The 142,270-nt window shown below is 48.7% G+C and overlaps 2 protein-coding genes across 3 annotated transcripts; one reads left to right on the plus strand and one right to left on the minus strand.

Annotated features, from left to right (window-relative positions):
* Positions 1-16,516: 16,516 nt before the first annotated feature.
* On the plus strand, positions 16,517-42,762 carry IGFBP2 (insulin like growth factor binding protein 2). The gene is made up of 4 exons (XM_004262739.3): positions 16,517-17,057; positions 39,009-39,238; positions 39,958-40,098; positions 42,228-42,762. The coding sequence occupies exons 1-4, from the start codon at positions 16,631-16,633 to the stop codon at positions 42,390-42,392; spliced, it is 963 nt and encodes a 320-aa protein (XP_004262787.1). The 5' UTR covers positions 16,517-16,630; the 3' UTR covers positions 42,393-42,762.
* A 6,475-nt stretch (positions 42,763-49,237) lies between these two features.
* Positions 49,238-71,169, minus strand: IGFBP5 (insulin like growth factor binding protein 5). 2 transcript variants are annotated; one of them, XM_033427960.2, is made up of 5 exons: positions 69,861-71,169; positions 55,590-55,819; positions 55,165-55,284; positions 53,844-53,966; positions 49,238-53,728 (listed from the first exon to the last, which is right to left on the minus strand). In XM_033427960.2, the coding sequence occupies exons 1-5, from the start codon at positions 70,192-70,194 to the stop codon at positions 53,699-53,701; spliced, it is 837 nt and encodes a 278-aa protein (XP_033283851.1). In that variant the 5' UTR covers positions 70,195-71,169; the 3' UTR covers positions 49,238-53,698. The 2 variants fall into 2 exon arrangements, with proteins under 2 accessions (XP_033283851.1, XP_004262786.1); XM_004262738.4 differs by having other exon boundaries at positions 49,238-53,966; positions 69,861-71,167.
* Between the last annotated feature and the right edge of the window lie 71,101 nt (positions 71,170-142,270).

Below are 142,270 nucleotides of genomic sequence, written 5' to 3' on the forward strand. Positions count from 1 at the left end.
GATCCCACATGCATGCTGCAACTAAGAGTCCACGTGCCACAACTAAGAAGTCCATCCATGTGCCACAACTAAAAGATCCCAAGTGCCGCAACGAAGATCCGGCACAGCCTAAATAAATAAATAAGTAAGTACAATTTAAAAGAGACTATGCTCTTGTCTCTTCTCTATCGACACAGCCAGAGCTTTCTAACTGGCTTCTCTCCCTCTCTGTGGTCCCCTTCAAACCCTTTCTCCCCACATTGGGATCTACCTAAAATGCAGTTTTGTCCATCTTACTCTCCTGCTTAAAGCCCTCAATGCTGCTTCTTTATTTGGACACGAATGGTTTCAAGATTCTTCATAGGACTTAAAAGTTGCTCCAAGACCCAGCCCGTCCTTCCTGCGCCAGCTCCGTTCCCACCATTTCCAGTCTTACCCTTGACTTCCCAGCAATATCAAACCACTAGCAGTTCCCACCACACCCCAAGCCTTTGTCTCTACCTCCATGCCTTTGTCTGTGCCATTCCAGTGGCTTGGAAAGCCCTTTGCAGCCCAACCCAATTCTTTTTTTTTTTTTTTGCGGTACACGGGCCTCTCACTGTTGTGGCCTCTCCCCTTGCAGAGCACAGGCTCCGGACGCGCAGGCTCAGCGGCCATGGCTCACGGGCCCAGCTGCTCCGCGGCATGTGGGATCTTCCCGGACCAGGGCACGAACCCGCGTCCCCTGCATCGGCAGGCGGACTCGCAACCACTGAGCCACCAGGGAAGCCCTTTTTTTTTTTTAACCCTATTCTTACCTGTCTCTAGACTCAGTTCCTGAGCCTCAACACCTCCATGAAGCCCTTCCCATGATAAGTGGGTGCCTGTCCCATTGCCCTCACCCGTCGTCCCACAAAGCCCGCTTGCCTGCGCTGTTTGTGTGGCAGAACTTTGAGGACAAGAACTGCATGGGTCTAGTCTATTTTTATATCCCTAATCAATGCATGATAACTGAATGAATAAGTGAAGGGATGCCTCTTATTTCTCCAGTTAGAAGGCAACTGTTGGCGGCCCAGGCCTGCCCTTTCCCAATGAAAGGTGGGTGAGTGATACGGAACAGAGCTCTCGGGTGTGTAACTCCAAGCTTCGTGAGGCTGGAGGGTTCCTGCTCAGCATTTTTCTAGAGATAAGGCTTGGCTGGTGACTCATTTCACCCTGTTCTTTCTCCAGGATTTCACATTACAGTGGCATCTGTTTTCCATCACAGGTGCCGTGACCATATGACCTGGAATGTCTGAGGTCAAACATTCTGTCTTTGTCCTAATATATGCACCTATACTCTGAGACCTCAGATCCCAATTAGAGGTTGAAGTGTCATGGGCGCCCTGCCCTCAGCTCTTGACCCCCTGCCTGTTCACATGTTAGGAAAGGGAGGTTTGCACCGATCAGATGAGAAGACGATTAGGAGGGTGGGGTGCAGGGAATGGTCATTCATTCAGCAGACTGTGTTGGACCAGGCCCTGGCTAGGTTCCGGGCACACGGTGGTGAGTGCAACGGTCAGTCCTGTGTGCAAGGAGCTTACAGTCCAGTGTGGGGACAGACAGTCATCAGATACTTGTCGGACTCAGTGTGAAGCTGTAATGCTGGGAAGCACCACAGAGAGGTCCAGGGTACTCAGGGAGTCTGTAAGGAGGGGTTTGACCAGGAGGAGCAGGTCTTCCACGAGGCTGAGGTGACTGAGGAGACAGTTGAAGGAGTTGCTGGCTGGTAAAAAGGGAAGGGCCTGGAAGCACCGGTTAGAGAGGGAGGGTCCTCAGTGGGCAATGAGGCAGGAGATGGGTGGAGACCCCATGTAGGGCCTTGACGGCCCGTCTAAGGCGTTTTGGGGTCTTTCTCCTAAGAGTGAAAGGAGACCACTTTTTTTTTTTTTTTTTTGCGGTACGTGGGCCTCTCACTGTAGTGGCCTCTCCCGTTGCGGAGCACAGGCTCCGGACGCGTAGGCTCAGCGGCCATGGCTCACGGGCCCAGCCGCTCCGCAGCATGTGGGATCTTCCCGGACCGGGGCACGAACCCGCGTCCCCTGCATCGGCAGGCGGACTCCCAACCACTGCGCCACCAGGGAAGCCCCCAGGAGACCACTTTTTGAGCAGGGATTTGAGTTGCTCGTATTGTGTTTGGAACAGAATCCCCTCTGGCTGCAGTGTAGAGAGCAGACTGGAGCTGAGTCAAGCTTTCTTAAAAAGAAGGCCGTAAGGAGAAATCCCCTACTGTGTCTGCCAGTAACTCCTGTGCTCCCTCCCCAGGTGAGCTCTGCCAGGGCAGGAAGAGTGGTCTGCTTTGTTCACTGGTTTATCCCAAACAACGAAGACTGTCCCTGGTACATAGCGGGTGCTCCCAAATTCCCGCATGTCTCCAAACTTCGCAAGTGCTTTAGGGCAGGTTTAAGTCAATCTCAGATCCCTGGGTGGCTAAGAAAGACATCTTGACTCATTTGACCAACTTGTCCTGGAGCCTAGCATGGGTTCAGGCCAAGGATTCAAAGGATCCCATTGTCTCAAAGGGAAGAAAGAAGAATGATCAAGGCAATGGCTAAGGCAGGATAATAGGGCCAGCTGTCTTCAGTACACATGATGAGTTTATCAAAAATGGATCTTTGGGAGGTTCCTTCTTCAAGGTCAACAAATCTCATCTGGTACCTGCTTTCTGCAAGCTGTATGACCTCGCACAGATCACTTTAACCTCTCAGAGTCTCACTTTACTTATGTGAAAAGTGGGGATGATAAGAACAGCTTTGTGGGGTTGTTGTGATAATTAAGTAAGATAATTAAATGAGATTATTTTTGTAAGTCACTTTGCTAAGAGACTGGTATAGAACAGACCACCCAGCTACGCCTCCCCTCCCCTCCCCCTCCCCCTGCCCCCCTCCTTTCTCCTCCCTCCTACTGCTGTTGTTATTACTATTATTAGCTAGCCAGCCTTCCTCATGTCTCTCCAGAAAACCATTAACCATGGTTAATCAATCCCTGCTTCTACTCTCTTATAATTATATAGAGTTGTCCACCTGAGAAACAGTTCAATTGTAACTTTGCACGGCCTCATGCCTTTTGCTCTGGGGCTTTGTTTGAAACCATGCTTGCCTTCTGTGTCCCCAATGGCTTAATATGTGTAGCGTGTCTGTCCTAATCAGATGTCATCCGGGCCTTCCGTGGCATCTCATGTGTAGCTACGCGAGACAAAGGCTGCCCACCCAGCTCTCGGGGGTGCTCTTCCCTCCAGGCCACTTCAAAGGAAATTTTGCATACCCCTCACAGCCTATATTTTAAGTCAAATCCTTTGAAATAAGCTCTCCAGTCTGGGTGGAAAATCTCACCAGGCATTTTTATATGAAGTGAAAACAGAAAATCTCATTTTGATAGAAAAGACCAGTCCGGGACCTCATAATCTAGTGGAGAAAGTCGGGGTCGGCCTGACCCCAGCCCCTCTTCCATGTCCTGGCCAAGGCAGTTTGGGACCCACTGCTGTTGAAATGTACCCTCGCCTCCCACTGTGGCCCAGAAGGGACTGGAATCTAATGGGATGGGGACAGAGTCATAAACAACTGCACTGCTACAGGACACTGTGCTTATCTCTGCAAATATTGACTCTGGAGGATCAAACAAGTGGCCAAAAAAACAATAATATTTTCCGCCAGAGAGAAGGTCCTGTTCCAAATGGCTAGGACCAGGCAGGGTAGACAGGCAGCAGCAGATGGCACACCTGCAAGGTGAAGGTCTCCAGAGGGGGCTGCTCTGGCGGGTGGAGCCTTCAGAATCGTTACAGCCAGCAGGGGAGGAGGGAGGGGGCTCAGGTGCACACAGGTGGCCTTGAAGGTTACCAGGCATCCCGTGTTCTGGATCAAAGTTTTCACGGTCAGGGGATTGTTCCAAGAAGCAAGACACCCACAGTTAAGACCCCACTCAGGTTCAGCAGACATTCGGTTGGACCTGTTCTTTGGACCAGACATCCTGCCAGGGGCCGTCATGAGTGATTCCACTCGATCCTTACAGAAGCCCCGCGAGCTAGGTGTGCTTGCTCCATTTTGCAGATGAGGAAACTGAGGCTTCAAGAAGTTTGGTGACTTGTAGTCATCAGGTGTGTGACAGGGCAGAACTGGCACTGGGACCCCATAGAACTGCCTCTAAAGTAGGTGTGCTTGTCCCGGTTGTTTCAAGCTATGAAGTCCTTGGCGTTACAACTGAAACGCCCCTTTATACACTGAGGGTCCAGAGAACAGAATTCTGGGCCCAAAGCAGGACCTGAGGTCATTTGGCTGGGTCTCCGGGTCGTTTACTATTTGGTAAAGATGTGGATGGAAATAACCATTGATTTTTCATTCCGGCTCTTGGGCAGGAGCCACAATTTGGATAGTATTGGCAACATGCCCAATGCCACACTGCAGCTCCGGGGTGTGTGTGTGTTTGTGTGTGTAATGGTGGTAGGGGATTAACTGTGACTCTAAACCTTCCCTTCTGCCCAAATCCCAGACTACCATACCTTAGAGTCCCACGGCCACTGATAATCATTACAATAGAGCAGCGTCCCCGGGGCCTCTTTTCTTTTCTTTTCTTAAAAATTTATTTATTTATTCGTGGCTGCATTGGGTCTTCGTTGCTGAGCGTGGACTTTCTCTACATGCGGCGAGCGGGGGCTACTCTTCCTTGAGGTGCGCGGGCTTCTCATTGCAGTGGCTTCTCTTGTTGCAGAGCACGGCCTCTAGGCACGCGGGCTTCAGTAGTTGTGGCACGTGGGCTCAGTTGTTGTGGCTCGCGGGCTCCAGAGTGCAGGCTCGGTAGTTGTGGCGCACGGGCTTAGCTGCTCCGTGGCATGTGGGATCTTCACGGACCAGGGCTCGAACCCGTGTCCCCTGCATTGGCAGGCGGATTCTTAACCACTGCACCACCAGGGAAGTCCCGGGGCCTCTTTTCTATAGAAGGAAAGGGCTGGGTCATAAAAAGAGACCTCTTGCTGGGGGTGGACGTGGGACTGAAAATGGTATTAATGAAGATAACGAGGATGGGGTAAAGAGGCAGGGAATGCAGAAAGAGACCAATGCCTAGACAAGCTACAGGGTAGCAGAGAGGAACAACAGCAGAGGAGATAGAAATAGTTGCACTCTGACAGTTGCATAGAGGAGAGAGAAACACTACAGAAAGTGAGGAAGACAAATTTCCTTGGAGGCAGCAGCCAGAAAGATTTCCTCCCAGGTGCACTCGAGAGGCTGTGGGTGAGGGAGTGCGTGGGGGGTTGTGGAGGGGACTCAGCCACAGAGGGTGCTGAGCACTGGGAGACAGCACTGCTGCCTCTGATGGCCCTGATGTCCTGCCAACAACCACCAGCTCCCAGAAAAGTAGTTTCCAACACGCACCTGCTGTCCATAGCAGAAAGCCGAGGGGGATGTGGAGTTGAGACGTTGGGGGAGGGAAAAAGGCTTCCACCCTCACAACCAAGGAGCCAGAGCTCTGATTTCTAACACCACCTCCAGGAAGCCCTCCCAGCCCACTGTTTAGGCTGTGGGGCTCACCACGAGCCATCCAGAGGCTCATCGTCCCCTTGCTTCACATTCGCGGCTCAACAGATTCTAATCAGGGTTATAATTCTCAATAGGCTCTTTTATTTGTGTTTTTCGTGTGGGAGTGTATTATTTCTTTTAATAGCCTGTACATTTCTCTACTATTTCTGTTGTGTATCCTTCACAGGATCTGGTGCAGGGCTCCTGTTCTTCTGAGTTTGTACAGCACTCTCTATCTTCTTTTAGCAACTTATACTTTAAAAAATTCCCATGTTTATTAAATTTTGGGACATTCTCCTGCCTGTGGCTTCTATTGAAAATTCCCTTCCTACTCGATAGCTTTTTATACTGCCCACTGTCCTTCGTGAGGTATTGACGCCCTCGTGAAGGCAGAGTAAGGCATTTTCATTCCCATTTTGTAGAGGAGGGAACTGAACCTCAGAGACTTGCCTAAAATACTTAACCTGGCCCAAAGGTTAAAATACCTTCTACATTTTGTACCAATGTATGGTACACAAGCTGGTTTTAGGTGTGTGTTGAGGAACATATTTTAAGTTCTGTGTTTTGTTTTCATGTGTAAAGGAAAAGTAGCATATGAAACCTGTGTTTTCAGAAATATTATTACTTGCAGTATTTTATTTACGTAAAAGTAAGTGAGTTGATTTAAAGATAAATATTAAAGACATAATAATCGGGGTTGTTCAAAGATGGGGCAAAAATGAGAAGCAGGTTCCCAAAGGACTGATGTTTGGGAAACACTGTTTAGTCTCAGTTTTGTCCGCAGTGGTCCTGTCAGTGGGGTTTTACTGCCTGTCCACAGCCAGGACGAGGAGATAGGAGTGCCAGGTGAAGGGACCAGTGCTTGGGGAGTGAAACCGCGGATCGGTCCAATGACCCTGAATGAGGAGGAGCTCCGTTTCTTCAGGCTGCAGTTCTTCCATTTATGCAAAGAGGACTCGCTGAGGCTGCCCACATGTCGGCATGTAGAGAGGATGGGATGATCTCCGTCTACTGTGGGCAAAGCCAGATAGAAGGGGTGTGTAGTGGGAGGAGAGGGCTGTCCAGGAATCAGAGAAGGCCAGCCTCTGCCCTCACAGAGCTCTCAGTGTCACGGGGAGATGGAGGAGACAGATGCAAGACACAAAAACACAGATCTTAGGATAGCTGGGACAGAGCTCCACTCCTGAACGGTGGTGTTCGGCGCAATGGATGGGGTCAGATGGGATTGGCCTTGCCTTCAGGAAGGTGCTCTACCAGGAGTGAAGCGAGAATCATATTAGCAAGAATCATATTAGAAGAGAGTCTTTGTCCCCCAGGAAACTTTCCGCATCCTCATGCTGGCCTGTATAGAGTCTCTGAATTGAGGGTCCTCCTCTTCCCCTGGAGAGTGATTCTTTGCTACCTCCAACCCCCTCAATGGCTTAGTTTCCCGACTGCCTGATTTCATCATTTCCTCCCCTACTCAAATCTCCCTCCCTTCCCCCTCAACCTCAGCTGAGCAGTGGCCCTCTCACCAGCCGGCTTCTGATTGGAGGGAGAGGCTGTGCTTTAATTACAGAGCAAAGGAGAAACCAGGTCCGTACAGTCCTCTCCGGGCGGGAAGGTGGAGGGCGGGCAGAAGGGCACGTTCGAACCCATGTGTCACCACCACCCGGCAGCAATTTTGTAAGAGCCCAAACGTGCCCACAGCAACTTCATGCTTTCCCTCACTCCCCGCGGAGGCAACAGATTTCCTGGAAAGGGGAGTTAGGGCAACGAAGTGTGTGCGACAGTGTGAGAGCTGGAGAGGACTGGGGGGCGGGGTGAGCTCTGTGTGCTCAGCTGGACACACAGATCCCTTAGCCCGCATTGCAACACGCCTTTGCGGTGGACTTGGGTTTCAGCTGTAGGAGGGGCTCAGTTTGTGTGTGTGTGATGATGGGGACGGCTGGTGCCCTTGGGGAGCAGAAGGCAAGCTGAGCCTGAGCCTCTGAGCCTGCAATTCCCCATGGCCAGGGCCTTGGAAAAGCTGGCTGGGTCCCTCCCGTCCTTTATTTGTTTAGCTCTGCCTGGTTCTCAGTGGCCCCAAGGGGGTGAGGGTGGGGGTAATGGGAAGATGAGATAATTGTGAGGCCCTGAGCAAGTTTGCTCAGACAGGATTGTGTGACTGCGATCCACTGAGCGAGCGAGGGAGAGAGACCCCCTGGGAAGAGTCGGGGAGGGAGAGGAAAAGCAAGTCCAACAATACTAAAAGTAAACGTGAAGACTCAAAGCCAAGAATCTGTTCGCATTGAGAGGGGCCAAAGGAGGCAAGGGTGAGCAATCTTTCTCCCAGCGGAGGGCCAGAGAGTAGGGGCGGCAGGGATTTGCTGGGAGGAGAGGGGAGGCCTGCAGACAGATTTAGGATTAAGAAGTCTGCTGTGTTTCAGGAGCTCCCCCATCGGAATAAGATGGGCTGTTGTTTGCCAGGGCCTGAAAGGTTTATTTAACGATTCCAGATAGAGTATCGCCAAACAGATGTATTCTTGTTCCTCGAAAGAAAAGCTGCAGCCCATAGGAGGGGGGCAGGCCCATCTAATAGAGGCAGCAGCCCCGCTCAAATTTTTCACAGATGCTGCACCCTGCTTGAAACCTTTTCAGGGAAGCCAGTTCTCTCTCGATCGGGTCTGTGGCATCTGCCTTGCCTCCTGGTGCCGCCTGTCCCGCCTGCCTCCTCCAAGAAGTCTCGGGGAGTGCCCTGTCCGGCTCTGAGGCTTGTCCTAGATGACTGTGGGGGGTGTGTGTGGGGGGGAGGGCGGGTCTGCCGGGGCCTGACCAGGTGCCGGACTGAGATTGTCTTCTGGTGATGCTGGGGACTCAGACACCTCACTGTGGGATTCTGGGAAGGAGTGGGGACCACTGGAGAGGGGACTTTCCAGCAGGCATCCTGCTGCTCCCATGTAGGCACGTTCCAATGGGCGGTCAGTTGGAGGCAGACTGGGAAGTAATACTCTAGGGTCTGTATTATCTCCTGGTCCTGACAGCCTTTGAAAGCCTGTTCTCTAGAATCAAGGAGGCCCTAGCGCAGGGGTCAGCATCTTGTAGACCTCAGGCCCATTCTGGCTTCCATCTGTTCTTGTAAATAAAATGTAATTGGAACATAGCACAGCCATACTTGTTTGTTTGAATGTCATCCTTGGCTGCTTTGGGGATGGGATGGCAGAGTTGAGTAGTTGTGACGGAGACCATATGAAGCCCGCCACGCCTAAAATATTTACCGAGGGGTTTTGTTGTTGTTGTTGGGTTTTTTTCTTACTAAAACAGTTTCCTAACACTGATTTGAAGGCTGAGGGATGCTCTGCTCAACACTCTTCCTTCATATGCAATGGGGCTCAAGGTCCCGAACCCATCAGGGATTTCCACAACACCTTGACCTCAACGACCTCCCCAAAAAGGAGGAAAATATTGTGAATGGTTTAATGGGTAGCACCTCTACCTTAGGCTTGGAGCTCTGCTGTGCTCTTTGTAAAACTGTGAGCCTGGGATAGAGTGGTAACCCAGTGGAAGGAAAGACATTGATTCATTTTATCCCTATCAGCCTGTCTCTGGAGAGCAGAAGTGCCCCTCACTCCCCAGGGAATGACCGAGAGTCTGAGAAGCAGAGGATACTGGAATAACAGCCTGGCTTTCGTACAGATGTTCTCATCAGTGAGAAGGGGCGGAGGCTGTCCATCATGCTTTCCAGAGGGGGCCAGAATAACGTCTTCTGTCCCACATGCCGCTTCTCACCCTCCTTGAAGAAGGGCTGGCCCCGTGACTCTTTGACCAGTAGAAGGCGGGGGAAGTAATACTGTGGGACTGCTGGATGTTACGATGCCTCGCAACTTCCATCTGGCCTCTTGAAACACGTGCCCTTGGGACCCTCCCCCTTGAAACTGAGCCACTCTGAGTTTGCTCTGAGAAGCCCAGACCATGTGGAGAAGACATAGGAAGGGTGTTGACCATCCGGCTCAACTACTGTCCAGGACGGTGAGTAACGCTGTTGGATGCCCAGCTCAGTCAGGCAGACCCAAGTCCCAGACCCTGTCTACTACATCCACATGGAAGAGCCCATGTGACAATGACCCAGCTGAGCCCGGCCAATCCACAGAACCATGGCTGATCATACACATAGTTGTTTTAAGACTTAAGCTTTGGGATGGTTCGTTCCACAGTGAGAGGTAACCAGTCCAGGACAAAGGCATCATGGGCCATGAGGGGCAGAGGGGGCAACTGGGGCCACACACCTTGAAGTCAGAAGCTGATTTTCAATTGAGTTCTGGTTTCTTGACTCCCCTGGGGTTGTGGGGAGGTAAGGGTTTGACATCTGGCTCTATTATATACTCTTTGGGTGAACATACATAGGTCACAACCTCTCTGGGCTTCCTATGACATTTATGAGAATGAAATGAAGTAACACCTGGGAAAGTATTTGCACAGATTTACTGCTCTTCGTTTTGTTCTTTTCTTCTTGTCATTGCACGTCATCACCTGTTGCTTTGGCCATGCAGATCTGCTGGGCCTCCTTCTTACAAGAGGGAGAAGGTTCTGGATCTATGCCTTCTTCCAGGTCTCTAAGGCATCTATGCTCTGATGTCTTCTTCTCTTTCTTCCTTGTTTTTCTCCAGTGCACTTCCTGGAAGCTCTGTGCCTCCGGTTAACCCCTCCCACCTCACTATACACCGGGGAACCACCCCCCACCCCTTCCCGTTAAGCCCGGTGAATTCCTCCCCCTGCAGCCATCTTCCCAGCTGTGTTAGTGGAAGGGACTTGGCACTTTTCTGACCTCATACTGGGGAACTCTCAGCCTCATGAGCGGCAGGTAATAATAGTAGCACAACTATCTGTTGTCGAGGGCTGCATGAGAGGCAGAGTGCTAAGGACTTCACCTTGATTATTTCATTCACTCCTTGCAGCAGTTCTCTGAAACAGGTACAATTATTATCACCTCCTTATTAGAGATGAGGAAACTGAGGCTCAGAGAGGGGAAGTAACTTGCCCCAAATGACGGAGCCAGGGAGGGGAGGAATTGGACACGAATGCAGACAGCCTGGCTGCAGAGCCCTTTCTCTGAATTCCTCCACCAGCCTCCAATGCTCATGTTCTCATCTGATTCTTTTCCTTTGTGTCCTCTCCATTCGGTCACTTTAGAGTCATCCAACCTGATACAGTAACTTCTAAAGGACAGGGCTACACAAAAGCCTAAGCGAGCATCTGGGGAGAGGGATTTGGTAAAGACATTCTGAAGACAAAGATGATGATGGTGATCCGATCAAGTTGTTGCGCTGGTACCTGAGGCTCATCTGGGAAATCATCAGAAAGCATGCAGCCTTGGCCTCTCAGAGCACATTCTTCAGTTTTCATATTGCTTGGTCGAGTTTCCAGCCATTGGATCAAAAAAGCCAGAGGTCCTCTTGCCTGTTTCGTTTGTTTCAGGCCGTACCAGAGAGGAGGTGGCTGACGCTGCTCTGAGGCAACTCCCAGGGGTATGGATAGAGGGTAGAGGACACTTCCTCTGCTCAAGGAGTACTCCTACCTTTTCTCTCTTCCCTTCCTGCTGAAACAGCAGCTAAGACTAAAACCTCCCTAATAAAAAAAAGTGGCAACCCATGCACGCAAGATGATTTTAGGTGCTACTCAAGATGTTTAATTATGATACATGGGCATGACATTACATCACATTATATGACACAATTCCTTTTGAAAATTCCTCCTATTCTATCATTAAAAAGATGCTCAGCTTCTTTAGTCATCAGGGGACTCCAAAATAAAACCACAATCAGATACAACTATGTACCGCCAGAACGGGTACATTGAGATATGACGGAAAATGCCAAGTGTTGGTGAGGATGGGGAGCAAGTGGAGCCCTCATAACCGTTTTTTTTTTTAATAAAAAAATTTATTTATTTATTTATTTATTTATTGGGTGCATTGGGTCTTCGTTGCCGTGCGCGGGCTTTCTCTAGTTGCAGCAAGTGGGGGCTACTCTTCACTGTGGTGCGTGGGCTTCTCATTGCGGTGGCTTCTCTTGTTGTGGAGCACAGGCTCTAGGTGTGTGGGCTTCACTAGTTGTGGCTCGTTGGCTTCAGTAGTTGTGGCACGCGGGCTTCAGTACTTGTGGCTCGCGGGCTTCAGTAGTTGTGGCTCGCGGGCTTCAGTAGCTGTGACTTGTGGGCTTCAGTAGTTGCGGCACGTGGGCTTCAGTAGTTGTGGCATGTGGGCTTCAGTAGTTGTGGCTCGCGGGCTCTGGAGCGCACAAGGAAGTCCCCTCATAAACTGTTCTTAGGAGTATAGGTTCATACATTTATTTGGCACAACTTTCTGGCTAGATCTACTAAAGCTGAGCACTGGGATACTCCATGATCCAGAAATTCCACGTCTAGGTAGGGACGCCACAGAACTGTGTGCCCACACTCAGTAAATGACATGTTCTGGGAGACTAGAAGCAGCTGTGTTCATAGGAGTCAAAAAGCGGAAACTAGCCAAATGGCCATCACCAGTAGAATGGAGAAATAAACTGTGGTGTAGTCATACCGTGGCACACTCCTCAACAGGAGAAGGCATGAACAACTACATGCAAGACCATGGACAAATTTCACGAGCCTGATGTTGAGCGAAAGAAGGCAGAGACAAAAAGACTACGTATTGTATGTTTTCATTCATGGGAAATGCAAAAACGGGCAAAATTCATCCATGCTAGTAGAAGTAAGGATAATGGTGACCCTTGGTGGGGAGGTAGCCAGAAGGGAGTCTTCTGAGTTCTGTTAATGCTCTCTTTCTTCATCTGGTTACAGGGATTGGCCAATCTGTGAGCGTTCCTCAAATTTATGATATGTGTACTTTTTTGCATGTATGTTACATTTCCATGAAATGTTTTAAAAATATTCTTCTCCATCTCCTGATGACTTAATGGAGAAAAATTTCAGCTTGGGTCTGGCTTGCATTTAATACTTCTCTGGCTCGGGCCTTCCCTGGTGGCACAGTGGTTGAGAATCCACCTGCCAATGCAGGGGACACAGGTTTGAGCCCTGGTCTGGGAAGATCCCACGTGCCGCAGAGGAACTAAGCCCGTGTGCCACAACTACTGAGCCTACGTGCCACAACTACGGAGGCCCGTGTGCCTAGAGCCCATGCTCCGCAGCAAAGAGAGGCCACTGCAATGAGAAGCCCGTGCTCGCTGCAACTTGTGAAAGCCCACGCGCAGCAGTGAAGACCCAATGCAGACAAAAATTTAAAAAAAAACAACAAAACTTCTCTGGCTCATCTTTTGTTAACCAGAAGAGTATATCAGCTTCAGAGGCTGCAGTAAGCAACAGTATCCAACTTGAACTGAATAATGTTTCTTTCTTTTTTTAAAAAAAAATTAATTTATTTATTTTTGGCTGTGTTGGGTCTTAATTGCGGTGTGCAGGCTTCTCACTGCTGTGGCTTCTCTTGTGAAGCATGGGCTCTAGGAGCGCGGGCTTCAGTGGTTGTGGCACGTGGGCTCAGTAGTTGTGGCACATGGGCTTAGTTGCTCTGCGGCATCTTCCCAGGCCAGGGCTCGAACCCATGTCCCCTGCATTGGCAGGTGGACTTTTTTTTTTTTTTTTTTTTTGCGGTACGCGGGCCTCTCACCCTTGTGGCCTCTCCCGTTGCGGAGCACAGGCTCCGGATGCGCAGGCTCAGCGGCATGTGGGATCTTCTGGACAGGGGCATGAACCAGTGTCCCCTGCATCGGCAGGTGGACTCTCAACCACTGCGCCACCAGGGAAGCCCAATAACATTGTTTTGTTTTCATTTTGTTTATTTTTATTGTTGCTATCTATACATGGCCATCAATACTGCCTTTCCATTTATGGTAGTGATATAAAATTTAAAAAATAGCTTTAAGTAAAAAAGGAAAAAAAAGCAAATTGACTTACATTAAAAAAATATTATGTCAATGATAGTACAGGTGGTACTTAGTTATGGTAAACCATGTGAGGGTGGAGTCTGTGAAACACTTTTCAAATGGAAAAAGCAGGGATTAGGGGGAGGGGAGAAAACCAGTTTCAACCTGTCCCCATCTCTCAACGAGTCCTTACTGCTTAGTGCCCGGCACAGACAGGGCTCTCAGGCCAAAGGACATCACAGAAGAATTCATGAGAAACGTAAAGGAAGGTATGCTCCAGGAATGGAGGGCAAAGCAGGGGGCTAAAAGCTGAGAACCTGGGTTCATTCACGATTTATCCAGCCTCTCTGTACCAGGCACTGTTCTAGGCCCTGGGCCTGCAGTGATGAACAAAACGTTGGAGTCTCAGGCCAGCCAGTAACCCACCTGTGGTCTTGGTCAAGCCCCTCCTCTTCCCGAGACTTCAATCCATTGAGGATGTTCTGTGATTGAAGCCTCAGCAGCTGCTGGCCTTTCTGGAGTAGAACTATGAACCTCAGAGTGGTTAGGAAAGGACTTGAAAAAGATGGGGTTGTTGTTGGTGAGTGGATGTGTGTACACAGGGAGGAGGGTTACTCTTAACCAGGGAATGAAGAGAAAAGAATTGGTGTAGGATCTTCAGACTCATTAGAAAGAAAAATCTCATTGAGCACTTGGCATTTGCAAGTTAGCTTTACTTTGCCTGCTCATCTCCTTGGTTCTTGGTTTAGGAGAAGAACCTTAGGATCAAGAACCTTAAAGGAGATGGAAGGAGAATGCATCTCTGAACGAATGAATGAACGAGTGAATGAATGAATGAGTGAATGAATGAATGCCTCTCGTATCCTCTCAGTAGATTCATGATTCATTCCTACCTTTCATCCCCAGCTGCTGGGCATTGCAATGGTGACTGAGATCGGTGCCCTGTGAGGGGTATTTCTAGCGATAGTACTTTTCATTCATTCACTAATTCATTCATTCAACACATTTATTGAGTGCCTACTAGGTGCCAGGCACTATATTTTAGACCTGTTTCCTGTCCAATATGGCAGCTACTTGCCACATACGGCTATTGAGTGTTTGAATTTGGGCTAGTTCAAACCGAAATGTGCTGTAAGCATAGAATACACCTCAGAGCTCGAGGGTTTAGTACGAAAAAAAGGAGTGTTAAATCTCTCACTAATAATTTTTAATGTTGACTACACCTTGAAATGATACTTTGAACAAATTAAGTTAAACAAAGTATATATGAACAAATTAAGTTAAATAAAGTATATATTAAAATGGGTTTCATCTATTTCTTTTTACTATATTTTAAAGTGACTACTAGAAAATTGAAAATTTCCCATGTGGCTCACGTTTGTGGTTTGCAATAGATTTTTATTGGACAGCATCACGCTAGAGTATCTCTACTCTGCAGATGCTCAGACTCTAGTGGGTGAGACCAACAGAAACAAATGTTACTGAGCTGGCCCAGTATGCCAGGGCACACAGAGGAGGAGTGACCGGCTGCCTCCTCATGCCTGTCTCTTAGTTCTGTCTGATCTGCTCTAGACACAGCTCTAGTGATTTCCAGAAGTCCAGCTCTGTCTCTTTCACTCCTCTGCCCAAATAAGGATGCTGCACCCCCCTGCTCAATTAAATGAAGCCAACTCTCCACACAAGTCAACTGGATTTCCTGCCGGTCCTCCCCCTGCCCCCAAGCCTCCGCTGGCCAAAGTGGACTTCCTCTCTCTAACCTCGCTTTCCCATTTCCAGGTCCTTGACTTAGCTGGTCCCTCTGCTCAGGATGCCCTTGCTATGCCTGCATTTCCCCTGGTAGAATTCCAAGCTTCAATTTCAACTCTGACCTACCCGTGCAATCCCCATCACCTTACCATCTAAATATTTCTCCTCCTCAAAGCCTCTGACAACCAGTTATTTGTTCATTTCACCAAACTCTCACCCATAACATTGTTAGTTCCTTAAGATCAGGAACTTGCCTTCCTGGGGCATCTAGCTCACCTTCAGGGCCAGGTGGCCACTTGGTAAGTTGCTGTTCAGTAGAATCAAATGGCTCTCAGTTTTAAAGTTAGAAAGAGCTGGAGTGGAGAGCCCTGGTGGGGGAAGGGTGGCACGGAGGTGTTGAGAAATTATACTTGGGCTGGAGGTAGATTAATGGTCCAACCCCCTCCAAGAGAGTCTCTTTGACAAGGAGCTTTGTTAGGGTCACAGGAGGTGGGTGATGATTAAAGTGGGGTCCAGCCTGGAATTTCCTGGAGCTGGGGACAGCTTGGATCAAACAATCAATCTGAACAATGAAGGGAGGCCATTCTTGTCCATCTGCATTTATTGGAGAGAGCTCTAAATGACCTTACCCCAGGACATTCTCCTACACCTGGAAAGCTGATCTGACGTAAGACCCCTGAAGCAGGGTGTTCTGTCCTGCAGCAAATGCCTCGAGATCTGTGGCTGGAGGCCCAGGTCCCCAAGGTACTATTTGTGGGGGGAGGTGGAGCAGAGTAGGCGGAGAGGAAGGGAGGTTTCTTAGTGTCCAGAAATTGCATTTCAGGTACTAATATGTTACCAAATGCTTGCAGGGTTGAGAAACTGAAATGGTCCCTAAGAGGGGCTGTTCGGGGTAGGCTGATCTAGAGGATGTGAACAGCCTCCTGATTCCTAAGTCACTGTCCCAAGCAACACGACAGCAGTGGGACCCGAGGATGGAGGGAATTGCTGGGAGGGGACTGAAATCTACTTGAAGGTCATGTCTGCCGTCCTTTGCATTCCCTCCAGCAGTGAGTCCAGCGCCGGCCACATGGGAGGCGCGCAAACGAAGCCTTTCCGAATTGAACCGAAAACAGGAGACAAAAGCACCCACTCTTGTCCACTCCCGCGCCAATCTTACTCAAACCCCCAAGTTATTCTCATCCTCCAGGAGTCAGGGAGCCCGGGGTAGAAGGGTGTGGAGGGAGAGAGGCCAGGGGGTGTAGGGGACCCACGCAGCATGCAAGGAAGTGGAGATGGGCGAGTGGGCGTGCGCGCACGCAGAGGCCCGCGCGCGGGAGTGTCGGGGGAAGGGGGTGGTCTCCAAAAGGGGGAGGGGAGAAGGCAGGGGGCGGGGAGAAGCAGGGCCCTTTAGGACCCGGCTGCGGCGGCGGGGGAGGAGAAAGAAGCGGAGGAGGCGGCTCCCGCGCTCGCTGGGCCGTGCCACCTGCCCGCTCGCTCGCCGCCGTCGCGCTCACCGCCGCCAACATGCTGCCGAGACTGGGCGGCCCCGCGCTGCCGTTGCTGCCGCCGCTGCTGCTGCTGCTGCTGGGCGCGGGCGGAGGCGGCCGCGGGGCGCGCGCCGAGGTGCTGTTCCGCTGCCCGCCCTGCACGTCTGAGAGCCTGGCCGCCTGCAAGCCCCCGCCCGCCGCGCAGCCCGCCGCCGAGGCCGGGCCGGCCGGCGACGCCCGCGTGCCCTGCGAGCTGGTCCGGGAGCCGGGCTGCGGCTGCTGCTCTGTGTGCGCCCGGCTGGAGGGCGAGCGGTGCGGCGTGTACACCCCGCGCTGCGGCCAGGGGCTGCGCTGCTATCCCCACCCGGGCTCCGAGCTGCCCCTGCGGGCGCTGGTCCACGGCGAGGGCACTTGCGAAAAGCACGGGGATGCCGAGTACAGCGCCAGCCCCGAGCAGGTTGCAGGTAACGCTGGTTGGGACAACTAGTTCGGAGAAACTTGGAGGGCAGCGGGGGAGCCTGGCTGCCGGCCCTTCTGGAGAGAAGGAATGTGTGGCGGAACCTCAGAGACCGTTTTAGCGGAGGAAGAGCGGAGTCCTGGACCGGCTCTGGGCGATTGTTGGGAGGGGGGACCCGAAAGTCAGGCCCGGGGTGGGGGGAACTGGAGTTCGAGCGTGCGGAAGATCCCTGGCTACTAATTTGGTGGGGAAAAATGGGGAGAGAGAAGGCATCCCTGTTACCATAGGCTTGCCCGGTGGAATGTACTTCTACTGACTTCTTTTTTTGGAGGGGGGATTTCCTGGGGAGGAGGGTGTCGGTCACATCGGTGTGAGTAGGAGCTTGAGCTGGTGACCGCCGACCGAAGGTTCCTGGAGAGGTCCTGGTGGAGGACGCCGCCGGGGGCTGAGGCTGGCGGGTACCGGTGACACCAGGGACCTCTAGTGAGAAGGGGGCGCTAGGAGAAGGCAGCGGCGCCTTGAGGTCCCTTCTTTCTGGGATTGTGAGGTGAGAAGAAAGGACTTGTTGGTACTTTGTAGGGTGGGCTGCCTAGGGGGAAAATTAAAAAGGAACGCTGCTATTTCAGAGAGGACGAAGAAAGCTCTTGCTTTTATGTCGGGTGGAACGATAAGAGAGGGACGTTTGGGAGGCGAGGAAGAGACCCCATTCGTTGAGTCACTGTAACTTAAGCCGGGTCGCCGGCTGCGGTCCGGGGCGGGGGCAGCCAGGCCGCTCAGTTTAGCATCTGGGCCCCCGGGCGTCTGGCAGGAGGATGCCTGGGCCGGGGCGCAACTACTCTTACCGGAGCGAGGTGTTGCCCTCCCCCCGCCCCCCATCCTAATTGAGGGAGCTCTTCCTGTCCCATAGAATGGGGGCCCTGAGGTTCTTTGTACGGAGCTCGCATACCCCCAAACAAATTTTTTTGGGGACACAACCAGGCTATAAAGATCTCTCACGTGTTGGTTTTTTTTTTTGTTGTTGTTTTGTTGTCGCTTTTGTTTTTTAAATTACAAAAGCGTCCTGCCCCAGTGGTCTGGAGGAAGCTGTAATTATTTTCTTTCCTCTTGGAGACGGTGGTGAAATGTGTCCACTGCCTGCTGCTGTTGATTAAAAAGCAAGTTTCTCAAACTTAGAGGGGAAAAAAAAAAAAGAAGGAAAGAAAGAAAAGAAAAAGTGAAAAATTCGTGCTTGCTCGTCAGCTTCTGCGGTCCTTGGCCCCCTCCCGCCCCGGACACCCCCCGCCCCCCCTTCCTTCAGCCTGCTATTGTTTTTTTTCCCTGTTCTCCTTGGGAATACAATTAGGGGTCAGAGTTGAAATCTTTTCTTTGTCGCATTTTGACCTTGAGTGCACAGCAAGTTAGGGCTTCCTCTGAGCGGAACCCCTCAAGTCCCTTTCTTCTCACTCCGGCTTGCTTCCCTCCCTAGCCTGCCTCGAAGTTAACCCTTTCCTCCAGCTTCTCTTAGAAAGTAATAGTAAAAGGGAAAAGACTCAGCAAAGGTCCTTTCACTGTGGGTGCCCATCCCCCCAGTCCCGCGTTCCTCCTCCTTCGCCCCCCAGCACCCCGTGGTCCACCGGGAAGGTACTGTGGTTTCTGAGCTGAACTCTGACAAACTAAACATCTCCCTCAGCAGGGTGAACTTTTGTTCAAAAGGCCTCCACGTTCATAGAAGCGTTTGGATTCTGACTGTTTTAACCAAGTGCGTAGCACATGTCCTTCCTAACCTTCCTAGCCTGGCTGTGTCCCTCAAAAAACTTGTTTGGGGGCATTTTGTCATTCTTCATTCCTCTCACTCTCTGCCTGAAAACCAACTGTCCTGCCTCCCAGCCCCCAGAGGCAGGTTAGGGTCTTCAGAAGGGAACAGATGCTGGGAATTCTCCCATTCACTCCTCCCTGGAGTCGCCAGGGGAGCTCGGGGACAATGGGGTGAGTTCATGGGAAGAATGTCACTGTGGATTTTCTGCCTGGTTATGGGACTCCTTTCCGCCAGCCAGCCCCAGCTGCCTCCACAGCCTGCTCCCAGCGGCCAGACAGCCGCCTTCCGCATTTTTCTCCTGTGCTCCAGACTGGGAAGAGGGGACACCAAGGTTGGGGGTGGGCGGAAGCTGAGCGGGTGCCCTGGAAAGACGTGCTAAGAGCGGGGTGTTGGAGGCGTGAAGAGGGCTGAGGGGACGGGGGCACTGTGAAGAGGAGAGAAGCCTGGGCTTGCTGGGGTGCAGGGGAGAGAGAGAGGGGCGGGTTTTGAGGCTCCTGTGCAGGAGAGGGTCTTGAGCCAGGGCGGGGATCGGGGTGCTGCGTGGGGACTGCGGGGGGTCCGAGTTGGGTGGGGTGTGCCGACAAGAACGTGGCCCCGATGAAACCTTAGCACTGAATGCTGCCGCCTCCTCCCCGTCTCCCATTTCTCCTCCCCCCCTGAAGAATGACCCCCCCCCAGCCCCATCCCAGCCTGCATTCCTCTTTGAGCAGGTTGCTTTTGAGAATTTTAAACATACCCTCTTATTTCGAGGCAGCAAACCCCAGCAGTTCCGGCTTTGCTGTTAGCTCTTTTGTCTTTGTTCCCTGGACTCAGGGGCTGTGTTGCTGGCTTCCTGGGGATGGCTGGGATGCAGGGGGTGGGGGTGGGCACATCAGCGGGTGCTGAGCCTGCATCCCATGGGGGTGATGGGCTGGGACTTGGTGGTTCAAAGAAACCCAGAAGTCAGACGGAGGCGCGGATTGTGGGGTGGGGGCTTAGAGTGGGTGGGCCTGGAAGAAAAACAGGAGGGGGACCCTGAGATCTGCGTGAAGTCTGGACCTGAGAAATGCGTGGGTGTGTTGGGTGGTGGCGTGAGCAGAAGTGCCTAGAAATGTTAGGGAAAGGGAAGGAAGCAGGCCTGGGCCAGTCCGGGCCCTTTCAGAATTCAGGGCCTCGGCCGGGCCGGACTGGCTCCCTCAAGCATCTCCCCTGCCTCCTTCCCTTCCGTGTACAATGCCGGGGATTATGCCGAGGGGCGGAGCTGCCCAAGTGGCCGTCTGGCCCGCTGCACTTATAAAGGTGCTATAGAAATGTGCAGTCATTCAAAGTCCCAGGGCCGGCCGGCGGGCGGGCGGGCGGGCCTGGGGAGGCTTTGCATCTGCAGTTGCTGGGGGAGCATAAAGGGGGGCAGAGGCGAGGGCTGATTTACAGTGGTTCAGTGCAGCTTCAAAGAAGGGGGAGAAAAAGCAACGGGACTTCTGGCTCAGAGCGCTGCTTTGCATCTTGTCTTGCATAAATTTGCATACTGAGTTCAAAGTCGTAAAATAGTCTTGGGGAATGAGTGGGACCTACTGTCACTGATTGCTAGCGTCACTACCTTCCCCCACCCCCCACCCTAGACAGAATACCCAGAACTAGCTCTGCTAAGCTGCTCTGCCTGAGTGTGTTGGAAGGGGAGATGGGGGACTGGAGGGCTGCTGCTTCTGGGTCCCTCTGGGGAGACCGGAGATCTGTAGTTCCTTGACTACAGGAATTAAGCAGGGTGTGGCTCTGTGCGCTGTGGCCTTGGAAGCAGGGCTGGTCTGGAGGGTGTGACTCCACAGGTCCCGAACCAGCTAGGCAGAGGCAGGCAGTGTTGGAGTCTTTGCCTGCAGTCTCCCTGCTCACCTTCCACTCCCATCCAGAGTGTTCACGGAGATCGTTCCCAATGTGTAGTGATAATGACCCCATCTGTTCCTTTGATGAGATATTTGAGGAAGCTTTGAGAAAAAAAAAATCCTATTAACAGTGTCAAAAGATCTTACCAAAACAAAACCAGAGGTAAGGAGTCTCTGAATTTGAATAGGTGGTGGAGGAGCGGGGGAAAGAAAAACCCATCTATTGTGGACATGAGGGTCTATCTATGCAGTGGTTCTTGGCCTAATTGGACCCTTGAGTTTCCTGGCAGGCAAAGGGAAAAGGGAGGGTTAGATGGTTCTCATTATTAGCTTACCTTAGCAGTGAGCTTTAAAATAAACTTTTCAGGCACATCATTCCTTTGGGGGAAAGAATTTCTACAGAAATGCCTGCAAGGTGCCTGAGAGTCGGGATGTGTTCAATCACCAGCTGTCAGACACTGAGGGTGACTTTGAGAGCATCACTGTTCTCTAGCCCATTTATCAGGTTAGCTTCTCGGTTCTTAGATTAGCTATTCTCTGCTGTAGAAAATGGGACACACAATTGCTAAGTTCTGATATGAGCAGGTTCCAAAAATTCGTGGTTCTAATGAAATGCAGGACAGGAGTATCCGAGGCGGGGAGGGGTGGGCAGGGCAGGGGCTGCTAAAGGGAATGAGGGAGAAGTAGAAAATGAACAGGCTGTGCCCATGTTTGGTTTTGTTATTGGTCCTCCTCACATACTACAAAACCGTACCAAAAAAAACAAGGCTCGGTTATCATTATCATTATTTTTTAAAGAGACTGCATATCCAGGGACTGCATTTAGTTTTAGTCTCTCTCTTCTCTGTGTTCCCAGCTCCCCTTTTCCTTCTCTGCTTTCTCCATCCTGTCTTCACAACCCACTCTGAACCGTTCTCTCTTTCCCATGCTTCTCCCACTATAATTCTAGCACACCTGGCTGGTTGCTAAGCAGGTGGACAGGGCTCGAGAAAGTGACATGGGAAATAGATTGGCCCGGCCTTCCTCAGGGATCCAAGTAGATGGAGACCACGTAGATGATTGGGGATTGGCGTGTTTGAACCAAATCTGACCCTTAAATGAGGAGGGCAGTTGACTGGCAGTGTAGGGACTGGGCTTCGTGGGCGGGGGTGCCTGCTAGGGCTGCTTCTGCCAAAACCAAGGCGCAGGGGAGCGAGGTTATACTTCTAATGCGCCAGGGTGCTGGCGATCTGGTTGGCAGATGTTTGGAGCCCCTCTGCTTCTCCTTGCTGTCTCTGGCCAGCATTTCGCTGAGGTGGCAGGCAGCCTCCCGCCTGTCCTCATCCTGGTATGAACTGCTTCTTTGCCTGCTTTGTCTCCTGTCTTACAGCATCCCTGCAAGGGAGGCTATTTACCTCCATTCCGCAGGTGTGGACCCTGGGGCTCAATGGAGGGGGCCACCTGAGCAGCTAAGTACTGAGGTGAGAGGCTAACCTGGCCGCCTTTCCTCTGTACCCCTCTGCCTCTGTGACCAAGCAAGTGAGTGCGGGCTGTTGGCAGAAAAAACCTTTGATCCCCGTCAGCCAGAAGGTTTGTTCCTGGACACCTGCCATGTGCAGGTGATGCTTGGGCCACCGTTCAGTTATTTGCATTCCCTTGACTCTTTGGAGAGGCCCAAGTCCTAGAACTTGGGGAATTCAGAAATGGAAGTGGCCAGCGTGCAGTAGTCAGGAGGGGCAGAAGGGTTCCAGGACAGGCCTCTAGAGAGAAGAGCTGGTGGGCAGTGGATGAATGTGGAAGCAGCCTGGCCTTTGCTGGAAGATTGACCTGGGTTCCAATGCAGGCCCGTCTCTGAGAACCTGAGTGATGATGGGCCAGGGTCTTATCTTTTGGTGAAATGGGGATGATTGTATTTCTCAAATGGGGTACATGTGAGGTCAGCTATGATAACGCAGAATGCCTGGCACGTAGTAGGTTCTCTTAGCTGCCTTAATCTTGGCAAGCGACGTCTCCTCTCAAGACACTTAGGCGGCCTTTAAAACAAAGGCCGAACTGGCTGTGTCAGGCGGGCCACCTGTCTCTGAAGGTTGTACCAGGCGCTAAGGGGCCTCATCCTGGTGTGAAGTGGCTTTGGTTCAAAACCCAGTTTCCTACCGCGTACTTGCCACCTGAGGCAAGAGATAATTCTCTCTGAGCCTCAGTTTCCTTATCTGTAAATGAGGAATCGATAGCACCAGCTTCATAGGGTCACATCTGTGCGTGTGTGTGCGTGCGTGTGGTGTGTGTACAGGTAGATAATACGTAAAAAGTCTACGCACTTGGGTGTTTTTTTGTTTTTTTCTGTAACAAGCCACTTGATTTCCAGCATCCATACCTCTGACCCATTTTCACAGACAGACTGTAGTGGAGCTGTTTGTGGAAAAGGTAATGAAACTATTTTCAATGCAGAATAAACCCAGTTGACAATAAACGGATGGCCTGAGGTCCAGGGCTTGCACTTTTTATGGATAAGTTAGGTGATGCTCTTTAGGGCTCGTGCGCGAGGATCTGGAGCTGACCAAGATTCTTCTGGCAGCTTCACTGTAGTGCCAAACGGGGGTGGAGGGACTGTAGGGGGCAGAGGGGGCCCCAGAGTTTGACCCTGGGTACTCTTGCTGGCCTTGCTACTGAGAAATGGGACAGGTTGAATTGGACATTAGGAGGAACACCGGCACCCAGAAGTTGAGTCCTGCCCTCACCTGCCAGCCGACCTCTAGGACCCAGCTCTCCAGTTGCTGGAGCTCAGAGGACTGGGGAATCCCTGAGGCCACATTTCAGGGGTGGGCAGCGCCTTCCTCCACCGATGGCCTCCACGGGACACCTGCTAGGACCCAGGCTTTAGCAGAAGAGGGTCAGAACCAGTGTGTACTCACACGTTTGGTACACGGCATGTGCCGGGTGAGCTGTGTCGTATTGTCAGTGCAGCCAGTGAAGACCCCATGGTGCCCGTTTCCTGCCCCAGGAAAGTGGGCTTTCGGGTCCATCCTGTCTGGGCCTAGGGTGCCAGAAAGTTGAACATGATCCTGGCAAAGAAACTGGATGTTCTATCCAAAAAAGCGATGTTTTCTTACTATGCCGTCTCCAGCGTTGACCTCACTCCCCAGTGGGGTGGGGCCTGAGGGGTTCTTAACAGGCATGGGGAAGTGTCTTCTGGGCCCTGGGGTTCTTCCTGATGTCTGATTCCACCTGTGGTCCCGGAAAGCCCTCTGAATGGCCCGTCTGGCCACGATGACATGACACTGTCTGTTGTCAAGCATCTGATGGAGTTGAGGCCCCAGGAAGCAGAGAAGCTGGATGCTTGAGTCTTCAGGGGTCAGCAGATGCTTGTGGTGAAACCAGGGACAATAGGGACAAAGCACAGCGTTTGCCACTGGGCATCTGGGGTGGACGGTAAACTCCGGGGACCTTGGTGGTGGGGGGAGGAGGGGGGAGGAGAGGCAAAGCTCTCCTTACAGAGGGGTTGGTGGGTCCAGAGAAGTGTGTTGGCTTTCAGGTTCCAGAGTAACTGCCCCCTCCCTTACCCTCTCCCCGACTCTGAATAGAGTGGATGGACTCTAGGAGATTTTTTTTCCTACTGGAAAATGGACCATCTCCCTCTGTCCCTCCCCCTGCTTGGCTTCTGATCCTCGACCCTCCCCTCCCCCTCTGGGGCCACTCCTGTTCCTTAACAAAGCCAAGGAAGATCTGGGCTGGCTCAGCTCCTGGGTGTCAGTCAGGACGCAGAGGGAGACCTTGCTCAGAAAGCCGGCTCCCCCGGAAAGAAATACAGAGTCGACTGTAGTGAGGAATTGTTTCCTTTCCCCTTTTTTTTTTGTGGGGGGGAGGGGGGCATTTGGCAACCCTTGGGGCCCCTTCTGGCCGCCAGCCCCACATCTCTTCCTGGCTCTTGGGAGGCAGGGCAGGAGTGAAGTTTGGGGAGAAGGGAGCAGGGCCTGGCAAACCTCCAGCTGCCGGCCTGGGGAATTGGCCCACAGGCCCTGGTTAAGTTGGCCCCGACCAGAGCCTGGGGAGGTTTCTAATTAGTGGACGGGTGTAGGTGTGTCAGCCTGTGTTCATTCAAGGAACTGAGCTCTGCGGGTGAGGAAGCCCTGAGGGGAGGGGCACTGGCCTGGGGAGGCCTTGGTAAGTTGGGGAGGAGGGGGGAGGCTCAGGGGTTCCTTCCTGATAGGGGTTGAGGAGATGGGGACCTTCTACCTGGAGTGATCTGAGTTGGATTGTAGGGGTGCAGTGAGCAAAGGGTCTGCCTCGAAGGGTAAATGACAAAATACATAAGCGTAATTAAAATTGCTTTTTTTCTAGATATTGTCTACTTGTACCCAAATGCCTGTCGTTTTTTGTTTTGTTTTAAAATATTTTGGCCACACCGAGCGGCATGTGGGATCTTAGTTCCCTGAGCATGGATCTAAGCCGCGCCCCCTGCGTTGGAAGCATGGAGTCTTCACCACTGGACCGCCAGGGAAGTCTGACTGTAGGTTTTTTGCTTTTTCTAGCTGTTTTAGCCTCAAGATTCTCCCCACTTGACAGGTGAAGAAATCAAGGCCGTATTCAGGTTCAAATGCCAAGGCAAGTGCAGACCAGAATGGACGGACCAGAACGGAGTCTGGGTCTCCAGATTCTCGTTCCAGAGCTCCATTCCATCAGACTCAAACATGCAGAGAAGCAGTGAATTATACACTGCTGCTTGGAAAAGCTCCTTTTCCCTGGGAGGTAGTAATTAAGGCATAACTTCTCAAAAATGTTCCTTTATGCAACTCCCCGGGAAGTCTCTTTTAGGTCTATTGTCTCCACTTCTGGATCGAGGTGCCAAGTTGCCTGTGGATGGGGAACTTACTTTCTTTCTTTCTTTTTTTTTTTTTTGGGAACTTACTTTCTAAAGTGCCTGAGGCCAAGATAAAATGAAAATGACAGTTCCCCTGGGCCCTGCCCTTGCAATTGCCTGATAAGGCTGGGTGGTTTCTATAGAGACACTGGCAGGAGGTGTGTCAGGCAAGATAAAGGGGGGTGGGGGAGGAATGGGTTTACTGGATCCTAAGGGCTTTTGGGGTTGGGTGGGGGCCCGCTGGCTTATGACTGATGGCTTCCTTCCCTGGGAAGATGAGGGAGGGTCCTGTGGAGATGGGAAGAGAGACAAGGTGATGGGGAACAGTAGAAAGGAAGCCCTGGGGTTACAAGGTCTTGGTCAGGAGTTTACCAGGATACCAATGCCCAAATGCCATTGCGGTTGGTTAAGAGCGATGGAGTTAAACCACCTGGGGTTTGGTTTTGGCTCTGCTGTTGCTGCTCGATTTTGTGCCACTGGCCTCATACCCTATGGCTTCTTCGCCAAGCATGAGGGGAGATAAGAAATGATCAACCTCGTGTGATTGCTTGATGATAAAACAACGTTCTGTACGCAAACCACTTAGCACAGGGTTAGAAACTCAGAGAATCAGGTGAGTCGTACTGATGGTGATACCTCTCCCCTCTCTTCTCCCTCTGATGTCAACACACAGAACAGAAGAAGGCAAATGCTTGTTTTTTAGCTGTTTGCTGATTGGCCAGGTTTATTAAGAAGGGGCACTTAAGAATCCTGCAAGGAAGTGTGGCTGCTTCCACAGGGTGTGGCTTACCTGGACAGCTGCCCTTTGCTTTGGAAAGTCCAGAATGGAGTCAGTGGTGGAGGGATTTCCAGAGGGCAGTCGTGACCTCATTGTGGTTCTGCCATGGCTGACCTCGGAACAAGGTCCATGCATGCCCCTTGAGGGGAGGATTCTTACTTGAGGCCCTGCTAGTTAGCTCTGGTTCCTTTGCTGCCTCTAAACCAATAGAGCATAACCAAGGAAGACAACTCATGTGCTGCAGGTTTATATCATACAAAATTAGTGAACCTTTAGTGGAAGGAAAAGAAAGCATGGTGACCTATTTAAAGACACTTATTTATATTCAAGACACTTCTTGTGCTGGTTTGAGAGTGTGGCCGGCAATCCTGGACATCTTTGCAGGTTTTCAGTTTCTTTTTGCATCCTTTGGGTTCCATTTGTCAGGCCTGGGATAGCTGGGAGACATCTGGGGATGGAGAAGAATTGGCAGAAGGAGAGGGTGGAAGGAGAGAGGTGAGTGGGACCCAGTGTTTATGGTCCATGGGAGCTGGTCTGTGTGGTGACATCAGAGCTGAGTGCAGGGACAGTTGTTTGAATGTGGGTCCTGGTAGAGGGAAGTAGCCTTCCTCTCCAATTCATGCTTCTGTTCGCTCAGTGCCTTTCTTCTCTCCTAACCACTCTTGCTGCTCTGGGGCTTAGATGGTGAGGGAGAGACCAGAAACATGAAAAAAAAGAAGTAATATAACAGGATACTCTAGGCCAGAGAGCGGTGGAATGCTCTTTGGATAGTCAACTTTTCTAGTGTTTAAACACTGATTGAGCACAGGTACAAGCTATGAGACTGACTCTATACAGATACAGTTATCATACCACCTGTAGCACATGCTTTTTTTTTAAAATTTTTATTTTATATTGGAGTATAGTCGATTAACAATATTGTATTAGTTTCAGGTGTACAGCAAAGTGATTCAGTTATACATATACGTGTATCTATTCTTTTCCAAATTCTTTTCCCATTTAGGTTATTACAGGGTATTGAGCAGAGTTCCCTGTGCTGTACATATACAGTAGGTCCTTGTTGGTTATCTATTTTATTTTTTGTCTGTGCCATGCAGCATGTGGGAGCTTAGTTCCCCGACCAGGGATCTAAGCCACGCCCCCTGCATTGAAAACATGGAGTCTTAACCACTGGACCGCCAGGGAAATCTGGTTATCTATTTTTTTTTTAATACAGATAGCCTTTTCAAAAATTAATTAATTAATTAATTTTTGGCTGTGTTGGGTCTTCGTTGCTGCGAGCGGACTTTCTCTAGTTGCGGCGAGCGGGGGCTACTCTTCGTTGCAGTGCGCAGACTTCTCATTGCGGTGGCTTCTCTTGTTGCGGAGCACGGGCTCTAGGCACGCGAGCTTCAGTAGTTGTGGCATGTGGGTTCAGTAGTTGTGGCTCGCGTGCTCTAGAGCACAGGCTCGGTAGTTGTGGCGCATGGGCTTAGTTGCTCCATGGCATGTGGGATCTTCCCCGACCAGGGATTGAACCTGTGTCCCCTGCATAAGCAGGTGGATTCTTGACCACTGAGTCACCGGGGAAGTCCTGGTTATCTATTTTAAATAGATCAGTGTGTACACGTCAGTCCCAAACTCCCAAGCTATCCCTCTCCCACAGCACATGCTGTTTGATCGTGGAGGGGAGCAAGAAAAGCATTTGAAAAAGTTGGATATTATCTAAGAAGAAACCAAGTCAGTAGAGATGTATATACATGTCATGTAAGTAAACGGGTGCTGTTTTAGCCTTTTGAGCAAGGCTCTTGGGAAGATCTTGATGTGAAATCATGGGACCCCTCTCTGGTGGATAAAGTTACAGAAGGAAAAGAATCTCCAGTCTTGGAAGACGAAAGCGCAATCTCTTTCTTCCAAAAAGGCAAATTGAGCACACAAAATATCTCCCTTCCTGCCCTCCTTTCATGATGTGTACTTTGTTTTACACTCTATGGAAGCTAAGTACAAGTTTGTGTCTTCAAGAAGCTCCCTCCTTTGGAGGAGGAAGGAAAAGCATGGACCCATGGCTTTGTGCCAATGCACTCAGGCTACAGGGCTGTGAAGGAAGCTGAGTCCAATGACAAGAGTGCTTGGCCCAGGGATGCCCGTCATCCACTCAATCAAGTGGCCTTTGGACACTTGGAGGCCATATTGTCCATCCTCCTTCCTCCCGAACGATACCAGAGGAAGATGTGTAATTTTTTTCCACCTGCAATTTGTTACTCATTTTAGTTCTTCCTCTGAAACTCGGGTGGCTTCTAACGTGGATCTCTCCCATTTCGGTTTAAGGCTGCTACCTCCCTGCTCCTTAGGAAGCCAGAACAGCTGTTTCCCTTCCTTTGGGCATGAGTGGCCCTTGAGTATTGATTCCTGCATCTTCTTCTCCTTGACCCTGTGACCCGCTTCCACTCTCTTCGAGTCTTTCCTCTGCCTCATTTCCCAGTTCTTCATGCTGCACAGACCTGGCTGGGAGCCCGTGGTCAGTCTCCGACTGGCAGGCAGGTGGCTCTTGTGACATTGGCCTCTGAGAGTGGCACTGAAGTTGGCCATGTCACTGTGATTTGGTCCTCCAGCCAGTGGGGTTCAAGGGGCACCCGTATTTACTGATACCCCTGCTTGACAAGGAGGGTGAGAGGTGGATGGAGTGAGTTTCTTTTAAAAGAAAACTTTAAAAATGCAGAGAAATACTAAGAATGACATAATAATGCCAGTCCACCACCCACAGCTGGGAACGTTGATATTTCGTCGTCATATTTACTTCAAGTCTTTTTTTTAAGCTTCCGCTGATGGCCCTCCCCACCAGCCACCTGTTCCCTGTCCCTCCCCCCCAGAAACAACCACTAGCATTATTTAGTGTTTCTCTTTCTTAGCTAAACAGGTTTGCTAATGAATGACCAATATTTCAGAGTCATTCTCTGAGATAATGGAAAATGTACATAAAAGGTTTCATTCCGCAACTTTTTCTCCCGTCCACTTTAGGTTTTGAGATCTACCCATGTTGATAGACACAGGTCAGAGCTATACTTTTTTTTTTTTTTTTTGGCGGTATGTTGGCCTGTCACTGTTGCGGCCCCTCCCGTTACAGAGCACAGGCTCCGGACGCGCAGACTCAGCGGCCATGGCTCACGGGCCCAGCCGCTCCGCGGCATGCGGGGTCTTCCCGGACCGGGGCACGAACCCGTGTCCCTTGCATCGGCAGGCGGACTCTCGACCACTGCGCCACCAGGGAGGCCCTGTAATGAACGTTTTTGTGCACATGTCAGAGAGAAGTAGAATTACTGGGTCAGGCACACTCTTCCCATAAGCCTTTGGTCCACGTTTGCACCAAAGCACGCTCTCCACTCACTTGGGCCTTCAGCAGGTAGGTCCCCTTGCCAGGTTCTCAGATGGCTTTAGCTGAACCAGACGAGAAACGCTGGGGACTCACGGGAAGGAGGGAAAAGCTGATAGTACTGTTGACCATCTTGATATCAATTTCTCTGGCTCTTCAAGGACAGACTGGCTCGCAGAACCCCAGAGGACCGTGGCTGAATTTGAGCATGTTTTTGTTTTCTCAAACTGTCTGCCTCAGCCCTGACCCTCCCCAGGTCTTGGCGATTCCAGGAATGACCCTGGTGTTTTATGAAGCACTCCTTTGGAGAGTGCAGAGGCAGAGAGGCCCTGCACTTTCTGGTCACTCGAGGGGGACCCCGCGATGAGAGATGCTCTAGAAAACCTCCATGATGCTTGGCCGAGGAGGGCCCCCGTATGTGCATCTAAGCATATACATGTGTCTGTTTCTGAACCCGCACGTCAGTGGGTGCAAGGAGCTCACGAGGCTTCGTCTTTGCAAAGTGTACACGTGAAGGCGTATCTCTTGAATAGAAGCCTTTTCTCCCATCACCAAGAAATTCTTCAGGAAACCGAGTCAGGAATCACAGAGGAATGGGGCTCTGAGCTGGAAGGTGGTTGTTAAAAGTACAGAGTCCTTGACCCCTCCTGCCCGCCCCGCCCCAAGGCTTGCTGTCTCCGGAGCTCTGGGGCTGGAGTGTAGGACTTTATTTTTCGTAGGCTCTTCAGATGATTTCTGATGAACAGCTACAGTTGGGAACTGTTTGCCTGGTCTAACTCTCTGCATTTGCAGCTGAGCACACCGGGGCCTGCACATCTGAAACACCCAGCCTGGCATCATTCAGAATCCCAGGCCTGGCGGTAACGTCAGGATCAGAAGCTTGGGCCTCTGGCTTTCCGGCCAGTGATGCCCTTCTTGCCACACTAGAACCGGATGGCCAAGACTTCAAGCTCCAGAGCCTGTGTTCCAAAGGAAATCCAAAAAGGGCTCAGAGTGGCGTGGCAGGGAGTTGGCCCTCTGCCCTCCTGTTGTCCACCGTCGCCGTTATCTCCAGTAGCGGTTTCTTCCCTGTATGAGGATGGGGCTGGGTGCCTACTGGCCATCCCACTCCACCGACTTCACCCAGCTCTGCAGCCCTTAGCTAGGTGATGGGCTCGTGGTAGCTGTCGGTGCAGGGAGATGGTCTCAAGGTGAGAAAGGCCAGTTCCTGCCCTTGTGTGATGTGATCACCTGTGGGACCTATGGGTCTAGAACATCAGAGGAGGCCGCTTGTTTGCAGCCATTTCCTTACGTACGGGTGGGCGGCGGGTGTCATCAGAGAGGAGACCTTTTGTTCAGAAACCATACTGAGGAGCTACTGGGCTGTTGCCGAAGGGATTTTTCCCAGAACGAGGTGGCATCTGAGATGTCAGCTTTGCTTAGCTGGCTCTGTAGCAGGGAGCAGGGGCTCAGAGAATGGGAAGGGAGTTTGGAGTGAAGCTGGGTGTCAGCAGGGCGTAGATGGCCCGTCCAGGAACGCCATTAGCTGGGCTGGAATGCCACCACGTGAGACATCCACGCACGTACTACTCAGGATTCCAGTGTAAGAGGCCGCTGCTGCCTGCCCGCCTGTGACAGGCTAAAAACAGGTGGAGGAGGGCACATGATGTCTCTCACCCAGAGAGACTAAGGACTTCAGGTTTAACCTTAGCTGAAAATTAACCAATAGGCCCCCTTCCTACCCCACCCGTTTCTAACTTCTGCCCCCGACGACGTCCTCCCACTCCCCCACCTCCCAGCAAGGCCTGAATCACCCACCCCGGCTTCTGGGTGTGTTGTGCTGTTGACCAAAGTGGCCATATGCTGGGTGAAGTTAAGTGAGCAGTCAGCCATACAAAGGGCCTGGCTTCAGAGCCTCTCCAACAACATCTGCTTCCCCTGTGTGTTGGTGCGTTTACCTGTGAACCCTGCCTCACCTATGCGTGCACGGCGGTTATGAGACTCTACCTGTCTTTCCTCCCTCTCTCCTCCTTCCCTCTCCCCCTTCTTTCTTGCCTTCCTTCCTCCCATCTTTCCTTTGCCTAAATGCTATAAGCAAAGTTAAAGTAATTTTGGCAAATCCACTCTTGCCCAAGGACTTCATCAGATGGCAGAGAGCTTTGATGTTTAGCAACATATGGAATTTATACAATCAACAGAATCAAGCTTTAGAAGAAAGATGTCGAAAGATGTAGATGCAGAGCTCTTTTATAACTCATTTTTCCCCCCATGCATTGGCCGTTCTGCAGACCAGGTATCACCCACCCTTCCCCTCTACCAAACAAATGCACCTTTCATTTACTCTTTCAAGAACTAGATCATCTGCACATTTCTTCCAAAGCCTGATTCTGCCCACATTGGGAGTTTGAGTGGTACTGATGCTGTAGCCTATTTAAGTAGCAGCCTTCACTGTAGTAGGGTGATGATTCTCATTTTTCAGACATAAGACATTAGAGCTCAGAAAGGTTAAAGGGCCTGGCCAGAATCACGGGTCAATTGTCAGGGGCAAAGCCAGGATTGGAATTCAGGGCTCTTGACTCCTGGGGTTCTTTGCCCATTTGAGTCTGTGAATGAATTGCCCACTGCCATGGATATTAGTGGAGAAGTCGTCCTGGAGGGAGGAGGAAGATGGTAGTTAGTATTTATTCTTTTGCCCAACATATGTCAAGGTTAAGTGCATTTTGGGAGAAATCAACAAAGAAGGAGCCATGTGAGTTCTGTGCCCAGCCAGGGTGGAACCAGGAAAGCAGCTGGCATTCCCCTGGCCTGTTACTTGGAATCCATTCTCAAAGGGCCTGGAATGCTATTACCTGTTGAAGAAGGAGGTGAGTTCACTGGAGGGAGTGATGGATGTAGGGTTGGGTTAGATCATCCCTGTGTTGCCCTCAGCTCTTAGATTTCCAAATAATCATGAGATAGACTGAGGAGAAGGTTGGAAAATGACTAGACTTTCTTCAGAATAAAGAAAAGAAGAAAGAAAGATGTATTAACTTCTTATGAAGATGTGTGATGCTTTTGGGAAGAGGTCTCCTTTTCTCACCAGGCCTGCATGAGGACAGATGCCTCACACCGTGAGCAGGAAGGGGTAGGGGGTTGCTGTTAGATTCTTAAGGCTTGTTTTCCCCAGAGTGCTCTAAGGTCTCCGGTAGATCAGGAGTTGCCAACTGTCAAATGGAGCAGAGGTCGGAGCATCGCAATGGGAGAAAGTGAAGTTTCATGAGAGAAAGGGTCTTCATCCGTTGAGTAAGGTTGTCAGTGCTACAATCAAGCCACATGACACTGCGGGGGAAAGGACTGTGCCAAAGTTAAGTTTTAAAGCCAGAGTGTCAGTGCACAGAAGCAGGCATCTTTCTGCTCCCGGACTGTCCCCCTCCAGCTGCCCTGCTTGGCTAGCTTAGTAAGGCCGGGTCACAGGGCGGTGCGGGGACCCCAGGCCAGTCGTGGAGCACCTCTGATGACAGCAGAGAGGTTGTGCGTGCTCCTCTTGGACCCAGGTGCTGGTCCTTCTGGGCCTTGGGTTTTCTGTCTGTAAAATAGGACACCTTGTCTGTGTCCTCTTGGTCCATCTGTCTCACATTCAGCTCTCCTCCAGGTGTGTAAGGTGGGAAGGTGTGGCAGTGCCCCTACGGCAGGACGGGCCTTCTCCCCGCCCTTCAAGCCTCCCACAAGGGAGATCTACTCTCCCTCTATCATCTCCCCCACTTGTCTTTGGAAAAGCTTGACCTTCTGTACATAATTGGGAAACTCCCTTCTTTTCCTGGGTCACTAGGCAGGGAACAGCTACTGCTTACTGATCCTTACAGGGACATCTCCTCAGGAATCTTGGAGGTCCCTGTCAGTCATCTCTAAGCCCGCAGGCTTTTCCAGTTATGTGATTTGGGTTGCTAAGAACCATCTCTTAGAGTGACCTTTGCACTGTAGCCCATGGAGCTGCATACATAAGTGGTTGCTTAATAAATATTATTCTGCACCGAACTCTCCTAGGCAGAAAAAAAAATGCAACTTGGTATTTTTGTTCTGAGGGCAAATTCCATCTCTAGCTGGAGTTCTCCATGTGGAATGTTTTCCTGCGGACTGCGCTGTCACACCTATAAGGGAACGTATGGGCAGAGCTTGGTAACGTGTGATAATGTCCTTGTCCAGCAGAGCGTGAGGGTGCGGTGCCGTGTGGGTGCTTCCCCGAGTGTGGGACGCAGAGGAGGCAGCTGAGGGCGAGCCCCTTGTGCCGGCACTGCGTATGCACGCAGCAGCCCTCGGAATCCTCTCTGCCACCCACTGGAGGTGGATCCTGTTTGTGCGTGTTTTACGGACGAGCAGTGAAGGCACAGAGAGCTTAAGTAACTTGTCCAGGGCTGCACAGCTCAGTGGTAAAGCTAGGATTCAGCCAGGCAGTCGGACTTTGGAGGCTGAATCCCTGAACCTCTTTGGCTGGGGATAGGATCTCAAGGAATCGAGGCTCTTCTCAGCCTACAGTCCTTTCTGATCTCCACCCAGTCAACAATTGTGTTTCCCTGTCCTGGGCTTCCACTTCAAGATGTGGGGTGTCAGCACCTGCGTCAGCAGACCAGGCCCATGGATTTCCTCATCTTATTGGCACTTTCGTTGGCAACGATGAGATCGATAAAGGAATGGAATGAAACATACCCTTGAACCCAGGTGGCTTCCGTGAGGGTGGACGAACTGACCTTCCGCTCAGAGCCGTCAGGGACATCTCAGGACAGGAAGCCACCTCTGTCCTTCTGGGATAGGACTGCCCACTTGAGCCCTGTCTTCTGGGACCTGGAGTGGGGCTGCATTATGACTTTTGGGGGCACCAGACATGTTTGCCTTTGTGGGCAAACACAGAAGAATTAGAAAATCGTATTTTATAACTGCAAACGTATCCGTGTTATATGAAGACGTTTGCTTTGACCTAAAAGTTTATTTTTTTCTTCTGATTTTAAAAGAAATGAAAACATTTCCTAGGGCCCTGGGCACCGTGCCCTCTGTGCCTGATGAACAGACCAGCCCTGCCTGGAGCCTGCCGTCCTGAACGTGCATGAATCTGTGTGCCCCTCTCTTCCATCCAGTGTTTCCAGAGCTTGCAGAGGGCCTGGTTTTGAGCATTAACTGTGGGCTGACCTCTAGGGCTCATCCAAAGGTTGCTTCTTTGGCCCCTGTCAGTGGTACGAGTGCCTGGGAGAGTTAGGGAAGAGGGGTCAGCAGGCTAAGAGTCCTCTGGGGTCCCCACCACCACCACCAAGAAGGAAGGCTCATAGGCCAGAAGTGTTCCTTGTGATGGAACAGTGGTGGAGGGGTCTTAGCCGAGGGAGGGGATACAGTAAAGCTCAGATCTGCTTTATGTGAGGCTGGGAGTCTTCAGCACTGGGCCGGGAACTTCAGGCCTCTGGATCAATCCTAACTGCGAACAGTGGTTTTCAACTGGAGACCATTTGGCAATGTTCAGAGACGTGTTCGATCGTTGCAACTCGGGGAGGGTGCTGCTGGCATCTGGTGGGTAGAGGCCCACGATGGTGCTGGGCGTCTTACACAGGACAGCTCCTAACAAAGAATCTTCTGGTCCCAAAGACAGTAGTGCTGGGGTTGGGAGACCCTGATCCCGAGAATGTCCCAGGCATTGGGTTCTGGTGAGTGGAGCCTTCCCAGACGTTCCTGAAGAGGACTAAATGTGGGCCATCCTGCTGTGTTTCAACCTGAGAACGTGGAATTGCAGCCACAGTGGAGACGGGCTGTCTTAATTTAAGCCTCGGGGCAGGCGGGCAAACCTGCCCCCAAAAGAGAGGAACCCAGTGAACTTCTGAGAATCACAGGCTTCGTGACAGCAGAGCGGATGGTTCCAGAAATGGTGGGAAATTCCCAGAGCCCTTGTCTAATTACTTTGTGAGCAGAACTCAGGGCGTCGGGTGCAGAAGTGGTGTTGAGGTCTCCATAGATGCTCTCTGTCACCGTGGGCAGGAAGCAGGCTGGGCAGGGCACGATGAGGATGGGTTTGTTGTGCCCAGGGTGAACTCGGGTACGAGGGGCTGGGCGAGGGCAACCCAGAGGTCCCCATTGTTTTCCCCCTTTGATCCTGCACGGTTCCCAGTGCAGCCGGGGAAGCAAGACTTTTCTAGGCGTCTTGCTGTCTTCCTCCTGTGTTCCCCGGGCCAGCACCTGCAGGGATGAAGACAGGGAGCCTGAAATTGTGTCACCAGGTCCAGGTGCAGAGAAGCAGAGAAGCCTGTAGAAATGGAAATGGCAGAACTGATGGTGAGGATGGAGATGAGTCCCCCCCCCCCCATTTGTGCCAACATCTGCCTTATGCTTCAAGGTTAATGTTAAGCAGAATGGAGGGTTACCTGAATCAGCCCATCCTATTTATGTGCCAGGTCTGTCTCAGACTCTCGCAAGCCTCTCCTTCAGCCTTCTGCCCTCTACCTCTGGTATCTGAACAGGGAAGGTGGGATCATCTTCGTGGTTGGCCTCAGCTGCCTGACCAGTCCCAGGGGAAAGCTGCAGCCGGTCCCCATTCAGGGGAACCGGGCCGGTAGCTGAGCCGGGGAACCCGGACTGCTTCTCTTGGGGCCTCTGGGTTTCTGCTGTTTCAGCTTCAGGGACAGAAAGGGGAGGGCAGGGTGGGTGAGGGAAGTTTGGGGCAGGCGAATGTAGAACGTGGTAGATCAGGACTCCCACCCAAGCTGGTGGCAGATGCTTCAAATCAGCCTTCCCCTGCAGGTGGTGCTGGGGCTTCTGGAACGGGATCTAATCTGCGCTTGGTTTATTTATGATAAAATCTGGGCTACCCGGAGCCGCTGGAGAAATAGCCATTCTAGAGAAAAATTTTCCGGGTTTCACAGGGCTTACTCATTTAAATATTTCCATTATTTTTCTAAAGTTTAGCAATTTTGGATAGATATCTTTCTTAATACTGAATACTTGTCATGTTTATCCCTTTCCTTGTTGGATGCCCCAAAGTCGTATTATCAACACTAGTCTTGTTTCAGGCCACACAACCTGGCAGTTTTCAGGGGTCATCAATGGCTGTGGAGTTGTTTGCTGTGCACCAAATGTCCCCGGAGTTCTTATGTTTGGTTTTTTTTACTGTCCTCTTTCCTCTCTGCCATTTGATACTTCTCGCCACTGACCACGTGCCTTCCTTTTTCTCCTTTTAATTTTGTTGATTTTATTCTGTGGTGGCCTTGGAAACCAGACATGCAGAAACCAGGCTTATCTGACCAGTGCTACTGCGAACCGTCAAGGTTCTTCGTGCACTGACTTCCCTTGACTTGTGAGGAAAGCATCGCGGCTTCACAATGCATGGATGTGGTGTCTGCTGTTCTGATGCTCAGAAGCTTATTTTCCTCTGCTTCCTGCTTCTTGATTGGGTTCCACACGGCAGGGGTAGCAGATCACTGAGGCAGCTGTCGTCATCATCATCATCATCGTCAAAGTAATCACCACCAACAGGACATAGAGTTTCTGCGTTCCACAGTGTATCTTAACGGCTTTACCTATAACATACTCTCAGCAGTTCTGTAAAGTAGGAACTATTATTATCCAGTAGTTTACAGTTAAGAAAAACAGAGGCACAGTGCGGATATATATGCAGGAGAAATACAGCTGGTATAAAAAGTGGCAGAGCTGGAATTCCATTCGAGTCCGCCCTCCTATATCCAGCACTTGCCAGGTTGGAGATTACGTGCCTGGTTCTAAAGGATGCTCCAGCTAGTGAGAACCGACCAGGCATCAGGCCTAGTGCAAAGGGAAGGGATGGGAGTAAACCTCTATTGAACTCCTCCGTTTCCAGGGACCCCGTTGGTCCCCCAGAGTCTGCTGGAGCGTGCTCTGAGGATGCAGGCGCTGGCTCCCCAAGGCACGGAAGAGGGTCCCACACCTTCGCTGGTGAGGGAGTGAACGCTGAAACTCACAATCCAGAGGGGGTGTCATGGCCCCCCTTTTACAGGTCAGGGCCAGCTCTTTACACCGTATAGCATGCCCAGGACAGCGACCCCCTGAGCCCACCACACTGTGCCTGAATTCTGAAAGGACTGCCAAGTACTAGGCGCCTCGCCTGAAACCCTTGTGTAGAAATATTGTAAAAGCCATTCGGGTATGTTATCCAGGCTGTAAGTTTTCGGAGGTGCAGTAGAGGGGAAGAGAAAATGTGCAAGATTTGTTTGGAAACTCCCACTGCCTGCTCCCTGAGCCCTGCAGGGGGCCGCTCCAGGCAGTGTGGTCTGAGACCCTGTTGGCCCTGCCGTGTCTGCGGGGGCCTGTTTGCACCCCGGCCCACCTAGAGCTTGCCAGAAATTGTCTCCCTGGTTAGGACCCTTCCATACCATTGACTCTGTTCCCTGGCTGGACGTGCCTAAGCCTGCCTGAGACCGTGGGAGGGGAGGAGTGCTCTCAGGGCCCCTCCACCTGAGCTGTGTGCACCGTAGGAGCCGTTCCCTATTGCCGGCTGGCTGGAGGTTTAAGAAAGTCCAAAGACTCAGTGGATGGTCCTTGGACAGACATCTGGATGGGGCTACGCGCCCTGCGATAAGATGAAACTACAGCGTGGTCATCGTTCCTGTTCTGGGGGCTCTCGATATAATGGGGGGTGGGGGCAGCACGCATAGACAGGAGACAAATCAGGGTCCCGGGATGGTGCTGTAGCGGCCATAGGAGTGGAGCGTCAGGGCAACAAGAGGAGGAAGCAGACGGGCAGATGAAGAGTGATGGTGGAGGGGGCTGGACGCTGTGTTCCGGTGACAGCGCGGCTCTCCACCTCACTTCCCCGCCAGACACAGCACGGGCCAGTGGTCTCTGCGGCATGAGTTTTAAAAGCTCATCCGATCCATGCCTTTTCCGACCAGACGTCATGAAGACTTTAAACGGGGGGAGTTAGTGGTGGGTGAATCTCAGAGGTCTTTCAAGGAAGAGTGGTGGACATTACCCGTTCCCCGGTGAGAGCCTTGCCTACATGCTCATCCTTCGTTTGTGCCCCTCTGCTCCCCCACGCGCATCCTCCCCCTTGACCTCCTGGGGTGGAGGCAGAGCAGAGTAGGTGACCCAGGCATTTTTCTGGAGTCAGAGAGCCTGCGTTCAGATCCTGGATTGTGATCTTGGTCAAGAAATTGACCTCCGTGAGCCTCAGCTTCTGTCTAGAAGTTGGGGAACGTTACTAGTTGTGCTCGTCATTGCTGTGAAACCGAAATGGATCATCCACATAAGTCCCTTAGCACCACTGCTTAGATGTTGGTCATCGCCTTCCTTGTCGTTATCAGGGGTCCAGATAGTCCCTGGAGGGCCCACCTCTCTGGAAACCGGACCTGCAGCTCTTCCTCCCTCCCTCTCTCTGCAGACAATGGCGAGGACCACTCTGAGGGAGGCCTGGTCGAGAACCACGTGGACGGGAACATGAACTTGTTGGGAGGTGGAGGTGGTGCTGGCCGGAAGCCCCTCAAGTCGGGCATGAAGGAGCTGGCCGTGTTCCGGGAGAAGGTCACGGAACAGCACCGGCAGATGGGCAAGGGTGGCAAACATCACCTCGGCCTGGAGGAGCCCAAGAAGCTGCGGCCGCCACCTGCCAGGGTCAGAACGGGTCGGGTCTGGTTGGAGGGGTGGGAGGACGTGTAAAGGGAGTGTCCCAGCAAGCGGGGATGTGGGCCCCCCGATGAGATCCGTGTCCTGTGTGCCTGCGGGCAAAGCACTTGCCTTTCTGATTCTGCCACTGACATATTCACGGACCTTCAGGTTGATCAGTTTCTCTTTGTGGGGGGGGCTCAGTATCTTTGGCTGTGAAATGGGCTCTGCGTGCGGGTTCTTGAAGTCCCTTCTAAAATCTCCACGTTTCTGCTTGGCTTTGGGACACAGGCAAAGCAATGGATGCTAGAGATATAGATGGATCCGCTCGAGGTTGCCCACTCGTGTTGCAGCTGCCCTCGCTCAGCTACCCCACTTCTTCTTTCCAGCTCAGCTTTGCTGTCTAGGCCCTGGTTGGGTTGACGGAAGGGAATGGAGGTTGGGCCACCGGGTGGGTGTAGAGATACTCCAGAGGCAGCCACTTGAATTCAGTCTTTGCAAGTAGCTCCCATTTTGACCCCTGAAAGCCGTTGACGCAGATGGAGGAGAGGAGGTGACTTTCTCTAGGGGTGCGGTGGAGCATAACCATATGGTAGGTAGATTGCTGGGCTGGGTGTCAGAAGTTCCTGGTGCCACTAGCTAGCTGTGAGGCCTTGGGAAAGTCCCTTCAGAAAAATCACGGGCCTGTTCCCACTCTAAGCATCCTCTCCGCGTGCCTGTGCCCACAGACCCCCTGCCAGCAGGAACTGGACCAGGTGCTGGAGCGGATCTCCACCATGCGCCTTCCCGACGAGCGGGGGCCCCTGGAGCACCTCTACTCCTTGCACATCCCCAACTGTGACAAGCATGGCCTGTACAACCTCAAACAGGTGAGCGAGGATCTCCTTGGCCCCGGACCCTGGGTGTATCTTGTTCTTGCCCCATCACCTGTAAGCCTCTGAGCGGGAGACCTAGTCTTCTGTGAGGAGGCGGGTGGCGATGCCAGCCAAGAGGGGAGGGGATGCCAACTGCCAGGCCAGGGAAGGCGGGGGCGGGGCTTCTCTTCTTGGCTTCAGGCTTGTCAGAGCCTGACTCCATGTACCCAGCTTACCTGCCAGCAGCGCCTGGTGTCCAGGATAGGAGGGAGCCTCTTGGAGGACAAATAGCGCCTCACACCAGTGCTTCTTGATTTTATTGAGCGTTAGAATCACCTGCAGGTGATTCTGGGGCCTCGTCCCCAGAGACTGTCATTCAGACGGTCGAGCGGGATCTGAGAGTTTGCGTTTCTAACCAGCTCTCAGAGGACGCAGATGATCCGTGGACGGCATTTCCAGAATCACTGATTTAAACCATTGTTGACCAAGTAGACTCTCTGGTTTTCAAGTATCTCAGGGAATGGAGAATCAGGGGTGGAGAAACGCCACTTGAAATATTTCTAGAAACGGTTAACAGAACAGTGTTATCAGTACATTAGAGAAAATGTAGAAAGTGTAAGTAAAACACCCAGGAGCCCTTTTTCCTCCCCTTTCCATTCTGTTCATATGCCTTCTAATGATCTATGTGTGTATGCATATTTCCCCTTATCATTATTAATATTGTTTACTTAACCACATAGAGTTTGTAGTGATGATTGTTAGTGGCTGTTTAACATGGTCAGTTGTCCTTTCACCTAGTGCACTGCTCACTTCCTCCAGCTCATCCCTGGTATAGGGAGAAAAAGTCTGTGTGCATTTCATGTAAGGCAGAGAGAAGGATTGAGATGGTGTGGACTCCACCGGCCATTCTGTTCTCCAGCAGAGGGTCTGAGCCCAGCTGCACACTGGGCTTCTCTAGGGAGCTTTAAAGAATACAGATGCCTGGGCCTCACCCCCAGAGATCCAGATTTTGTGAGTCTGGGGTGCTTTCTGGGCACCAGATTTTTCAAAGGCTCCCCTGGTGGTCCTAGTGGGAAGTCAGAACTGACTTTTAAAGGGTGGGTGTGCAGAGCCAGGAGATGGGGTACGGGGCTCTGCTGATCCCCCGGGGTGGGGGTGGGGGTCTCACTTCCCCATCTCCTTCACAGCCCAGGCATCTTGCCCTTGAAATAGCAGTCTAGCGTTAAAAGCTATTGGTTCGTACACCTGCCCTCTAGATGTAAGCCAGCTACTTCGCTTGGAGTTCAAAAGAAGAAATAGTGATCTTCTTTCTACTGAAGCTTATGGGTAAACGGGGATTTGCAAGAGGAATTGGCTCATGGGTAAGGTCAGGGATCCTGGGAGGGGAATGCCTGGGTTGGCATCTCAGCTGTGGCTCTTACTAGCTCTGTGACGTTGGGCAAGTTACTGAACCCATCTGGGCTTCCTTCCGATCGTCCTTAAAATGGTAAAGTAATGGTACCTACTTCACAAGGTGGTTGAGAGGATTAAATGAGTGTATGTTAGGGGCTTCCCTGGTGGCGCGGTGGTTGAGAGTTCGCCTGCCGATGCAGGGGACATGGGTTCGTGCCCCAGGCCGGGAAGATCCCGCATGCCGCGGAGCGGCTGGGCCCGTGAGCCATGGCCGCTGAGACTGCGCGTCCGGAGCCTGTGCTCCGCAACGGGAGAGGCCGGAGGCCGTGACAGTGAGAGGCCCGCGTACCTCAAAAAAAAAAAAAAGAGCGTATGTTAGATATGAAGTGTAAATGAGCAGTGTATATGACTGCTTACGCCACGCCCAGCACATAATAGGACCCGAGCTAACGCTGACTTTTATGTGCGTTTTCCGTCTCACACTACGAGTGAACTCCAGTACACTGGGTCCCTGGCTGGATGGGACCTCCCCGTGGATGGGGGCTGAGTCTTTCCATCGCGAGGCATCCCCAGCAGCCTTGCTGATAGCCAGAGCACGTCCCTGGGCCAGCAGCACCAGCGTGAGTCACGTTGGAGCTTATTAGCCGTGCAGAATTGCAGGCACACCCAGACCTCGTGAACGGAGCCTGCATTTTGGTGGGACCTCCGTTTTATCGGGGTGTCCTCTATGTCCTCCTCTTCTCTCTCCTCAGTGCAAGATGTCTCTGAACGGGCAGCGTGGGGAGTGCTGGTGTGTGAACCCCAACACCGGGAAGCTGATCCAGGGGGCCCCAACCATCCGGGGGGACCCCGAGTGTCATCTCTTCTACAACGAGCAGCAGGGGGCTCGCGGGCTACACACCCAGCGGATGCAGTAAACCTACAGCCAGCCGCCGGTCGGTGCCTGGCACTGCCCCCCACCCCTCTCCAAAGCTGGCAGAGCAAGGAGAGCGCTTGCGTGGTGGGTGGAGGGAGGATTTTCCAGGAGTTCTGACACGTGTATTTATATTTGGAAAGAGACCAGCACCGAGCTCAGCACACACCCCCGCCCCCCCTAACCCCCCACTCCCCGCCTTCCCCCTCCCCAGCTGGAGATGCCTGCACCCTCCCTCCTCGAGTCCCTGCTGGGCAGGAAGCGGGTGGCTGCAGTGCGGAGCTGGGGTAAAGGTTTGGGAGAGGGAAAAAAGAAATTTTTATTTTTGAACCCCTGTGTCTCTTTTGCTTAAGATTAAAGGAAGGAAAAATAAAGCACGTGTCTTTTGCCTGAGTCTTTGGGGCCCCCGTGGGAAAGAGGTCTCGAGGCTCACCAGCCTCCTTCCCTCCAGCCTTGGCTGGACTCGCGGGAAAGTGGGACAGGCACGGTCTCGGTTTTCCATTCATAACACAGCAATGAGATGCATGGGGCAGGAAGAGGGGCTGTGGAAACTCAACAGTCCTGAATCCAGGTGGAAGCCTCCACGGCAGCCCTAGGAGTCTGGACTCCCAGCTGAGGCTCTAGCGACCTTCCCGCCCTTGGGTGGGCCCTGGGGGAGGAAGGGTGGAGCCTGTGTCTCTTTCTCTCTCTCACATTCAGATGACACTGCAGAGGAAGAAAGGGAGCAGGGAAACAGTGGAATTGGGGTCCTCTGGCCCCTGAAGTCAAGGAGAGCTCCCTTGCCCAGGGGGAGACATCTACTCAGCCCCCAAGGAAAAGGAGAGTGGGGCTGTTGTGACCTCTGAGAATCCAGGCCTGCTCGCCGATGGGCCTGAGGAGCTGTCTGGCCCCAGAATAGCACGTGTTGACCAATGCGGAGGGACTAGGGAACGAGGCACAGATGTGGGTCTGAAGCACAGTTCTGTGTGAAAGCTCTGCCTGCTTGGTTCTGTTGGCCCCTTCAGCCCTGGCCAATTCCAGGGGGCTCCTCACTTTGTGGGGGGGGGCATGGGGGAAGGAGTGTGCAGTGCTTTCAGACCCACTGTCCACACACGGCCCCACTGGCCCCATGTTTCATGGTGCCACCCCTCTTCTGTGGCATCTGACCCCTTCCTGCCACCGGAGGCAGCTCTGCCTGGTCCACCTCCCTCCTGACCGTCCATTTAGCATCTCAGGAGAGGCAGAGGGATACCTGGGGCCCGGACCAGGGGTGAGATGAGTTTCACTCCTTGAAGAAGAAAAGCAGGTCCCCCAAAGCAGACATCCCCTTTCAGAGTATCTAGGCTGGGCCAGTAGCTAGTGGCTGGCCGCTCCGGAAGGGCATTAATTCAGTTAATGGTCATGAATCCACAAATGAGGTGCTATTATTAGCTCCGCTTCACAGATGAGGAAATGGTCCCTGGAAGTGCCCCACCTCCACCGCCCAGGGCTGGGGCCCCTAACTCCAGAGAGGGGGTGCTGCTCAGCCCTGAGTTACACTGCCCCCTGTGGGCGGAAGCAGGGCGGATGCCTGGGGAGAGCCTGGAGGGCTTTGGGCGCCGGTTGGATCTGCAGCCTGGGGGTCACCAGTCCCTACACGAATTTCCTTTTGTCTACTGATGGGTATTCCCACCATCCCTCTCCCATCCCCTCAGCTGTAGTCGGCAGCCGGTGGCTGCTGTCCTGGGTGGGGCAGCTGTGCTGCCTTTCCCAGCAAGGGCAGTGCTTTTCAACTTGGCTAACATTTGAATTGACTGGGGCACTAAAAACAATTTTCATGCTGACGCTGATGCCCCACCATCAGGAATTCTGATCTCATTGGTCTGGAGTGGACTGAAGGCGTTTTTTCTTTTTTTTTTTTCTAACATGAATTGATTGATTAAGGTTCTAGTGCAAAGCCAAGGAGTAAGGCAATGAATACTGAAGTCGGAACACCTGGGTTTGAATTCTGTCCCTTACTATTCCATTGCCCTGGAGGTACATTACTCGCTGCTGAGCCTCAGTTTTCCTCATCTGTTTAATGGGGATGATTTCAGCCTCAACAGGGTTGATATATCACCCAATTGATAACAGGGTGGTTATTAATGTGAGACAATAGATGTGAATGTGCTTTGAGAACGACAGGAGTGTACCAAATGGAAGGGGTGATTATCATGGGGCCACTGCTGGGGTCAGCCCTCATGCCAGCCCCCATGCCCCAAGGTTGCTAACTCACTTGAGTCCTTTCTGTAATAATTTTGCAGCGTACTCCTGAGGATGCCACAGTCTCCCTGCCCATTTCCATGTCGCTTGCCTGCAGCCTTCTTGTACTCTAAGCCCTCTGAAGAGGTGGATTTTCCGGGTATGTGATCAGTACTTCTGCCGTGGCTCTGGCTACAGGAACCGCACTGACTGATGTATACTGTGACCTAGAAACCTTTTCTGAGGCAAAGCTTAATTGCACCCATGTGGGATGATGGTTGGCTGGGCAGGGATCTTGACGATGTCAAGCTGATGGCTCGCCTTCTGGAACTGTTTAAATTTTAGTTTAGGACGGGCCGTGGACAAACACTGCGGCTCTACTGCCACTGTGTGGCAGCATGGGAAACTGAGTTTACACCGTCTCAAAGCGTCATTTGCTTAAGAGGTGGTCCCAGGAGTCCAGAATGCGTCAACTGGGGATGCTTGTGGAACTTGCGCACCACGGGACCTATCCTAGGTTGCCTGTTCTCATGCCTTCCGAATGTGGAGAATCACCGCTGTAGCGACCGCATTTGTCAGATGTGTCTGGAATACTGGCTACCTGTGATGGGAGAGTTGAGAGCAGGGGCTTGGAGGAGGTGAGGCAGCCTTGGGACAGAATTTGGAGGCTGCTGCTTGTGACATGTGACTCTGGACACATTTCTCACCTCTGAACCTCATTTGTTTTCATCCTTAAATGTTGAGATAATGTCTCTCTCAAAGAATTGCTTTGAGAATATAAACTCATTTCTGTCGTATGATAAGTGCTGCCTACAGGCAGTGACTACTGTATCCTGGGCTCAGTGTTAGGCTTTTAGGATATGAAGGTGAAAAAGATCATGGTCCCTATCCTGAAGGGGCTGACATTCTAGTAAAGGAAAGCAGCCGTACAACGGAGGTATGCCTGGTGCAATTAGGAGAGCAATTGTCTCAGGAGGCACGTAAGGACAGAACTGTAAGAGGAAATAGGAATTCGGGGAAAGGCGTGGTGTGTGTGTGTGTGTGTGTGTGTGTGCGCGCGCGCGTGCGCGCACATGTGTGGTGGGGTTCAGACACAGGGGCCAGCATGAGCTACACAATAAACGTGGAGACCTGCCGATGGCTGAGGTTGCCTATGGTATGGGAGGTGCAGGGCGAGGAGGGCCCACCAGGAAGGACCTTGGGTGTCTTGATGAAGGATTCTAAGACCGAATGCTCTCAGAGTCAAGGAAGGAGTTTAGGAAGAGGACGACATGACTGGATCTGTGTTTTAGAAAGTGAACTCTGACTGCGATGTCTAGCATGGAGGAAACGGGTGGGGATGGAAGGTCCCGGCAGGAAGAAACTGTAGTGATCCAGGTGAGAAGTGAGCGTGGTCTGAACCGGGCAGGGCAGGTGCTGAGAACGGTCAGATTGGAGAGCTGTCGGTGAAGTCGTTTATTCCTGAGATGTGGGGACTTATTAGACATTGGGGGTTAAGACATTGGGTTTGGCAATCGGGTAGATGCCATTCTCTGAGAGAGCAAAGGGAGGCGAGAGATGGAGAGGGGAGATGAAGAGGGGAGAGTTTAAGAGGGAAGATGAGTTCAAATTTTGTTCGTGGTTTTGAACTGGTGCTTTTAAGGTATAAAGTGAAATAAGACAGGTGAAGTATCTGAGCTTACAGTACGAGTTCAGTTTTGGACACCTTGAACTTGAGTTGTCTGGGGGACTTTGAGTGGAGAAGATATCCTCAACTTTCCCCTCATCCCGACATCCAGTTCATGAACAAGTCCCATCGGCTTTAAGCACAAGATACTCTTCCAGACTCTGACAAGTACAGGTTTCTGGTAACTGAGTATACTGCTGAACTGAATGAATAAGTATTCTCAGAACTCTAATGGAAAACTGATGAATTCATAAAAGTGCTAACAAAAGATCAAGATGAAAAAACAATTAATTACATGGGACTGAGTGAACTGATGAGGATGATGATAATTTTTGTGACTTTCTGTTTGAATTAAAAAAAAAAATCCCACAAGGACTCAGAGGCAAAAAATATACAAATCAATTTTCACTGCAAAGTAAAGGAGCTGTTACAGTGGAGGATCCCTGGACTGAATGTCAATATCATGACATAGTATGAGTGTGTTTCGTGTTTGGTAATTGCAATCATTGCTGCTTCTGTTGTGGTCATGCATTTACAATGCTTGGTGTCAGTTCACTTATCTCTTGTAAAAATAAAATACAGGGCTTCCCTGGTGGCGCAGTGGTTGAGAGTCCACCTGCCGATGCAGGGCACGCGGGTTCGTGCCCTGGTCCGGGAAGATCCCACGTGCCGCGGAGCCTGCGCGTCAGGAGCCTGTGCTCCGCAGCGGGAGAGGCCACAGCAGTGAGAAGCCCGCGTACCGCAAAAAAAAAAAAAAAAAAAAAGATACTTTTCCTACCCATCCCCTTCTCTCCCTCTCCTCTGTTGCCTACACAGCAGGAGAGGGGCTGGTTGATGGAGGAGATGGGGAAGCAGCGGGCAGGGAGAGAGAAGGAAGGGGACTGTCCCTTGGAAACAGAGGAGGACTGATGGGGGAGGTGGGAGAGAACATGACGGGTTGACTCCATAGGGGTTGGGATGAGAAGATAGGACGCTCTCAGAGGCGGGTCTTGGTTTTCTCTGATAGCGAGAAGGCCGTATGAGGAGGAACGTGAGAGTGTGTTGGGGAACCTGGGAGGTTCCCCAGGCAGGATCTGGAGGTTGGGGATTCTGTGGCGGTGTCAGCCCACACGATGCTGGGACTTTCTCCAGCAGGGCACAGTGGGGCTGTGCAGGAGTGACAAGGGGAGGTTTATCCAGGGCTGAGGGGCTGCAGGGCAGGTGGCACCCGGACAAGTAGATGCTAACAGTGGAGCCATGGGCTCCAGGATCCCCGGGGAGGAACCGGGGAGGGTTGATGAATTGAACAGCAGAATAGGGGAGACCAAAGGCTCTCGTTCTCCACTGAGTAAAACGCTGACGTTGCAGCGCCCTCGCTCCATGTCTCTCACTGGAATAGCTGACCGTGCTTGGAATGGGAGAGGGGGATCTTCAGATTTGCCATGCGGAACCCTTGAGGGCGCCCAGGCTCGGAGAGGGGCTTCAGTGGATGGAGGTGAGACCGTGGAGTTGAGAGTGTTTCTAAGAGTGTGGCCTTGGACCAGCTGCCAAACCTGGGGGTGAGGTTGGGACACAGCAGACCCCAGGCCCCAGCCCAGTCCTACCGGCTCACGAGGCCCCCCAGGTGAACATGTGGTCAGCAGCGTGCTCTGGGCCCCGATGATGAACTGTATAGGGAGGGGGTGGGCCCAGGTGCACAGCAGCCCGGAGCCAGGTCCCAAATGACGTGGGTACCTGAGTGGGATGTCCAGAGGTGAGGGTTGTAGGAGTAGGGGGCGTGGTGGAGTGGGCCTGGGGGTGGCATGGGCCCTGAAGGGGGAGCAAGTCTGAGAAGAATCCTGGCCCACTCCTGCCCCCCACCCACCCCAGGCAGTACGTGGATGAGCAGCTGCCCGCGGAGAGGCCAGGAGACAGTCCCGGGGCAGGTGATGCCACGTGGCCTGACCTGGACCACACGGCCTTCCTGCGTGCCACTCTTCCTGTGCCCGCCCAGCACAACTCATCAGCACTCCCGCCCAGGAAAGTGAGGAAGGCCGGTCCGTCTCTGGCCTCCCAGCGCAGCTGTCACACCCTCCAATCTCTGCCGTCACTGCCGGGCGCTGGCTGAACGGCTGCACATCTGCAAAGCTGTGTACGGGCCCAGTGGTCTCAGGGAAGAGAGCTTCAGTGATGCTTCCAAAGGACACATGCCCAATGACAGGCCAGCCCCTTGCCAGGCAGGGACACTCCCAACGTCTCTGCTTTGCCATGTGACTCGGACAGGGCAGGGCACCGGGGGGGGGGGGGGTGTCCGGGTCGGGCAGAGTGGAGATGCCCCCAACTCTGTCCCCCTGCTGTGCCCATGGATGGAGGCCCTTGTTGGGGGTGGTCAGGGGGGTGCATGAAGGGCAGTGCCCTGCTGTGGGCTCGCAGATAAAGAGGGGACATGGAGATGAGGAGAAGCGGCCGGAGGAAGGAAGGGCGGATGGTAGGACAGTGTAGGAATTGTGGTCCTTACGCCGCTGGAGGGTTGAAATCAGAGTTACTAGCCATTTCATAACTTTCCTCTTCAGCGGGTGGAAATGGCAACGGGGTGCTGGGCAAGAGCAGGAGGTAGGATTCACCTCTGCCAGAGGTTCCCAGGAGTTGAGTGCTTGAGAGGAACATTCTAGCATTGCCTTCCTTAAAGTCCTCTCTGAGGAGAAGAGACCCATCATTTGCTTAGGAGTTGATTAAGATGGCTTTCTTTAGCAGCGGGAGCTGCGATTAGATGGTAAAAATGATAACAGTCCTAGTGCTAACGCTGCTGAACCTGCAGGACCACCCTCCCGCCTAAGCGCCTTGTGTAGGGAACTCACTGAAAGGGTTTCGGAGAGATGGAGAAGGGGGCACCTGGGTTTGGGTCTGGGGGCCCCTCTGCAGGGAGCAGGCCCTGGTTTTGCCTCCACCTGGTCCTCTCTCCTTCCCTCTGTCCTCTCTCTCCCTTCGCCTACCTTCCCTGGACCCTCGGAGGAAGGTGACGCAGGCTAACTGAATGCATAACTTTATTAAATAAATGCTTTGTCACGACAAAAGACAAAGATCAAGGAGTAACATAAATTATAAGTTGAATAAATAGTATACAGCAATCTTCACTTTTTTAATAAAACGTGAGATCCTCAGGTTTTTTGTTTTGTTTTTTTTGTTTTTCTCGTTTTTTATTTCCTTACGTACAAAACACTAAACAGGAGGCGAGCTCTTCCACATTCAGGTGATTTTTTCCCCCCGCTTTTTCTTTTTCTTTTTTTTTCCACAAACAGGTTTTGTTTGTTGGTTTTTTGTTTTTTTTTCATCCTTTTCACCAGTAAAGATTATGAGCATTTATTAACAAAAAAAAAGTTGAAAACAAAAAAAGAGAGAATAGCGCTATGGTATGTATGTATGTCAAATTATAAAGAACTACAGTAATATGTGCTGTGGTTATTGCTGTCTAAAAAACAAACAAACCGGTAGGCAACTCGGAATCTGAAGGAATCTTGTCTGACAACTGTCTATCCGTGTGGGCTACTGTGTGATGCTGGTGGTGGACGGTCCGGGACTCAGGCTGGTGGCCGAGGACCAGAGAGGCGGGGTGAACGGGTGCAGGACGGCTGACCCCCCTCACCTCCCCTTTCTCCCATCCAAAAAAAGTTAAAGAGAGGAGGCCAGAGTCTGTGGAAATGGCTAAACTATATATTCCATTAGAAAACCAAGAAAGTATGTTTATAAAAAGACACCAAAAGCCTATGAGAAAAAAAAAAAATGGAGAATAGTGCAAAATAAGTCTTGCACTTTAGTGGTTTTAAAAATAAAGACAGTACAACGCCCAGGTTGCTGGCCGGTAACCTCCGTTCCCTTGGCCCACTACCTCTCAAAATAGAGCCTCCTTTCTCTTGGAAGCCAAATCTGTCCTCTCCGAGACCAGAGGGTTGCTTCTCCTTGGCCCACTCCTCTCTGCAATTGTCATCTGAGCTGGATCCCTCTTGGGGGCTAAGTGGATGGAGGGGGGGGCACTGCCCCAGTTGGAGGGGGGCTGGGCAGTTGCTTGGTAGCCCTGTGGCTGCTGACGAGCTGGGCAGTGGGAGAGTGGTGGTCCAGGCCCGCCCCCCCGGAGGAGGTTGGCCCTGCTGGGTTACCATGGAGACCACAGAGGTGGTGATAGGGAAATGGGCGAGGGGACAAGGGATGGGACCACACAGGGCCTCCCATCCTCCCCCTCCGTGTGGGGGCTAAATGTCTCCAGGCCTGTCTGTCCAGGCCTGGCTGTCTGAGAAACTTTCGAGTCTCTTCCGTCCCAGATGCCCTGTTTTGCCCCTGTGCGTGGGGCCGCTCTAGGGGCAGGGGGAATCAGTCCTGGCTAGGCCTCCCTAAGTGACCTGGCAGTAGAGGCAGACACAGGTCTTCACTGCCAGAGCGAGGCATGAGTCAAAGGGGGATGGGGAGAGACCTCCTGTTGGCGCAGTGGGCCAACGTTTAGACTTGAGGCCATAGAAAACCCAGAGCCTAAGGCCTCTGGTGAGCAGACAGCAGCCAACAGGCAGCCTGGGGTCAAGAAGGTCCCTGCTCCGGGACTTCACAGCTGGCAGCTCACCACACCTGCCTTCCCGCCACCTCGCCCAGGGGAGGGCTCACCTTCCTCAATGTCTGCCTCCCCATGGGCTCCCACCCTGGGCTCAGGCCAGACCTCCCTCTGTCTGAAGGTCCAGCATCCTCTAGGGAGTGGCCAGCTGACCGGAATCCTCCCCCCGCCCCGTCCTCCCTGCAAGCACTAGAGAGAGACTCACAGGTTTGGGTTAGTCAGTGTGAGCTTTGGAGGCCTGAAGAGACGGGTGGCGTTAAAGCAGGTCCCAATCCCCCACCTTACGGCTGACAGCAAAGAGCCCATGGAAGGAGCACAGGCCCCTTCAAAGTCCAGTAAACAGCGGGAGGAAAAGACAGCCCCTCTCAGGAACCAGGAACCAGGTCCAGGCCTTGGGGGGTGGGGAGAGCTCTGCAAATCCCTGGTTCAGTCTTTTCTTAGGGGGAATGACCCCCCAGTATCCACTCGGTAGATCCCAGGTAGACGACTGATCATGATGCAAAGAAAGAATGGGCGGAAAGAACAGTGAAGTGGGAAAGGCTGACGATACTGGCCTAAGACATTGAAATGTGAATCAGGGGCTTGGGGACAGTTGCGCAGAGAGCTGGGGCACGGTGACACGGCAGGTCAGGGAAGTCCTCACGGCTGCCAAACCCCTCAGTCCCTTTGTCCTGCGAAGATCGACTGCCTCTTCCATCCCAGCCAACCGTCCTGGCCAGGGAAGCAGGAGACATCCCCCCAAGTTCCAGAGCTGCAGGCTTTCCACTAGCTGGAGTGTGTTTGCTCCTTAGCTATCCCTCTTCACCGTCCCCAAGTTAGATGCTGGTGTGGTCTCCACGGCGTCGTGTCATCAGGAAAGAGTGGAGAAAGCTGCGTTCACAGCGAGAAAGGGTCTCCTTCGCCATGTCCAAGACCCTTCTCCTGGCCGGCGATCTCCATCCTCAGAGGGCAGCCCCAGGGCTGCCCACTTGTTGGGGGGAGTCCGTGGAGGATGGGATTTTTCTTGGTTCAAAGTCTGGCTGTCAAATGACAGCACCCCCAAAACACACATTCCCCGCTTGTCCTGGGCTTTTCCGCCATCCTCCACCCCAGGACGGAAGCCAGAACTGGCCGGAGTGGATGAAGAGCTTGAAACCCTCTCTGGCCTCAGTCCCTTATTGCAGGGTGAAGGTGGGCAGGTGAGCACATAGGCTTGTCCCTTCCAAACTACGGCTAGTCTCTACTGATCCTGTTTCTGTCCAGCCGCTACAGTCTAGAACCCCTCGAAAGTTACCCACCTTCCCTGGATCCAAGGCCTGGATTAAGCACATTTCTCTCTTACAACCTGTTCCCCCATCTTCCTCTCTCCTTCCCCTTAACTTCCAGAGGCATTATCAGGTGGGGACCCAGGGAAGTGTCTCTTGGCTTTGTTCTCTTTTCTGTCGCTTCCCTCCAAAGCTAGAGCGGGACAGTCAGCCCCCTGTCTCTCCAGCTCTCTGCCCCTCGCTTCATCTACTCTGGCCTGAACAATCACTTTTACTGTTTCCCCATATTTAAACCTTTCACCTCCATCTCTCTCTTTGCCGTCTCTCATTTCAGTCTCTCTCCTGCTCTGCCAGCGTGAAGGCTGAAAGAGGCTTTCCAAAGGCAGGCTCTGTCCAGATGAAACAAAAAGGCTGGGCAGGACCAGGGGCTCAAACTTGGACCTATTGGGTTCACTGGGTGTGGGAGTCCAGAGACAGTGACTTCCCAAGGGTCTAAAGGTGAATGGGATGTCCTGGGGAACTTGGTGGGTGCACCGCTGGGTGTGCTCGTCCACCTGGCTTGGTGGTACATGAACACACACACACGGGAAATCATGAAAAATATCCAACACTGTGTCCCACAAAGGGTTGAGTTTGCCGCTGCTCATGGGAGGCAGGCATTATGGGTTGTATTACAAGAAGATGGGTTTTCTTGGTTTTCCCAGAATAAGGACGCTCTTCAATGCCCCCAGAGGAACTACTTGGAAAAGTGAATGCAAACCTTTGACAGAAAGGAAGGAAGAAAGAAAAAAATCAAGAAAATAGATTTATATGCCTATATAATACTATATGGAGCCTTGTAGATAAATACAAGCCCACTGTTTGTTTTTCCAGCCTATCCTCCCCCACAAAGGCTGTGCTAGCTGCGAACTGGATGCAATGAAGGGCTGAAACTACAGGCTTCGTTCAGCGCAGAGTTTTAGCCGCCCTGGAAGAACCCATCTTCCCACTCTGGGGGGTGTGGATTGATTTCTCAGAGTCTGCAGGGGGAGTGAAATATGCACACGTACTTCATACTCATGGATCCACTTAGGGACACCTGCCTATCTAATATCACTCAGTTATGAATTTGCTTTGTGTTGAGAGGAATGGAATGCATTTTAGGTTTTGTAAATTTGAGGGAGAGAGAACACAGTGTCGGGGTGGGAGGAGAGGAAGGACACGTCGAGCCGTGCAAGCTGCTGGCGGCAGGCGGAGATTGATCCAGGAGAGGCACTGACGCCTGTTGTCTTTTCCTTTCTCCCCCTGTGACCCATCCAAACTGGGCAAATTCCAAGGGTGTCATCGAAGGCCACACCTGGGGCTGCACCCGCTCTGCCCAAGCGGCTCCCCACCTCGGGCCGGGGCTGGACGTAAAGGCGGCTGCTTCCGGCCCACGCTCTGCTTTTCCTTCTCGTGACTACTCGTCCTCCCCTCTCTCACACACATCTGCTTCCCTCCCTTTTCTTTCTCTTGTTCTTCCTCTCTTGCCCTCCCTGTTCATTCAACTTGCCTCAAAACGAAAAACTTTTTTAAAGGGGGGGGGTGTCTCCTTAGCTTTGTGCATCTCCGTTGTTGCCGTTTTCAAAGTTGAGACCTTGCCAGAGATTCCGAGGTCCTCAGTTTCTTCAAATAGATAGATATATGTATTTTCTTCCCTTAAATGAGATGAAATGAGTGGCGTCCTGGGGTGGAGGGAGGCACTGGCTGGAGTCGGGGCTAGGGGGGTGGGATGGGGTGAGGGAAAGATGGGGAGGGGACGCGTCACTCAACATTGCTGCTGTCGAAGGTGTGGCACTGAAAGTCCCCGTCCACATATTCCATGCCTGGCAGCTTCATCCCGTACTTGTCCACGCACCAGCAGATGCCACGTTTGCGGCCACGGGAAGGCTTGCACTGGGGTGGGAGAGTGACAGGCAGTGAGGATGGCTGTACCCCGAGGCTCTGCTCCTGCCTGGCCCTTCATCCTCCCTGCCTCAAGACAGATCCTCACCCCCGGAGAGTTGAGGGAGCTGTACCCAACCCTGGGGGTTCTGGTGTCCACACTGCATGGGCGGATGGTGGGGGGGGGGCGGGGGGGGAAGTGCTGATTTAGGCAGTCTTCCCTAGGCTAGCTCCTACGACTTTGTTTTATGTCACCCATTCAGGGTCCTCCAACTTGGTATTTTCCAGAGAATGATATAACCTGATCATGATCATGATGATGAAAATGATGATAAATTAAATTGTTCAATAATAGTAATAATAGGAGGCATCACTTGTATAGCTGTATCACATACAAGGCACCGCCTAACACTTACTATATTGTAGGTACTATTCTAAGTACTTTATAAAGATTAGTCCATTATTCCTCATAATCATGTGAGAATAATAGGTACAATTATTCTCCATCTTACATGAGAAACTGGAGGCAGAGACATTGACTAAACTGGGGTAAGAGGACACAGCTAGTAAACAGGAGAGCCAAGCACTCACGCAACGCTGTCTGGTTCTTGACTCCTAACCTAGAGGAGGGATGCCCTCATCAGAGTCATCTGGGAGGGCATTTGTTAGAAATGCGAGTTCTCAGAGTCTGCCCGAGACCTACCATCAGAAACTCTGGGGTGGGACCAGCAATCAGTGTTTTAACAAGACCTCGGGGTGATACTGATGCCCTAGGAAGTCTGAGATCACTACCCTAAGGTAATGTGTACTCCTTAACGGGCTCAGATGACGGCTTAATCAGCCGTTGCCCAAAGGGTAGCCTGGCTGTGAATGGGACACTAAATGGTTTCAAGTGGTATGTGGTTAAAACACGTTTTAGAGTCATGTATATGTATATATTTATGTGTGCCTATCAGAAAATAACACATCCAACGTGTGACGTGACGCAGTGATAGAAAGTTTCCTTTTTAGATGAATTCATGTATGTAAGGTGAATCATTAAAACGTCAGTAGATTATAGTGTAGGAGGGAATGGGGACAATCACGACTGTGACGGGGGCAAGGATTTTGGAGGTTTGGGACAAAGTGTTGTTAATGACAGCAATCCAGGCATTTAGAGGTGGAGGTTTCTGGCAAGTGCTCTGAACTTGGGGCTTGGCACGGGGCGTACCTGCTTTCTCTTGTAGAATCCTTTGCGGTCACAGTTGGGCAGGTACACGGCGCGGGGCACCATGCGCGGGCTGGCTTTGAGCTCCTGAAGGGAAGCCTCCATGTGCCTGCGGCAGGGACCCTGTGTGCGGACAGGAGGGGTGAGAGGCGTGCCAGGACCCGCGGGAACCACCAGGACGTGCAGAAAGCATGGCTGGGGTATGGGGGGGGGCGTGGTAAAGGGTCTGTACGGAGAGTAACCGCCTTCCGTCCCCAATACCTGCCACCCAAGGTCTCCCTCCGCCTCGCCTGCCGCGCCCCCTGGGCGTATAAAGTGCTGGCACGCACGCTCATTTAGACGCGGGCTAAGGTGGAAAGCGGGGGCGGTGGCGGAGGCTGCGGGGTGTGGATGCAGAGGCGGATGGGGAGAGAATCCTTGAGACTCACCTGCTCAGACTCCTGTCTCATCTCAGGCGCAGAGATGACCCGGGGGTGGGCGGTGTTCTCAGCTCCCCCCACGAACTTGGACTGGGTCAGCTTCTTTCTGCGGTCCTTCTTCACGGCCTCGGCCTTCAGCTCGGAGATGCGGGTGTGCTTGGGTCGGAAAATCTTGGGCGAGTAGGTCTCCTCCGCCATCTCGGAGGTGGTCGGTTCCTCGTGCTCGCGGGAGTCTCTTTCTGCAGGGAGAAGGGGGCTGAGGCCCAGCCGTGCAGAGCCCGAGGCTCGAAGGATTGGGGTGAGGGCACGGGCTCTCTGCCCTCCTGGACTCGTCCAAACTGGGGAAAGCAGGGAACTGAGAACCAGGGCACGAGTCGACACTCGTGTAAGTGGTGGGAAATCCGGGGCGACTTCATGGGGTAGGAGAGTGTTGGAAAAGTCAGGCTGATACAGGAGGGGATGTCGGACAGGAGGGAGAGGATATTCTGGGGACGGGGAGGGCGAGGGCTGTGGGAAGGGGCTTGCTTGTTGGGGGGCTGGCTAAGTAGATGGGGTGGTGGCCGGAGGCGGGGCTGTGATGTAAGACCACATTCTGGAGACCTAGGCTGTCGGGGGAAGTAGGCGACAACCAGAACGTGGACAAGAGGCCAAGTCCATCCTTTTGGTGTTTTCGGAACTGCTGGAGTTGAGATATATCTGGAGCCGGGAAACCAAGGGCAGGAGGGTCCTGGGGTGTCTGGATGGGCAGGGGGGTGGGACCATCAGGCAGAACAGGAAGAGGGGAGCCGGGAAAGCCAGAAATGTGGGGTCTGGAGGGGATCAGTGCCGGCGGCTGGGGGTGACGTGGAAGCCCGGGGCCTTGCTTCCTTCTCAGAGCTGGCTCTGTGCTCTGTGCCCTGGGAGGCTGGGACATAACTCAGCTCCAGGCCAAGAGAGGCAGACTGCTGGCTGCGGGTGGAGTGGTTATATATAGCAGTGACTTGGTGACAGTCTATATTTAGCTGACTTATGACCTTTAAAGAACTAGGACTTTGTTCATTTATTTGTCGATCTGTTCATTCCAGCCTCCGGCCTTTTCTTGGTTCACAGATTTCCATGAAATTCTCATCTCACAGGCGCCCTTCTCTGGGTCCCTCCTCTCAGCGCCCTGATCTCACCAGCCTAGGCAGACCCAGGGCAGGAGGTCTTCGATTGCTCTTCCCAGGTGGGCAGGATGCCCAGGGTGAGAGCAGGTGTAGGGCAGGGGGGGTGCGGGCAGGGAACCCTGTCTTCACTGCCCTCTTTTCTCTTCAAATTCTAGAAAAAGAAAATAGGGCTTTGGGGGTGACCCTGAATAACTCAAATAGACTGAAGAAGAATCCGGTTGTCCACCCTCGCTGCTCTCACCGGGCTGCCCCGGAGCTGAGATGGCAAGGCATGGGTTGGGAAATAGAAGGAGAGGAATCTGAGGAGGTGGTGTCGAGGAGAGGTGCAGGGAGGGAGCAGTTCTGTGAGAGGACACTGTTTGGTGTCCCCGGGGCAGGAGATTTCAGCCCAGGGGAAGTTCCAGGTGTGTGTTAAGAGAGGTATTTGGACGCCTGGCCTAACCTGGTCAGGATGGCAGGTGGCAGGAAGCACCCAAGCACCTGTTTGTCTCTTGGCTCGGGATTTGTCAGATTTAATCAAATAGGTAATCCAGTCCTTAAGCCCCGGGCAGGGAAGTGCCCCACCCTAAAGACGCCTCCAGAGGTTCGCAGTGTCCTGGGTGGCGGCTGATTTGGGTATTTATCCGCAGGAGAGGAAGGGAAGTAGTTTCTGGAGAAGAAGGTGTGAGAAAGCAAATGACAAAGCAGTGGGCAGGCTCTCCCTGAACAAAATTCAGTACCAGGATCCCTGTCCCCTTCCGGCCTTTCACTCCCTCTTCCCACCATGTCCTGCCCTGTGCTCTGACTCTATCAAAACCCACCGGGATGATAAATCAACAAGGTGATGCACCTGGCAGGTGGAATGGAGCCTTCCGGAGATTAGCTAACAGAGGGATGTTTTTGGCGTAAACCAACTTTTCCTGGTTGTGGGATTAGCTAGGATGGGGGTGGGATGCAGGGTGGAGCAAGCTGACTTGGGGGACTCTGTGCGAAGTGAAAGATTAGGGCTCTGTTATCTAGTAATTCAGGCCCAAACCTGAGGCCCAGGTCTTGAGGGAGGGGGTGAGGAGAGGAAAAGCAAACCATTGCCTAGTCACATCTTACTGAGTGACTTGACACTTCACTCAGACTCTCTGGGCATCCCCAAGCACTCTGACCCTCGCTTGAGCAGTGGGGGAGGGGAGAGGGCAAGAGATGGTTGCCATTGAAAGGCTGGGAGCATTCTGGGTGTGCATGGCCACACGCCTTCCCCAATCAAGATTGTAACCAGGTGAAGGGAGGGGAGGAGGGCGAGAGGGCTGGGTGTGGGACGCATGGAGGAAGGATGAGCATCTCCTTTGGGGGCTGCTCTGGCCTGGCCCAGAGGGAAAGCAGACTGTCCTCAGGGGCACCTGTGGATCTGGGCTCTTCACCGGGAGAGGTCCCCGGGACTGCTTACTCCCAGTGGCTGGCTGTTCCAGCTCCCCGAATCCCTCCAATAGTCCGTCCCTGTGTCCACAAGTACACGCACCCATCCCAGCGGTACTATTTCTGGCTCTTAAAGATATCTGGGGTGGGAGTGCCACCCACCTTCTTCTGGTCACCTGTTTTTGGGGCCCCCTGTCCCTTTGGTCAGAGGGTGTGATCCTCCAGATGCCGTTTCACCTTCTCTCACGGAACTTCTCTCTCTGGCTTTGGTGGTCGTGGAAGTACATTGGCTAATGCCCACCCTCCCCCAGCGTCAGCAGCCCTTCTCAAGACTCTTCATATTTTAGGATCTTTGAGAAGTGCTGTGGCTGCCCTTAACCTTGACTCACCCTTCCTGGGAGGAGAATAGGGCTGTTAACAATGGTTCAAGAAACTTTGGGGCAATTTACTTTGACCTCTCTTGGTCTTTTGTCCAAAAGTGTTAGCTTTGAGACTAAGCAAGGATGATATGGAGAACAAAGTGCCTTCTTTAAGGAACTCAAAGTACTTTTGCAAACCCTCTGTCCTTCCCCTGGCCTCACCAAGGCCGGGTTCCTGAGGGCATACCCTCCCCAGTTTGCAGTCTCTTTGGCTGTTTCTGAAGGGCAGACTTAAAGTTTTGATGTGCCTCCCAGGTTTCGGTGCCACTTAACCCCATGGGACCTATTACTTAGGCAGCGGGAGAGTCGAGTATCAAAGATACTAATCAGGGTCTTGTGGTCACCTGTAGGCTCCAGAGAGACAGTGGAAACTTGGAGCGGAGCCAGGGCAGAGCCATGAAGATTAAAGGGCTGGAAAGTAAGACTGGAGCTGGGATGCCAGAGCCAACTAGCCCTACTCAGCTGCTTTGTAGCTGAGTCATAAATAGGCTTGCAATTTTGGAAGGGTTTAAGTTTTAGATAAAACAAGAAGGCACAAGTAGACTGGCAGCTCCTGAGCTGTTGCATCCAAAGAAAATGGAGCAAGGTTGCAGAAGGCATTTAGGTGGGATATAAGGGAAGTTGCCCTGCACGTGAATAGCAATCTAGGGAACTTAGCAATGCAGTAGGTTCTGGAACCCAGTCGACCAGCATGTCAATACCTCCATACGGCCAGTAGGTGGCGGAGGAGACCGATGGCCGCAGAACACGTCCGTGGCGCTTCCTTGTAGGGACTGTAAACAATTTTAAAATCTGGAATTTGTGTGCCTCCCTCCCCTACTTCTCTGACAACCACCCCAATCCTCCCCTCTTTGTGTGTCTGCGGCATGCATGGAAAGAGTCAGGGAGATTGACATGCACGGACTGGGAAGGAACCACGGGGGGTCAGGGTGGAGAAGGCAGGTGTGGGGCGGGGGCAATGCTATCAGTGTGTAACCCCCTGCTGTTTCTTAAATCTGCACCTGAAACACGGTCAGGGAAAGAAGGGAAACAGATCTAGGACCTCCCTTCCTATCTCTAGATGTTATTTTGAAAGGATTCTGCAGAGAGTGGGCAAGGGAATGTTCACTATTGTTCCCTCCTCTGGGAAGCTGTTGAGGCAGGGCCCTTTAACTCCATGATCTATCCAACAACTAAGGAAGCAAGGCTTCTCATATTGTCCCGATATTTACCTTTGGATAACTATCTGATTCTCTGCTCTGTTCTGCCCCCAGTCCTGCCACCCGGGCTCTCTGATGCTCCCAGCCCCTGCAGTGTTAGGGTGGGCAACTCAGTTTCTCCTTCCTTCATAAGGCGCTGTGCATTCACACTGAGGCAGCAACATCCACTCCCCAGGGCAACACGAAAACCTGCCTGAGGACTGTGCCATCCTCATGTCCCAGTGAACCTTTTTTTTTTGGCCACGCCATGAAGCTTGTGGGATCTTAGTTCCCCAACCAGGGATTGAACCAGGGCCCCGGCAGTGAAAGTGCCGAGTCTTAACCACTGGACCACCAGGGAATTCCCCCAGTGAACCTTGAGTGTGTCTGGGTGCAGGCCCAGCCAGTGTGGACCCAGAGGCATCCCAGGGCGGGCTCTGCTCCTCACAGCACAAGTGCCAATGCATGCTCCCTCCCCAAGCCCCACCACGGTCTCCAACCCGCCCTCTCACTGTAGTTCTCCCACAGGCGCGCAAGGTGCTTTAGCAGCAGGACGAGGTACTTGCTCTTAGGAAGCCTTCTCATCCCACCTGCTCCCCGAGCCCAGCGATGAGGCGGGTCCAGTTGGGGACCTTCTGCTTCCTGCAATCGAACCTTCCACCCTAGGGCTGTGAGTCCTACCTTGGCACCATTAACAGCCTGGGCCCAGCCTGGTGTTTGTTTCCCACACTATCTTGACCTCATAATCAAACTTAGAGAAAATGGGTGGACCAGATATTGTGACTTCGCCTACGGAAACTGAAGAAGCTGAGGTGTACTTGGAACGCGCAGGTCAGGAAGGATGTGGGGCTTTGCCAGGCCACTTGGACCTGGGAGTAGTCTCTTTTCCTAGCCAGAAGACAAGAGGGGTTCACCCAGAATCTCTCTACAAGGAATGAAAAGGGGAGCTGGGTTTCCACTGCCTCTCATTCTAGCTCCCTCTGTGGAATTCAAACAGTAAGCTTCTTAAGGGGAGAACTTTGTCATTTATCTTGGTCTCTCCAGCCTATGGTCTTCAATAAATAATCTTTAAATGGAGAGATGCGTGAATCTGCTCACGAGACAGAGCGCAGGAGGTCTAGGAGCAGTTCTGTAATGCCAGCTGCGGCATGTTAGAGCTCAGTGGATACCCTGAGGGGTCATGTCACCCATGCACCTGCCTTTAAACACAGGAGCTGCTGCAGAGGGAACAAGGCGGCAGGGAGGTGAGCCTCACAGGAGCGGGAAGAAGTAGGGTCCCCTGGATTTACTGGGCTTCTTTGATCTAAGACTGTGCTGTCCAATACAGTTGGAATGAATAAATATTAAGTCAGATCACAAACTCAGCTTCTCAGTTGCTCCAACCACATATCTGCTGCTCAATGGCCACATGTGGCCAGTGGCTACTGTGTTGGACAGCGCAGATCGACGACACCTCCATCACTGCCGAAAATTCCCCTGGGCAGCTCGTCCGAGGGCACTGATCCATGCCTGGGTATGGCTGGATTCTCCGTGCCTCCTCTCCACTTGGCCTTGTATCCTAGCCAACCTGCAGTCTCCTGCTCTTTGCTACATGTAAGGCTTCTGCGAAAACGCTGGATCAGCTGCTCACTGTTTAAAAAGATGTGAGACGTGTCTCAGTCTCCTGAAGTTTGACCATTTCCCAGCTGCAGATGCCAAGAGACTCAATTACACTGTGTGTGCCTTTGCATAAAGAAAAAGGGGCAGTAGGGAGGGCTGCAGAGCCTTCCAGGGGAGCTGCCCCGTCCCCGCTCCTACCCGTAACATCACTGACCAGTGCCTACCTTGCCCCAGTCTCTCTTGGAAGACTCTGTTTTCTTTTCCTCTGTGGTTAGTAACAGACATGCATGTTCTGGGCTCTTCTTCACCTGAATTATGGGCTGAGAAGGGAAGGAACACTGACTTCCCAAGAGGAAAAGAAACCCAAACGACTGTTACCCTAAGGAACCAGTTGCAAGAAGGGAGGAGTTGCAAAAAGACACTGGAGGGGAGTCTTGCTGACCTGGGGTACATGGCAGAGGCGGGGAGCAGATTCAGAGAGTTAGTGACTGGACAGAGAGAGCAACAGGCTTAGCCCCCTGAGCTCCTTTACAGCCCCCCGCCATTTCAGGCCAGGAAAACCAACGTGGGTATGTGACATCTCTATCCTGAGCACAGAAATAAAGACACCATAGAGCAAAGCAAAGAAACAGAGTCAGGAGCCAGACTACCAGCCCTTGACCTTCAGTCATCCTTCTTGGGAGGAAGATGGGGCTGCTAACCGTGGTTCAATAAATCCTGGTGCAGGTGTACTTTGACCTCTCTTAGTTGCTTCCTCTCCTCTCCTTGCCTTAGTTTTCTCATCTGAGTTATGGGGAGGATGACAACAGCCCCTTCCCCATAGGGTTGTGAGGATTCTATGAGCTGCTACGTGCTAATGAACTCTCAACGTAGGTCTCTGCCTTGGTAGGTCTCTGTTGCCTCCCACCTCCCTTGTTCCCATCATCAACTAAAAATCTGGTTGCTGTGATATGTGGCTGACAGGTGTCTACTTGTAGATCACGAGATCTCAGGTGCCATGGACTGAAGAAAGGTCTGCTGGGAAGTGATGGCTCTACCTTCATCTCTGGGGAGTCTGATTGCCAACCTCAGGTGAGAGGGGCTTTGCCCAAGAGCTTCTGAGGACTGGTTCCCACTTAGAGAACTCAGCCTGGGAGTCTGTCCTTTGTCTAATCCCATTCCTTCATGCTGCATTAAGGCACTAGGTCTTTTTACCTAAAGATGGAGAGAGAAAAGGTGACCCACCACCTTTCCGCAGTGTAGATACGGCAGGTGTCAAGTTGGTGACACTTCCCCAGAATGAAAGGCTGGGGTCCCACTCGCACATCCTCCACTGTAAAGGAAGGATCCTCCTTATTTTTTCTCCCTGGGGACAAACTAGGATTCAGGGCCATGACTCTGGCACACATTTCTTGATCCCTGGGCGGCAGCTGGTGATAAATTTACCCATAAGAGATACACACTTATGCGCAACTCCCAAGATGAGTATATCCAGCCATCCAGTATCTCTCTAGACTTGGGGAAGGCACATGCTCAGTAGAAACGTCTCTATCTCTTTCCTATATACACCCCAAACCAGAAGGTAATGGAGGGGTGAGGTGGGGGGCAGCCTTGAATGGGGGAAGGGGAGATGAGGAGAGGCAGGAAGTGAGGGACCGTTTCTCCGACCTGGCCACACTCCCACTGGTGACTTATCACGGCCCATTCAGAACAGCACAATTAAGTAGCCAAATTCCCTGAAAAGTCCTGTATGACCAGAAGGGGGCGGCAGGGAGCGGATGGTTTGAACACTTTTTTTTTTTCCCCCTCCCAACCCTGGTTCCCCTAAGAAGAGAGACTTGCTAGGGGTCAAACAAGGGAGTCTGTCCTGTTTGGCAATTAAAGCTCAGACTCTTTTCCTTTTTGACTTCTTTGGGGCAGGAGGAGAGTAGAGACAGTATTTCCCTTCTCAGGTATGGGAGGGGCTTGCTGGTGGCCTCTGCCCTGTCCAGTTCGGTGGCCACTAGGTATATGTGGCTTTTGGCACTTGAAATGTGGCTAGTGGGACTGAATTTTAAGATTTATTTCATTTAAATTAAAAAAAATATCCTTGGTTGTTGGAAAACTTTTGAGTATATTTAGGGCAACTCAGGTATACGAATCTACTTTTCCAACTGTAAATCTTATGAAAACTAAAAATACAGATCAAGTATTTCCAATGAAAATTTGGTGTTTGAATTGAGATGTGCTGTAAATGTAAAATACACTTCAGATTTCAAAGACTTAACATGAAAGAATGTAAAATATCTCATTATAATTGCTTATTTTGAGTATATATGGAAATTATAATATTTTGGGTATGTTGAGTTAAAACATACAGTTAAAATTAATTCCACCTGTTTCTTTTTACCTTTTTTTTTTTTTAAAAAAAGTGACTCTTAGAAAGTTTGAAATTACATATGTATGTGGCTTGTATTATATTTCAGTCGGACAGTGCTGTTCTAAAGGGTGTGGAAGGAGAGCCATCTTCACTGAGGTGACAGGGAGACTGGGGAGCAGCTCCCCAGTACAGCTGTAATGGTACAATCTACCCAGTTCAGGAAAATAGGGGCCCATGTAAAACATCTCTGCAAACCAGCAGAGGTCATATGAGGCTAGGTTCTGAGTGCAAATTCAATCTGGGTTTTGCTTCAGGATTTGGTAAGAGAAGGGCTGATCTCTGATGGTTTAAGTGAGGGATCAAAAATAAGATAACCTATTTACTTTAAAACACCCCCCAGGGCTCACCTGGCGGTCTAAGCCGGGGGTCCCCAGCCCCCAGGCCGCAGACCGATATTGGTCCGTGGCCTGTTAGGAACCGGGTCGCACAGCAGCAGGTGAGCAGGGAGCAAGGAAAGCTTCACCTGCCGCTCCCCATCACTGGCATTACCGCCTGGACCATTCCCCCTCACCCCTGCTTCCGGTCCGTAGAAAAATTGTCTTCCATGAAACCGGTCCCTGGTGCCAAAAAGGTTGGGGACAGCTGGTCTAACCTATTGGGAAGACAGCCTTATCTGCCACTTCTTAAGAAACCCCCAAAGGAGGAGCTGCACCAGCAACCAGGCTGTATGAGGATGGCTCTCAGCAATTCCTCAGATCAACGTGAGGCCCCCAGCTGTAATCTGGAGGGTTTCCTCTCCTCTCTTTCTGAAAGAGCTCCCACATACCTGACTACGTTCAAAAACCCGGTGACCTTCTCTCTCTCTTCCTTATCAACTTTTGTGGCATATGGTTTTCTCTCTTTTTCTTCTGATGCACAAATCCCCCAATCACTCCCTCACCCTCATCCCACCCCACCCGAGCTCAGATCTCATCATCTTGCTGCCCGGCTCCATGGAAGCCCGTGCTGGTGGAGGCTGGTTGCCATGGGAAGCCGGCCACTTCTGTGCCGTGGGCTCCTTAGAGACTGTGGACCGCTGCCTAGCCAAGGAGCAGCGAGGGCCTGCCTGCCTGCCTGCCCGCATCAGGACAGCTCCCTGTCATTCAGGAAATGAGGTTTGGCACATGGACCTGAAGTCCTGACTGAACACACTACCCTCCTTGCCCCCATCCCAAACCACTGGCTTAAGCCAGCCTTGCTTGCAAGACCGTGCAGAAAAAGGGACAGAACGGGGAGGGATTGCAAATAAAGGGGTACTGTCTTCTCCACTTTGGGGTCACTTCACTTCTTCCCCTCAAATGGAGCACTCCCAGTTCTGAGTTCTTATTTCATCCTCACAACCCGCCCCCCCCAGCTCCCCCCTCCCCCCACAAAGCTATGGGATGACAGTCTCGGGTGATATTTGCCAAAGACCTCATTGCAGGTTAGACCAGACTGAGGCCAGAGACCTAGTGACTTAAGGAAGAAAGCCAGGGAGAGCGGAACGGAGGCGTAGGCTCAACACGATTCTAAGGCTGAGTTCTAGCCCTGGCTCTGCCTCTAACCCTGCGCCTAATTCTGGGCTAGTGACTTGCACTTAGGGCCTCAGAGTCCTCATCTGTAAAATGAGGGCCTTGACTGCCATGATGCCATGATCACTGCGGGTTCCTTCCAGCTGTAGCATTCTTTGGCCAACACCCAGGCAATTCCTGGAGAGACTCTCGGACCTAGCTAAGTTGAGTGGCCAGGCAGGAAAGGCTACTTTGCCTCTCATAGAGATTTCCAGTCACTTCTCTGGATTTATATTTAAGAAGGAAAAAAAAAAAAGACATCATAACAGATATCATGGCAAGAATTGGAGCTTGAAACAAGAATGGGGGATTCTGTGGATATGGGGAGAGGGGACCAGAAGCTTAGAACTGGCTTTTTTAATTTGCTTATTTCTTCCTGCAGATATGTAATAAATCTTATTTTTTGGAAAACATATGTCCAGATTACACTTGAAGGATGGTCTCTGGGGGTTGCAACTTTTGGACCTACCATAGTAAAAATGCAAAACAAAATCTCAAACAAAACCTCACCAAACAGCCTCCTCCCTCTTCACTTCTGCTTCCAGTGGGACCTCATTGGTACCTGGTCTGTTTACGGTGTTCTTCCAATTTCTGGAGGCAATAGACCTGGAGTGTGGTGGCCCTTCTCCAAAATTTTATTTTCCATACATTAAATAACTGAGTTTCAAAGACACTGCTCAGGTACAAAGTAAAAACTTTAGATAACAAAAATCACCTTCTTTTCCTGTTAGCACCTTCCCCCTTACCCCACCCCCCCCTTCCCCATTAAGGGGACCAGGGTTTCTGCTGGGATTCCTGCTCCCATGCCCTTTGCCGTGACCCTCATGGTGACCTCTGGCTCCTAGGTCAGGCTGGTCCCCCCTCTGCAGCTGCAAGCCCACCTGCCTGCTCAAATCCAATCCAAGCCCCAGGACTAACGCACAGCTGCTCCAAGTTAAAACTGAAGCCCTCAGGGGAAGGCCTTGGAGTTGGGGGATGGAGAAGGGGGGGGATGGGAGGGAGGGATAAGAAAGGGGTCAGGGTGGAGGTGGGGAGGGTAGGGGGAGAAGTGGAAAGAAAATGAGCTCTCACTGTGGCCAACTGTGCTTGCTCTTCCAGTCTGAACTGACAAAGCAGAAAGAGGGGGAAGGGAGGGGAGGGGGAAGGCAAGAAAAACCAAGTTAAAAGCACCCTCTCTCGTCTTCCCAGCTCCCATTTTGGTTGGCTCAGGGCACAGCCAGCCTCTTAAAGACTTGTTTCAAAGGGAGGGGATACGGGTGGGAAAGGAATCTGTCTCCTTCAGTTTTCCGTGATCTTGTTCAACCCAGACAAAAATTTGGCCAATAAACCTAACTCTGGAACTTGATTTCAACATGGCATTTGGACCAGGCTGAGAATGGAAGCCAGGGTGCTGGAGGGCCAAACCCCTCAAAGAAGCAAAGGCGGAATTCATTTTTATTTAGGTAATTTTTCTTTCTTTCCCAGAAGCATATTTTCTGTTCTTCCTCTCTTATTTCTAAATGACAGAACTGAAACCCAGAACCCACTTCTCCCTGTATCCCAAACTTAATATCTCACAGGCACAAGAGAGATCTTCCAGACCCGGGCAAGTATGTGCGCCAGTAAAGCCGCAAGGCTCCTTCTCCAAACAAAGCTGAGAGCAAAGCTCGGTCCTTCCTTGACTCGACCCAGCTCGCCCATATTTATTGAGCTCGGTCCAATAAATAACTCCTGTCTCCCGCCTCCCTCTAGCCCTCCCTCACATTGCCCTCTGTTTCTATATCTATCTTTGCCCCTGAACTGGCCAGAATAAAATGCAGGGCCTGGAGCGCTCCCGGCACCAGGCTCGCGGGCGGACGCCCTCTCCCGTTGCTCAGCAACGCGCCTAGCAAAACACGAGTCCCCTCCCGCCCTCCGCTCTTCCTCCCAGAAGCTTTGGCTGCCTGCCATCTCGCTCTCCTCAGCTCCCCATTTCTGATTCTAGAAATGCACTTTTTTTTTGGTTGGAAAACCCCCCTAAATCTCTCTCTCTCCATATATTTTTTGATATATGTGCATATGTATATTATCATCTATGTCTGTATCTAAATTTGGGGCAAATCCAAGTTCGCACTGCTGGTATCGGTAGGGAGGAGTGGTGGTGGAGTGTCAGGGGGCAGTAATTTTGCCTAAAGGAGCTGACACTCTCCTCCCTCTCTCTGTTCGTTGAGCTCTCTTTAAGTACCGTCGCTGCACCATCTCCAACTTTTGGGGGACCCACCCAGTGGTTTTCGGGCTGAAAAGCTCTAGCCAGGAGAGCCCACTCCCATCCCATCCATCCGGGAGGAAGGCGTCAACTCCGGCCACCGGTCAAGGGCAGCCATCCAGCGACTACAGTGGGTTAGGCACCTGCTTTAGGCGGGTGGAGTCTTCCAGAGGGATGGGGATGGGGATGCGGGAGGGGGAGGAAGGCTGCTCCGTGTTGGTCCAGAGGCACCTTGAAGGTGGGGGCTGAGGAAGGGGCTGCAGAGAAGTCTAAAAGGCATCTTGCTTGGGACAAAAGCGTGTGTGTGTGTGTGTGTGTGTGTGTGTGTGTGTGCGTGTGTTGGGTTGAACTGGAAAGTTGGATGCGCCCGTTTGCTCTCCCAGCAGCTGCGCGCGCGGGCACCTTCCACACCAACCACATCACACCAACCATACGGTTGGGCAAATAAAAATGGGGCCAGAAGGCGGCTGAGCGATAGCTTGCATGCTTTCGATGTGACCGGATTGTTACCCAGAGCGCTCGCTTCCAAGCCAGGAAATCGATTCATACCCCACCCCCCACCCCGTGCTAAGCTTTTCCAAATCCACATCCCACAAGATGAAGGCGAGGGGGACCGCCTTTGAAAAGTGGCTCTTAATAAAAATAACTTCACAAACCGGCCTCTGGGGCCTCCGGGGCCTGCACGTTGCTCTCTCTCCCTTTTTGCAGGCTGCAGTCTGGAGAAAGACTACCTCTTGCAAAGCTGGAGGGACGGCCTCCTGTGACAGGCAAAACCTGCAGGGTTTGTGAGCATCCAGGTCGAACCCAGGAAAGGTCTCCTGCCTCTTCTCAAGCGCCAACGCACTCCTTTCTTACACGACAGTGTCTGTAGTGTGCAGTTACGAAAACTCACGTTGGGGTGCTCGTAATGGAAGGGGATAGGAAGTAAGAAGAGCATTGTCCCAGTAATAAAATACTACACAGAATAAACATTATTTAGCTAACTCTGAACCCCTTTGGGAGAGGACCGATAACGACGTCTCAGAACCCAGACTCTTGTGTAGAGTTCATTAAACTTTTGCTAAAAATTTAAGATCAAGTAACTTTCCAAAAGGAAACCCAGTCTAAGGGGCGCAGAACTGTTCTGATTGAAAAGTAGAGCTCTGTCAACCTTTTAAACCCGAGACTCCTGGCACTGAGACTTTGGGGGCGGGGCAACCCGGAGGCGGGGCTACTTGGAGGCGGAGGGGAGGCTCCGGGAGCTTGGCTTTTCCGTCTCCGCCCCCTTGATTTTGCATTCTGCGTTTCCAGGGCCCCTCTTCCATTTACACCACGCCCACTTGTGATCTGGTTTGAGAGCTTGAGGGGCAACGCGGGAGAGTGGGCGATTAGCACTGGCGGGGAAGCTGTGATGTCTGAATTTCATGCCTCTTCTGGCTTCCCAACCCTGTATCCACCTTTCTTCCTAGGTAAAATCTGAACTGGGGCACGGGAAAAGGAGTTAGATTCGGGGACAAACACCAGCCCTGGAACACCAAACCCTTCCTTCTTATCTCTTTCCATCACTCCCGCCCTCCCCCACTTACCGCCTCACCACCTTCCCGCCGCCTCTGAGCTTGGCTAAAGTAATCTTTCCTTTCCAGGGAGGAAAAACGGTATTTTGCATTTCAGTATGTTGTATAATTGACCGCGGTCAATCCGATCGAGTCAAGAGCAATGGGTGTGCACGTGGGAGGGGCATCGAAGTCCCCACCCAAAAGGCATTAGCTACCAAGGGTGCGTGCGTGCGTGTGTTATGTGTGCATGTGAGTGTGCGTGTGTGTCTGGTGGGGTACGAGAATAGAAACGTCAAGGAGGGACTGGGGGGGTGGGGTGGGTAGGGGGCTGGGAAGGACAAAGGTGGAATTACCACAGAAGACCGGCGACGCCTCTCTCTCTCTCCAGGTCCCCAGTTAAAGCAATATTTTAACAAAAGACATTATTTTTTTTCAAGTTCAGGAAAAAAAAAAAAAAACCCAACAAACCCACCCCACAACATATTGGGTAGATGGGGGTGGTGGAGAGGGAGTTAATAATGTAAGGTGTACATTTTCGGACTGGAGATTCAGTACCTGGGGATTTGGACCTGGAGACTGAATAGGATCTTAGAGTCAGTGTTTAGTCGAGGGGGGAGGGGTGGGGTGGAGGAGGTGTGGGCAGGAGCGAGGAAAAGAAGCGAAAACAGGGAGAGCCTCGGCTAGACAGTAACCCGGGTAGCAGGATCGGCCAGGGTTCCAATCCCGAGGGGCAAGGACCCTCCCCGCCCTCCTCCCGGGATGCACCCAGGCTCTAAGCCACTTGCTGGGCAGAGCGCGCCGGGCCAGCCTGTGCCGTGTCCCCCGCCCGTGCGCCTCATAGCTGCCTGGCACACTGAGCGTGCTCACCGATCTTGGCTTGCTCGCGGTAGCTCTTTTCGTTGAGGCAAACCCCGCGGCCGTGCAGCAGGGCATGCAGCGGCTTCTCCTCGTCCTGCCGGGGGAGGCAGCGCAGCCCCTGGGCGCAGCGCTCAGTATAGACGCCGCACGACTGCCCCTCGGCCAGGGCGCAGGTCATGCAGCAGCCGCAGCCCGGCTCCTTGACCAGCTCACAGCCCAGGGGGCTGGGGGGGCACATGGAGAGGGCTTTCTCGTCGCAGGGCTCACAGTGCACGAAGGAGCCCAGGCCCTGGGCCGGTCCCGCACAGGCGGCCAGAAGCAGGAGGACCGCGGTGAGCACCATCTTCTCCGAGTCTCCCCCTTTACCTGGGGCGGGGCAGGAGCGCGAGAATGAAGGGAGAAGGGGGCCAAGAGGGCGCGCGGAGAATTGATTTTTCTTTTGAAAATTTCTGGCAGGTAGAGCAGGTGGCCTCCGCCAGACAACTGCAAAATGTAGGGAGCGATGGAGGGCTGGGGTGCCTGCAAGCAAGTCTCAGTTGCAAAGATTACGGACTTGCAACAGGTAGGGGAAAAAAGAGCAGCGCCAGGTGCACGCAGAGGGATCGGAGGCGGGAGAAACAACCCCTCCCCAAGCCTGACCTGGTCAGAATTGCGGGGCGGGGGCCAAAAATTATTCACCCCAAAACCACCACCGGAATAATGAGATCGGAGGCTGTGGAGGAGGGGGTGCGGGGGGAGAAAAATAGATTCGTCTTCAAAATTTTTGTTTAAAATCTCCAAGTGCACCCGGCTCCTTTCTAACCCTCAGCTGCCAGCGGCGCGCGGCTGCCTCGGAACAGGTAAAAGGCGGAGGCTGCAGCCGCGAGGGTGGGGGGAAAATGTGGAAATAGAGGAAAAAAAAAAAAAAAAAGACCAAATCCAAGCCCCTAACACCTCTTTTCTCCCACTCTGCCAGCACCTCTTCGAAATTCGCAGGTTCTGCGTGAAGCCCGAAGCAGGGTGCAAACGGAGAAGGGGGTGATGAAAAGGAGGAAAAAAAGAAAAGAAACAAAAAAAAAGGAAAAAACCCACACCGCTTTGCAGCTTTTTCCTAGCTCTTTTTCCCCGGCAGAAGTTTCCAAAGAGACTACGGGCTCCGGTCGAGCAGGCGCTTTTAAATAGACGGCCCCTGGCTGCCAGCCAGTTTGTAGCTGCAATTTGAGCTCCCCAACACCCAACCCAGGCAAGGATGCCAAGGAGTACAAACTCACACGGGGTGGGGGTGGGGAGAGGCCTTCTAGACACACGGGGGCTCCCCTTCGCCGCCCGAACAGCGCCCTCCTCTCCCGGAGTGGAGAAAGGGCCGCGGGGGACGGGGCTCGGACTGCCCAGAGCGGGCAGGAGGCGGGGGGCGAGTGAAGGAGAGTTCTTCGCAGCACGGTGGATACAATACGGAGTAACCCGTCTCCCGGTCCCTCCCACCCCTTAACTAGCCAAGGCCCAGGCTGGAGGGAGAATATTTTCTTATTAGCCAACTGGATATATACAGTGCCCAAGAAATCCTTCCTTAGCTTTGGGAAATGGCTGTCTGCTGGTTTTTGAGTGACCAAGTAAGGTGTGTGTGTGTGTGTGTGTGTGTGTGTGTGTGTGTGTGTGTGTGTGTGTGTACTTGCTCGAAGGGACAGTCATAGCAGCAGCCTGTAGGCAGCAGTGAGTTACAGAGACTGGCACTGCGGAGGAAAGCTAGGTCTGAAAATCTTGCCTGGAGGCCTGAAGTGTCCTGGTGTGGGGTTGTCAGAGGGAAGGTAGGCAGAGTGGTCATCCTTCCCCTCCGGGTTCTTTGAAAGGGGTATTTCCATTGGTCAGGGCCGCATCCCTGGAGGGACTGGGTGACAAACCAGAGGGACCCACTGTTATGAGGGACACTGGTGCCAGCAGGCACAGCCTAGGAATCGGAGCTGACGTCACCACAGGACTTGCCGATCCTGACCAGGAGCACTGTTATCCCTTTTGGAACCTCATGTGCTCTATGGGGACCCTAAGGACCCTTCTTTCCTAAGTAAAACGAAAGAGAGCTGAAGTCTTCAAAGAATGAAGGTGGGGCTTGTCGTTTTCTCCTGCACTTGGCATGGGTGGGTCGTAGACTTCAGAGGCAGATCAGAGAGAGCTGGGCAACTGTTGCTGCCCGCCTTGGGGGAACTTGCGGCGGGACTGTCACCCCTTTACATTTCTCTTCGTCCCTCTGGAAGTGCTCTAACTTCCCTTTGGAGAAGGGGCTGCATTTCCTGAAGTTTGCCACTAGACTGCACCCTCATCTATGATAAGAATTCCTTCTGTAGAGCTGCTTTGAAGAAAATATTTCTCTTGCCAGTTTGGTTCAGAAGCATCTCGCTCTATGCTGTTAACACCCCCAGATCCTGATCTCTCTTCCCACTTATCTACTTGCCGAAAGGCACGTTTAAAAGTCAAGGCAAAAGTTTAAAGTTGTGCTTTTGTTCGTATCGCCAGAGGGGCTTTAGGTGTTGGCTGAGAGACGAGGAGCTGTGTGTAATGATTAAAAAAAAAAAAAAAGCAAGGCTCGTTAACATTGCTTCTCCTCTGTGTCTGGGGCTCGGTAAGGTAGGCACAAAATTAATATTCAAAACTCTGGTTGGAATATTTGAAGAGTGAGGGAGATCACGTATTACTTTCCCCTTTGTGTCAAGTGCGGACAGCGTGGCGTGTGTGTTCCAGCCCCTGATCCTATTTCTGCAGCCACTCCGCAGCAGAGCCGGCTAAGGCACAGTGGTAGCATTTCAGATGAATGGGGAGATTGTGGCGCTCCTTCCAGAGAAACATGAGTTGCCTAGTTCCAGCCACCCTCTATTCTGAGGGAGACGGCCTCAGTGACACGTCTTTTTGTCTAGCCGACTTCCAGTGGCTGGAAAATAAAATGTGTGAAGACGGGTAAAAGGGAGAGGGGGATGATTCATAGAGAAGACGAAAAGGGTAGAGAGAAAGGAAGCCAGAGCTGGTCCATGGGGTCTGGTGGCAGGGAGCCGGGGAGAGGGGGAACTCTGTAAGTCTGTAGACATTAAGTGACTGTCTGTATTTCCACTTAGAGACGGGCTTATGTCATGAGGGGTTGAGAGCTGGCTGATGGGAGCTCAGGTAGGCTCCCTGCGAGGGCTTAAGAGAGAAAGAACGCTCAGTAGCCTGGGATTGTCTATGGTAATTCGGTCCAAAGATGGGCTCCTGGCTGGATGGGTTTGCCCCTGAGAGCCCATAATTAACGTCTGACGGCAGAGTGGGAAGGTCTGTTCCAGGATGTTGGATTATGGAGGGTGCCTAGGAGCCTTTCTTTATTCCATTTCCCCCTCGCCTCTGTTCTGAAGCCCCAGATCTGTTCACAGTCACCTTTAGAAGATTGCTTCCAGAAAAAAAGTCGTTTGTGTCAGTGAATTTAGTTTGGGGGCTGGGGGGTGGCTCACTTATGCCTGCCACATTCAAACGTCAGAGGCCGGGGTCCCTTCCCTCTTTCTCTGCCACAAGTTTCCCACCTCTGCTTCCTAACTCTGGCATATTCCAGCTTTGATGCCTTTCAACCACATCTTTCTTGGAGGAGTAAGAAGTTAAATATCATCCACTTGTGTCCAGTTCCCCAGAGATCACCCTTTTCCATTCCTTTAAAAGATTAACTGCATATTTCAAGAAATGCAACCCAGTAAAGATTTGTGCTTTTATATGGACAACTTTTCCAAGGGTACATAGCATTTGTGTTTTATAAAGCGTGAGTCCTTTCCTCTGGTCATTTTCCATGAGTTTCTAATTGGTTTTTGAGGCCAGGATGATGCCTGATGTGAGAAAGCAAGGCTTTTAATGAGACATAAGATATCATGGATTCCTCTGGTTGGAGAGGAAGAATGTCAGCTAAGGGTCTTGCCTTCATTCACTCCTATGAATGGCTATCCCCACTGTTCTAGACAGATTTGCCTAAACTGTTCCCCACAGTGAGTTATTATTCCATTATAAAGCCCTTTTGAGAATGACCAATCCCTTTCCCAAAGGAAAATACCCTTTCACATTGAGCATTCTAATGCTACCATCTCACCCTGGCCCAAATCTAAGGTACGGTGACCCTTAAGAAATAAAGTACCTAATCGCTCAGGTCCCCCAGCCAAGGTTAGGGAAATCCAGCAAGATTGAGGTCTGTGCAGAAGAGCCTTTTAAGGCAGCTTTGTTGTAGTAATGCGGCTGAAGGCTAGGTGGCAGAATAGATACATCATTTAAAACACGCCTCCTTTACAGAAGGGAAAAGAAGCTGACACTGGTGAAAGTCTGACAATGGGGGTGGGGGGACGTGGGAAGCAAAAGCACGGACGGATGGCCACTTCGACGCCCACTGGGTGCACTGTGCACCGTCCCGGCCTTGGCACTGCCCTTTGCTGTGACAGCACCAGTCCAGCTGGAGGTGGGAGACCCTCCAAGTCCCCCCCTGCGGCTACATGCATGATCCTTTAGCTTGGAGCCTAGGAAGGGCCAGGTCAGAACTTGATTATTTGGGGTTCATCAAAGGATGCCCTAAAGCTTCTCTGGTGAATAATTATAATATGGTCTTCAGCCAAAGTGCATAAAAATGTCCTTTTTTTTTTTTTTTACATTTTAAAATGTTAATTATGGTATATTTCAAACATTAAAAGCAGAAGATAATGCAACAGATATCCTCTACCCACCACACACATTTACCACACTAAGATTTCACCATCTTGTTTGAGGTTTTGTTAAAAAGAAATAACCATGTTACAGAGAACAGCTCACCTCCTGCTGCAGCCCATGCCTGTCTTCCCTCTGCAGAGGTAGCCATCCTCCTAAAATAGCTTTGTATCCTTTCTGCACAATGTTTTTCTAGGCTTTTTAGGAAGTTTCTTATAGAACAGAGTTAGAACGATTTTGAGGGTGAACCCATGTGCCCCTTTAGAGCTCATTTTGTAGCAGGGCTTGCTACGGTGGCCATTTAACTAACGTCTAAATAGACCCAAGGCTGACTTTTGAAGGAGTTGGAGCCAACTGCAGCTCAGCATGATTTATATTTCTATGTGAGCAATATATAACTTGATAGTTTTAAGAATTCATGTTTAGGAGCCTTCTGGAGCCGTTCCAGAAATATATGGCAGAACAGGGAGGGCTCCATGAATACAGTGTCTGGTTGGAGGCCTCCTGTCTTTTTGGGTCATGGGACCTCTTATGTTCCGACAACAGGCAGGCCCAGGGCTGTGTTTGAGTTCTGGAAAAAATGAGATTAACCAGGAAAAGTGATCTGTTGTGAGTCAGAAGACAGTGTGGATCGATCCAAATCTAGGAGGGATAGCGATGGACCAGGTAGGGAAGCTGGAATCACACGGGATAGGAGGAAATAGAAAGCGTTACCTGCTTGAAGCAGGTTTGATGTAATGCATTTGAGTCATGAAAAGGCCAAATAAGATCATGGTGTGCCATTGGAATAAGTTTCAGCACAGTGCAAGAGGGAAAAGCAGTAAGAGCTAGCTTACCACCATTAGCTCATAGGACACATTTAAATGAATTAGGAAGAGATGCCCCTCCCTAAGATACCTTACTTCTATTTGTCAGAAAATTGTTATAACATACAGATTTTATTAGAAAAAAGAAACTTTACTACCCCTTCCAGGAAACCGTCATAATGAGTGTGTATATCTGTGACGTCTGCTCTGTGGTTTGTGCCACTTACATGGGGCTCTTCTCATGCAGTGCACAGCTGTATGCGGTGGCACTGTTTGGAAGAGTTGAGCCTGGTTACCATACCATCAGGAAGCACTGCATTTCTTCTAGTGTGGGAAGGATCGGTCCAGTGACATGGCTTGATCCATTACCAGGGTTGAAGGATGGGCGTGAACCCCTTCAGGGCAGCTAACTCCGGCCGTGTTCTCAGCTGGGCCAATCTACACCTTTGTTCCGTTACTTAGAGAAATCATGCTTTTCCATGTCCCCATGGCTTTGCACAAATTGTCTGTTCTTTTTTTTAAAAAAATAATAATAATTAATTAAATTTTGGCTGCGTTGGGTCTTCATTGCTGCACGCAGGTTTTCTCTAGTTATGGTGAGCAGGGGCTACTCTTCGTCATGGTGTGCAGACTTCTCATTGCAGTGGCTTCTCGTTGCAGAGCACAGGCTCTACGTGCGTGGGCTTCAGTAGTTGTGGCACACGGGCTCAGTAGGTGTGGTATGTGGGCTCAGTAGTTGTGGTGCATGGGCTTAGCTGCTCCACGGCATGTGGGATCTTCCCGGACCAGGGATTGAACCCATGTACCCTGCATTGGCAGGCAGATTCTTAACCACTGTGCCACTAGGGAAGTCCCCAAACTGTCTATTCTGACAAGAATGCCTTTCCCCCTCTGTGCTGACTGGTGAAATCCCAGTCATCATTAAAGACCCGGATGAAATCACACCTCATTTGGAAGGTTTCCCTGACTCCCATGTGTAATTTCCTAAGGGCATCTAGCTGAGTAGCACCATTTATCCCATGAGGTCCTCTGTGTCCTCATCAGTAAAATGGAGGAATAATATTGCTCATCCCCTAGGGTTGTTGTGAGCCTTCAATGAGACAGTCTATGTGAACCTCACTAGTGCTTAATTAATATTACCTGTTGTAGCCCTATCTTCCCATTAGACTGAATGTCTTGAAGGACCTGAGGTCTTACTCATCTTGACATCTTTTGAATAATTTATAAATAAATTTATTTAGTTTATTTTTGGCTGCGCAGGGTCTTCATTGCTGCATGTGGGCTTTCTCTAGTTGTGGCGAGCGGGGGATACTCCTTGTTGCGGTGCATGGGCTCTACGCACGCGGGCTTCAGTAGTTGTGGTGCACGGTCTCAGCAGTTGTGGCGCATGGGCTTAGTGGCTCTGCGGCATGTGGGATCTTCTTGGACCAGGGATCGAACCCATGTTCCCTGCAATGGCAGGTGGATTCTTAACCACTGCGCCACCAGGGCAGTCCCTCATCTTGATATCTTATTTTTGCTTTTCCTTCTTCTTTCCCTACCTCTTAGCCATAAGCCCCTAGTACAGTTCCTAGCACAGAGGGCACTGAATAAATTATTTTTGAATGAAAAACATTTACCACCCCCTAATTATTCCAACATCTTCCATCTTCCTAAACAATGAGTTTTATCTCTTCATCATTCTGATTGTTTTACTATCCATGTTGATGTGTTTCTACTTTGTACCTTTATATTCTAGTCTGGTCAACGCTTTGTGTCTCAAATTGAGTAATTTATGAACTCTTTAAAAATTCCAGTAAATTCCAGTATACTCCTATTGTTGGACTTAAAATATGTTAATTGTAGTGTAACCTAAACATGTACAAACATATAAAGGTATAAGCTCCGTACGCTTATCTCACTGTAGAATCCAACAAATATGTAAGTAAACTCAGTCAAAACTACAAACCCAACAAAATCCAAAATGACAACATTAATTTAGTGTGTTGTTTGATGTTTGGTTGATGTTTTGCTGGAAATAAATCACTACTCACGTTGTGATTATGGTTTAACTGTTACGGTGCAGGGTTTTTGAGCTTGGCATACACAGGCTTGATGTCCTATTTGATGATTTAACTCTCTCACTATTTTTGTTTTTAAGCTACAGTGGAGTCATGGCCTATATAGTGGTTAAAGTCAGCTTGACGTACAAAAACTAAGGATAATCAAAATTACCCACGAAAACCCCTTAAGTCACTTGAAAAACAAAACAGTACTGCAAAACCTTCACTTTTATAACATAGCATCAGGACACCCAGCCTTCACTCAGCTCCTATGCATTGTCTCAGGATCAAATCCACATCTGCTTTTTAGCTCATTTTCAAATGACAATCACAATGAAATTACATGAATCCTATACCTTTGAAAATGGAAAATGTCTTCTAGTGCTGGATGCAAGGCTGAGGTAAGGAACTTACACAACTGGGTGATGAGCTTTGGAGAAAAACAAATTAAAAAAAACAACATGAACAACCTGTACTATTATGGCTGGTCTGAGTGTGTGTGTGTGTGTGTGTGTGTGTGTGTGTGTGTGTGTGTGGTATATATTGGAGGTCACACACAGAGAGGGCCTGAAGTGAGGGGGGTTGACTACCAGTTTGTTGGTAAATGTGTCACTACATACAGCATAAACATCACGACTCACTAGGTCATTCTGCTTGTATAGCCTTAGAACCGGTAAAGGCACCAATTCGACCACCAAACATGAAGTGGGGGCATCTTAACCATAAGCCAACTGAAGAGACAACACCTGTTTGGAGCAAGGATTGAAAGGCCGAGTGGAGAGGTAGGATTTACCGAATTAGGGTAGATTATGGGTGTGGAGGGCAGGTTTCCCTGAGCCCCAAGCTTTGAATACTTCTGTCCTTTTACATTAAAGCAGCTCAACTTTGGGCAAGTTACTTGACCTTACTCTGGTTCCATTTATTCTGTAAAATGGGCTATAGTACCTATCAGTGGTTGTTGTGAGGGTTACATGAGACAATCTATGTAAATCGCTTGGCGCAGCACCTATTACATTGTGTGTTAATTTGCTAGGGCTGCTGTAACAAAGTACCACAAACCGAGAGGCTTAAACAACAGAAATTTCATGTCTCAAGTTTGGAGAGGCTAGAAGTCTGAGATCAAGGTGTTGGCAGGGCCATGCTATCTGGAAAACTCTAGGGAAGGATCTGTTCCAAGCCTCTCTCTTAGCTTCTGGGAGCTCCTCGGTTTATGGTGGCATAACTCTGATCTTCACGTGCTGTTTCCCTGAGTGTGTGTCTGTGTTCAAAATTTCCCTTTTTATAAGGACACCAGTCATAGTAGATTAGGGGCCCATTCTACTGCAGTATGACCTCATCTTAACTAATTATGTCTGCAGAGACCCTACTTCCAAATAAGGGCACATTCTGGGGGTGAGGACTTCAACATGTGAATTTTGTGGGGACACAATTCCATCTACAGCACATAGTAAACACTCCAGTGGTAGTTATTATTATTCACAATGCCTTCTTCAATCACCTTTGCATGGTGTAGTTTTATAGTCAGAATTTTCAGATCTTCACTTTTATTCTCATTGTCTTTCCTGGCCTGTTAATGTCTAGAAAGTACCCCAAGAACAGGCGATTGGGCTGTTGTGTTCACCATCGTGTTGCTGGGTGCCTAGAACAGCGATGGGTGCATAGCAGACACTCAGTGAAGGTTTGTGGATAAATAAATAATGTCTGTTTCTTTCCCATTTTTTTTCTTTTTTTGATTTCTCAGTTAGCCCAGACTCTCTCTCTAGTTATCTTTTCTCGATTGCCAAAGTATTAAAGGCAAAAGAAATGAAACCAAACAAAATTTAATTTCCTTTTTGTTGATAGTTATTAAATCCTCCCTAATCACTTGCTCTCTGCAGCCAGTTAGAAACCCAGCCAGATGGCAAAGGGCAGTTGGGGTGCTGGTGGGGGAGGGGGGGTGCAGGTGCCTGTGTTGGAGCCAGCTAGAGTCCACTCGGAGCACTTCCTGGGACTTGATGTTGGCCAGGTCTAAGACTTGGGAATGAAGGAGACCCAACTCTACCCTGAGAGTCTGGGAAGGAACCAGTGAGGTCAATAGTGGCTCTAGAGGTTGAAAGTCAATGTCTACATCAGGAGCCACAGGCCAGAAAGGTACAGGGGCTTTACTTGGTCTTCAGAAAGATGCATGCTTCCTTTGTCTGGTGCAATGACTCCCTGGTCCACAAACCACCAGCGCAGGCCCCAAAGATGTGACCACCCGTGTCAGATGGTTCCCTGGTCTGACAACAAGGAGTTCTATAAATCTTGAACTCAAGCAGGAGCTGGTGTGTCAAGTACGGGGAGACAATGCTCTGTATTCTAGAGACCCAGAGATGAGTTGTCATGGGCTAAAAAGAAGTGTCTGAAAACTAAAAACACACTAATAATTTACTGATCGACTGGTACCATCCATGCGTATACGTATCTATCCATCTACTTAGCTATTTTCTCACAGCTGTAGAACAGATGTCACAAATGTACATAGCCCTGGTAAGTCACAGGACGCAGGCTGGGTGGGGACTGGGGAGAAACATGGGTTCAAGAGGGGATGTTACAATTCACTTTCAGACTATTGTTACCATTTGGGACTATGAAAACAGCATTGCCCCACCCTACTCTGATTTTTTTTTTTCCCGCAAAGATTTAATTGGATATTTAACTTTATTACAAAACCCTTTCTATTTTTATTGTGGAGACAAGCATACATAAAAGTAGACAGAATAGTATAACAAATCCCCACGAGTCCATCCTTCAGCCGGAAACAACCATTATTCTGTGGCCATCCTGCCCCCTATACACAGCTCTCTTCACTTCGTCCATTTCCATTGACTGAATTTTAAAACATATGGAAAACATAACTCTTCAGCTTCAGGTTCACAATTATGTTTATGGAGCCTCTTTCTTTTCCTTTTTAAAATAAATTTATTTATTTATTTATTTTTGGCTGCATCGGGTCTTCGTTGCTGTGTGCAGGCTTTCTCTAGTTGTGGTGAGCGGGGGCTACTCTTTGTTGTGGTGTGTGGGCTTCCCATTGTGGTGGCTTCTCTTTGTTGTGGAGCATGGGCTCTAGGCGTGCAGGATTCAGTAGTTGTGGTGCGTGGGCTCAGTAGTTGTGGCTCGCGAGCTCTAGAGCTCAGGCTCAGTAGTTGTGGCGCTCAGGCTTAGTTGCTTCACGGCACGTGGGATCTTCCTGGACCCATGTCCCCTGCACTGGCAGGAGGATTCTTAACCACTACACCACCAAGAAAGTCCCAGAGCTTCTTTCTTCTTGAACCCTGAAAATTCACCCAAACATTTCCAAATAATAAGTAGGGAGATAGATGATTTCCTTCTAAATTATAGAGGAGGAAATTGATGCCCAATAAAACAATGTTTGAGGAAAGTGGGTCAGTGGAGGATAAATGACTTTGAGGTTCCAGAGTTTGGACATCTGAGAGGATGGTGGGGGAAACAGATGATCTGGGCAGAGGAAGCACTGAATAAAGGTGGAGAATGAGGTGGAGAGGGTACCTCCAGTGAAGCTGCCCTGAGCACACAGCAGGTCTGGAAAGAGCAGAGCTGGTGAGAGAGACCTGGGGGTCATCCACAAAAATGTGGCAGTATGAACATGAATGCCCAGAAGGGAAAGCACTGGGCAGAGAAGAGCACCTCGTTCTGAGCTTAGGAGGAGAACTCAAGTTATTGCCAGGAACCTAGTTATTACTGTTTCCCAGGAAGGCAGAGAGGAAGTGATGGAGGGCACCTGTTTGACTTGAACTTGGTGAAGGAAATCAAGAACTGGTCATCATGTGAAGGTGGGAGGAGATTGGGACATGTGGAGAGACATGAGCATTTGAAACAGCTGGGATGGACTGGGTGGGAGAGAGGACTCCTGGGAAACTCATAGGAGGAGGTGACTGCCTGCTTACCCAGAAGGGAAACCTCTCTACCCACACCAAAAGTTATCTGTTCCAGGAGAGAGAGAGCGAGAGAGAGAGCGAGAGTGAGAGCGAAAGAGAGCGAGAGAGAGAGCGAGAGCGAGAGCAAGAGAGAGAGAGAGAGAGAGAACCTCTGCTGGTTTGAGTTTCAAATTTCAGGGGACATCTAGAGCCTCTTTTAAAAGCCACATCATTAGGTCTGGCCTACCCAGGAAAATCTACCTTTTGATTGACTCGAAGTCAACTGCAAATTAATTGAATCTGCAAAGTCTCTTCACCTTTGCCATATAAGGTAACATAATCACAGGATTTGATATTCTATCATGATGTTCTAGTGGTTAAAAGCAAGTTACATGTCCCACCAACATCCAAGGGAAAGGGATTATAGAAGAGTGTGGGTCACTGGGGGTCATTTTAGAATACTGCCTACCCCAGTGCTTGACAGGTCAATGCCATTTTTGTCCTCAGGTTCCCCACCAGTACAATAATAGGACTCTGAGTCCTTGGAGCAGTGCTAAATCTCATGTATAGATCTAATTGTCAAGAGAGAATGGACTTAAGAGAGGAAGAAATATTCAGTTGTCTTCAAGCTTCTCAAGTTCTGTAGTGTTTCAAAAAAGTCCGAGGAGGATACCAGCATATGAACTCAAGTCAACAGACGTTTAATGAGGGCACTTTAGCACCAGGCACTGTCTTTCATTTTGTGTTACCAGGGACACAAAGATGAGTGTGTTTCTTGATTGCAGAAATCTTTACAGTTTTCTGTGAGATCAGACACATATACTGAATACAAAGTAGCCTAAAGGAAATATCTTATGAGATGTAGGCAGCCAGCCTGGGAGCCATAAGACCCTTACTCAGGGGTATCCCTATAGTACACACACCTTGATAGATGTCCTATGGCTTCTGGTCACTTAAGTACCTCCTTTTATTTCTGATTGCCATAGGGAGCATGACCAACTCCAGGGAAGAACATACAGACTGTTATTGCCAAGCTGTACTTCAGCATTGGCTGACATCTGGTCAACCCCACAATACTAAAGCTGCACAGCCCCTCAGCGCAAAAGAGGATGACAGCCCTGGTGAAAAATTGGGTTTTCCAGTTCTAACTTCCAGGGCTTATTCAAAGTGTCAGGGATATGAGAGGAAGGGAAGACATTCAAGAAAACTGACGAGGAGTGTTTGGGCTGGGAGTGGAATCTGCTCCCTTCCTGAGTCTGGCCCATCTCACCCCCGAGTCTTTGAAGTGTGTTACCTGGACAGTGAGCTAAGCCATGCTTGGCAGGAGGGGGAGGGAGGCTGTGTGGTCTGGCAAAGAGCAGAGCAAGGGGCAGAGGGATGGAGCTTGGATCTGCGGCTGCCTCACACCACCTCTCATGCCAGGCATTTCACCATTCAGTCCAGCTGGAAAATGAGGAAAAGACCCAAGTCGGGATTTCACTGAGAAATCCAGAGGCCTTTCACAAGAATAAACAAGGCAGTGTTTCTCCCTCTCTGGTCTCTGTTGCTGTGTGAGTGTGTGATTGTGTCTATTTCTGGGTCTTTAGGGGTGTGTGTGTGTGTGTGTGTGTGTGTGTGTGTGTGTGTTTTAGCTGTGATCATTTCTCTCTGTTCCCTGTCCTCTTACTTTCTCTGTGGACCAGCTTCAGGATGTGATTTTGGGCTCCACTTCTGTCACTGTCTTCAAGTATGACTGGGTCGAGCCACAGTGCCCCTCACCCCCCTACGCCTCTCTTTAGCTTACTTTCTGGCTCAAGTGAGGTCTGCGTTTCTGCTGCATCTTCTGAGTGGCATGTCTCGGCAAGCCTCTACCCCTCATCTTGACAATGGAAATGTTGAGGATCGGGGTAGTAGGAAAAGCTCTTGACCTGGCAAAGGCCTTGCAGGGCCCTGGTTCTGTCTGTTGCTGGAGCAATGGCAGGTTTTTTTTTTTAAAATAGGCACTTCTGGTACAGGGACAAAGAAAAACAAAAACAAAAAAAATCACTCCTTTAAAGTGAACACTTTTCTATGGCCTTGGATTTCACTTTCTCTGCCCCCGACCCCTGCCCAGAGTCCTCAGATGGGCCAGACTTCTTCCACATTTCTACTATTTCATCCTTCCCGTTTACTCAGGAAAAGCAAATCCATTTCTCCTTCCTCTGGCCTTCCTCCCTCTCATTCTCCTTCATTTAGGGTGCTTTGGGGAGTAGATTGCCTTTTACTGTGTGCATTTAATTTGACTCCATTTAGAGAGGGAGAACCTTGTTTGGAGGCTGCTGCATCTGAAAACATCCTGGTTAGGAGTCATACAGACCTGAGTTGAAGCATTTAGCTGAGTGACCCTGGTGAGTTAGCTTTCTGCAGCTCTGCTTTAGTTTTCCTAACCTATAAGATGGAAATAAGCCCACTGTGCAGGATGGGAATACTAAACAGGAAAACATATGTAAAATTCTTAGCACTCTGTCCACTAAATGGATGGGCTTTGACCTTCATACTCATTGTGGGTGGTGGACACACAGTAGTGCACACATCTTTTAAAGATGCCTTCCCTTCTCAATGTATTCCTCTGTCCCTTTTTGTTAGGCTTAATGACGACTGCCCTGCCCCTGCTCATAGCCAAGCTCAGTGCCTTGAACCCTCTCTGCCAATCAGAGTGATTGGCTCCAGGGAAGACACCTGACCCTGTCACGGCTTACCCATGGGTGAGGCTGGGCCAATTAGATTCTTCCTTTCATAAATGTGAATGAAAAGCACAGAAGGAAGGACCAGTTGGTGGTGGTCATGGGAGCTGAGAAGTCTTAGGAGACTGAGGTAATAGGACAGCAAGATGAATGAACACATACTCAGCAGCAAATGGCCCTGATTCACAAAGCCTTTTGGTTTTCTTGTTCCACGGTCTTATGATTGTCCTCACAATTCCATGACATTCCTTCCACCCTTTCAACAGCCACTTTCTTCCCTTGAGTAGTTGGAGAGGGTTTTGGCTTTTTGCAACCAAAAGAGCTTTTTAAAAAAATTTTAGTTTGTTTTTAATTTTATTTTTTTAAACATCTTTATTGGAGTATAATTGCTTTACAATGGCGTGTTACTTTCTGCTTTATAACAAAGTGATCAGCCATACATATACATATATCCCCATACCCCCTCCCTCTTGTGTCTCCCTCCCAGCCTCCCTATCCCACCCCTCTAGGTGGTCACAAAGCACCGAGCTGATCTGCCTGTGCTATGTGGCTGCTTCCCACTAGCTATTGGTTTTACATCTGGGAGTGTATATATATCCCCAAAGAGCTTTTATTAAAACATCTTCATGCATTTTCTGATTTGCGGTGGTGCTGGGCTGTCATGGAAGTCCTCTTCTTCTCCAACCTTGAAGACTGTTGGAATTGTGTGTCTTTATGGAATGTTGACTCTACAAGAGTTTGTGTGATAAGAGTTCATCATCCTGTCAATTTTCATACATAGAAAATTTTCACTCTTAGGAAACTCTTGATGTGCTAAACATTGGTCCTTTTGCTGAAGTTTGGACTCTTCTTTCATAATTCTTTTTATTCCCTCTGGGATCCTTGTAGCGCTACCTATTTTTCTCCAAATTATTTGGGTTCCGGGACTCTGGAGATCTTCTTTTCTGCATCCAAAAGTGTTGGAGTTTCTCAGCAGAGAGATCCTGGAGATACAAAATCTGTTTTGAAAGTCTTAAACCATATATTACCCTTGAAAGATGCTTGCTATTTCAGATCTTGATGCCGTGCCTCTGAAAATTCATCATATATTCACAGACAGCATTTCTTTGATCCTCCTGACAATACCTGGCTGGTTAAGTGAACCCATTCTACCAACCTGGACATAGAAGCTCAGAAGAAGTCTGGTTGACAGTAGGGGTCTTTGAAGCACATCAGCTCTGGAAACCTGGGTAGAATGCCTCCTTTCCTACTATCTCAGGCTCACTGCCAAACTTCCAGCTACAGTCCTGAGCCTTGGGCAGAGCTCATTTTAGGGGGAATCAAAAACATGAGGGATTCTGTCTACATGTGCCCAATAAGGGAGACTTATCTCCAACAGAGATGTTTCAAGGAACCCTACCAGGGACTTGGGAGATCTTTGCTTTTATCCACTTGGAGAGAGCTCACCAACTTGGAGGATACACAGCTCTCCAGGGAATGAGCAGGGAAGGGACTTAGAGATGTCCCGAGACTCCGTCTCCATGGCCGTGGTAGTCTCATGGAGCACAGGGTTGGGGGACATGCATAACAGGCACAAAGCACACCTCTAGTCCTTTAACACCAGATCTGCTAAGACAGCACCATTGCTGTCATGGATGTCTCTGGGATGTTACCTTAGAAACCAGCTAAGCTGCTTCTTTGATTTTCTCTAGCACCTGGGAATTAAACTCTTCATATGAGCTAATACCTTCAGCCTTTTCTTAGTCCAAACCAGCACTGTCGTGGAGGGAAAAATTAGAATGAGTGAGCTAATAACCTTTTGGGATACCAAAGGTCTTTGACGTTTGGTGAGTTTGTGCACCCCTATCCCCCCACCTTTAATTACTGACCAGATTCCTGAGTGAGATCAGGAGTAAGGCAAATGGGTGAAGGGCTTGAAAATAGCCTGCTTCTCTCTAGAGCCTCAGCCCTGGTTATTTTCAATGACTGTCTGAAAATTCACAATGGATCAAGGTTCATGTTCATGGTAGAGTGTCTATGTGGGGCTAGGTGAGAGTACTTCTGTGGGGCATCTAGTGGTAGATGCCTTAGGGTTAGGGACGCCAGACAGAGTATAGAATGGCCAGTTAAATTGGAATTTAAATAACAGTGAATACATTCAGTATAAGTATATTCCATGCAATATTTGAGACATAGTTAAAATTTATCTGTTGTTTATCTAAAATTCAAATTTAAATGGGTGCCCTATATTTTTATATTTATCTGACAACTCTACCTGGGGTGAGCACAGTCCCTGGTGACTCCAAGTTTGTGAGAAGGTAATATGTGCATATGTTTGCATGTAGGAGGCATGGGTACCAAAGCAAATAGGAACGGTGTATGTGTAAAAGTATGTCTGTATCTTAGGAGGAAACAATATCTAGGTCAGAGATATTGATTCCAAAATTATTTTTTATTTGCAAACATTTCCCAAGACCTTAGAGATCCTTGGAGAATTCCAAAGGCCCTCCTAAAATTTGAGCGATTGACCTTCCTAAATTAAATAGCCCCATTAAGTCATTTGGAAGAATGAGCTAACTAAAATTCTAAGAGTATAATGTAGAACTTTCCCCCTTCTTTTTATTATTAGTTTTTAAAATTATTATTTAGGATTTTTCTCATTACATTCCTCTTTCTTCTCTTTGATGACCACTGAGGAGATAAAATATGAAGACAGAAGCTGTAGGAGTTTAGGCGTGGTCGGGGAAAAATAAATCGACTCTTAGAGGTTCCTGCGCAAGAGAGAGGGGCATCCAGAGAGGGCTTTGTGGGTGCGGGGAGAACAGGTTCTGGGCCGGGACTCAGGGAAATCTGGCAACAGATGAATCAGTCCCGGCAGGTCTAGGAATGGAAGACTCTACACAGCTGGCTCCTGGTGGTGCAAAGGGAGTGGCAAGTGAGGGCTTTTAGCCCCAGGCTAAATCCTGGAGGAGGACGGGAGGAACAGGCAGATTTACAGGTTGCAACAAACTCCAAAGCCTTGCCCAGAGTTCTCTGGTTGCCCTGGAATGGAGGTGTAAGCTCAACTGCCAGTCTGGGGTGTCTGGATCTTTCTGTTCAAGGCAGATTTGACACTACTTGATGCTAGTTGTCAGAGGAGTTGACCAGGGTTAAGCAGTGTTAAGTGCGGGGCAGGGGTGGGAGGCAGGCTGGTCCTAACTTTCCAGCTCTGGCAAGCTCTCCCTGCTTGCCTGGGTAGGACACACACTTTCGAACCAAGTATTCCTGTGACATCCAGGTGAGCTCCTCTCCTTCTTGGCGAGCTTCTGTGGGGATACACTAGTCCCAGGTCTGTTACCTGGGAGCACACACACACCTTGTCTCAGTGAGCGGCCGTCGGCCAATTAGGAGGATGTTCAGCCTCGCTGGTATCTCATTCTCCAGATCCAGACAATATGCCTGGCTGCAAATCCTGGAAAACTTGAGTTTGATCAAGCTGGAGACTCAACCTGTTTGTGCAAGTGGGAAATCAGGATTCCTACTGGCTTCCCTGCGCCTTCACGTTCCTGGCCAACGTGTGCACCAGCCCGTTCTCTGCAGACACTGCCAAAGCATTTCCCTTCTGTGCTGCATCTTTGACTCCCATTTAGCTGAGGGTCACAGACAAACTGATTTATCCCTTTGGCCTCAATTTCCTCATCTGTAAAGTAGGTGGTACTTCATCCATCCCTCAGCTTCAAACTAGGACATCCCTTCCTTAAGCTTATGATGCTATAGATTAGATATGGAGTTAGAATCTCTCTCTTTATTTTTTGGATTTTATTTATTTATTTTTTGGCTGTGTTGGGTCTTCGTTGTTGCGTGCGGGCTCTCTCTAGTTGCGGCGAGCGGGGGCTACTCTTTGTTGCGGTGTGTGGGCTTCTTATTGCAGTGGCTTCTCTTGCTGTGGAGCACGGGCTCTAGGCGCGCGGGCTTCAGTAGTTGTGGCGCACGGGCTTAGTTGCTCCACAGCATGTGGGATCTTCCTGGACCAGGGCTCGGACTCGTGTTCCCTGCATTGGCAGGTGGATTCTTAACCACTGCACCACCAGGGAAGTCCCTCTCATTTTTAGAAATATTGTTAGATCTTTATTTTAAATACATTTTTTCTCTTTTCTTTTTTTTTAAAAATTGAAGTATAGTTAATGTAGAATACTATGTAAGTTACAGGTGTACAACCTAGTGATTCACAATTTTTAAAGCTTATACTCCATTTATAGTTTTAGAAAATATTGGCTATATTCCCTGTGCTGTACAATATATCCTTGTAGCTAACTTTATACATAATAATCTGTACCTCTTAATTCCCTACCCCTATTCTGCCCCTCCCCTCTTCCCTCTCCCCACTGGTAACCACTAATTTGTTCTCTCTATCTGTGAGTTTGCTTCTCTTTTGTTATATTCACTAGTTTGTTGTGTTTTTTAGATTCCACATATAAATGATATTATATGGTATTTGTCTTTTTCTGACGTATTTCAACAAGCGTAATATCCTCCAAGTCCATCCATATTGTTGCGAATGGCAAAATTTCATTCTTTTTTATGGCTGAGTAGTATTCCTATATATATACCACATCTTCTTTATTCAGTCCTCTGTTGATGGACACTTAGGTTGCTTCCATGGAGTTGTAATCTCTTTGTAAAGCCCCTAGAGGTTGGTTGCCCCTAACATTTCCACTTCCTTAACTCTGGAGATTCATGAACCTCTTGAGATACAATCCTTGGGAATGTCAAGGATTTACTGCACATCAGAATATTGATAGTGTGTTATCTCTGGTTGTTGGGATAATGGATGATCTCAAGTGTCTTCTTTGTACCTTTTGTGTGAGTATGCATTACTTGTACAAGGAGAAATTATTACCTTTAAATGCTGTCTTGAGAAGGAGAAGTCCAGGCTGTTTGCTAACCTTTTTCTGAAAGATGCTGACGGGGGAGCAGTGATTTTGTGTAGACGCTGGGATCTGATTCTGTGACCTCTGGTAGTTCCTTCCAACAGCTGAGTCTGTGCTCAGTGGGCCCAGCCAGCTCCTACCTACCTGCAGGAAACTGTTGCCAGGAATGAGAGACAGAGGAAGCAAGGGAGAGAGAATGGAGAAGGGAGATGTGGAGGAGAAAGACAGGAGAGTAGAAAGAGAAAACTGTGCTGTCACGAAAAGCTCAAAACTTCCCTTTAACCCTTTCCCTTGTAATTAGTTGGTGCAGCTGGAGGGGAAGAGCTCTCGGTGAGTTAGAACTTGTTGGGCCCCAGTCCTCAGGACGTTTTTTATTTTATTTTATTTTTTTACATCTTTATTGGAGTATAATTGCTTTACAATGGTGTGTTAGTTTCTGTTTTATAACAAAGTGTATCAGTTATACATATACATATGTTCCCATATCTCCTCCCTCTTGCATCTCCCTCCCACCCTCCCTATCCCACTCCTCTAGGTGGTCACAAAGCACTGAGCTGATCTCCCTGTGCTATGCGGCTGCTTCCCACTAGCTATCTATTTTACGTTTGGGAGTGTATATATGTCCACGCCACTCTCTTTGTTTAAGACTTGCTCAAGTGTTTGGGGAAAGCTTAATTCTCAGATGGCTCCTCCTTCTTCTCTGTCCTCCTTCTTCTCTTCTTCTTTTAATTCCCTGCCTGGAGGGGGTTTGTGAAGGGTTGGAAACTTTCTAGTGTCCTGGCCAAGAAGCCTTTTCCTCAGGGCTGGCCTGGAGATGCTGGCAAGAACTTGGTTGAAGCAGGTTTCTCTCCACAATGATTTGGGGGCTGACTTTGCAAAGGTCTTGAGGGGGAGCAGTGGAGGAGGAGGGAGGGTGGCCAGGGTCCAAGAGGGGCAAGTGAAGTCTGCCTCTTTTCAGGACCCTTGTGATTGCATTTTGAGTCCTCTCAGATAAGTCAGGACAATCTCCGCATCTCAAGATTATTGGCTGCCATCTATAAAATCCCCTTTGCCATATAAGGGAATGTATTCACAGGATGCAGGGATAAGGACATGGACATCCCTGGGGGGGTGGGGCATTATTCAGTCTACCGCACGGATGGTTTGTGCTTCTAGAAAAGTCCTCCTACCTGCCTGAGCATTATACCAGTAAACAAAACTCCCACTTACACAACACGGACTCTGGGCTTGGAGCCGGACCAGAAGCTCTGTGAGGAGCACCTTGCTGACACCTCATAACCCTTTCTGATGCTGGTGCTATTATTTTTATTCTCATTTTACAGTGATGAAACTAAAGCCTGAGATTTCAGTGACTTGCACGAGGTCACACAGGGAGTAAGTCAAGGACCTGAGATTTGAACTCAGGTCCGTTTGGTTCCAAGATCATTCTCTTCCACATCCCACTCTCCTGGGTATGGGAGCCAGCCCCCTAAGAAAGCCCCCATTGGTCCTTGCTCGTTCCCTTATGTAGGCCCCTCCCACATTGTACCAGGATGAAAGAGACCCCCATGAAAGTGAGAGCGTGTGTCTTCTGAGGTTAGGGCATCAAAGTCATTGTAGCTGTGCTCTCTCTTGGACACTCGCGCTGGGGAACTAGACATCATGCCACGAGTGCTCTCAAGCAGCCCCGTGAAGAGGTCCATATGGTGAGTAACTGAGGCCCCCCGCCAACAGCCTGCACCAAGTTGGCTGCCACATTCCTGAGCCAGCTTGGAAGTGGAAACCCCAGCCCCTATCAGGCCCTCAGATGACCACAGCCCCAGCTGACATCTTGACTGCAACTTCATGAGAGACCCAGAGTTCAAACCTCCCAGCTAGGATATTCTCAAAAACTATGAGAAAATAAACTTTTTTTTTTAGCCACTACTTCTTGAAGAAATTTGTTACACAGCTATTTATGACTAATACAAGGCCCAAGTTCTAGAAAGGTGGGCAGGTTTTGCTCTGAGCTCTAGCTATGCAAAGGAGGTGCTGGTCAGACCTTGATCCTCTGAAACCTGTGTTCCTTTCCAGCTGGTTAATGCCTAGCCCTGGAGTGAAGAACCCAACAATTCCAGGGTATTCCCCATTCCTGAGCCACTTCCCAAAAAGAGCAGAAAGAGTGTTCATCTATTATCCTACTGCTCTAACACCACCCATGGCTCCCTCATGCCCATAAATGGTTCTCTCCAGCCTAAACTCCTTAGTCTGGCATTTCGCCTCCCCATCTCCCTTATATCACAGCCCTTCTGGTCTCATTTTTCATTGATCCTCAGGCTGCCCCTTCAGGCCTGCTTGGACCAAGGTGTTCACTGCTACAATCTCTTCTTGGTTACTGGCTTGTACTGCTCTCCCTGCATCAGTTGCAAAAGAATGAACAAATCCAGACTGAGGATCTGTGAGATACTAGGAGCCAATGAGGGATGCTCTTTACGTGCAGTGTCTCTATTTGCACAACAAGCTGTTTTTACAGAGAAGGAAACTGAGGTGAAATGAACTGCCCAAAGTCCCAGGGGAAGTAAGTGATGGAATCAGTACTGACAGAGTCAGGCCCACTCAGCCCTGTGGCTGTAAGTTCAGTGTTTTTCCACTATACAGTATTGCATCTGACTCACATGTCTATGGAATTTTACAGTTTATAAAGCCCCTGCCTATGATAATCTTTATTGAGTTCCACAACAACCCAGGGTGATAGAGAGAGCAGAAACTGCTCACCCCATTTCACAGATGATAAACTTCACAGGAGGAAGAGGATTTGTCCTCATGGGGACAAGTATCAGAGCTGTGATTCCAATTTAATCTCTGTCTCCAGACCCACTGCTCTTTCCTCTGCCTTCCCTTTGTGCCTTTCCCTAAACCTACCAGAGATTTTTGCCTATCATTGATACTCAACGTGTATTTGTTGGCTGATTGATTAATTTTGTAATGTATTCTTTAGTAAATGGTGCAAAAAGGGGTCTGGTGTCTGGAGAATCATCTGTGATGACTGAGACTGACTTTAAAACAAGAACTTAAAAAGCTCTGGCAGTGGGCTTCCCAGGTAGCGCAGTGGTTGAGAGTCCGCCTGCCGATGTAGGGGACATGGGTTCGTGCCCCAGTCTGGGAGGATCCCACATGCCGCAGAGCGGCTGGGCCCGTGAGCCATGGCCGCTGGGCCTGCACGTCCAGAGCCTGTGCTCCACAGCGGGAGAGGCCACAACAGTGAGAGGCCCGTGTACCACAAAAAAAAAAAAAAAAAAAAAAAAAGCTCTGGCAGAAAGGTATGAGGGCAGATGGCAGAAGAAGCTTTATGATGGAAAGGCTGAGAGTACTTACACAATGTTGAACAAAGGAGGTGTGAGATTAATTCTGCTGGGCAATCTCTAAGAATGACCCATCCTTGCCTGGGTCTAAGAAAGTGCTGTTTATTTTTAGGGGCAGGGGGATGGACAAAATGAGCCACGGAGGGTCCAGATAGTCCAGCATCCATGAATCTGGTGTGGATGTCATTGTCACCTGAGTCACTGAACCAGAGCAAAGAGGAGGAAGATGGTGTCAAGTTCTTTGCTGGGGACTTCTCATCCCCTGAGCTGTTCTACAAAGAGACTCTTTGAGGACAACTCATACAGGGTTAGGTTCCGTGGGCTTGTGAGGACTCACAGGTTGTCCCACCCATGCAGAGTCCTTAGATATCCTGAGATACTCCAGTGGGCACTCAGCGAGTGTCTGCTGAATGATTGCCTGAATGTCACATAAATGGATAGCTGTGGCTTTCTCCTGTCTCTCCAGGGTTCTCACAATGTTTCACCCTGTCCTGGGCACCCATTCCGGTTCCAACTGTTCTTCTTCTGGCTTCCTTCTGCCCTCTAACCACACTCTAACCAAACCCAGTGGACTCTTGTCTTGCCTTCTGTGGACATAATCCAAAACTGGTCACCCCCAGCCTGTAATCATCAGAACCTGGTTTTGTTTTGTTTTGTTTTTAATAGTAGGGTCATTTTTCTTTCTTTTCTTATAATATTTATTTATTTAGTTTGGCTGCACCGGGTCTTAGTTGTGGCACATGGGATCTTCGTTGCAGCCTGTGGGATCTTTTAGTTGCAGCATGTGGACTTCTTAGTTGTGGCATGCATGTGGGATCTAGTTCCCCGACCAGGGATTGAACCTGGGCATTGGGAGCATGTAGTCTTACCCGGTGGACCACCAGGGAAGTCCCTTGACCTGTTTTTTTTTTTTTTTTTTGCGGTACGCTCTCACTGTTGTGGCCTCTCCTGTTGCGGAGCGCAGGCTCAGCAGCCATGGCTCACGGGCCCAGCCGCTCCGCGGCATGTGGGATCTTCCCGGACTGGGGCACGAACCCGCGTCCCCTGCATCAGCAGGCGGACTCTCAACCACTGCGCCACCAGTGAAGCCCGACCTGTTTTTTTTATGCACCTTTTTGTTTGGAGTCAGAACCTACTTGGTGTAAGAGATGTGAAGAGACTCAGGTGCAGCCAGAAAGCAACCTTGAGCACCGGGCTGTCTGAGGCTAAATCTCCCTTTCAGAGTCCACTCTGGGGGTGTGTGTGAGTGAGGGGGCCATTCCCCGGATCACAGTGGCCTCCATCTGGGGGCCAGGAGACACGGCTGACTCGGGATCTGCCACACATGAGCCAGCACATATGACCTTGAACAAGTTCTTCCTGCTCTGGGCCCTGGGTTCCTCACTGCGAATAAGGTGGCTGGAATACTTCATTCTGTCATCCACTCAACAGCTATTTCCTGAGCACCTATTACATGCCAGACTTTGATGACATGGTGGTAAACACAGTACAGTTTCTGCAGTCATGGAGCATATGCACAGGGGGAGTCAGACAAAAGCCAAAGGAAGCAGTGAGTGACTGGGGAGCAGATGTAATGTCAGATAGATGGGTGTGGGGAAGGTAAGTGCAGCGGGGTGAGTGGGAGGTGACGGATGGGGGCCTGCCTTAGGTAAGGCGGTCATGGGAAGCATTTCCTAAGAGGTGACATTTGAGCAGAGACATGAAGAAAGGAGGGGAAGGGCCAGGCATGTCTCTCAAGGAGTGTATCCTCAGAAAAGGAACAGCAAGTGCAGAGACCTTTGGAGGGAATCTGTTTGGTGTATTTAAGAAGCAGAAAGGACAGGTGGGGGCAGAGTGCAAAGAAGTAGGCAGGGGCCAAGCCACATGTTAAGGACCTTGGATTGTCTCCTGAGTGATTGGGGCAGCCATGGGGCCCTGGGAGCAAGGGACCGGCATGCTCTGACGTGGGTGTTAAAATAATAAGCTGATCCCGAGTTATCCGACCTCGGGCTACTCCCAGTCCCAGGCTAAGTGGATGTGGCCTGGTATGGGAGGAGGAAGTATAGACCCAAAGCGAGGTCCTGCCTGAGAGGCAGACTTCATGAGCTGCGCCAGGACAGACCGAGGGAACCTGCTTACCCATGCCTCGTCCTTTTCTTGCTCTCTAGCTGCAGCCCGGGCCTTGCTGGTATACAGGAACACAGAGCTGGCTGACAGAGGAACCTGCACCCCACAAACCATGGGCCATGGTGGCTGCTGGGTTGGGGTGTGGGATACTAACTTAAGGATTAGATATTTGGGGTCTCAAACACTCCCAAATGACGTTCTTCCCTCTTTAGAAAAATCCTTCCTCTTTTCCCCCTTCTTCCCTCTAGTCTCCCCCATCTCCATCTTTATTCTTCCAGTCAGTTCCCTTTTCTTCTTTATCTGTAACCACCCCGCAAGGACTGACTAGCATCTCCTAGAAGCCGAGGGCTTATTAAGTGAAACCTAATAAGATGGGCTCCCTGGCCCATCAAAAAGCTAAGACACTTGCCTTCGGTCTCAAAGCTAGAAAGTTGTAGAGTCTGTACTTGAAGTCAGGAAGTATGATTCTGGAATCCTCTAAAACCTCCTAGCAGGTCCCAGGGAATCCTATGTTGTGATAAGACCAAGGATGCAGGTACACCCAAGGCACTCTTGGAAGACAGGGAAGGGAGCGCTGGTCCAGCAGCAGGTGGGAGCGGGGCGATCAGGGAAGTCTTCACAGAGAAGCGGGTGTTTGAAATAGGGTTTGAAAGATGAATCGGATTTTGCCAGACAGAGAAAAGATGTATGTGGGAGAATGTGAGGAAAGGCCAAAAGCAAGGAGGCTGGGAAAATCCATGGTGTGTTTGGGGAGTGACTAGTCAATTATCTAAATTAAACACCAAAAGAGATTACCTTAGTGGAAAAATCAGACACACTGTTTGTTTGAACAAATCTGATAGTTTTTGTTTTGTTTTCAAGTAACTGTCACTAAATAAACAGAATAAATACAGATAATTTTCAGGTAATAAATGAGATTAAATATTTATATTATGTTCAGGTCAAAGGATAAATATAATGAGGGGAGAAGGGAGGAGAAGATTGAGCTCAGGGATAGGGAATTTCCTGTTTAGACAGAATAGTGTCTGGTCAGTTGGCGACATTTGATCCTGAGAGGAAAAAAAAAGAAGTCTGGGAAAACTGGTTGAAAGGATCTGAAACACTCCACTCTATTGGAAAACCATTTCTCAAGTCTCCTGCTCCCTTTTCCTAGAAATAGTTCATTTTGTTTAGAGTATTAAGTGAAGAAGGGATTTAAAGAGAAGAAATTTTGATTCATAATAATAATACCACACCTTTCTCCCAAGGAGCTCAGGAAATTACATCATTAATTCCTCAGCTCATTCCCACCTCTTTTGCCCCCAAACTATTCCCCCGGCACAACCTGGAGAGAAAGAGGTAGCCCTGGCACAGCTTCTGTGGCTGGCATGGTGCTCCAGTGGGATCTGCCGGGATGTGCAGGCCTTGACTTCTAGGACTTGGGTCCCAAGGCTCTGCTGTCTTTGTTCTGTCCACCCCAAGCCTTCAAAAGAACACTTAGATATCTGTCTACTTAACCCCAGAGGGACCTCACCCAGCCGTCCTAGAAATCAAGCAGTATCTACCTTCTCTAAAAATCTTCAGAAAAGAAAATACCACGACCTTCTTTGAAAGTGTATCTAAGCCCCAGTAGAGTGAGGAAGTGCTTGATACCCAACTCAAATCTCTTCCGCTGTAGTGAGCCCCATTCTTTTGGGTCTTGTTTCCAGCTGGCGCAAAGAACAGCTATTTTGTCTCCATCACGTCAAAGAACCCCGGAACCTTCCCTTAACTTTAAAGTTAATTTGTTAGATCCTCCATCTTGCAAAAGAGAAAGCTAGGCTTTTCTAAAGCTGACAGAAGAGAAATTCTTGCATCCCATCTGCTGGTGGAGGTGGATCCACTGAGTCAACAATTCTTTGGTGAGTACTCACTGAATGCAGAGCCTGTCCTGGGTGTCACAGAAGATAGCAATCAATTATGACAGCTCTCTGTCGTGAAGGAGCTTTTGGGAGAGGATAAAGCATGTATCCACAAAAAACTAAACATCAACTTAAGACTTAATACAATACAAGATAATGTCAATACAAGATAACCATGGACAGTATCATGAGGGAGAGTATTATTGTATCAATTCAAATAATAATAGCTAATATTTATTGACCGCTTGTTATGTGCAAGGCCTGTCCTGAGTGTCTTGTATTCATTAACTGATTTCATCCTTACTACTCCCTTCTGAGGTAAGAACAATTACCTTGTTTTAGAAAGGACAAAACTGAATCATAGAAATATTGAAAGACTTGCCTAAGATCACGGAGTTAGTAAATGGAGGAATCCACACTGTGAATCCAGATTATTTAATAGCAGAGTGTGAATGATTAAGTTCCAACAGGGAGAAAATACAATTTTTATCACGATGAGACACTGGGCAGATTCTGATACATGTCTGAGGGAGTCTATGGAGAAGGTGGAAGGGATTTTGCATATCAAACTCTCTGTGACTGGCAGAGCTACTGTGCTTTCTCCAACTTTAGTAGGACCAAAGATTCAATTGTCAATGTATCGTAGTGATATCTGGATGGTTCCCAAGGCAGAGTAGGTGGAGAGAGCTGGGGGTCAGGGGACAGAGGCAGAAGCCTGGATCAGCCCGACTTGTTATGTGTCCTTGGACAAGTCACTTTCCCTGTGGGCTTTGTTCCCATCTGGAAAATGAAAGGGTGTTGGACTCAGTCTCTTAGGCCCCATCCAGCTCTAAATGCTAGTTGTTATGCTTCTTATAGAAACAGATACTATACGGAACATAAATGGTTCAACCCAACCCAGCGCTGGGTACATCTTATGCCAAGTGTTCAAGAAATGGGTGTCAATTTGATTGAGTTTCTTCGGGAGTGGTTGGGGGGGCACCCCTTGGGGCTGGAGCAAATGGGCAAGACAGATGTCACAGAGGAGATGGAACTGGGGTGCAGAATACGTGGGGGAGGTAGCTGAGGTCACCCTTTCCTGCCCTAGAGATGTGGCTCTATGTGTCTAAGTTATCGCATTGACAAATGTCTTTAATCATTGCATCAGATACGATGTGCTCAGTTGCAAATAACAGAGAATTTCCCTGAAATCTGCTTCACCATGAAGGGGATGTTTTAGCTTGCATAATCAAGAAGCCCAACTGAGTGGTGGACTTCAGGCATGACTCAGTCAGGGTGCCAGCTCTCTGTGGTTCTCTCAGTTCTGCCCTCTAAGTGTTGGCTTTGTCTTCAGGTTACTTTTCTCCTGGTTGCAAGATGGCAGTGTACAGTAGCCGAGGCTACATACTCCTTGTTCTTGTCCACCCTCAACCAATAAAGTAGAGTCCTGTGCAGGACTGGTGACATCATTTGTGGGGTCCAGTGTGAAGGAAAATGTGGGCTTCTTGCTCAACAATTATTGAGAATTTCAAGAAGGCAAAACCAGAATATTAAACCAATTATGGAACCTTAGTAAGTGTAGAGCACTGTGTGACTGTATAGGTCACATGCACGTGAGGTTGGTCTTGGTCCTGTGCTTAGTCTTATTGGGCCAACTTGAACTAATCACTATGATTTCCAGAAGGATCCCATGAGCCGAATGGCTTATTTGGGTTATTGCTCATTCATGGACCAATTCTTTCTCTTTTAATTTAATTTTTGTTTTATATTGGAGTATAGTTGATTTACAATGTTGTGTTAGTTTCAGGTGTACAGCAAAGTGATTCAGCTATACATATACATATATCCATTCTTTTTCAGATTCTTTTTCCATATAGGTTATTAAAGAATATTGAGTGGAGTTTCCTGTGCTATACAGTAGGTCCTTGTTGGTTATCTATTTTACATATTGTAGTGTGTATCTGCTAATCCCGAACTCTGAATTTATCCCTCCCCTTTTTCCCCTTTGGTAACCATAACTTTGTTTGCTATGTCTGTGGGTCTATTTCTCTTTTGTAAATAAGTTCATTTATGTCATATTTTAGATTCCACATGAAAGTGATATCATATGGTATTTTCTTTCTCTATCTGACTTACTTCACTTAGTATGATAATCTCTAGATTATCCATCCATGTTGCTGCAAATGGCATTATTTCATTCTTTTTTATGACTGAGTAATATTCCATTGCATATATGTACCACATCTTCTTTATCCATTCATCTGTCGATGAACATTTAGGTTGCTTCCATGTCTTGACTATTGTAAATAGTGCTGCAATGAACATTGGGGTGCATGTATCTTTTCAAATTACGGGTTTTTCTCCAGATATATGCCCAGGAGTGGGATTGCTGGATCATATGGTAACTCTATTTTTAGTTTTTTAAGGAAACTCCATACTGTTCTCCACACTGGTTGTACCAATTTACACTCCCACCAACAGTGCAAGAGGGTTCCCTTTTCTCCACACCCTCTCCAGCAATTATTGTTTGTAGACTTTTTGATGATGGCCATTCTGACTGGTGTGAGGTCATACCCCATTGCAGTGTTGTTTTTTAAATTAAACTAAATTTAATTTAATTTTTTAGGTAAGAAGTAGATTTTTTAGAGAGAAACACACTCCACAGACAGAGTGTGGGTCATCTCAGAAGGCAGGCCCAAAATATGGCATGGTTAGTTTTTAACCTCATTGTAATTTTGAGTTGCATTTCTCTAATAATTAGCAATGTTGTGTATATTTTCATGTGCTTTATGGCCATCTGTTTGTCTTATTTGGAGAAATGTCTATTTAGATCTTTTGCTCATTTTTTGATTGGGTTGTTTATTTTTGATATTCAGCTGCATGAACTGCTTGTATATTTTGGAAATTAATCCCTTGTTGGTCCCTTTGTTTACAAATGTTTTCTCCCATTCTCTAGGTTGTCTTTTCCTTTTGTTTATCATTTCCTTTGCTGTGCAATGTGGACCAATTCTTATGATAAGTTGGATGGAATTATCTGATTGGCTCAGACCAATCAGGGCTCATTTTTGGAGTTCAGGTTGGGTCATGCTCCACCCAAACTACAAGTGCTACTAAAACAAAGGAGAGGCCGCCACAAATCAACACAGTTATGTATCAGTGGCTCTGTGCATGGTTTCAGAATGGGTGGATCACATAGTATCTTCCCACCAGACAAGCATCTGAAATGAGCTCCCATCTCAAGAAGTAGCCTTGCTGTTTTCTCCTTCCTCCCTCTTGTCCAGAGCAAATTATCCATCCCTCTGTTGAGTGGAGAAGAAAATAGATTTCAGGCAGTGTGGAATTAGGGAAAGAACTCTGAATTCACACTTCTAGGTTTCTATCTAAAGGAATGAAATCAGTATCTTGAAGGGATATCTGCACTCCCACGTTCACTGCGGCATTGTTCACAATAGCCAAGGTATGGAAACAACAAGTGTCTGTCAAGAGATGAATGGGTAAAGAAAATGAGTATATTTACAATGGAATATTATTCAGCTTTAAAAAAGAAGGAACTTTTGCCATTTGCAATAATGTGGATGAACTTAGAGAACATTATGCTAAATGAAATAAGCCAGACACAGAAAGACAAAGCGTGCATAGTATCACTTATATGTGGAATCTAAAAATGTAGACCTAGAGAAATAGAGAGTAGAATGGTGGTTTCTAGGGGCTGGGGGTAGGGGAAATGGGGAGATATTGGTCAAGGGGCATGAACTTTCAGTTATGAATAAGTTCTGGGGATCTAATGTATAGCATGGTGACTATAGTTAATAATATTGCATTGTATATTTGAAATTTGCTAACAGAATAGATCTTAAGTATTCTCACCACACACACACACACACATGCACAAATGCTAACATGTGAAGGGATGGATATGTTAAATAGCTTGATTGTGGTAATCATTACACAATGTCTACTTATATCAAAACACCACATTGTATACCTTAAACTGTTTTGTTAATCATACCTCAGTAAAATTGGGGGAAAAATGATGATTCTATGTGAGCTACTTGCACGCAGATTTAAGATCAGTGTTATTTCAGTGAATGAATGTGACCACCACACTGTGAAAATTGTAAATAGTATTTAAACATACATGTATGAAAGCTGTTTCTAATACTAAGAAAAAAAAGATTGGGATTAACCTCTCCACTTGATTCCTTACTAGGTACGTCATCTTGAACCCATAACCTTATTTCACTATCATTGTTTTTTTTTTTTCCCCCCACATCGGGCAGCATATAGAGTCTTAGTTCCCCGACCAGGGATCGAACTCACAGCCCTTCAGTGGAAGTGTGGAGTCTTAACCGCTGGACTGCCAGGGAAGTCCCACTATCACTATTTTCTTGGCTTTGAAGAAAAATAATGCCAACCTCACCTGCTTCAGAGGGCTATTGTAACAATTAAATGAGAGTGCGTAAGTGAAAACGCTTTTCAATCTGGTCAGGATGATATGTATGGAAAGGATTGCCGCTATCTATTCTAAAGTCTGCGGGCTTTAACATCTTGAAGGCTTAACATGCAAGTCTCTTCCAGATTTTAAATAGGAAACAGAAGAATGGCTAGTAGAAAGAAAGATAAATTGGGCAGGGCAATTTGGGAAGGTCATGAAAAGATCCTTGAGCTTTAAAAATTAGGAGAAAGGTGATTGGTATTAGAGCTAGAGGATAGAATTTCTTGTCCAAAACAATAATTTCAGAGGCAAATCATACTAATTTCTTACTGATATGGAAAATCACCTCTTGGTCTCTCCCCCTGGGTCTCCACCCCATCATCTCCCCCTCCCATTACCATTCTGCTTTCCTTACCCTCTACCCCCGCTCCCCACAAATAATTCTTAAGCTGTCCCTACTACCTCTCCAATCACTCTTCTGGTGCCTTGGCTCCGATATCTTCTAGGCAACTTGGAAGGGACCACCAATCGTGGGTCATCAGTCCTTGATAGTTGAGGGTAAAGAGAATGGAATTAAGTTCCAACAGGTTCCCAGGGCCCAGGCCTCTGGTTCATGCCTTCCTCCAACTTGAGATTTCAGCATCCATCATTCTTGACAGTTGCTTGCACGGGGAGGCCTCTTCCAAATCTGTAAATCCCAGGTGCTCCAACAGGGAGGGCAACTTGCCTGCAGCCTATCAACACATCTAGATGTCTATCTTGACGTAAACACCTGCAACACTGAAGGCACATCTGCACATAAATTAGACGTTACCCATCCAACCTAAAGTTGGTTATTTCAACAGCTCACCCCATTGGGTCCCCTTCTACCCCACCCCAGCACACCAAAAATGAAACAGCATGATTTCATACTTTCTCACATAAAAAAAATACACTAATGGACAATATCAACCCTTCCACATTCCCTTGGTTGTCCTGAAACTTTGATTCTTGTAGATGTGGGAACAACTAAAGATGTTACTTTGCTCATTCTCCTATTTCTAGACAATGTTCTATTCAAATAATCTCAGGAACAGGTTTGTATATGATTTTCTTTTGAAATCACCATAGAAGGAGACGTCATATGTCGTCTCATTCAGTGCTTTGCATTCTGACAGTTTGGTAAAGCTTAGTGATGATGGGACGTATGTATTGGCTGCTCGACATCCATTTTCTCTTTCTTTTTTTTTTTTTCTGAAAACGCCACCCTAATTTCAAATGGTGGAATTACCCATGGGTGCAGTCTTCGTCTCAGTAAAGTCCTGTCCTGGTCTAACCAAGAGGTGGGTCCATGCCCCAAGCTATGCAGTGGATTTTCTCTCCTGGGGCTTAGTTGAGATGAGCAAGTAGGATGAGCCACACTGGTGGAGCCCATTCTGGAGGAGCTCCTGGCAGGCTGGGCTTCTTTCCTACCCCACACGTGCCCTGACCTACTCTGGACCCAGCCTTTCTAAACCTGGCCACCAGCTTTTCCTCTGATCTTGTGAGCCACCTATGTTGGCCCCCAAAGTAATCCCCGATCCCCAGGTGAGGTGTTTTTGTTTGTGTGGTTCAGCTTGTTTTTTGTTTGTTTTTTTGTTTTTCTTTGAGTCTGCCAGTGTGAATTCTGTTTTCTCCTAACCAAAGAAACGTATCTAACTTCATAATGCATATACTTTCCCTGGACAAGAATATTTACACTCATGGCTCCAATATACAATCAATATACTAGAATTTAAAAATCTGATTTTAAGTCCCTGATCCTTTCCCCATTTCCACATCGATAACTTCACTTTGACTAGGCTTCTCTACCAGGGTGTACATAGCCATGCCTCATATACAAAACCTATAAGTTTCTTCAACAGAGCCTTTCTTTCTTTCTTTTTTTTTTGCATGTACCAGATACCAATCACCATGCTAAGTACTATGGACTTAATAGCAGGCCCTTTCCTTAAGGACCCATGGTTTAGTGTGTGGCTTAGAGAAGTAAACACTTCATTCCATATGGTGTGCTCAATGCTGTGCAGAGAAAACAATGGAGGGTCCTAACGCCAGCTAAAGGCTTCAGGAAAGGCTTGATCAAGGGGATAATATCCGGGTAGAATCTAAAGGTGAATTGGAGTTAGCCAGGTAACTATGGGAATGGGAGTTAGATCTGTCACTGGTTCTCATGGCCTTGTTTACTTGTTTATCCTCCGAAATGCCCTCACTTCCTGCTGGAATGTAAGTAGCACCATGAGAGGGGTGAGCCCATCTGTTGGTTCACTTCCTGTATCCCAAGAAGAGAGCCTGGCACATTGCAGATGCTAAAATAGTTCTACATAAACATGTTCTGAATATGAGGCATCCCCTGAGGTGGGTGCTGGGGCCCTGCTTTCCTCACCTCGTGCTGCACTGGGTGACACTGGGGGACACTTGGGGACACTGGATACCATCAGTTGTTAGAACATGCTGTGCTGTTCCAGGCTCTGGGCCTTTGCACACGAGGCCTGCAGTGCTGTCCTTCCTCTGCCTGACCGGTCTCTGTCCTTTCACAGCCAAGCATAGGGTTCTCCATCACCTCCCCCTGTACCCTTGTTCTGACCCCACTCTTAAACCTCCCCTCCCCGGACCCCACAGGACCCTCTCCAGCCTGCTGTCACGGTGCTTCCTGCCAAGGCTGCTAGATTTAACAAATACAAACACAGGGGCTTCCCTGGTGGCGCAGTCTGCCTGACGATGCAGGGGACATGGGTTCGTGCCCCGGTCCGGGAAGATCCCACATGCCGCGGAGCGGCTGGGCCCGTGAGCCATGGCCGCTGAGCCTGCGCATCTGGAGCCTGTGCTCCGCAACGGGAGAGGCCACAACAGTGAGAGGCCCGTGTACCACAAAAACAAACAAACAAAAAACAAACACAGGCTGTCTAGTTAAGTTTGAATTTTAGATAAGCAACAGTTGTTTATTTTTTTTTAAGTATAAGTATGCCCCACGTAGTATTTGGACATACTTGTACTATAAAATTATTCCTTGTTTTTCTGAAATTCAGCTTTCACTGGGCGTCCTGTACTTTATCTGGCAGCCAGACTTTCTGAACTGGGTTTTGGCCACTGATTTTCCTGTTTCTCCCTGTTCCCATCATTGTAAGACATTTCTTCTCCCATCTCTCCACTGAGCCCTGTGACCCACTTGCTGTCCCTCAGGCCCCAGACTGCTACCTGTGAGGTCAGCCTCTTGACCACTTGGTAGAACCGGACAGGGGTCCATGTTACCTGTGGGACATGGACTGCCTCTCTGCAGACCCCCTGCCAGGAGCCCTGGGGCACAGCTGTGTGTGGAGGGCAGATTTAAAAAGGGACCTTTCTTCTGGTTCATCACTGGGGGTGATTTTTCCTTCCTGCTTCCTCCCTTCCATCACCTCCTCCAAACTCAAGAACTTCAGGAATGAGCAGTAGCTCCGCTGTCGGGATGGGGCTGGTCTAATGACAAGATAACAATGACTGCTGATACTACCAACAGTATTGGGTGTGTCATAGGTTCTGGACACTTTACTGAATGCTTCCTAAAATCATCTCCCCTTATACGCATGAGAACCTTAGGAGGTGGGTTACTTGTATCCCCATTTTACAGATTATTATCATCCCCATCATGCAGATGAGGAAACTGAGCTTAGAGAGGTTACTTACAGGATCCAAGTAGTACAGTTGTGAATCAGGGGTGGGACGGGGGCCAGGCACTCTCGGCCAGAGCCCATGCTCGCCCCGGCTCTACCCTGTCTGCCCCGGCGCTGTGCTAGGACCCGGCTGAGGAATACGGTGGGGTATCTTGGTGCCACCCGCATCTTACCCATACAGTGGGTTAGTGTTCTCTGGACTGTAACTCTGGATATATATAAATTCTTATTTTTGCCTGCTTTCTCTGCTATCTCACCCTTTATATACCCCATTCTTCCTCCCTCAGTAATGACCTGCCCAGTGCTTTCCCAAGCCCTGCTAAGAAACCTTGGAAGCCTCACCTGGAATAGACCCTGCCTCCCCAAGCCCCTTGCAGGCCCAGAGCCGTGCTAGGTAGGGGTGCCTTCTGAAGCTGCAGCTTGAGTGGGAGCTCTGGGTACCCTTTCCCTTAGCCCGTCAGCTGTGGGGCAGCCGGGGCCATTCCATCCAGGAGGCTTGAGCTCCTCACCTCACTCTGTGGAGCCTTGGACAGCCATCCAGCTCTCCAGTGTGAATACACTACTTTTCATGTTTTCAGCCTTTGCTCATGGCCAAGGCCATTTCTACCCGGAGCTCAGGTGTGACTCTCACATAAATCCTGAGTCCCCTCTCTCCTCCCACCTGCCACTTTACCAGCAAGAGTTATCACAGGATCGTAGTGTTAGCCTTAGATCAGATTTCAGTAAGAGATCGTCTGATCTGATTTTCTCATTTTCCAGATGAGGAATTGGAGGCCTAAGAAAGATTGAACAGTTAGTCAAGTTCAGAGTTAGCAGTGATTTGTCTTTTTTGAAAACTGAAGACATGAACCGAGTATCCTGGAGAGCATCGGCCGGTGAGTTTGGGTTATTCCATTGAGAGACTGTAGCCCCAAGGGCCGTGAGCAACGGCAGAGTGGAGTCTCATGACTGTTACGGCTTGGTTATCAACCAGGCTTTGTGTCCTAGGATAATTCAGGACATCTGTCCCTCATGGGATGGACATTTCCAGAGGCGTTTGCTTAGTATCTTTCCAAGGGTCCGTTAATAGAAGAGGCTCTTTGGGGAACCAGGGAGATGTGGTCAGATGGAGGTTGGACGGTTGCCAGATGCCGAGAGGGTGGGAAGGATTTGCCCTTGGACAGGGGAGGGGGATGAGAAAATCCCTGAAGTCCCAACGAACACCCAGATTCTACAAACTCTGTAAGCTGGGACTCAAACCCAGGCCTGGAGGTGTTTTGTTATTTGCTTATTTGTTTTTCAGTTAGGGCATGCTGCCTCTGTCTAGGCCATTAGGGCCATCAGAGGTCACAGTAGCCATCCTTCGACCTCTTCACCCCTGCGAAGCTGACGGAAGTCTATCATGATGAGAAATATTTCCAGGGAGGTAAATTTGTTTTCTCTGGACCCCATGTTTTGGTTTCACATGCTTAAGAGTTAGGAAGTCCTCCCAAATATTCTCCCTGGGGGCAGCTTTCATTCTTCCCTTCTTTGTAGGTCATTGGTGAAAATGAAAATCATATTAATTAATTTGTTAAACATTTACTGAGCCTTACTGTGTAACTCGGTGCTAAACTAAGGGGTTATGGAGATGGACAAGTCAGAGCTCACATGTTCTTTCAGCTGCAACTGTCCACAGGCTGCCAGGCCCGGATGCCAAGTTTCTGATTCAGGGCCCTTGGCATCCCCCTCCTCTCACACCCAAATACAGGATTCAGTTACAGCCATGGCCCCCGACAGGGTTTGCTTACATCTGGGGATTACCATCCCCCCAATTCCCTTTTCTCTGGGGATTGTTCTTTGAAGCATAGTTACATCCAGGTGTTGGTGGGCAGTGAGGTGACTTCAGAGTCCGAGGGATTTTCCCCTCCCTCCTCGCAATTCCCAGCCGGCTTGCTGATGAGAGATCTCTCTTCTTCCTTTTAGGAATTTGCTACTCATTAAAATGTAAATCCTTCTGAAGAGAGGTCTCACTTATGCTCTGATCAGTTGCAACTGATGATGATGTAGTTGGTGATGAAATAAGATCTTTTTCTTATTTTCATATAATTATAAAGGTTATTCCTGATCACTGAAGAGAAATGGAAATATATAGAAAATGCTTAAATAAGGAAACAAAAATCACCCATGTTCTTATAACCCAGAGACAACTGTGGTTGAGGTTTTGTTCTAGTTTCTAGCAGGCACATTGCTTAGTTTACTGAGAGGCTAAAAGCAAAATCTCTGAGCAAGGGGCTAAGCCAGTTATTAGCTTTGTGTTCTTAGCACAAATGCTTAGCAAATGACTAAGCTTTTTCCGCCTCAGTTGCCTCATCTGTAAAATGGGGATAATTGTGGTGGCTACTCTATAAGGCTGTTGTGAAGATTTAGTAAGTTGATACTTGTAAAGTGCTTAGAGCACTTCCTGGTATATAGTAAGTGCTCAGGAAATGATCATTGTTAGTATTATTATTATGATTGTTGTTATTGTTTTGTAACACACACATAACTAAGCCTCCCTGGGCTGCCTCCGTGGTTCTTGTTCTGTGCTATCTGGAGGCCAATCCCTGTAGTCCCTGGACTCATCCAATTCCAACTCCTAAATCATTGCTGAGTGATGTAGATTCTTCTAGAATTTTTGGGAGATGTTGGAGAGGTTTATATCACACTATGCAGCAAATTCTCCCTCTCCCCATGCACTTTAAACATCTGTGAGCTTTCTCCAAAGTTTTAATCCTGGTGGAAATTGTCCCATCCTCTCTTCTCTGTCTTTCCCAAGAAACTCATCCTCAGCTTCTCCAGCCACCTGGCACTTAAATCCTCCCACCACCGCCTCAAAATCTCATCAGCTTACAAAGCTAGCAGCTGCACTCAGTAGAACCAAAGAGCCAAATCCTGACCAAGCACACCCCCGGGGCTTCACTTTATCTAGCCATGGGTGGGTCAATTTACACACATGGACACACTCAGAGCAATGTGCCTAGGTAGACCCCCTAAACAGGAATCCTTCTTCTTCTTTTTTTTTTTTTTCGATACGTGGGCCTCTCACTGTTGTGGCCTCTCCCTTTGCGGAGCACAGGCTCCGGACGTGTAGGCTCAGCGGCCATGGCTCACGGGCCCAGCCGCTCCGCGGCATGTGGGATCTTCCCGGACCGGGGCACGAACCCGCGTCCCCTGCATCGGCAGGCGGACTCTCAACCACTGTGCCACCAGGGAAGCCCAGGAATCTTTCTTCTTACACTGTTTGGTGTCTTGCTTTTTTTTCACTTGTTAATATATTGTGAGCACTTCCTATCACGTGATGGTACACCCATGGGGCAAAATATTATATGATCATTAAAAATATTTTTAGAGGTTCTTTTATGCAGGTTTCTTGTTTTTTTGTTTTTTAATAGGGAGGAGGCTGGAGGCTGCAGGCACTGGAGGTAATAAGAGGCTAACCATGAAGGCTGCCAGCAAGGCAGCTTCCGTGCCCACGCTCACAGCCCTCTAGAACCTGGCTTATACACACCTGCTTTGCCATCATCATTCCCTTCCTGAATGCTCTCAAGACCATGGATTGGAACATGTTTTTGTAGCTTTCTAGCAACTCCTCTTCCTTCTCCTCTGCCTGTCTTACCTCTTGTACCCACCCTTAAAGATGGGGTCTCCACAGGGTTTTTCCTGGGTCATCTCTCATCTCCTGTCTGTATGGTCCCACAGGCACCTCCCCCATTACAGAGCCTTCAGTCATCATTCACTTACCTAATACCTTTTCCCTCAGCCCCAGATCTCTGCGTTGAGTCCTGACCTCTGTGCTTGGCTTTCTCCCAGGCCCCAGTCAACATGTTCAAAGTGGAATTCATAATTTCTGCCCCAGGCTTGCTCCCCGTCTGGTTCTCTGTTTCAGTCAATGGCATCCTCTTCACCTACTCCTCAAGCTGGAGCCCATCTCTATGTTGTCTTTCCCCTTTCCTTCCGCGTCCAACCATTTTAGTCAGTAGTTCATAAAATTTTATGTGTTCAATCAAAACTACTATCCTTTATTTTGAAATTGTGTTCATCCCATGTCTTTGATATCAAAATACTTAGAAAAAAATGAGATGTAGGAGATGGTAGGTGGCAGTGGTTTTTGGCTGTTCGTATGTTTTCAGTATCAGTGATGGAGATACTGTTGATTGCTACTGAAACCCAGACTCCTTCCTTTTTCCCAACAGAATCCAGTTTTGTTCAGATTTCCACTCTATCCCCTGCTTCAGAGGGCAATTCTGATGAGCCTAAGGCAGCAGTTCTCAGTGTGTCCATGAGACCCTTCCAGGGGGTCTGGGAGGTCAAAACTATTTTTATTCTAAGCCATTATTTGCCTTTTTCACTCTCATTCCTTTATGAGTATACACTGGATTTTTCCAGAGGCTGTCATGTGATATTGCCACAGATTGAATGCAGAAGCAGATATCAGAACCCAGCTGTCTTCTATTAAACTAGAAATTAAAAAGATTTGCAAAAATGTGGAACACTGCCACACTTCTCACTAAACTTTAACAAGAACGGTTATTTTTTATAACAAGTTATGTTAACATGTAATGTGTTTATTATTGTTACTTTAAAATACATTGACAAATAAATATTTAAAAAAATTTCCTGTATTAATTTATAACACAATACACATCAATAGCTATAATCCACCTAAATGAAAGCTCTCTGGTGTCCATTTTTAGAATATTAAAGGGGTCTCAAGTAGAAAAATTTGAAAACCAATGGTCTAATCTGGTGACAGCTATTGCTTATGTAAGTGACCCAGATTAGCCCAATCAGATTAGATCATGGAAAGATTTATATTTCATGTCTGGGGAGAGATTGCTCTCTCTTGTTGGTTGTGAAAGCTTTTTGTCTCCATTGCCACTGGTAGGATGTCACAATGCTGCTGATGTGACCTTGTTTGAAGCCACTCTCTGCTCTTCCAGTGACATAAGAAGATAAATCTCTACACTGCTGGCTCCATTTGAGTTGGATTCTTCATTATTCACCTCTGAAAGCCCCGTAACTGATATAGCACTTACCAATAATACCAATATCATTCTACACCCAGTTCTGGTGTGTGTGTGTGTGTGTTTTCCAATGCCACCAATTAACCAAATTCTGATACTACCTGGAGATAGCATCACATCCCACAGGTTAAGGGCTCAATCCCACAAAACCGTCCTCCTTCGCCCACTCCCTGCTCCCACTTCAGATGCCAGTGAGCCTGTGCTTCTGACTGATGGGGTATGGATTGGAGGTTCCAGTGGCTCCTCCTTAGGTTCAACTAATTTGCTAGAGCAGCTCACGGAACTCAGATAAACATCTTACTTACTAAATCACTGGTTGATTATAAAAAGATATCAGGAGCAGACAGATGGAAAAGATGCACAAGGCAAGGTATGGGGAAATGTCTTGGAGCTTCCATGCCCTTTCTATGCGATCCTCTCCCTGCAGCAATACATTTTCACCAACCTCAAAGCTCTTTGAACTCTGTCCTTTTGGGTTTATATGGAGGCTTCTTTTTACATCATTGTCCATTGGTGATTGATTCGGCTTCCAGCCTTTCTCAATTCCCCTGAGGCCAAGGGAGCGGGACTAAAAGTTCCAACCCTCTAATCATGTGGTTGATTCTCCAGGCAACTGGTCCCCATCCGTAGGTGCTTTCCAAAAGTCACATCATTAACATAACAAAAGACATCTTTATGGCTCTTATCCCTTAGGAAATTTCAAGGGTTTTAGGAGCTCTGTGCCAGAAACATGGACAAAGACCAAATATATATTTCTTATTATAAATCACAATGTCACAGTTAGAAAATGAGGAGTTGGCATCCCCCCTGTTGGCCCTAAACTTTGGAGGACACTTTACTGTTCTGTGTAATCTATAAACCACCATATTAGATGATCCTCAGATCTTTCTCTGAGCCCGAGGAACCACCTAGAAGGAAGAATGGGGCTGAGAAAGATGGGGTAGCAGAGAACTGAAGGTGTGCAACATTGAAGGTTCACCACATATAGATGTTCTAGCTCAGAGCGAGAGACATTAGAAATAGGGTTGCCGTGGAAATCATAGACCTGGTGTGTCCTTTGAGAGCCAGACTCCTTGAAGCTACATCCCTTTCCCTTCCATATTCCCTAGCCCCCACTCCTCCCTCTAGCTCTCTTCTTTGTAAACCGAACTGTCAACATCTGCTTGGGTGAACTGACTCATGGTGACAGCTGGGAAAGTTTGCTCCACTGCCTGATGAGGGGTAGATTAAACTTCACAGCCCTGGGATAGAAGAGCGTTTTCTACCCTGGATATCCATACCACCAAACTGAGAACAAAGAAGGATGGATGGGGCAAGAGGTACCTGAGGCATTTGTGGCACCTGGGTGACTGTCCCCAGTGCTTTCTCCTTCTGTTGGCAGTTGTACTAGTCTCTATTTTGTCACTTTATTCAGGACTTTCAAAGGATCTTGCAGATAAGTTTGGGTGAAATGGGTGGGATGAAAACATGGTAGAGAAATTAGTTCCCATACCTTTGAAAAGAGCATTCTTGCCTGTTTAAAATTAGCTCGGTGTCAAGGGGCAATCATTGATGCCTTTCTTAACAGGACTCTAGCCACAGCAGATATTTCCTGGGAGTGTGGGAATGACTATATGCAAATTTACAGGTACTTCAAAGTGAGTTTGTACAAAAGCTGGAAAACATTTGATTTTTATTTTGTTTTTGGTGGGCAGCAAAGTGGGAAAGAAAGCAGGAAAAGAGCTTGCTGGCTTAAAAGGACAAATCGGACTTTTCTCTAATAAACTGCAAGTAGGCTTCTCAAGGTCTTTCTAGTTAGAAAGAGATCAAAGCTGGATAGAAGCTCCTTGCACTTTTTTGTTATAAGAAACTGCTACGAAGACACAAAGCACACTAGACTTGGGATAAGCCCCGGGGAGACTTTATGTCCAAGTTAGGATAATCAAAAAGAGTTTAATTTACTCAATTCTGGAATAAAACCAAGGTTGCATTCAGCAATATTTGAAACCGGATAAAGGTCAGCGAATGAGATGCGCAGTTGTGTTTAAATGTTTGCGTGTATTTATTCATGTCTTACGTTGTACTCTAAATCACTCACCTTCCTTTTTTAACTAAAAAAAAGATAATCGTCATGCCTAATCATTTTATCATAGCTCTTAACTTTAAAAAAAGCATAAGGAATGAAAAAAGCCTTTCCTAATCTTCAGTTTTCTCTTTTTTACTCTCAGGGGTCCTTAAAGCCAAAGAGAGTGTCTGTTAGTGAGTTAGAGTAAAACTACAGGGTAATTACTTTCTGGGCTACCGAAGCAACATTAGTTGCTTTCTGTTGTGAGAATGCTGAAAAGTTGCCACAAAATTAAACCAATTAAGATAACAAGGGGAGAAGGGGAAGATTAAATTTATTTCCATCTGATTTAACTTATTAATTTCTCAGGGGAGAAGGATTCCCTGCTGTTGACCTCCAGGTTTTAACCCATGAACCACTTTTGTTCTCAAGATGTACTTGGGATTTAATTCATACCCCAAAGGCTGGGCCTTTTTAGTTGACTCAAATGCCTCTGACCTTTAGGAAGTAGGTTTCAGGAATGAGAGTCAGGGAACAAGTTAGTCAGTCAGCAAGTTTGTTTGGAGCCCCTACTGGGTGCCAAGCGTGTTCTATAGTCTGGCAATTCAGTGTGAACAAGTCAGAACTCCTGACCTCCAAAAGCTTATGCTCTAATGGGGGGAACCAGATATAAACACACAAACAAGTAAAGCAATAAAATAATTGATAAGTGTTACAAAGAAGACAGAAGAGGGAAATGTGATAGAAAGTCACTTCCCAGCAGATAGGACAGCAAGTGCAAAGGCCCTGGGGCAGGGTTACACTTGGTGTGTTTGAGAGAAAGAAGTCCTGCATGACTGAGGGCTAGGGGGAGAAAGCTGTGTTACACCGTCTCTTCCTTTACTATTTCATCATGGCCTATGCAGCTAAAACCTTCCAAACTGTTCTCTACCTGGTCAGTGGGAAAGCTTACTATAAAGCCTGTTGAATTTCATGCCAGGTCCTACTGCTGGTGCTAGCCAAAGGCTAGGGAAAATGGTGTCTTCCTTCTCAGCAGCTTAGGGAATATAGTTTTCTCACTAGGTTTAGGCCTTTGTTCAACCATAATTACATTGTTAGGGATGGTCAGTTCTAAATAGGTTCTCCCACTTCTAGTTGCCGAAAGTGGAATCCACTCCAGCTAGTACAGGCTGGAAAGGATTTATTAAGAAGTATAGATATACCATGGACCAAGTGGGGGGGCTGAAGAAAAAGATTCTAGGCCGAGCTTCCAGGAATGACTCCCCAAACCACACTGCAGAATTGCACCCCTGTGGAAACTGCTGCCTCTTCTGTGGTCAGAAAGCCAGCATAGCCACAGCGGGCTGCTCTTGCTCCCCTGCCTTTGCTCCAGTCTGCTCCAGTTAACTATACATCCCATACTTGTCCTCTCTTCCTTCATAATTTGATTCCAAATCAAAGTCTTGAATGAGTGTATATGATTAATAAGTCCCAAGTCACATCCCAAACCTTAACGGCTTGGGCAGGAAGGTCAGCTAGAAGCTGGAATGGGAACTGAGGAAGGTAATCTACTGAGCCTGGCACCCCAGCTCAGCTTGGGTTTTGCCAACTGCATTCCAAATTTTGGGGCTCATTCCGGTTACTCCAGCACTTTTCTCTTCTGTACACAAGGCTGGGACAGCTATAAAACCACAAGCAATTTTCCTTTTCAGGTCCTGCATTCAGAGCTGTATGGCCCTAGGCAAGATGTGATCTGGGCTGGGATGGTTTAACGTGACATGGATTTGGAGGTGCCTGGGGGGAAAGGCTCATCCAAAGAGTAACATTTAGACTCTGAGCCCCAAGAGTGGGTAGGCCACGGTTACTTTTGCTCATTTTTACAGCTGCAGTATCAGCATAGAAGTTGACATGTAGTAGGCACCCAATAAATATTTACTGAGTAAATAAATGAAAGAAAAAAAATAGGGTGAGGAATGGTTAGGCATAAAATACTAAGCAAATTCATTTGAGTCTATGTGTGTTTAACAAATGCTAATAATGCTTGCTATGTGCCAGGCTCTGTTCTAAGTGCTTCACAAATATTAACTCATTTAATTCTCATAACTACTCTATGAGATATGTACTATTATTAATCCCATTTTAAAACTTAGATACAGAAAAGTCCTGTTTCTTACCCAAGGTTGTACAGATAAGGAGCGGTGGGGCTAGGGACTGGGTTGCCCCAAATATCTACTGTTGTTATAAGACTAATCTGTTATTGATTTGGCCTCTATATACAGTCCTACATGCCCACATGTGATAATATGAAAGTAAATGGTTACGATAAGGAGCATATGTAGGGTGTGTTGCTGTTAAAACACTGAAATCCACCTGTCCTTATTTTCTCTTTATACTGCCTCCCAGCCCCTTCCAGTCTCCTCCAGGCCATGCCTGCTCAGGTCTCCTTCCCCTTGTCCTTGCCTCATTCCTGTGCCGGGATGGGTTTCGGTGTGATTTCAGTTCCCAGGAGGGTCAGTGGGCCCTTGGGTCCCCTGCTGAGCGATAGGAGGCTATGCCTGCTTGAATGAATCCCAACACAGTGGTAGGGCCTGGCGTGGAACCCACTGTCCTCTTGGAGGAGTCCAGAGTTACAGACTTCTGACTGCCCTGACTACGGTGGCATTCTAGAGCTCTGTGCTTTCTTCTGGAAATGCTGGGGAGACCACAACACTAGCATAGAGCATCCTGTCCCCCATTGTCCGTGGCGTCCATCTGCCAACCTCCTCCTCGGCTGGTTTATTTTAGGGTGATGGGTGCCTTGGAAGGACTGAGATGGAGTGTTGTCAAAACTCTTCTGGCCCGGGAGAGTATGGTATTTGCAAATGCCGTGGAGAGCTGGCTCTTTTACAGGGGCAGAGTGGATTATCTGCAGAAAAACCAGATACTCTGCTGGCATTCTTATAGATAACATGGGGCCGTGCGGGAGAGCATCCTCTTTGCCAGCATAAACAACAGTGTTGTGGGAGTGGGGGTAGGGAGGAAGGGTGTGCTGTTCAGAGTTTATTCCATCCATCCATCCCCTGCTTCCAAGCAGACAGCTGTTCCCAAGCTTAGATAGACCTCTTGAGGCACCTTCTTTCTACAAAGGCACCTGGCAATGGGGAAGTCCTTCTGATATCTACCTATAGGTCCTTCTGCTTCAGGACTACCTTCTCTGTTTTCCATGGAAGTCTAACCCAATGTGCTTCAGATAGTCAGGAAAAGCCACCCATTTTCGCTGCCCCTGACAAAGAATTTCCCACACTGTGCGGAACCAAGGCTCCCTGTGCCCAGGTTGCAAGAGTACCTGTGGCCCTACTGCAGGCCCAGTGGGTCCTGAGCCCTTTAGCTCTTGACCTTCCCCTCGGTGAGTCACAGAACTACATATCCTGCTTCGTCTGGTTGGAGCATACTTTTCCCCTTGAATTTTTTTTCTCCTTTTGGTGTTTACATGAACTGGTTGAACCCGTCACGTGGTGAGTCCGTGTTTATATTTTCAGAAGCTCTGCCTGGGGAAGTTCTGTTTGCAGAGAGGTCACCCCATCCCCGGGCTTGGCTGCAACCCCACACTGGGGTTTCAGCAGTAGTAGCTGAGCACACAGCAGGGGCCACCCTCCCCCTTCTCACTTCTCTCTTTGTCCTAGGTTCCAGGATCCTGGTCCCAGTGGCTCTGTTTCTCAAGAAGAGGAAGAGGAGGCAAACTCAGGGGAGAGTGAGGCCATCTCCCTCCCTCCTCATCTTCAACCCAACCCAGTGTTTTCCCAGACTTGTCTGTCTCCTTTCTCAGAGCTTAACTGTCCTCCGTGGTCTTAGAGGTAGACTTGGGTTGGTGGAGTAGATGGTAGAATCTAAAGATGGGCTGCTCTGTTGCCAACCTTCCTTCTACTGGGCTGACGATGCAGTCAGCTTTCTAGGATGGTTGAGACCTTGGACTTTGGAGTCAGGCAGAACTGGGTTGGAATCATGCCTTTGCCAGTTACTAGCTGTGTGGCCTTGGACAATACCGCTAAAGCTATTTCATCATCTTAACTGACTCTAATAGTTCTTAAGATTCTTAGGAGGATTAATTTAGGGCATGCATACAAAATGTTTTTAATTATGATGGTGATGATGATAACTATCTTACCAGTTAGAACTGGCAACTTTTCCTCATCCCCATTTTTCTCCTCGATGAGAGCATTGTTTCCCAACTTTTTTCATTAGTACTCCCCTAAGTAGCCTTTTTAGGCATTGTTTTCCTTATCGTTTCCTCTCCTCGGCTGTATACTCTAAATCTGTTCATGTACTCTGACCCTTTGGAGGCTGCAAATCATTGTGATATCTAAGATATTTTTAATCCCCCTAAGAACTAGTTTTCACAATGATATATTACCTAGTTGAGAATGCATGTATTAGAGAGAGGTTCTGCTGCCTGGGGAATCATACTGGTTATTATTAAAGTCTTTTGATTAGATGTAGAAACACATAAACCCCAGTGTAGCCACTTTGTGGGCACGGCTGTCCACAGGAGAGAGCCCCAAAGAAACCAAACGCTTGTCACACAATAATGGGTACTTATTGACCATAAGGGTAGAGCTAGAGATTTTACTCGTTATGGTTTGAATTGTACCTTTTTTCTCCTCTCCTCCATTTAATGTTTGTCTTTGGGACAGCTCTCCCTGGTAGGAGAATTGGAGGATCCACAGTCACTCTTGCTTATGGGACTGGAGTCCACTCTCCTATGGTCTTTGAGACTCAGTGATGACCGCCCCACTGATGTTGACCACGTGACTGCCTCTCTAGCTATACATGAGAAGTAAAATGTAGGAGTGATTTAGAGAGCTGACACTTCTTTGTACAGAAAGAAGAGGAGGGTTCCTGAAGGAGAGTAGCATTTAGGACACAGAGACTTGAAGAAGTGGGTGTGAATGATCTGAATCTGAATGCAGAGGGGTCAACTTAGGGGTGAGGCAAAGCTGTCTTTCCAGCTGAGTAGGCCAGGCCTTGCACAACGGAGCCATTACATAGACTGTTATGTGAATGGTGCTCCCAGGAATTGTGCAATATGGCGGACCTGCACAGATGACCTCTTCCTTGTGAAAGCCTCAATGTTAGATGCCTTCCCTTGGGAGCTGAAAGATAGACTCCGTGTTCACAGTTCACTCAAAGTCTGACCAGTCTAAATTGACATTTCCTTTTTAGTTTTCCCTACTTCAACAAAGTGATGTACATATAACTGCAACATGGAGTGTTAGTCTTGTGGTGGACAAGAAAAAGGAGAGGGATGTATTGTCCCATCTAGACTTGCCCTGAGTTCTAGTAGAGAATGGATAATGACATTTTGGAAGAGATATGCCTCTAAATCTTTAGGGTGACCAGAGGCGAAGCCTGTGGCAGGGCATCCTGAAAGGATATATACACAAAATAATGTCTGATCCTGCAAATACCTACCTAGGCCAAGCTCTCTTGAGAAGGGATGCAGAGTTGGGGTAACCCCTGAGTTACGGTCCTCTGCTGAGTTCTTGCTATATGCCAGACAGGCTGATAAGTGCTTAGATTTAACTTCTTGGTCCACAATGTAGGTGATGATGATGCCTATTATTTAGCTTCTAGATTAAAAACATTTTTTTCCAGACTAGGCAATGTTAGTCCCGGTCCCGTCTAGCCCTGACATCTTATGGAATCTGCCTGAGAGAATGTTCAGTCAGTTCTGCTTCAGTGTGGATGCACTCATTAGCATCTTTCCTGAGAGGAAGTGTTGCTTATGAGGAAGAGGAGCTCGATGTCTGGGAGGGAGAAAGGCAGAGAAAAGGAAACTTGGAAGCATGGAACACAAGTGCTTGCATCTTTGGCTCTGCCTGGAGCAGAAGCGTTCTTAGCTTTTTCTCCAATATCACTATAAGCTTTTAATCTTTCCCATTCCAAATGTTTTGAGGTGTTTCTTCTTTCCTTATTTCTTGGCCAGTTGTCCCTTTCCTGAAAATTTCCCTAGAGACTTGATGTCCTGCCCCTCAACACACCTTGCCACCTGCTGCAGGGCATCAGACTATACAGTACATATAAAGGCAGCCCTGATGGGAAATAATCCTCACGCCAAAGTGGGATGCATCTTGGTGCTGTTTGTGGGAGAGGGTGGGAGGGTTTACATGCTGGTGGTGTGAATATGAACATGGAATAGCACAAAGAGCGCTAGGGCTGGATTCAAAACACTGTGGTTGCAGCCCTGACTCTGGCCTAAACTTTGGGGAGGCCGTTTAAGCTGACTTGACCTGGATGCCTTCATCTGCAGGAGGAATCTTTGAGATTAGCTTTGAGGTTTTTTCTTTTCCCCAACTATTGGTATCTTATGACTTAAAAAATTTTGGTTGACAGAATCACCAATTCCTTCTCCCCACAGTGTCTGTGTCCCACTTACCAACCACTTAGGGCTCGCAACAGCTTTTTTCCAAATGGGACTCTTAGTGGCTCTGAGACCTGGCGATGACATTGGCTTTTCTCATTAACTTTGCCTTGAGTTTTATGAGACTGATTCTATGCTGCTTCGCCGCCCCCCTCCCCCCAGTCCCCACCCCTGGCTCATCCTTAGTCAGAAGGGCACTTCCCCATGAGCAGCTGGGTGAGGGGCCTGAGAACTCAGACACCGAAGGCTGAAGCCAATTTAGGAATGGGTCTTCCAAAGAAGGTAGGGGGAGGGCACAAATTGTGAATGGTACCAGTGGGTTCCCAAACCTCCGATGATAACTGCATAAGCATGAAAGTATTCTTCTCCTTTCTCCCATCCCAGGCCTTTAGGCAACTAGCCTCGGAAGGAAGAACCTGTTTTCTTCCAGACTGTGGCCACTCCTATTTTTATTCTTCCTTGAGCTCTGTGGATCATGGCAAAACCGTGCCAGAGCAACTGGTGGCTTGCTCCGTGAGCACCTCACAGAACTGGGGCCTTTTGTCTTTTTGGACCCAGATGATGACAGCTGACACCTCTCTGGAGACTGGAGAGTGAGGAAGGTCTTGGTCTTAGTGTCCCCTCCCTGCTCTATGGACCAGAGCAGGGAGTCGAGTGGCAGGACGTGTTAACCCTACAAGCTAAGGCTGGGAGTTTGTCTGCTCTGTCCTGCTCCTGCTTCCACAAGGATCTTCATCTCTCTGATGGCTATCCCCTCCACAAAGCAACATCTGCCCCATCTAAGAAACACCTCTTTTTTTTTTTTTTTTTTTGCGGTACGCGGGCCTCTCACTGTTGTGGCTTCTCCCATTGAGGAGCACAGGCTCCGGACGCGCAGGCTCAGCAGCCGTGGTTCATGGGCCCAGCCACTCCGCGGCATGTTGGATCTTCCCGGACCGGGGCACGAACCCACGTTCCCTGCATCGGCAGGCGGACTCTCAACCACTGCACCACCAGGGAAGCCCAGAAACACCTCTTTTTTTGTTTAACCAAGACACATCTCCTGCTCTGACCCTGAATCAAGCCCCTTTCTGGCATCTCTGACCAAGGAATAAGAAGGTAGAAGCTAAGTACTTGTGAAACAGGATATGGTCGCCCTCGCTAAACATGAAAGTTATGTTTGCCAACACACCTCCAGTTCCTGAGGAAAAGCAGTGTTTTTAGGACTCCCTCAGTGCCGCCTATGTGGAGCATACCCGGTCTGGAGAAAATGAGGAGGAGAAGGTGTGGGTGTTTAGGAGGGGGGAAGGTTTGGTTCTAGGAAGTGAGAATGCATGTGAATTTATTTTACAGAGGAAAATAGGAATTGAAGAAAGGATCCATTAAGAACGTCCAAATACTAAACCTTTTGGTAAGAGGAGCAATATTTTGTGCCTCTGTTGGCACCTAGAAAGGAGTGACCACCATTCACCCTGGACAGAAAGATCCAGGGAATTTCAATCCACTTTAGACTATAATTATCTTAATAGTTCGCATGATTTCCTTCACAGCTTCAATTTTCATTGCTTTCCTCTTATTTTATTTGGGCTGTAAAGCAACTGAGAAGACTGTGCCTTCCATATTGTATTTGGAAGTAGCCTTGCATGAGCTTAAACATGCAAGCCCCAGGGTCTCCTTCTGTCTTCTCTGACCCCTTGTGAACCACCTTGGACCCCTTCGACAACCAGTCCTCATATTGGGCTGTAAGAAGGCTGGATGGAAAGAATGTGTTGCAACATGGAAAACTGCTTATGGTATAATGTTAGGAACATGAAGACATCACAGGACACAAGAAAATGTGAATTGAATGATAGTTATGTATTTTAAAAGATATATAGTGGAAAAAACAGAAAGAAATATACCCCCAATACTATCCATGATGAAATTATGAGAAGGTTTTTCTTTCTCAGTTTCCAAAAGTTTCAAAATGTATCTTTTGCAGAGCATGTATCTGTTGGAGTTGGGGTTGAGTGTATCAGTCATTCAGGTGTCATCTTTCTTGGCCATTGTCTGTCTTTTGGATTTTAAAAAAACTGGGTGGGAACCAGGCATTTTTCCAAATAGAAGATCTATAGAACCTTTTCTGGTTCAGTACCTATCTCCCTCACCTCTGATTTTTCCCTAAGCAACCTGCACACACACACACACACACACACACACACACACTTACTCCCTTCTACCCCAGGCTACGTGCACAGAAGGCATTGAGTGTCTCTGGGAGAGGCGTCTGTACAGACACTGTTTCAGGCCAGCCAGCTGGCCTCCAGCTTCTCTCCAGCCACTTGAGATGGTGGGAACTCAGCGGCTGCTGAGTCGGACGTGGGAGAATTGCAGAAACCACCGGTGAATTGCTCCTTTGTTCTCCTCCTAATCTTCTAATCCTGGGGAATAGAGAAAGGAGTTTTCCTGGGACTTGGAGTTCAGCTCTCCAAATCCCTCTGTCTTTGACCCCACCCTGAGGCTTGGGATGGGGGAGGGCAGGTGGAAAGACACAAAGGAGAGGGTGGTGTCAAGGTCGTGAAATATTCAGCAGTCCCCCGCCCCCCATCACCTTTCTCAAGGGGCTGGAGTTACACTGACCTCATGTTAGGACCCCTGCCTTTCCTGGGTCTGGGCCCCAGCACAGTCTCAGAAGTTCCTCTCTGACTCCCTTCCTGCTTCACCTGCCGTCTACCCCACAGCCCTGCGGTGGCTGAGAGCCAGGCAGCAGGTGCAGGCCTTTCATATGAATGTTTAGATCTGAAATTCTCACTTCCTAGCCAATCACCATTCCCGTAATCAATTTATCCCATGGCCTATACACGTGATAAGTGCTTATTTTCCTGTACTTACCTGGTTAGAGCCCCGAGAAAAGGAAGACAGATTCATGGTTTAGTTTCTTGTAAAAAACATTTAGCCGTGTTCAGGTCTGTGGCCTCGGCTGCTGCTCCCTGAAGCTTGGCAGTGACTTTTGTTAATTTGTGCGGCCAGCTGCAATGGCAACAATAGCTAATGTTTATCGAGTGCTTGACACTCTGTGGAGGGCGTTATACATGTTCGCTCATTCAGCCCTCCTCTCGGCTCTGTTGCAGGTGAGGAAGCTAGGGCACGGAGATAAAGAACTTGCCTGGGATCCCCCAGCTCGAAGGCAGCAGAGGCTCTTCCTGAACGTGAGCAGTGCGGCCCCAGAGTCCACGCTTACACCTGTGCTATTAGGCCTACTGCCACCCTGACGAGGGAGTGCAGATGCCCCAGGTGGACCCAACCCTGACACCCAGAAAGCAGTCATCACATACGACAGGGAGGAAAGGGGCTTGCTGGCCACACAGACATACACAGGTACCGCCTTGCAAAGGCCACATCTTTCACTTGTGTGTCCCCAGTTACCACCGTGGTGACAGACACATAGTAAGCTCGTTAGGTTCAACTGAATGAACGGCTTGCTCAGCTATTAAATATCTGTCTGAGTCAGGGATGGTGCGCTTTACGTTCCTGTAGGAACAGGAGCAGATGTGTCTGATACATGCTGCACGAAAGAAACCTTTATGGATGAAGCAGAACATGAGGTTGTGTTCGGTTTGCCGTTTTTCTTATTCTTCTGTAATATCTACCCCTTCCTGCCCACCTTCCACGCACACATTCATCGTCCTCTCTTCTGATTGTTCTGGATACTTTCTTGTTCCCACTCGACGGCCGCCTCTACTTCCTCCCTGACCCCAAGGAGGCAGCTTTTCCCAAGATGCTCTCTGGATACCTCTCGAGCAGGAGCTTGGGGAGACTCTGAGAGCCTGGGACCGAGGCCGGGGGCCCATTAGGCCTGGGTGCATTTTTTGCAAGTTGCTTGCCCTCTCTGAATCCAAAGAAGAAGCCGTTGCACCCTGAAACGATGGGAAGGGGGGGGTGTAGAAAAATGTCCCTAATCTGGATTGTGAAAAGTTCTCTTGAAACCCTTAAGAGAGGCCATGCTCTTGAGGGCTGGGCTGAGTGGGAATGTGGAAGGTCTGTGTTGGTGGATGAATTTGGTGAGCTGCATGGGGACCTTGAAAGCTGGTCACATGGCTTTAAACATCGTTTCTTATTGCATCTGGGTTTCTTTTTGCCCTGTGCCAACTTGAGCCAAGGGGACCGAGGTTGCGGGCGAATCAGCTCATTCCCAATTTCAGCTGGCATGAAAGCAAACACGTTGCCCTTTGAGGGACACCTAGCTCTGCCAACTCCAGGCTCCAGATGCTGGCGATGACTGTCTAATGTGCCTGATGGCTCTGGCATGGACCAGCAAGGCATTCTGGGTATTGACATGGAAATAAATGGGGCAAAATGTGTGTGGGTGGGCAGAGGGATGGTCTGCTTGCAGATTTAGGGTGTTCTTTGCCCCAGGGGACTGTCAATCTCTCCCTAATGCAGTGACTTAAGCGTAGGCGGGTGGTGGCAGGGAGAGGAGGGTTCGGAGAAAGAAAACGGAGAAAGAGAACGGGCAGTGGGAAACCAGCTGCTGGGACACAGTGCCAGCTCGTGTTTCAGAGGGCTGCTGGAGAAAGAGCTGGGCCAGGTCTCAGAGGAAGCCCCTGGGCTGCCCAGGAGGCCCACCCCACCGGCCATGTGGGCTTTCTCTCCCACCTGGCTGGTGTTCCCTCACTGGGAGCCTTAACTCTTTCCCTCTTTGTAGCTGCCCTCAGCTGCTCCTTTTGGCCCCTGTAAACACAAGTAGCCCTGCTCTGAGGACTCCGATGCTGGTCTCCGGTGCTTCCCTGCTCCCAGGAACTTGGCCCAGCAATCTCCAGCCTTTCCTTCATCTTTTGTCCAGCTTGTTCATCGAGAGCAGTCAACACCCTGCCCTTCAGGTGCACGGTGAAGGGATGAATGGATATCAGGTCTTCTCTAAGCACCCCCAGGAGCCGCCTCCCTGCCCCTGCTGACATAACACGGCTCCCACCATCTCATTGTGCGCCCCAAATATCACTTTAAAATTGGCCATCTATTGGGCGCTGTTTTGGTCAGGCTAGGTGAACTGCCTCAACGGTCTGCACTCAGATCTCAATGGCTTTGCAGGGGATACATTGATTTCTTACATCTTCAGGGCTGGAGGGGTGGATTTGCCTGGGGTGGGGGTGGGAGGACTCTGCTCCATGAAGTCCCTCAACCATCCAGTGGCTCTTTTCATCTACAGCTCTGAGTCTTCCGTGGATACTCGGAGGCACTCTGTGGCAGGGATGAGGAAGGAGAGCCCATGGAGGACCCCTGGAGAGTTTTCATGATCTGGGTCTATATGTGTGTTCATCACTCCCCCCAGCATGTCAGGCACATGCCGCATCTATTATTTGGGAAGCTGGAAATGTACTGCCCTGGAAGTAAAGACCAATGGCTCAGAGAACAGATAGACAGTCTCTGCCGCAAACACCTTGAATTTAAGAGCATAATCTTTGGCATCAGACTTAAGCTGAAAGCTGAGTCCCACCACTAAGTAGTGTGTGCTCAGAACTTTGGAGAAACAATAGGTCACTGCAGTTAAGTGAAGAGGATGGTGTTCAAACTGGGGTCATTTTGACACCAGAGCTATGTGATCTGGGGCTGGTTGCTTACTCTCTCGGGGCCTCCATTTTTTCATCTGTAAAGCGAGGCTAGCAGTACTCACCAGAAGATTGTACAGATAAAAACATGTTTACTTAAGCTCTTAGCACAGGGCCCAACCCATAAAGGCTTGATAAATGTCACCCGTCACTGTTCCTACTACCTAGTGTCATTATGGTTGTTACTTCATGCTAAATCCTCTGATGGGGGCTGGGGACAAAAAGTTAAGCTAAGTAGAAATTACCCCCAGCCCTTGAGGGTCTCATCATCTTTTAGGGGAGACAACATGTCAACCAGTAGTTTTAGTATGTGACATTCTTTGTGAAGGGGTGGCTGTGGCACAGAGAGGGGTGAGAACCTCAGCTTAGGGTTCAAGGGAATGAAGGCCTCTGAGATGTAGATTAAAGAGAGGAGACATTTTGAGAGACAGAGAGGTGGAGCGTGGACACTTGGGACCGGGGCTTAGGCCGTGGGCGAGATGGTAAGAACCAAGGCCTAAGGGTGGGAAGGGCTGAGCAGCCCACGTGAGGTGAGGGGCTGGACCATAGCAGCCCCTGGAGAGGTGCTGGGTTGCAGTGCAGGATAAAGTGTAGGTTAGTTGGAGCCAGATCAAGAACACAAAATGAAATGAACTTCACTTTGGCCTGTAGACAGTAACGGCCTCCTTGGCAGTCTTTGGCCTTGGCTTGCGTTTGCCTGGAGACCAGCCTCAGCATGTTGTCCCTTTCCAAACCCACAAATCATGCTCCTAAAACAGAGGAGATGCCTGAAGAGGGTATATCCCTTCCCATGTAACAAAACTTTCTAAAGTTTAACCATCTCCGCTCTTCCTCTGGTGGCTACCGTATTCTTTTGCTCTCTTTCTATAAAATCTCCCCTTTAGTTTCTATCTTCCTGCCCCAAAGAGGGTCCAAGCCTCCTCCACCCACACAGGACTCCTGCACCTCCTCCTGGGCTCATCTTTCTCTTATGTAGAACAATTCAGTGCTGATTTGCCATCTCATTATGCATACCTACACTTCCCCTCCTTTCTGTAAGACAAGGGTCTTCTTACCCTTACCCAGGAGACAACTAAATGGTATTTTTTTCTCTCTGTCAAACAGATTAATTGACCCCCAACTCCATGGGAGACACTGTGTGTGGTGGTCATTAGGGCTGTTTACAGGTATGGGGTAGAGTCACCCTTCCCTCCCCACTTGAATCCAGACGTGGCCAGTGACTCTCTTTGGCCAATTGAATGTGAGTGGAAGTGATGAGTCTCACTTCCGGTTAGAAGCTTTAAAAGCTACTGTGGGATGGCTATTCACCTTCACCTTTGCCCTCTGTCACTGACACTGAGGATGCTTGAGATGATGCAACCCGCCTTATCTAAGGTTGGCTACTGGAGGGAGGAGAGATGGGGCGCTGCAGCAGATCTGCAATACGCATGTGGTATAAAACAAACCTGTGTTGTTTTAAGCCTCTGAGGTTTGGAGGTTATTTGTTACAGAGCATATCCTGACTGTTCGTCCTGACTGATAAGCTTGGCAATTGACACTTGGTAGGATCCATCATAGACAGAAGCCCTCAGAGGTTAAAATCCTAGATTGCCAAGTCCATGAAATGCTTTCTCATGAGAAGAATGAAGACTTTGGGGAAGCACCACTGGTACCCCAATAGAGAAGACTCCCTAATATGTGCTCCAGATAACTTCAGGTGTTGCTGTACGAGAAAATGAGGTGGTGGGGCAGCCAAGGATGGGCTGACCTCCAAAAACCTCAACCTAGAGGTCTTTGCCTTCCTTCTTGTTTTATATCCTGCATTCTTGCACTGTCTGCACAATCTTTCTTCACCTGTTTAACTTCGCCAAGTGACTTTACTAGGGTGGAACAAACGTTATGTAGGTAGATGGTCTGCCCATTTAACTTTTATGTGCTTGGTGGGGAGGTGTTGCTGAGGGGAGGATGGAAATGGGGAACAGCGAGAAAAGGAAACAGAGGAAGAAACCAATGGATAAAGAGAAGCATCTTTTGGGGACAGGTGGTCATATGAGGATGGTACACAGTGGAGGAGGGGGTATGGGAGCATGATTAACTCAACCTTCAGTGCACTGAGCTCTCCAAGAGATGGTAAATTATACCCAGTTTGAATCAACCTCAGCTCTTGTTTATTCATTCCTGCATTAATTCACTTAGACTAATACCTATTGAGAGTTGCAGGCACCATTCATTTAAAGATAGCAAAGACATGGTTCCAGGCTTCCAGGAACCCCCAGGCAAATCTGTGATTAAAAATAGTGAGCTTAGGACTACTGGTATCCACAAGGGAGTGGTCATAAAATGGTTAAACAGTAAGGTTCCCAAATTGCTACAGGTCCTGAGGAATGAACAACTGATCCATTTCTAGCCAAGTCCCCAAATAAGAACTTCCTTTTCCCGCCAAAAAGAATTTGGAATGATCCTCCCAGTCTGGCAGCAGAGGATGCTGGGAGTCTGAAGTCTTAATGCCTAGATTAGCTGGAGAGCTGCTGCAGGTCCAAGCTTTCTTGCACAGTTTATTACTAGGGTAGGGTTTGCTTTTTTTAAAAACATTAAACAAACTGAGCAATTTGAGCTTTAGTAAGTGAGCCCTGGAGATGTAGGGTAAGCTGTGGGATGCACAGGTGAGGACAGAGGCGCTGCGAGCGCAGCTTGGTGGACAGGCCAAGACTCAACAGTCTGTTCTCTAAAAGTTGAGGCTTTTTACTACTTTGGTGGGAAGGGAAACTGGCAGATGATATGAGACGCCCACCCCGACCCACAGCCTCCTGGTTGCATTGGATAGGTAATGTTACCTGTTCAGTTAAATGTCAGGAGGTTTCACTGTGGAGTTGGGGCTTTGCCTGCCTCAACAAACCCTTTGAGCATCTTCACACAACTCACAAAGTGTTGCAGGTTCAGGTTATTGCTTCCAGGCTGTGAGAACCTTGCCTGACAATCAGACAAGATTCTGGCCTCTAGAGCTGCAACACCACCCAAGGAGCCCTCTTTTGGTGTTCTGTCTTTGCCCAGCTTTTTGGCCCTCTGGGAGGGCCATGTTTGACACAGGGGCTGGTGTGCAAAGTCAGTGGTGGGTCCGAGGAGAGAGTGATTCTCTCTTTTGGTGCTGGAGACTCCATCTCCTCCTAGGGAGGCCAGGGAAGGTCCCTGAGAGGGTGAGGCTTCAAGAAGGTCCCCAGGAAGGTGAGGAACATTTTCTGGATGAATACAGGTGTTTCAGGCAGACAGAACTGTTTTTTTTTTTTTTTTTTTTTTTGTGGTACGCGGGCCTCTCGCTGTTTTGGCCTCTCCCGTATGCGGAGCACAGGCTCCAGACGCGCAGGCTCCGCGGCATGTGGGATCTTCCCGGACCGGGGCACGAACCCGCGTCCCCTGCATCGGCAGGCGGACTCTCAACCACTGCGCCACCAGGGAAGCCCCAGAACTGTTTTTGAAAAGGCACAGAAGGATGAAACAGCCTGGTGAAGTCATGGAGCTGTGAGTAGATGATGACTAAAGGGTAGTGTGTTAAGTCTAAAGGCTTGTGTTTAATGATTGGCATTGGTTTTAGGGTGAAACTGCCTTATGCTCCACCACCCGCTCATTCCTGCCAACCCAGATTCTATTCCTGTTCAGCATATCTTTAACAAGGCTTTCTTCCTTGCCCTTTGGTCTTCTGAACTACCTGAATGTTGGTTACAATTGATAGCTTGGCAGATTTTTTTTCCTTCCTTAGTGGGACCTAAACTAAATGGTGCATCTTACAATGAATGCACTTTAGATTTGATGAATTATCATTTAGTTGGTTGACGTACTTACATTTACTTCTCCAAATCCATTGAAGCAACACCATCTTCAGGCTTTCATTTCGGTCTCTCTAGTTTCTCTTGGTTTCTTTCCTTTTTCCTATCATAGTTCTCAGCTTACATAGATGTAAGTTAGCTACCTGTCAATATTCATGAAATTAACATGCTTAAGGCTCATTTTATGTTTGATAATCTCTACCTCTATAATGAATTATAGATTAGGATCAATATGCAACACCTTTTAAGAGGATAGTTTGAGGCAGTGAAAAATTAGAAACGGACTAAGTAGTCAACAATAAAGGATAGGTTTAATGACTCATGATACACCCATAGGATAGCAAGCCATCTACTATAAAAAATTGTGTTGGCAAAAAAAAAAAAAATTGTGTTGGCAAAGATCTACATAACTGACAGGAGAAATGTTCCTGTCTTATTGATATATCAAAAAAGCAGGTGAGATGTGGTATGACCCTGATTAGGCTGAAATATTTATATACAGATACATACACAAAATATGAGTTTTATTTTCTTTTATGCTTTTTCTTTACTTTGCACATTTCTACAGTGAACATGTACTGCTTTTATAATCAGAAAAATCTGTTAAATTCATTACACATATTCGAGAGGTGGGAAATCCTTCACCGTGACTCTTCAGGGTCAGGCAGGACTTCTTTAACTTTCGTTGGAATTTTACAGCCCTAAAAACAGAAACTAAGAGTTTTACAGACTGTTTCCTGAAGACAGGGCCAGTAGGTGTGGCAGGAGGAAAGCCAATGTGGTGCTGAGCTTCGTCAAGAAGGATACTGAGACCAGAAGTCATTGCCCTGCCCTCCTCATACAGACTGCGATGCCAAAACATGCTACTTGCTGGGTCTCACGTAAAAATAATAGAGAGGCTCACCCCATAATCCAGTTTATGGAAGACATTCTGTCTGCTTTTACAGAGGATTCCCCATACTGAAACTGTGGAGGCTGAGGAGTTATATATGGTGCATATTTATGAAGCTCTCCAGGGTTGGAAGAGGAAAAACGCGAATATGATTTTCAACACCTTCTTATGAGAAAAATTGAACATCCCTAGCACGAAATGGGTAATCTTAGAAAAGAATTTAAAAGGACACATACTTTACAGAGCCATTAATACCTTCTATAGAGATGATTACTTTCCAGAGGTGCTACAGGTGGGTCACAGAAAAGCCTAAGTGAAATTAGTGGAGTAGGACTATGTCCCTAACTTGGTGGCTTCCAGCCTTTTTTTTGTACTTGTGGCATCATATTGGAGATACATTTGATGTGATTAAAGACCTCAAGATAGCACTAATGAGCCGTTAATGACTACAGTGCAGTCATCAACAGCAGTATAATAATGTCTTTCAGTATGTATAAAAGCATCCAGTCTCCTCGTAAATGGCTTGTGTTCTTTTCAGTGCTGTGGTCCTTATGAGTAGAACTCTCTATTACCCTGACACACTCTGTTACATTCTCTCCAGTGGATTTTTATGTGTTCCACTGAACATGGGCTCCTTCCTCAGGACTTAACCTCTGTCCCTGTTATGGACTGAATGTGTGTGTCCCCCCAGATTTATATGTTGAAACTCTAACTCCCAATGTAATGATATTTGGAGATGGGACTTTTGGGAGGTCATTAGGTTTAGATGAAGTCGTGGGGCCCCCATGATGGGATTAGCGTCCTTATGAGAAGAGGAAGCGAGATCAGCTCTCTCTCTATTCCCGTGTGCAGGCACCAAGGAAAGGCCATGTGAGCACACAATGAGAAGGCAGCCACCTGCAAGCCAGAAAGAAGGTTCTTACCAGAACCTGACCATATTGCGAGCCTGGACTTCTAGCCTCCAGAACTGTGAGAAAATAAATGTTGTTTAAGCCACTCAGTCTATGGTATTTTGTTACAGCAGCCCAAGCAGACTAAGACAGTCCCCTTACCCACAGCAAGCTGTACTACTTGCTAAACTGAGTCACCCAATATCGTCAGCTCAGAGAACTACATGACTATCACTGCCCTACCAGCGTGTATACTCCAGTGCAGCAAAAATAAATATCACACTTATTCAGATTGGGTGGCTCACTGGTGAAGGTCGGGGGATAGTGGCTGAGCACCACTGTCCCAGCCTGTGACGGCTGGCTCCAGCATATGGTCAGATGTAAGTTAGCTTACATCTAACTTACATGGCCTAGGATGACACTTCTTATGTCTTTGCTAAACAGATATTTGTAAAATGAATGAGTGAGGTATTCTTGGTGTTTCAGAGGTCTTATTGTCTGTAGATATTTCTTTGGTTGTATCTCTGGAAATCTCTGGGGTTTTGACAATTCATCCATTCTTTTTTTCTAGTTCCTATTGCCCAACCCTATGTATAGAATGAGAAAACGGGCCAGGGTGAGGAATGCCACATTCAGGTGAGAGAGGACTTAGTTGAGGGGAGACCATTAATTAGAGGAGTCTTCCTCCTTAGACCAGTTTCTTAGTCTTGGCTGCCAAAGCCTAACTAGTTGGTAAAAGAGCGGATCAAATTAAAATTGTGTATGTGTGTTGGGGGTGGCTTGTAGGCATGTATTTCCATATTGGTTAGGTTGTATATTGATGCCCTCACAGATGAAGCTCTCAAGGCTAGGTCCTCATAGAATTATGACAATTCTGATAGAGTAGGGAGTGTCTCTGTTGTGTGGGCTTGCAGGTGGGTGAGGGTGGAATGTGTGTATAGGTTGAAAAAATTCCCTGTTGATCCTGATTTACTCTTCACTTGAGAATGATTCATTTAGGGAATTGTCACTTCATTTTTGCATCCTCATGAAAAGGTTGTTTCGACTTTATTTCTCTGGATCTCCTTCATCCACACTCTGGGCTCATCACTTTCTAGGGTCATTATCAGAGGGAAAAAAGCCCAGCTCATTAATAAGCTGATGCAACACCAAATGCCTGATTTTGCAGAGCAGTGTCTGGCTGTAAGAGAGGCAGGACCCATGGGTTTATATTATTGTAATTAAGTGCTAGATCCCCGTGGGCAGACAAGTTCCAAATCCCAAAACTTCTTTATCTTTTGCATGAGTCAGGATGGGCTGAGGTTCAAGTTTGCAGGATGGGCTGAGGTTCGAGTTTGCTGGATGAACACTCTCAGAGTCTTTGATGCAGAAGATGCTGTCTGGGGAGAGATAGGATAAGGCCCAGAGAGGCTGAGGGTGGTGAGGTCCGGTGGAAAGGGACAACAGGCAACAGGTCTGATGTGGGAAGGGAGAGACCAATCAGAAAGTGTGTGGATAAACAAGGAGAGACCAGGGGCTTGTAAATGACCATGAGAGCAGTCCCATGTTCTCCCTTCTCCCTCCTCATAAGACAAGCTCTGTTCAGTAGCAGGAGTGTTGAACTCCGAGGGCTGAAACCCATGGAGAGGTCACTTGATGTATTAGTTTCCTATTTGCTGCTGTAACAAGTTACCACAAACTTGGTGGCTTAAAAAACATGATTTTATTATCTTAAAGTTCTGTGATCAGAGGTCTGACACAAGAGTCATTGGCCTACACAAACCAGAACTGCATTCCTCTCTAGAGGCTTATAGGGGAGAACCTGTTTCCTGGCTTTGTCCAGCTTCTAGAAGCCACCAAGGTCCTTGGCTCAGGGTTGCCTTCCCCCTCTTCAAAACCAGCAACACTGAATCTTTTGAGGGTCCTTTTCCACAGTCATATCATTCTCTGACTCTCCTGCCTTCCTTTTCTACTTTTAAGGACCCTGTGATTACATTGGCCCCACTTGCATATCATCCATTCTTCCATCTCAAGTCAGCTGTTTAGTAACCTTAGTTCCATCTGCAAACTTTACTCCTCTTTGCCATGTAACTCACAGGTTCTGGGGATTGGGGCATGGTCATCTTCGGGAGCCATTATTCTGCCTTCCATACTTGGTTTTTCTCCTGGTCCACTTTCACCATCCAGTGCAGGCACAGGCTGTGTGTTTTGGCAGCAACTCAGCTCCATGAATTAAGGTCTCACAGACATCCTCCTTCTACTTGTAGCTCTACTTCTGCTTACCTTCCAGCCTGGAACACTCCTAGAAGTGCATAAGGGGTAGTTTTAGAGAAGAGTTTTAAAAGGTGTACTACTAAACATGCAATTACCATAGGACCCAGCAATTGGCATTTACTCAGAGAAATGAAGGCTTATCTTCACATAAAAATGAATGTTTAGGGTCTTGCCTGGTGGTCCAGTGGTTAAAAATCCACCTACCAAGGGGACGTGGTTCGATCCCTGGTTGGGGAACTAAGATCTCACATGCCGTGGGGCAAGTAAGCCCGCACGCTGCAACTACTGAGCCCGCGTGCCACAACTAGAGAGAAGCCCATGTGCCACAACAAAGAGCCCGTGTGCTGCAACTAAGACTTGACACAGCCAAATAAATAAATTATATATATATAAAGAATGTTTACAGCAACTTTCTTTGTAATAGGAAAAAACTGGAAACAACTCAGATGTTCTTCAACAGGTGAATGGTTAAACAAATTGCGGTCCATCCATATGATGGAAAACTACTCAGCAAGAAAGAGGAGGGAACGTTTGATATACACAACTACTTGGATCAATCTCTAGAGAATTATGCAGAATATAAAAAAGCAATCTCAAAAGTTTTCCTACTGTATTACCCCATTTATATAACATTCTTAAAAAAATTTTTTTTTGAAGTATAGTTGACTTACAATGTTTTGCCAGTTTCAGGTGTACAGCAAAGCGATTCAGTGATTCGGTCAAAGTGATTCAAATTCTTTTTCAGATTCTTTTCCCTTATAGGTTATTACAAAATATTGAGTATAGTTCCCTGTGCTATACAGTAGGCCCTTGTTGGTTATCTATTTTATATATAGTAGTGTGTATATGTTAATCCCAAGCTCCTAATTTATCTCTCCCCCTTTCCCCCTTGGTAACTATAAGTTTGTTTTCTATGCCTGTGGGTCTGTTTCCATTTTGTATATGTTTATTTGTATCTTTTTTCTTTTTAGGTTGCACATATAAGTGGTATGTGATATTTATCTTCCTCTGTCTGGATTACTTCACTTAGTATGATAGTCTCTAAGTCCATCCATGTTGCTGCAAATGGCATTATTTCATGCTTTTTTATGGTTGAGTGATACTTCATTATATATATATATATATTCCACATCTTCTTTATCCATTCATCTGTTGATGGACATTTAGGTTGCTTCCATGTCTTGGCTATTGTAAATAGTGCTGCAATGAACATTGGGGTGCATGTATCTTTTCAAGTTAGAGTTTTCTCTGGATATATGCCCAGGAGTGGCATTTCAGGATCATATGGTAGCTTTATTTTATAAGGAACTTCCATACTGCTCTCCACAGTGGCTGAACAAGTTTACATTCTCACCAACAGTGTAGGAGAGTTCCTTTTTCTCCAACCCTCTCCAGCATTTATTACTTGTAGACTTTTTGACGATGGCCATTCCGATCAGTGTAAGGTGATACCTCATTGTAGTTTTTTTTTTTAATATTTATTTATTTGGCTGCATCGGATCTTAGTTACAGCATGTGGGATCTTTGTTGTGGCATGCAGGATCTTTTGTTGCTGCGTATGGGCTCCTCGTTGCAGCACGCAGGCTTCTCTCTAGTTGTGGCACGTGGGCTCCAGGGCAGGCAGGCTCAGTAGTTGTGGTGCACGGGCTCTCTAGCTGTGGCATGAGGGCTTTAGAGCATGTGGGCTTAGTTGCCCTGTGGCATGTGGGATCTTAGTTCCCTGACCAGGCATCGAACCCCCATCCCCTCCATTGGAAGACGGATTCTTAACCACTGGACCACCAGGGATGTGCCCTCATTGTAGTTTTGACTTACATTTCTCTAATAATTAGTGACGTTGAGCATCTTTTCATATGCCTCTTGGCCATCTGTATGTATTCTTTGGAGAAATGTCTATTTCGAGCTTCTGCCCATTTTTTTGATTGGGTTGTTTGTTTTTTTGATATTGAGCTGTAGAAGATGTATATTTTGGTGATTAATTCCTTTTCGGTTGCATCATTTGCAAATGTTTTCTCCCGTTCTGAGGATTGTCTTTTCATTTTGTTTATGGTTTCCTTTGCTGTGCAAAAGCTTTTAAGTTTGATTAGGTTCCATTTGTTTATTTTGTTTTTATTTCCATTTCTCTAGGAGACAGATCCAAAAAGATATTGCTGCAATTTATGGCAAAGAGTGTTCTGCTTATGTTTTCCTCTAGGAATTTTATAGTATCTGGTCTTACATTTTGGTCTTTAATCCATTTTGAATTTATTTTTGTGTATGGTGTTGGAGAATGTTCTAATTTCACTCTTACATGTAGCTGTCCAGTTTTCCCAGCACAACTTATTGAAGAGCCTGTCTTTTCTGCATTGTATATTTTTGCCTCCTTTGTCATACATTAATTGACATAGGTGTGTGGGTTTATTTCTGGGCTTTTTATCCTGTTCCATTGATCTATATTTCTGTTTTTGTGCCAGTACCATACTGTCTTGATTACTGTAGCTTTGTAGTATAGTCTGAAGTCAGGGAGCCTGATTCCTCCAGCTTCATTTTTCTTTCTCAAGATTGCTTTGGCTATTTGGGGTCTTTTGCATTTTCATACAAATTAAAAAAAAATTTGTTCTAGTTCTGTGAAAAATGCCATTGGTAATTTGATAGGGATTGCATTGAATCTGTAGATTGCCTTGGGTAGTATAGTCATTTTGACAATATTGATTCATCCAATCCACGAACATGGTATATCTTTCCATCTGTTTGTGTCATCTTCAATTTCTTTCATCAGCATCTTATAGTTTTTGGAGTACAGGTCTTTTTCTTCCTTAGGTAAGTTTGTTCCTAGGTATTTTATTCTTTTTGATGCAAAGGTATATAACATTCTTGAAATAACAGAATTTTAGAAATGGAGAGCAGATTGGTGGTTGCCCGGGGTTCAGGAGGGGGTAGAATGGGAGGAGGTGGGTGTGGTTCTAGAAGGGCAAGACAAGGGACCCTTGTAGTGAGGGAAATGTTCTATATCTTGACTGTAGAAATAGCAGCATCCTAGTTGTGATAGTGTACTATGGTCTTGCAAGATGTAACACTGCGGGACTTAAGTAAATGGCACAGGAAATCTCTCTGTATTATTTCTTATAACTGTACATGAACCTCCTATTTTCTCAGAACTGTAGATTCATGTGCAGTTGTAAGACAATTTAATTTAAAAAAATGCTTTTGACTTACAGAGCCAGCAACAGACTTGGAGATGTTGCTGCCTTCCAAGGAGGCATAGGGGAGTTCTAGAACCCTGCACACGTGCCCTGAAGGCAGTTAGTGGGTTCAGGGCTTTGTCTCTAACTCAGCTTATGCCACTTTGGAAACATTTTGTATGTTTTTGAATATGGGCAACTAAATCATCTCCTCCAGTGCTGAGAAGTTAGTTTCACACACAGCATCAAGTGTATGGGGCCACTGAGGGTTTCAGATAAGACGGCACATCCCTCGGTAAAGGTCTGTCTGTCTTCCTTTGTCCTCTCTCACACCCTCTCTCTCATGTCTCCCCTTCCACAGGCTTCACGAATTCTGCTGGGCAGAGGGTGCCTGGATGCCGGGTAGAGGGTGCCTGGGTGCTGGGTCTTGGTGGGGGAGTTGGAGGGGGAAGGGAGGGGAGGGGGAGGGGAGGGTAAAGGGAGGGCATGGTGCTCTCTTTCTTGGGGACTACGGCCCCCCTTTCTCTCCCCCTCCCCGTTGACCGCACCCAGCCACGTGCAGGCTGTGGTGAGGGAGCCACGGGGAGAGAGCGCTGGGTCAGCAGCACGAGGTGGCTCCTGGCTGGCTCCCGGGGTTGGCTTTGCTCAAGGCAAGAGCTGTCAACTCTGCTCTTTTGAAAATGAGCAACAAAGGGGAAAAGAAAGAAAAGAGAAAGGGAAGTGGGGGAGCCCAGGGTGGGAGCGGGGGAGGCCAGGGCCGGGAGAACAGGTGGGGACTATTTAAACAGAAGGCCTGACTCAGCCGTTTTCTTTCATTGAGTTTCCAAAAGACTGTTTGTTTTAACTCCTCCAGGCGGGTGACAGGAGCGAGGCTGGGGGTGCGGTGGGGGCCATCCCCATCCCTGGGGAGGAAGGAGCCTGGGCTTTGTGGGGGAGGGGGAGAGTGGGGGGGTGGGCAAGGCAGGCAACCTCTGGGCTCACAGCAGCCTGTCCTTCTCCAGGGACCGGGTTAGGGGTTTCATTTTGCTTACTTTCTGGTTTCTGAGTTCCAGGATAACATTTTGTCAAAACTAGGGAAACTTTGGGCCCCTTTGGGCCTCACAGAGGCTGGGGAAGTGGGGCTGAGAAGCTTGAGGAAGAGCTATGAATGCACCCTGCCCCCGAATGGAGAAGAGAAAATAAATGCCATATGTTAGAGATTCTAAAAATTGATCTAAAGAGGTGTAGATGGAAAGAATGACAAAGGGTGAACAAAACAGAATTCTCAGGCTCTCCCCAGTTTAATTATTGTTAAGACACCAGAAAGTTACTTTTCTCTTCCCAGAAGAATGCCTACACTTTCTGAGTACTTGGTTCCATAACTATATTCACGAACAAGGTAGAGCTTGGGACTTGTAATTAGCTCCTGACAAACCACACCTCCTGCAGGAAGGCCTCCAGGTCACCTTAAAAGGAGTTACATTTATATTTGGTTTCCTTTAGCTCTCTTTCTCTCAATGAATTTACCCTGGGCCTGCATGTATAACCCCAGAGATCAGTGACATGGTCTGTAGCCAAGAAGCACAATTTATAAATCCAGGGAGGTGGTTTTTTTTTTTTTTTTTTTGTGTGTGTGTGTGTGTGTAAGCAACCATTCTGAAAGATAATTCCTTTCAAAAGGTTCAGCCTTATTGGGGGCACTATTACTGCCTATGACTAAATTAAGCATTTTTCGGATTTGATAGACTTCTCCCTGGGGAGTCAGGTTCAACCTGAACTCCAGCTTGAAATACATTGGGTGGAACACAATGCTGTACTTCATCCAGCAAATGATTAGCATAAAGAAGAGTGTAAATAGGACTCTAGTTCATGGAGTTGTTAATCCCCCACGCAGCCTGCAAGACTGTAGCCCAGGTTGATCTTATCAGGTACTGTCCACACTCTCAGTCTCCACTCCGGATTGGGATCCTGGCCCCTTCTCTGTCTCCTCCTCTCCCCTCCACCTCTTATTCCTCCCTGGGGCTGCCTGGAATAGCTCAGCAAGGCTTTGCCTGAGCTTGTCCACTCCCACAGGTCAAGGAATCTTGCATTTCCCCTGCAAAGAACCAAGCACAGTGTCAGGCATACATGCTTATTAATAAATGCCTGTTGACTTTGATAATGGTGAGTAAAGGAAGGAGGTGGGTCAGGGGCAGACCTGCAATATTTCACCCAGTTGTCTTGCTTGACATCAAATCAGATTCAAAAGCCAAAAAAACTCAGAATTTCTACATTTGACCAGATTCCTAATCCATCCAGGGGAATGTTCTCACATCCTGAAGATGTGTAGGAGCTGATTCTTATTCTAATGCCTCTACCTTAGCAGGGAATCAGATGAGGGGGGTAGGATCTGTGCCTTATGGCTTCTCCGGTGACTTCGGACTCTGAAAAATTAAGAGGTTGGATTAAATGAGAAGTTCTCCCCTTTTTTTCATCACTGAGGATCCCATGATTTCTTTTATTGTCACATGACCTCCATATTGTAGAATATTCACGATTAGGAACTTTAAGGATAGTGTTCCATATTCCAAATCTTTAAAATCAAAGCCTTAAGTGCTAATTAATGCATAACTGATGTTTACCATATGGAGTTTACTTAGTTTTAGGAAAAAAAACCTTGCAATTATTCTAAGTATTGCTGTGCTATGTCCTGTACTAAGCCCTATATGCAACCACCATTAAAATCCAAAAGGCGGGGTTTCAGAGAGCTTCCAGGCTGGTGAAGCAGAATGCCTCCACATGCTACTGTGCTGGGCTCCAAACTCTAAGAGGACTGAAGTTTCTTTGTTTTTGACCTCACCCTATGAATCTCTTCATCTGGCTGTTGGTTCCTGTGCTTTAATATCTCAGTAATAAACCACTCATCTGCCGTGTGGCTGACAGGGTCTTGGTGCTCCAGCCTGGTGTCAGGCCTGAGCCTCTGAGGCGGGAGAGCCAAGTTCAGGACATTGGACCCCCAGAGACCTCCTGGACCCACATAATATCAATCAGCGAGAGCTCTCCCAGAGATCTCTGTCTCGACACTAAGACCCAGCTCCACCCAATGGACTACAAGCTCCAGTGCTGACGTCGCATGCCAAACAACTAGCAAGACAGGAACACAACCCCACCTACTAGCAGAGGGGCTGCCTAAAATCATACAAAGTTCACAGACACTCCAAAATACACCACCGGATGCAGCCCTGCCCACCAGAAAGACAAGATCCAGCCCCACCCCCCAGAACACAGGCTCCAGTCCCCTCCATTAGGAAGCCTACACAAGCCACTGAACAAACCTTACCCACTGGGGGCAGACACCAAAAACATCAGGAACTATGAACCTGCAGCCTGTGAAAAGGAGACCACAAACACAGTAAGTTAAGCAAAATGGGAAGTCAGAGAAATAAGCAGCAGATGAAGGAGCAAGGTAAAAACCCAGCAGACCAAACAAATGAAGAGGATATAGGCAGTCTACCTGAAAAAGAATTCACAGTAATGATAGTAAAGATGATCCAAAATCTTGGAAATAGAATGGAGAAAATACAAGAAACGTTTAACAAGGACCTAGCAGAACTAAAGCTCAAACAAACAATGATGAACAGCAAAATAAATGAAATTAAAAATTCTCTAGAAGGATTCAATAACAGAATAACTGAGGCAGAAGAACGGATAAGTGACCTGGAAGATAAAATAGTGGGAATAACTACCGCAGAGCAGAATAAGGAAAAAAGAATGAAAAAATTGAGGAAAGTCTCAGAGACCTCTGGGACAACATTAAATGCACCAACATTCAAATTATAGGGGTCCCAGAAGAAGAAGAGAAAAAGAAAGTGTCTGAGAAAATATTTGAAGAGATTATAGTTGAAAACTTCCCTAATATGGGAAAGGAAATAGTCAATTAAGTCCAGGAAGTGCAGAGAGTCCCATACAGGATAAATCCAAGGAGAAACATGCCAAGACACATATTAATCAAACTATTAAAAATTAAATACAAAGAAAAAATATTAAAAGCAGCAAGGGAAAAGCAACGAATAACATACAAGGGAATCCCCATAAGGTTAACACTGATCTTCCAGCAGAAACTTTGCAAGCCAGAAAGGAATGGCAGGACATATGTAAGGTGACAAAAGAGAAAAAATTATAACCAAGATTACTCTACCCAGCAAGGATCTCATTCAGATTTAATGGAGAAATTAAAACCTTTAGAGACAAATAAAAGTTAAGAGAATTCAGCACCACCAAACCAGCTTTACAACAAATGTTAAAGGAACTTCTCTAGGCAGGAAACGCAAGAGAAGGAAAAGACCTACAATAACAACCCCCAAACAATTAAGAAAATGGTGATAGGAACATACATATCGATAATTACCATAAATGTAAATGGATTAAATGCTCCAACCAAAAGACATAGACTGGCTGAATGGATACAAAAACAAGACCCATATATATGCTGTCTAGAGGAGACCCACTTCAGACCTAGGGACACATACAGACTGAAAGTGACAGGACGGAAAAAGATATTCCATGCAAATGGAAATCAAAAAAGCTGGAGTAGCAATTCTCATATCCGACAAAATAGACTTTAAAATAAAGATTATTACAAGAGACAAAGAAGGACACTACATAATGATCAAGGGATCAATCCAAGAAGAAGATATAACGATTGTAAATATTTATGCACCCAACATAGGAGCACCTCAATACATAAGGCAAATGCTAACAGCCATAAAAGGGGAAATCGACAGTAACACAATCATAACAGAGGACTTTAACACCCCACTTTCACCAATGGACAGATATTCCAAAATGAAAATAAATAAGGAAACGCAAGCTTTAAATGACACATTAAACGAGGGACTTAATTGACGGGAAGGGAAGAGCACTGGAATAGTCAAGTAAAGCTTACTATAGGAGGTGGGATTCCAGCTGGATCACGAGGAAAAGTAAATTGATTGTGGAGAAGCGGCTTGAGGTCTTTCCAGACTTGGAGGACAGAATCAGCAAAGGCCTGGAGGCAGGGGTGACCTTGACATGTGTGCGAGGCAATGAGATGATCTCCCTGCTGGAGAAGAGCACGCCTTGGAGAACTTCTGCTGGAGAATAATGAGCAGGTGCCATGGAACCAACCGAAATGCCCAGAAATCCAGGGTAGGGCGCTTGGACTTGACTCCACAAGCAGAGAGACTCCGAAGTTCCTTGAGTAATTTGGTGAAAGCAGTATTTTAGGGAACTTCAAAGCTTCATTCGGCAGAGATGTGCAGGTGGAGTTGGAGAGGGGAGAGATTAGAAGCAGGAAAATGGACAGCTTGTTCATGTGAAACTGATGAACAGGGCTGTCATCCCTCCGTGCAGACCCTGCCGTCCACCATATGTGCCAACCACAGAGGCTCTCCTGAATCCCCACGCTCACACTGCTTTGCACCTTGGCCCCTTTCCACACACCTCCCTCTACCTGCAAAGCCATGCCTCTTCTCCACTCAGTAAACTCCTGTTTGACTTGGAGGACCAGCTTGAATGTGCTTGTGTGTCACCCTGGTGGGGGATGAGTGTGAGGAAGGAGTGTCCCTGGAGTAGGGAGAGCCCTACAGGGCATCAGGGGCAATGCTCTGAGCAGCTCTGCCGGGATGGACAGTTCAGTGGTGGTCTGGAGGAGTCAAGGCCATGCCATGATCAAAGACAGAGAACCGAGTAAGCATAGGGCTTGAGACATCGTGGGGAACCTGTGACTAGGATGGCAGAGATGGGGGAAATTTAGGGTCAGGGGTGCATATCTCAGTCCAGAAATGGCTTTGCAGGGGGTGTGTCCTGGCAGTAGGTGCTGTGAAGGAGCCAAGCTGGGCTGAAAAAAACGTCACTTCCCTGGGCTTTCCTTTCAAGAGACAGAGTTGCTCCCTCCTCTCTGCACTTACATTTGTTATGCTACACACTGAAGTGTGGTGTTAGTACTTGCCCATCTCCCTGTGGCTTCAGTTGGACAGTAGACTCCTGGAAGCTGGTGATCTTGGTTTTTCTTCCACGGTGGTTCTGCCCAGATCCCGGTATCCTGCCTGACACATTGTTTTTGCTTAGTAAATGCTCTGTTTGTCCTTTCAATCTATGCTGACCCCTCCAATTCTCCTCGAGGGCTTCAGGAGGAAAACTGATGGCTTTGAGATGACTCTGGCCAACGTCCTGAAGTTCTTGCAGTTCAAATGGTCAGTATCTACTTATTTCATGTTGTTTAATTAGTGACATGAAGATGATGTCTCAGCAGTTGTCTTCTTCCCTGGGTTATCATGATCTTATTCCAGCTCACCTCCAACAGTGGAATTGCAGGTAAATCACAATTATTAATACCTCCTCTTTATTTCTATGACTATATTTTCTACGACAGTGGGGGTGGTGGTGTTCTGGGTCATCTACCTCTTTATCTGTTAGATGTTCCTTTTTAGTCGTTGTGCACTAAGCAACCATTGAATTGGAGTCACATTAAATAATGTGAATTCATATGTATGAAATTAAAAGAGAGCAAGAAAGAAAGAGTGAGCCAGTTACAATGGTGTATGTGGTGAAGTGAGCCCGAGGTGGGTGTGTCCATCTGCCAGCAGCTTCTAGCCTCTGTCCCCGAGCGCCTGCCCCACTGTGAGAAGCTCACCAGGTGAAGGGTGGCTCTAGGTTTACACCATGGCCCCTAAACACTGCTCAGCGACCTCACTGGCTGCACAATCAGAGACTCGGATCTCTTTCTGCCCTGGAATTAAAACAGGCTTTGCTGGACCTACTGAGAGATGGTGTGCACTCTGGGGTGAATGGAATTGGAAGCTCATGTTGGTCTCACGACATCGTTGCTTTAGATGCTGACTTTGGAACATAATCTCCATGTAAGATGCTTCACGGAGCCACTTCTCAGAACTTCAGCGCCTGCTGCAATGATGACATGAACTTGGTTGAGCCCTGAGGGAGCTCACAGTCTTGTCCTGTCCCTATTCCACTCCCTGGGGCTACTTCTTCTGTCTTTACAGGTGACCAGATGATGCTACCCTGCCCTTTCTCTCTTTATAAGTGATCTGACATGGAAGGTTGAGGAGGGGCTTGATCTGATACAGTAAATAATTTCTAACAGATCCAAATATAAACTTTTGATAGCTCCTATTTTTTTTTATGAAGAGGAAAGAGATACCTGTCCATTCCTGACACTGAAAATGAGGTTTAGTCACCCTCTCGTGATACGATGACCAACACACCAAACCTAATCACAATAGCAGATTTAAGCAATTGCTTTACATTGTTCCTCATTCACCATCCATCCAACCACCTGCCTATTTATGTTAAATAAAAACGTCCTATACCCTATGGCAAACTTTTATGCAATATAAGAAGGCTGACAGTGACAAGCAAACGCTCCTTTCCTGCTCATCCTATTTCCCCAGTTTCTCTTCCCAATTTTTAGGGTATATTTCCACAAATATTTCTTGTATAAAAAGCAGTATATTTGGGGGGGAGATGAATTAGGAGGTTGGGATTAACATATACATGCTACTATATATAAAATAGATAATCAACAAGTACCTACTGTATAGCACAGGGAACTACACTCAATATCTTGTAATAACCTATAATGGAAAGTAATCTGAAAAAAAATACATATATATATATATATATCTGAATCACTTTGCTGTACACCTGAAACTAATACAACATTGTAAAACAACTATACTTCATTTAAAAACATTTAAAAAGCATTACATTTAAATCCTTGTATTTTATTTATTTTTTCTTAAATAATATATCATAAAATACATACTGTTTCACCTTGTTCTATTTCACTTAACAGTATATCTTGGATTTTCCCACATCTCTGAAGCTACATTTCTCTCCCACTCCTTCCTGACGCTTCCTTCTTAGCTCTCACACTGACGTTCAAGTTCTGCTTGTGGCCTCTTCAGTTGCGGCAATGTATATGAATAACAACAATAACAACATAGCAAATGTATAGCACTTTACATATATTAACTCATTTAATCCATGCAACGAAATTATCCGCA

Source organism: Orcinus orca, chromosome 7 (genome assembly GCF_937001465.1).
Source record: "Orcinus orca chromosome 7, mOrcOrc1.1, whole genome shotgun sequence".
Taxonomy (NCBI): domain Eukaryota; kingdom Metazoa; phylum Chordata; class Mammalia; order Artiodactyla; family Delphinidae; genus Orcinus; species Orcinus orca.

Excerpts from the sequence above, each read along its gene's own strand:
- IGFBP5 (XM_033427960.2), bottom strand. The coding sequence starts at position 70,194 with ATGGTGCTCACCGCGGTCCTCCTGCTTCTGGCCGCCTGTGCGGGACCG. Across the intron at positions 55,820-69,860 it reads CCGCGAGCAAGCCAAGATCG|AAAGAGACTCCCGCGAGCAC; the intron begins GTGAGCACGCTC and ends TTCTCCCTGCAG. Across the intron at positions 55,285-55,589 it reads TGAGACAGGAGTCTGAGCAG|GGTCCCTGCCGCAGGCACAT; the intron begins GTGAGTCTCAAG and ends GTCCGCACACAG.
- IGFBP2 (XM_004262739.3), top strand. The coding sequence starts at position 16,631 with ATGCTGCCGAGACTGGGCGGCCCCGCGCTGCCGTTGCTGCCGCCGCTG. Across the intron at positions 17,058-39,008 it reads CAGCCCCGAGCAGGTTGCAG|ACAATGGCGAGGACCACTCT; the intron begins GTAACGCTGGTT and ends CTCTCTCTGCAG. Across the intron at positions 39,239-39,957 it reads TGCGGCCGCCACCTGCCAGG|ACCCCCTGCCAGCAGGAACT; the intron begins GTCAGAACGGGT and ends CTGTGCCCACAG.